General features: G+C 44.7%; 3 protein-coding genes and 2 long non-coding RNA genes across 9 annotated transcripts; 4 read left to right on the top strand and 1 right to left on the bottom strand.

Moving 5' to 3' along the window:
- The first annotated feature begins 19,043 nt into the window (after positions 1-19,043).
- On the top strand, positions 19,044-39,658 carry TGFBI (transforming growth factor beta induced). The gene is made up of 17 exons (XM_052689421.1): positions 19,044-19,205; positions 22,220-22,318; positions 29,042-29,106; positions 29,563-29,720; positions 30,394-30,558; positions 31,048-31,194; positions 31,870-32,011; positions 32,599-32,811; positions 32,977-33,114; positions 33,364-33,509; positions 33,637-33,773; positions 34,282-34,412; positions 36,407-36,531; positions 37,414-37,516; positions 37,897-37,976; positions 38,440-38,464; positions 38,619-39,658. Exons 1-17 carry the CDS (start codon positions 19,093-19,095, stop codon positions 38,672-38,674), a joined length of 2,043 nt encoding a protein of 680 aa, XP_052545381.1. The 5' UTR covers positions 19,044-19,092; the 3' UTR covers positions 38,675-39,658.
- A 906-nt stretch (positions 39,659-40,564) lies between these two features.
- LOC128084107 (uncharacterized) lies at positions 40,565-72,230 on the top strand. Its single transcript, XR_008208338.1, has 3 exons — positions 40,565-40,820; positions 66,508-66,650; positions 70,687-72,230. It is a non-coding gene; the product is annotated as an uncharacterized LOC128084107 (long non-coding RNA).
- Positions 72,231-78,793: 6,563 nt separating this feature from the next.
- SMAD5 (SMAD family member 5) lies at positions 78,794-106,640 on the top strand. 3 transcript variants are annotated; one of them, XM_052689586.1, is made up of 7 exons: positions 78,794-78,932; positions 95,460-95,988; positions 96,842-97,093; positions 97,783-97,902; positions 98,523-98,744; positions 101,243-101,499; positions 102,604-106,640. In XM_052689586.1, exons 2-7 carry the CDS (start codon positions 95,586-95,588, stop codon positions 102,745-102,747), a joined length of 1,398 nt encoding a protein of 465 aa, XP_052545546.1. In that variant the 5' UTR covers positions 78,794-78,932; positions 95,460-95,585; the 3' UTR covers positions 102,748-106,640. The 3 variants fall into 3 exon arrangements, with proteins under 3 accessions (XP_052545546.1, XP_052545544.1, XP_052545545.1); XM_052689584.1 differs by having other exon boundaries at positions 95,385-95,988; XM_052689585.1 differs by lacking the exon at positions 78,794-78,932 and adding an exon at positions 86,470-86,629 and having other exon boundaries at positions 95,385-95,988.
- Positions 106,641-111,942: 5,302 nt separating this feature from the next.
- On the bottom strand, positions 111,943-116,094 carry SMIM32 (small integral membrane protein 32). Of its 3 annotated transcripts, none has more exons than XM_052689607.1 (4): positions 115,992-116,094; positions 114,725-114,920; positions 114,196-114,523; positions 111,943-114,079 (listed from the first exon to the last, which is right to left on the bottom strand). In XM_052689607.1, the coding sequence occupies exons 3-4, from the start codon at positions 114,222-114,224 to the stop codon at positions 113,638-113,640; spliced, it is 471 nt and encodes a 156-aa protein (XP_052545567.1). In that variant the 5' UTR covers positions 114,225-114,523; positions 114,725-114,920; positions 115,992-116,094; the 3' UTR covers positions 111,943-113,637. The 3 variants fall into 3 exon arrangements, with proteins under 3 accessions (XP_052545567.1, XP_052545566.1, XP_052545568.1); XM_052689606.1 differs by lacking the exon at positions 115,992-116,094 and adding an exon at positions 115,653-115,972; XM_052689608.1 differs by lacking the exon at positions 115,992-116,094 and adding an exon at positions 115,653-115,977 and having other exon boundaries at positions 113,962-114,523.
- On the top strand, positions 114,791-123,399 carry LOC128083954 (uncharacterized). The gene is made up of 3 exons (XR_008208277.1): positions 114,791-114,888; positions 116,925-118,501; positions 120,277-123,399. It is a non-coding gene; the product is annotated as an uncharacterized LOC128083954 (long non-coding RNA).
- The last annotated feature ends 3,720 nt before the right edge of the window (positions 123,400-127,119 follow it).

The raw sequence follows: 127,119 nt of genomic DNA, 5'->3' as shown, positions 1-127,119 counted from the left end.
CAGATGTTACTGAGCGCTTCTAACTGACAAAGAGCATCTGCATGTTGTGTTTTCCCCCCAAAAATAGCTGCAACAAGCAGCTGGAGACAAATTCCTGCCTCATGCTTCCAAGCTTTTTTACAGCCAGTATTAGCCCCTTGGAATATTTTGGTCTTCCCTGGCATTTTTACAAGCGACTTCAGTGATTTTATCCCTGCTGCTTTCTCCTCTGTCCTGCCAGAAGGAAATGCTGTTTTTCACACTTGTAGTCACTAAACAAGTATTTCTATAAATATGTTGTTTGCATCTTTCCAGGCTTACTCACCTTCATTTCTCCAGCTACTGAAGTGCTCAGATGGAGAGCTGCATCCTCCCAGCAAGAAATGACCTGAGACTCACGAGCAAGCTCGTGCTTTTCCATGACCCAGGTCCCTCATTCCCTCTTGGACTTCAGCACACCTCAGCTTATCATCTACATTTGTTGGATCTTAGGTTGCATATCTTGGTTAAACTACTGGGAACTTCCAGAACTCGTTAGAGCTCTACAGCTGTCTGCATAACAGTATTAGTGCATGCCAACAAACTTCCATGGCTACTGTCTGTCACCTGTTTTCAATCCCCAGACAACTGTTAGAGGACAGCAGAGCCCAGAACTTCCCTTCAGAAGGTGGTGCAATGCCAGGTGCTGCCCCAAGGCCCCGTCTCTGAGTTTTTCCCATCTCATTTGTTACAGAATTTACTTCACATTGCTCGTAGCTGCCTTAAAAAGAAAAAGAAAAAGAAAAAACCAAAACAATTTTCAAGCTCATGTTACGGTGGTTCAGGCTTCTCAGTGCATTCTCTGTCTTTTCCAGGGAGCTGCAGGCCTGACCTGTTGGGCAACAGGGCTGTGAACCGATGGTGGTGGGATTCCTGCGTTGGGCAACAGAGGCGTTAATCCAACAGTTGGGAGGTGTGGTTGTGAAAGAGCCCAGCCAGGCTCTTAGCAACACCAACAGAAGGATATGGAACAACCACAGCGTTGCATGGAGCTGCACTTGCACCATTTCCTCCTGAGTGACAGAATCGGGCTCGAAGGTGGGTGCTCAGGGATGACGATGCTCACAGCTACAGATTTTGGAGAAGGACAGAGCTGAGTTATTGGAATTGTTCATTAGTGCCCTCCTACGTGCCTCCGACTTCAGTCTGAACCATTTCATGCTTTACTTGTGAGCACAATATTATGGCTGCTTTGGTTTGAAAGGAGAGAAATGTCATTCTTACCTACTTTTCCCCTTCAGATAAGCTTAATGAAGGCACTAGGTGTGGCATTTGTGCTGGTGGTGGTGATGTTTTGGTTCCTCACCATGTCTTCTCTCAAGGAGCCCATGGCCCCACCTAGCAGATAGGAGATTTTTGGTTCCTTTCCTTTGGGGGCAGTTCTGCATGGCTTTTAGGACAATGTTCCAGCACTTAGGACTAATTAAACTAAGGTTTAACTGGGTTACTAGTCAACCTTTTCTGCTCATACAAATCCATGTTTTAGAAATACATCTGCTTATAACTGCTCAGTGTTATAACCCATATGACTTTTAAATTGATTTTAAGATGGTTAGAGCACATTATAGGTGAGGTAAGAGAACTATTCTGTGTGCTCTGCAGTATGATCAGTTTTTAAACGATGCCAGCTGTCTGCTCAAGCTCATTCTTCTGTGGGTGTCTAAAGAGACATCTGAGACTCAGAGATTGAAAACAAACCTGGGCCTTCCGCTGGGTGCTTGGCACTGCCAGGTTGGGGTCTGGTACATACCTACAGAAGCAGCTCAGAAATATTCCTCATCTTGCAAGCAGAAGGAACAGATGGTAAGTGAGGCATGTCAAGCTTCATGTTGTAGGTAGAAGTAAGGTACAGTTAGTGGTACATCCATCTTACAAATGACATAAAGGTTTAGAATTTTATTACTTTTTTTGGAAGAAAGAGCTAGAAAACTGAGATACTAGTGGGAAATCACAGCAAATCCTGTGAGTAGGAGCATCAATGAAAGGGCTGTTTTGCCACATCATCTCTCCTACACGTGTTCCAGCTTCTAGTGTCCAAAACCTGATCATTTGGTCCACGAAGCCCTTCCACTTTGGGGTGTGTTCCCAGAGAATTGGATAAGCAAGAACCACATGTCTTATTTCTTGGTTATTCTGTGGGATGGTAATTGTAGGTTTGCAGTTCTTCTCTGAGATTTATTTTGAAGAACATTTTGGGAACAAATCACTGCTGGGCCTTTGCCTTCCAGCTGAGCTTTGTGCACCATGCCATTAAAGAAAATACGTTTTGTTCTCATCGTCAACATTGAAATTATAACTTAAAAATTAACTGTAGAATTATTTTCCTATGCAATTGGTGTGGGCTTTCATGGAAAATCAGTCTGGCACAAAAGAAAACAAATTGCTCTTAATCTATAATCAGGCTTCTGACCACTTGAATAGGCTGAGATAAGAGAGGTTTTTGAAATGAGATTTGTCTGGACAGTTTTGTTGTAGTATCACTGGGAAACCATTGGGCTGTGCTAGCTAACCAGCCACCAGGCTCACTGCCTCACGGAACATCAGTATGGTGCTGAGAGTGCCTGGCCTTTCTTTGCCCAGAGTGAGTTGAGGATGCCCGGTGCTGGTATGCAGCTCCCATTGAAGCCAACACCTCGAATTTATTGTGCCTCTATTAATATGCTAGTAAAGCCTGAGTTGGGTTTTAGCAGGAATTATAAAGGAACATAGAGGAAAACCTTTCTGCTGCTCACATCTGATTTTTTGAGGACGACTAACTTCTTGCTGAACCATCCAAAAGTGCTTTGATGCTCTGACAAGGAAAAGGGCACAGCCTAGATATATGGGATTTTCAGAGTTAGGGGTCCCACCTCTGTCTGCAGCCTCGTGGGACAAAGTTATAATGCAAACGAGGTAGAAAGGACAAGGATCCCTTCAGACCTGGTGAAGAAGTGCTGCGCTGGGGCTGGCAGAGCTCTGCCACTGCGGAAATGAGGGCCATGTGGGAGGGGCTCCTTGGCAGTGCTTGGGGCAGAAATCATACCATTACCAACCTCTGTCTAGCCTAAAGTACAGCAGAGTGTTTCAGCTATCACATTTCCACTGCTCATTCAAGGGTATTTTTAGTATTGGTGGATAAAGTTGCTGACTCTACATCAACTAATCCTTCCTTGCTGCCATGATCATGATGAGGGAAAAGCAGCCATTCTCTCAAATGTGCTCAGGTGGAAGCCTCCCTCCTTTGTGTTACTATTTAGAGGTCTGTCTAAATAGCATTTCTCTTATAGACATATTTTCATTGCACGTGCTTTTGCATGAGCAGAGATGAGCAGTGAAGGAGCTGCTTCCACTGGCAGTGTTGGGGCAGAGGCTCTGATCGCTGGTTTTAGCACAAACCTCTTGGCATTCACAGTGAGGCATTAACCTGTTGTAACACCAGTGATGTGGTTACATGGATGAGCCACAACGTGAGCCCACGGTCCTCTGAGCAAAGAGACACAAATGCTGTGGCCAGAGCTGGCTGCTGAGATCACCCAAATTAATTCTTGCTTTAACTAGGAGGAACATTCTATTTAAATACTAGCAATGTGTATCCAGCAGCAGTTCTTCCATTTTGGCTGCCTCAGAACTGAGGATTTGTGCTGCACCCCGAGCACATCCTGGTGTACCTGGGGGTGACACTGCTGCTTTGCAATACCGTAAATGCTACCAGCATTATCAGCCACTCACAGCTGAAGGTGTACTTTGGGTATGATAATGATGTTGTGCCATTAAGAGAGGATCTGCAATAAATCCCTCTTGCACCATTAAATTCGTGCTCATTCCCTGCCCTGTATCTTATCACTGGGGCTGCTGATAGCTTTCCTGTATGGCTTGGAAAGCAGCCTGTTGTGCTGTGCTATTTCCTTCTGTTGGCAGGTGAGGGTTAATTAAATCCTCCCCAGGCTCTGTTGCTTTGATGCTGTGATGGCTAGGGAAGTCTTTTCTTTTTTTTCTTTTTTTTTTTTTTTTTCTTCCTTTTAGGGAACATTCAAGTGTCCACAGGCTGCCTGCGTTCTCCTGCAGCTCTGATAAGAAAATCCTGATTGTTTGCAAGGCCCTGCTTGGACGCATGGCTTTGGTTTAGCAGTGATAACATGGAAAAGGAGAGAGTTGTGGCTCTGGAAAACCTCTGGCCCCAAAACCTTTGTGTTTTGGGTGGCTGGTGTGGGTGCTTTAGGGAAAAAAAAACCTCTTAGATTGGACAGCATCATGCAGGGAGATCGTGCTGTGCCTGCACGACTGGGCTCAGAGCTCCCAGCAGAGGGTGCAGATGCTTCTTGAGTCCGCACAGCTGATCCCAGGGGTGTACTCTGCCCTCACTTCCCTTTATTTTGAAAGAACAAAAGGAGGGCTGTCTGAAAACTAGAATTATTTAATGCCCGCATCTCTAGTTACTTTCAGAGAAAATTGTAACGGTGTTATAGTTCATCCTGGGAACTCTTCGGTATGCAACTGCATGGAATGTCTATTGGTAGACAGCAGGGCATGCAGAGGGCAGGAGATTTGTTCTCAGCATCTGCACAGTGTTTGTAACAAGGGCAGGGCATTGCTTTCCCTGCGTTGTGAGCTCTCAGTATCACAGGTAGCAAAGGAGCATATTGCTGTGCGGATATCCTGCTGGGGAGTTGACAGGGATCAAGCAGTTGCTTTAACCAGCAAACTGACTTTTTACCTTAATTTATTATTACGATTATTAATTTTTCAAACCCAGTTGCTGCTTGAGGGGGAAAAAAAAAAACCAAACCCAGCAGGTGTTATTGCTTGTGCAACAACAGCATTATGTATGCTGGCAGTCCTGCTCACCAAGCACTGTGCTCTCCTCAATTAACAGATTTTCATGGGACCACAGACCCAGGGCTGATGCTGGAGGCTGAGCAGTTCAGGGCCATGTTACTCTCATAGCAGTGGGCTTTGTGCTGAGCTCACTCACTGGTGAGCAGTGTGATGCAAATGCCAGAGCTCCAGCAGGTTCCTGACCCCTTTACAGTGGTGCAGAATTTATTTATTTTACAGTGCTGGTTATGATTGACAGCAATTGGCATGGGAATAATGAGGACTGCAAAAGTCATCTCATGGCTTGCAAAACCTCCTCTGCTAATATTCAACATGCAAACAGTACATCTCAGATGGGAATGGGGATTTCGTGGTCTTTTTAAGACCTGGAACACGAACTGAGTGCAGCCTAATTGGATGCAGCCTCTATCTTCATAATGAGCTACAGATCTAAATTAAATTGTGCTCCCTGTGAAAAATATTTGCAAACTCTCCTTGCTGCTTGCAAAGATTATTGAAGGCTGTTGCTGAGTGGGGTGAAAGCACTGTGCCAAATTTATTCCTCTTGCAAAGGAAGAGAGCCAAGCCCTCAGCTGTGCCATCTGTATGGGACAGAGCACCCCTTACTGCCTCGGCTGCTGCTGGGTATTAACCTAATTAGTGCCAAAAAGTGATCTGTTTGCTATAGAAATTTCACTGAGAGCCCATATTCAGACCTAGTGCTTCCACCAACATCCAAGGCTATGCCAATGGCCTCAGCTCTGGTCTAAGTACAGCATGGGACAGTTCTGCTCTTCTTGTGGCTGTGTGATTTTACCCATGTATTTTGAGCCATCTCTAGATGTCACTAAAGGGTATACAAATCTGTTTGAAAACTCTGTTTATCTAGAAAGAGGATTTGTTCCTATGTGCCAATGCAATCCTTGGTCTTGCACTGAGACTTGGGCAGCTCCCACCCACCCTGCTCAGATCTGGCTGCAAGAGGCACAAATTTGCAGCTCTATGACACTCCTTTCATGGCAGAATGTAAAAATGACTCATTCCAACTTCCTCTTTTCCTTCTGCGTGAAGAGGCTGGGAAATGAGGTGAGCAACGCTCATCTCTGAAACAGGAAACCAAAGTCTTGCTTCACCACTGCTTGTAGCGTGAGTCCCAGCTGGCCCTGTGGGAAGGGCCTGTTGTGTCCCTTCTGCTGGCTGGTTCTCCTTGGGAATTCTCAGCCATCCAGGATACTCCAGAAAGCTGTGGCAGAGCAACACAGCAATGTGGTAGGAGGATGGTTTCAGAGCAGGCTGGGATGAATTGATGCTGATTCCACCCATTTCTCAAAGCAAACGCTGCTCGTCCTCCTTCCTTGCCTCCCATGGTTCAGAGCAGCCCATGGCCAGTAAATGCCTCTGCACGTTCTGAGCTCCTCTGAGTTTTCCAGCAGAGGAAGGAACCAAGAAGAGTATGACAGCCCCTGAGAAATCCCTCCTGAGAGATTTCTTGTATTCTTGAGCCAACTCAACATCTTGCTGAGGAGGAGGGCTGCTGTAGCAGATGAGAAGATGGGCTCTTCTGCACTGAACCAGAGGTGGAAGCTTGCCATTACCAAGGCATGAATAACTTTCAGCATGCTCCTTGTTGGTAATTAGTAGGTGGATAATTAGTATTTGGTGGTCGGAGTCTGCAGTGGGTGTTCCCCTAATGACCAAAGGAACTGAAGCTGCGCTGTGCAGCCTGAGCTGCATCCCTTTGGGAAGGAAGCCTTGCTCTGCTGTCTCGCCACATTTCCTAACAGAAAGTTCAAATCCTAGCATGGCTGTATATATTTTCTTCAAAAGTGGTGAAGCAATGTTTTCCTACTGAAATACAATTCCACCCTCCTTGCAAGCAAGCTTTTATTTTTCTTTTAATTTTCTTTGAAAAACATACTTCTAGCTTCAGCTTTGCCTCTGCTCTGGTCTCAATCTTTTGCATTTGCAATTAATTGCCTACTTCAAAGAAAAACAGAGAAGTCTTTGATTTACTAGATTGGCTAAATTCAATATCTTTCCCAGAAACAGTGGCTCAGTGTTTCCTAACAATAAGCTCAAATGTTTGAGCGATATAATTTCCTTGCTTCTGACACTCATCAAAATCAGCGTATTGCATCCAATTCGGTCTCCTTCGTATCCCAGTGGCAAGCTTAGCTTCGACTTTATCCACTTTAAACAATACTTGGGTTTGCCACACAGTGTCCTAAAGCTGCAAGGTCTCGTTCGTGATACGAATAACATGCACAGTTGGATACCTACATTAAGTATGTATGATGAGATCACTTCCAGTAAAACCTTGAAATGCAGTAATGTGAAAAACATCTGGGTGTTGTGCATTTGATTTAAAGTTGGAAGTCGTGGACAAAGGGACCATACACTTATTAACGTGTTCTGTACTTTGCAGAGGTTTCTGTGCAATTTACTCATTAGACTTCAATAGCAGAGAATTATACCACCTCTAGATTGAAATTAAATTATTAGGCATCAAAAGGAGGAAAATACATAATCTCTTGGTGGAAATTAGTAATTGCTTGTTTAATAATAATAATAATCTGAATTTAACACGGCAACTTCAGCCTACAAAACCACCCATCCATGTGTGTGCTTGGCTCTGTACGTGTGCCAAAACCAGGGGAAGGGCTGGAGGTTGGGAGTTGGCCACTCAACCACCACCGATTCCCTAGCAGGAGATGCTGCTGGATGTAACAGGGCAGGCAGCCAGGAGCTCCCACGGTGCAGTCCTATGGCCAGTGCCAAGTATTTCAGTCCGTGTGAGATGGCTGTGTGGTATCTGTGCCCAAAGCAAGGAGGAGGTTCCAGCTCTGCCACCGCCCTGCCATGGCCACAAGCACTGGGGCTGTTGGGTGAGCGTGACCGGCTCGGCATCGTGTCAGCATTCATGGCTCCCCTGCAAGTATGTGCGGTATGTTTGAGGAGTATCAGTAGTGAGCTGTGGTAACCATGGAAATGTGGCTGTTTAGCAAATTGTGGAGAGGAAAATTCAACAGAAACGGCCAAAGGAATGAATTAGAGCTACCCCTTGGCAAGGGTGACGTAGAAAGTGGTGCTATTTTTTACTTTAAAAACAAGCAAACAGAAAAGCCCCAAACACGTACGTATGTGAAACTTGTACTTTTTCATTCATCGCTAGCCGTCTGCTCTGACATGTGGAAAATATTTGCAGGGATGTTGCCATGTCTCCCACGTTTTGTTTGTGGTCCCACCTCGCCTTGCTGAGACGGACATTTTTCACAAAGCCAAGCGCACTGCCAAGTGGGCTTCCCTCTGTCACCTCTACAACCCTCTCCCCTCTCTTTGTGCAAAAATGTGCTCCTGGCAGCCCCAGGTTCACCTCCTTTGGAGGCAGACCTGTGCCAGCTCTCCCTTTCCTCCTGGAGTTTTTCTAACGTTTGTGCTGGAGAGGAACTTGTCAGCAAGGGGCTTCAGGCTGCGTTGCACTGGGAGTCCCCCAGCTGTGCTGTTTGCTGTGCGGAGGTGCATCTGCTTCTGTGTTTTATCCAATACGGCTGAATAGCTGAAGAATTTACTGCATTATTTAGCCTTAGTTTCTTCTCAATTGCAATACGTTTATGTATGTTGGTCTTCATCACTGTAACTTCCATTTGCAGAGGAAGGCCAATTGCAACGCAGTGCTGATCTGCAGCAGCCACCGCTCCGTCCTTAGCAATACGGGCAGCCAACCAAGTGCAAAGGAAGCAGTTTATTCTGAAGAAGGGTTGCTTTGCTCTCCCCTTGGGCTCCCTTTTTGGGAGGCAGATATACAAATCCCACGGCTTGGATGTGCAGGGTCAGCTGCCACCCGTGTCCCTGTGCTGGACCCTACGCACCCACCAGGGACATGGCTGGGGAACCTGTGCTCTGGGAGTGCAGACAGTGACAAATGAGCAGTTACTGGAAAGTATTCTTCCAACAAAACTGCATGCAGCATGACTCATCTGAGAGCAGACGAACAAAGCAAGTCACCTCTCATCTTAAAACACAGAGCACAGCTTGGTTCACCCCGTGTATAGCCATCCTTCTCGAGGAGCCCCATTACTCTATCAGCAAGGCATGCTGTGTGTCGCACAACCACGGCACGCTAATCCCAACTGCCATAGAGCAGCTGCTCAGTGTTTGCATGTGATTTATGGCAACACACTGCAAACATATACATATGTGTGTATATGAAAGAATAATACACGAGCACTGTTCTGAATGGAATAGAAATCCTAATTATTACTACAGTGGCAGCAAATTTATTTCCTGCACGTCACAAGCTATATATTGTCCAAATTCCTTCACAGAGTACATGAATAATAATAATAAAACAACAACAAACTCGATTGATCTTGGAAACCAACTGCATCATTTTTCCAATATGAAAAGATCATGGAGAGATTTCTGCACAGTGTTTCTTTGTTCCTACAGTTACCCTGGGACTAAGTGCAGATTACGTTGGGACTATATGGAATCATTTATCTTAATGTAATACCAGTGAATGTCTCTAATTATTTAAGAGCTTACAGGGTTCAAACAGTAGCTCAGATTCCCCACGTCAGACACTTCATTTGCTTTTTATTCTGAAAAATGTGATAGCCCTTGAAAGGAAGGAAAATGTTTTTCTGGATAAAGGGAGGCCTGAACTAAGACTTAGCAGGAAATTTTCTTGATGAGTGTCTTATGGACTGGATTTCACCTGCCTTAGCTCATCCACTCATTGCTTCGTACACTTTTGACTCTGCTCCCCCACCACATGCTTTTTATTTTATGTCTGGGACATTTTCTTCCTCATTTTCTGCTTTTTACAGACCACGCGGAACGTGAGGCGATTCCACCAGGGACTAAGATTGGTGCCAGACTTTCCCCAGTGGGCAGACCAAATGGGAAAGTTCAATTCTGCTCTAAAAATGTGAGAAATTCTCTGTGAAGACGCACGGGGGCAGTGTTTGGGCCAGGCATCCAACCACCACTGATGCATAGGGATTGGTGAGTACCAGTTAGGCATTTCCATTTCCCGGTGGTGTTGGTTCGTTGCTGGTGGCGTCGCCATTGGGCTGACTGTGATGGGAACCATCTGTAAAACTGATGGGTTTGACTGAAAATGAGGCAGCAGTGACTTTGATGAGATGGCTCTATGTTTTTACAGCACGTTTGTGTTTTTGCAACCAAAACTCCCAGCCTGGGATTTTGCTGAGTTGCTCTGTTTTCCACTTCCCCCGTTTGCGGTGCGTTGCTGTGGGAGCTGGGCTGAAGCTGGCCTGGTACCAGGCAGAACATCAGCCCACAGCTCCTGCAGTGCAAGGGGTGAGCAACATCTGTCTTTGTGCTTATTTAGCAGATCCTTGGTGCTTGTTCCCAGCCTGCACTCAAAAGCAATGCTTCCAGAGGTGTTTGCAAACCTTCCCTGGTGCCTTGGATGCCTGGAATGTGCACTTCACCCCTGCTGCAGAAGTGGCAGCCTAGGCTTGGATCCTGCCCAGGTGAGCCCCAAACCCAGGGACAAGGGATAAAGCTCCATGAATTGAGCCTGAACCTTTCATCCTGCCAGATGACTTACACTAACATTAATGGAAACTGTGTGCAGAAACCACAAGCTTAAATCAAGAGGATTATGTCAAAAAAGCAGACTTTACATTTGTAATTCCAAATGACAGACTGTGAGTAGTGGTTTTTTTGCTCACTGTAAAGAACCCATCACTATTTTCAGCTTCTTAAAGCTGACACGATGCCCAAACTTCATGGGAATCAGGTTCTGAAATGGTTTTTGTAATTCAAAGGATAAAGGAAGAAATCTCCCCAAATGGGGTTATGCTAATAAGCACCTATGTGAAAAGAGTAGTTCTCAGAATCTTCAGCCCAAGTTTTGGCTTGGCATCTCACTGCAGCTCCTGTGCCAAGGTAGGCAAGCTGCTGGATATCATTTCCTTGTGGTGTGGTTGGGAGCGAGGTGAGCCATGCTGCATCAGTCTGTCTTTCCTACCCATCCATGATGCTTTCCATGGAAGAAAGCCTTTCCTGGCCCTTGGCACTTTTCAAATTCTGTCCGCTAATTAAAATGAAAGGAAGGGAAAAGACAAACATCAGGAATCTCCACTATGAATGGTGTTGATTTGTCTGAGGCTGACTGAGCCTGGAGAAATAGCTCCTCAGCTTTTGAGCAGCTAGGGATATAGGGCAGATCCAGCACACCAGTCAGGCACTGATCAAAATGCATTTGAAGAATGGTGTGAAATTTAATGCTGTGAGCATTGCATCAGGTATAGAGGACAAGAACCAAACTTTTTGCCAGGAAACAGTAGCCATCACTGACAAACAGGGAGCAACTCATCTTGTCAATGACGGACATGTTTGCAGCTCTGGACATCTGGAAGGGATTTAGCAGAAAGGTCTGATTCCTGTGGTACCGCTCATCTCCCTGCCTGATGGATTCAAAGGGGATGAGGTAAAAGGAGAAAAGAAAACTGAAGATTCTCAGGAGGTGCTTGGCTGCAGGCCAGCAGGCTGCTGGCTGCGTGGTTCTAAGACTGCTCAGTCTTACAGAAAGCTGCAAAGGAACAGGCTGGTCCTATAGAAATGTGACCTGACTTTCCAACCTGCACGGTGACTTGGCTGTCAGGTTATTCTGGCAGAGGTTTCTCCCTTCCTGGGGTCTGGGAAGCCTTCCAACTGACTGTGCAGCATTTGTGGCTCGAGACACGCTGTGCTCGTGCCCTTGGTTTGGTCCTTGTTGGAGGTGACCTTCCTAGGCATCATGCTGCTGTACAACATGCTGGTGAGCCACATGTTTTATAATCCCATAAGGTCTGGTGTGTTATCCAGTGCACGACGTGCCTCCTTTACATAAGGATGAGACTGAAGGAGAATAGCTGGTCTGTGTGTTTAACTTGCTGTTGGAATATGTCACTGTGTGGCTCATGTTTTTGAGATGTTTTCTTTTAGTGCCCTCTGGGCTAAAATAATAAGGATCTGTCCAGGAGTCAGAAGTCAGCCTGTTGGCTCAGACCTCGGTGGGATTCAGATATGATTCCTAATTTGGGAAATTCCTGCTCCAAGAAGTCCCTGGAGGAGAATGGCTGAGGAATTCCCTGATTCTTATTTTAAAGTGTAGATCACTGAGATCCAGAGTAAGGCTAATGGGCTGACCGAAGACACAACCACCTATGAAAGCAGTCCCAGCAATAATATGCTGGGAGGAGGATCTTCAGATGACCCTTAAACAATTTTATTTTATTTCATTTTCCACTTTGGAGAATGTTTGTTTGTTTAAAAGAGTTTTCAGGGAGTTTGACAACTGGAATTTTAGACAAGTCTTGAAAATCTAGAGCAACAGTGTGGGTGCTGGAAATGTCTATCTTGCATCCTGGCAGCTTGCTGCTCCTGGAGCAAGGCTTTGTGCTTCATGTTCTTGGGTGTGTGTTTGCACAATAATCACATCCCCTGAACCCTTTGCTTTGCTCTCAGCTCTCCTACCTACCTGGCCTCTCGGAGAAAAAAAAAAAAAGAAAAGTACAGTTTGGGATTTGCAATTAAACAACCATGACCTCATCCTGGGAGTTTCACATTGCTGCGAGGATTAGGACCATATGACTGCAAAGGCTGTCTGATAAATATTTGTTCCTGCTCATGGACGAAACGTCTCTCCCTCAGCAGCTGGAGGAGGGAGCTCTGCTTCCCGCTGCGATGGGGCTCCGCAGCAGCTCCCTGTGCTCCTCCTCGTGTCAATTAACCCATCATCCCTCCTTTGCATTGAAAGGAGAAAGCGAACGTGTCCGCTTGCCAGCTTGAGAGTCAGAGTGATGAGTACAGATGGTGCCAAAGCGTTGTGAAAAGCAGACGTAGAAGAATTAAAAACTAATAATGAAGAAATGTGTCTGTCTTGGTTGTGCTGCAACTGCCAGACTAATCCTGCTGGCATCCTCCCAGGTTAGAGCATCACTTATTCATGTTCTTAGTAGCTGGCAATGCCGCTTTGTAGGAGCAGTGGTGGAAACAGCTTTGGTTTTAAGCAGCTCTTTAGTTGTGCTGAGGTTTTGCTTCATTTGAATTCCAGATTTCCAGGCACTTGGGGCTAATCTAATACAAAGTCCTATTGTATCGCATGAAGAAATAACTTCTGTGACTCCTCCCGTCGGTGCCAGAAGCTCAGGTTCTGTTTACCTTGCACCACTGAAATCAAGAGGTCACTTTGCCTGAGCAAGAGGGGCTGGATTTGGCCCAAGCCATCTTGCTTCACAACGTGCTGCCTATCCCATAAAAATCTGTCTCCACTTTCACCCAGCTATGGCTGTGCCCAGCTCCTGGTGCATGCTCAGACATCCCCTGCCAGACTATTCCCACTCCTGTGTCTCATGTAAAAAGCCTCAAACCCAAGTGCATGTGGAACATCAGAGATGTGTGCTCTCCTTGCTAGATACAGCAGTTTGTGCCTGCCTTGGTGCCTGACTGAAACCAATGGGAAACACTAAACACTACTCTTTGCATTCTACAGAGAAGGAACTACATAGACCTGGCTGGTTGTAGAAGTGGTTTATCCAGGAACACGTCTGTACGTTGAACTTGCATAATGAAGGCAATTATTTTCCATTCAGCCCTCCGAACGCATTGCAACATTCATTCTCAGCAGCGGTAAGGAAATGGATCCAAACTGTTCCAGCTCTCCTGGCCATTTATCAAGGAGCCTTTACAAGCTGTGTAGACTGCATTACTAAATCATTCCCTCTCAGAAATGATTATGAGCCTTGTCATGTTATCTACTCAACTGTAACTACAAAACCACTGTGACTAAATGAAGCCATATGTCCCCCGTGATTCCTTGCAGTGATGAGGAGCCCTCCATACCTACCTATGAGTGCATGTGTTTCTGTCTATCTGTGTGTGCATGTAGATGGGTGGCAATAACCCCAGGACCATGTTAGTGGTGAAGTTCTGCTCGGCATGCAGCTGCCCAAAGCAGTCAGTGGGGAATGAGATGTCTGCGTCTTCACAGAGTCACAGAATGGCCAGGTTGGAAGGGACTTCAAGGATCATGAATCTCCAACCCCCCAGCCACATGCAGGGCCACACAATGTCTTCCCATTGTCCATCTCCCCATCCCAGGACTGGTTTGGTGCAAGTTCTCCTATGCTGTTTTTGTTTCACTCTATTTCACTCTATTTCTCCTAGACGCAGCATCTTTTCCTGCTGTTGAAGATGTGACTCAAGTGAGACGTTGCGACCTCTGCCTTCTGCCCTGAGAACTCTGCTGTTCTCCCAGCACTGCTCTTGGCTTCCCAACACTGTAATTGTAAGTATTTTTAGTGTGCTCTTAACTGTGAGGGCCCACAGGGCTTGTACAAGCCCTTGGGTTTGCTTCAGAAATGTGGGTAGTATATTGCAAAATATACAGAGGGGAACGTTCTTGTACTTTCTTGCTCTACTGTTTGTTTTTGTTCCTGTGTTTTGTTAATACCACATGAAACATACCAAGACACGATGGCAGCGACTGCTTTGTCACACTGAGTGCATCGTGTTCTGATGCAGAGGTGGAGGAGAAAATGGCTCCTGCACCCTTGCTGGAGAAATTATGGTGCTGAGCTGCACAGGGCTGTTCCGAGGTTGGTCTTCAAGTCAGAGCTCTGTCGTGATTTCAGTGAGCTGAGTTTCATCCAAAGTCTATAGGATAACAGGAGCAGACTCCTGGCTATGTGTGTCCCGTTACAAGATGGTTTATTGACATAATGTAATTGCAGTATCTTCTTGGCAGAGACTGATTTCATCTGCTGTATTTAACAGAAATTAACTGCTATCTCCCCCCCTCCACCTCCCCTTTTATTAAGGAAGTTTCAGTATAACATAATAAAATAAATGAATTCAGATTTCAAACCTTAGCATCCCAAAATAACAGTCTGCTGTAATTTGGCTCAGGATGCTCCAACATTTGCTCTCTTCCTGCATTACCAAGTGGCCAACAGCCAAGCCCAGCAGATTACAGCGCTGACATCGGGCGTCTATCAGACCTTAAATCAGTCAAAGTGGGCCAGAAACAACTTGCTTTTATCCATTTTAAGGTCTGCAGACTGCTCTTCAAGTGGTTTGCTCTCCAGTGATGGCACAGACTTTTCCATGGCTTATGCAGCAATGCATGGAAACGAATACTCCCCAGAACAATACGTCAGACCAGGATTTCTTGGGGTTTTTCTACTTCATTGCTGGCTTGCTGAAAACAGGATGATAAATTGCGGGATAAGGAACAAAATGAGAACATGTGAGAGCTATGGAAGTGCCTTGTGGGAGCTGTTCTCTATCTCCTTTTTCTTTTTCTTATATGGACAACCTGACTAAGTGACGCTGAATTATTCCTTGAGAGTTGGATTGCTGCTCCTTGTGACTTCCTGCCCTATAATTTTACTGTATCATATATCTGCAGCATGGGCAGGGGGAAATAGAAAACAGATGAGGGGATATCAGCTCGGCCCCACAGTGCTGCTCAGTAGTTTTGGTGGGTTTGTTTTGTGTCTGTGCCCATCGGTGTACGCGGGAGAAACGGAGCAATGCAGAGACCTTCTGAAACAGATTTATCTCAAAGCATTTAATGTGGGAAGACAGTTACAAGCTTACACAATGAGGTAAGAGAGTTGTTTTGTTTATCCCAGAGAAGATGAAACACATATTTCTTCCATCTCAGTGACACATTAAAAGGAAGCAGAGTATGGTGTGTAATTGCCTTTTTGGCCAATGCTCCCCAGAGCCAGGACAGCGGGGTGCCTTGCAGTGCACAGGGCTGCTGCACTGCTAAATGCCTGTGGGGTAGTCATTCATTAATTTGGGCAGACCTAACAAGGCATCCAGCAATAACTCTGGCCTTAATGAGAAAGGAGAGCCTAAACAAACAGCCATTCCACCTGGTTTCCTTCATGCAGAGTTGGGTTTGGGATGGAGTATGGCAGCTCTGGGAGCCACTGGGTACCCAGAGGGGCTGGGAATGCTCTGTATGGATGCTGCAGACTGAGGAACTGGCAGAGCTTTGTGATGGTGATAAATTCAGAGGGATTTCTTTCTCTCAGGCTCTAAAAAGGCAGTGGAGTCACTGTCCTGGGAAGGGTTGAAGAAGGATGCAGTGCGGTACTTAGGGACATGGTTTAGTGGGCAGTATTGGTGATAGAGAGACCAGGAGATCTGAGAGGTCTTTTCCAACCTTAATGATTCCATGATTCTATTTCTAGTATTCTAAGGCAATGGTCCTTGGCCCTAAATTTGACAGCCAAAGCATGTTTCACTTTCTCTTCTTTCTATAATTCTCTATTTTCTATTTATTTTTCTCCATTCTTCCTCCGTCACCAAACACAACTCTGAGTTTTATTTAATTCTCAATTCCCACCGTATGTCACATCCCCCAAAGGCCAGGCAGGCTGCAGGGTGTACTGGGGTTTCCAAGCCAGCCTGTGCTGCTTGCAGCTCTCTGCATGTGTTACTGCAGCAATAGCACTGCACACACACGCAGTGCCTTTTGGACAGAGCTTTGAGACGAGCCAAAAGATAAACCCCACCAATTCCTTCCTGCAGCACAAGGGGTGGTGAGGAAAGCAAGATTAGTCTCCTTCCTTTTTCAGCAGACTCCAGACACATCAGATGAAGCTGCCTACAAAGGGAAACAATGAGGATTATGTGGTTTTAACCAGGATTTTTTTTGCAAGACCGATGTGTGAAAGAGAGCTTGGCGTAAAGGAGCATCTGCTGAGCCCTCAGTGTGTGAAACTCAGTGGAGATTCAGTCTGTCTCAGGGATTTGGGTTGTACCATATGTAGCTAGAACTTTTCATCATGGAAATTACTGCCCATACTACTATGAGGAAAGCAGAACTTTAATATGGCAGCCTTTAAATTCCACGCTGTTGATCATAGAATCATTAAGGTAGGAAAAGACCACTCAGATCACCAAGTGCAACCACCAACCCATCGCCGCTGTGCTCATCAATTCCCCTAAAGCTGTTACTGGGGAGGTGGAAAGGTGGTGGTTTGTTGGCCTTCCTGTGCAGCGATGGAGCAAAGCAAAAAATATTTATGCTCTGAGCAATTCAATAATTTCAGATTTGTTTATGCAGCCCAATCTTTCACTAAAGATGCTTGTGATTGCTGTAGGTTTCTTTGCTGAGGCTTTGGGGCATGTCTTGCCATCCCCTCTGTCAGCGGAGCAGCTGTAACCCTGAAATGCATACCAGTGTCTGTTTGTGTAAGTGCAATTTTCCACGTGATTGATTTCAGAGTATTTGTATGAGTGTGCACAGAGCCCACTGCACATGGATTTCATTTCAAACTCAGCATCTGTCCGAAAGCAGAGGTTAAAGCAAGTGCAAGGCAAAGCGCTGGCCATTCACAAATAGGTTCGTCACAGTCTGGTGGCCTTCTGTATTGGAATGGTCCTTTGAAACAGGCAAACCACTCTCAAAACGATTCACGGGAACTAATTGAAGGCTCAGTCAGTACACAGAGTCCTGCTGGCACGGGGTAATGAATGGAGATGCACTGAAGAGGAACCAGGAGGCAGTGCAACCAGGAGTGAGGGGCAGGGAGGAGGAAAACTGCAGCAGGAGATAAAAACATAAGGTTTAGGTGAGGAAGGTTGGCGTTAGGCAATACCTAACCTTTAAAATCTCTCCTTTTTTTCTCCGTAAGACATGAACTCTATTTCTCATTTCTGCGATGGAGACACGAGCCCTTCCAGGTAGGACTTTGAGATCCATCTGTTTGATGGAGACAGCACTGAGGAAAGGAAACCTGACACTGGGGAAAGGCTTTGTGTATTTTATCCCAGAAGATTAATGCTGTTTACGCTAATCAGATTTATTTACTGCAGTGAGAAAAGTATTTTTGTAAATAAAAAGTGTTTATTACTGCTGAAGAGTTCTTCTGTTTGGCTCAGTGGTTGCTCCCTGGCTACATTTCAATTCCTGTCCATTGCTGAGCTGCTGCCCTTCCTGTAGCCTGCAGATCCCCTCAAGGCTTTTGCAGAAGTTTGTCCCCGAGGACAAGTGGCCACAAAGGGCCCCTTCTGCCTTCCAGAAAGACCTGGGGAGAAAAGAGCCCTTAAAGTTTGGTGTTGGTCCAACCAGATCGAGTTCATCAGGAACACGGCTGTGATGTTGCAGTGCATCAGGCTGGAATTTGGGCACCAGGTGACATGAGGCTTCCCTCGTGGACCCATCATTAAGGTTGGAAAAGACCTCCAAGATCATCTAGCCCAACTGTCAGCCCATCCTTGCCATTCCTGCTGAACTGTGGCCCTCGGTGCCACATCTCTGTTTCTTGAACACCTCCAGGGATGGTGACTCCACCACCTCCCTGTGCTGACATTGCCCAAGGAGCTCTGGTTTGTGCTCCAGCCACGTTTCAGGCCCTTTAGGACTTCTGCACTGCCTGTCCTATGGGGCACCCATGGGGTGGGAGCAGTGATGGTTTTGGTGCAGCTCTGATTTCTCTGCTGTCGTCGCTGTTATGAGCACTGATCGCTGTTGTCTGCTCTTAGCTGGGATGGAAATTTCCCATGCAAGCTGTTGCGCTGCCTGGAATGCCAGGGCTGTCTGCGGGGCTGCGCTGGCTCCCAGGGCACCATCGTATCAGCATAACAGGCTGGCACCTCGCAGGGTCTGTAGCCCTGCAGTGCAACAGGTTGGCTTGAGGCTCACTGCTGAATTCAGCCCTGGGCTTAACTGACGGGAAACAACCAACTTGGTGTAGCAGAGCATACTGAGGACAGCCTCGCTGCTCCTGCTGGCCTAAAGAAGCCTCTCACCAAGCATGGCACTGAGAGCTGGGAGCATGAAGCAGCCAAGTGAGAAGGTGCAGCACGGGTGGATAAAGGCGCTCCGCTTGTGGGACAGACCCGGCAGCTCCCCGAGGGCTGGGATCAGACGGGACACCCGGAGCGCATCAGGGACCGGACTGGGGAGGAAGTGGTCTGGGGGTGGAATAAAGGGTTCGGGAGGAGAAGAAAAAAGACTGAGGACGAAGCGAGGCGCCGGCGGGAGGCTGGAGGAGCGCTTTGCTCGGGGTCCGGCGGAGGGCCGGGCAGGCGGCCCGAGGGTTGGATGCCGTCCCCGGGGCGGCCCCCTCTCCCCTCCCTCTCCCCCCCCCCCGTCCCCTCCCGCAAGGCCGGCCCGGGCGGCGGCTCCTCTCCCCCCGCGGGGCCGCACAGCCGCTCCCCGCCCCCGCGCCGCCGCCGCATTTAACGGGGACGCGCGGCTGCTCCGTCCCGTCCGGCCCGTTTCCCGAAGCGGCCCCGGCCATGGCGCGCCCGTCGCTGCCGCTGCTGCTGCTGGCGCTGGGGCTCGCCGCCGCCGCCAAGTCCCCGTACCAGCAGGTCCTGCAGCACAGCCGCCTCCGCGGCCGGCAGCACGGGTAAGCGGCGGCTCCGCTCTGCCCGCGGGGAGAGGGGGGGGAAAAAGCAATAGAAATACCCGCAGAACATTTCTTTCCCTCTATTGGTGCAGCAGGCTGCGTGCGCGGGGCGAGCCCGGCTGCGATCAGTGCCGTGCTTCTTCCTCTGCACTCTTCCTTCCTTTCTCTGGCGACTTTTTCTTCCTTCCCCCATGATTTTTCTTCCTTCCTCTGACAGCTTTCCCCCTTTCTCTCAGGATGCTTCGTAGTCCCGATGCCCTGTTGGATGGCTTAGTGATGCTATCAGTCTCTCCTCATTAAGGAAAAAGGGGAGAAAAAAAGAAAAAAAAGAAAAATCCCAGATTTGGAACTGCTAAGCATCCCATGGAAGGAATTATTGTTTTCATGAACGTGTAGGAAAAGAGAATGGTTTCAATGGCAGAAGGGTATCTCTGTGGGTGAGCACCAGTTTAGTCAGACTGTACATCCTGAATGTTTTCCTGACTGAATCTGACTTTAATCACAGACTTTCTGAGATAGGAGTTCCCCAGCAGTGCAGGTAGAGCTGTTGCTGGATGAGCAGTGTGTGATGGGCTGCATAGCCCAGTGTATTTACTGGCAGGTAGAAAACCAACCAGATCTTCATGGTTGCATGTTGGGAAGGAGTTGGAGTGAAACGATGAGAGCAGCTTCAGGTGGCTTTTGTTGCTCATTGTGCTGGCGTTGATTGAGCTGTAACCTCCATTGAAATGCATCACCGAAGGGTCACTGAATGGTGACCTGAATGGCTTTCAAAAAAACCCTGGGCTGAAATATTGAAGTTTGATACGTGTCTGGCAGGGATCCAGCCCAGTATTTACAAGAAGGGGAACGCTTTGCCTATCTGACCAGATAGAGAATCTAACAGGCGACCTCTGAGCAGACGTCTGTTTGTAAAATCTCAATGCTGAATGGATGGCAGTGATTGATGTACAAACACAGCCTTGTTCTTCATCTCTGAGAGATCTGAAGCAAAGTAAATACCTGGTGCTGGTGCTGTTCCTAAGGCAGAAGTTTGCTCAGAGCTGTGAGTTGGTGCAGCTTCGGTGTAAAGTGCTGTGAGGGCAGCACAGGGGCAAATGTGGCTGCGCTGCGTGGCGGTGTCTGTAGAGGTGGTGAGGTTGTGCTGAGATAAATCCCGTGTAGCTGACAGCAGCACTTGGCTCATGGGTCCCTCCCTGATGGGGAGCACAACTTACACCACGCTCATTTTCAATCTGACTTCTGAATGATGATTGTCAGAGGGATGCAGTGATGTCAGACCTCAAAGCTAGTGGCTGCAGAAGGGATGTGCAGGAGGAATATGCCCCTCTGCTGCAAGCACCCTCGGTGTCATCAGTGTTCCCACTGAGCCAGCAGCGAGCTGGGTGGGAGTGCTGAGCTCTGCAGCAACACTTGGACATCTTAATTAATCTTTAAGTGGATCAGTTCAGGTCTGGGAGGGGAAAAGTATAGAGGGAGCATTAGGACTTGGAGATGAAGACTCCTGAGCATTGCCTGGGTGCAGGTCATGGGGGGCTGTGCAGGGGTCCTGCTCTGTTCTGCCCCTTTCCAGGGCTGCCCCCAGCCCAGCAGCTCTGCCTGCTGAGCACTGGGCTCCAGCACAGCCCAACAATGGGCGGTTTGATCAGCGTGGAGCACTGCAAACGCCATGGCAGAGGTGATGAACTCCAGTGAGGAGAGGGGAGAGTGTTGACAAATTCATTTTAAGCCAGACTGGGCAAAGACCCAGAATGTGCACAGCAGGGAGCCGCTACTACAGCCGGCCTGTGGGAATCACTGACAGCACAGCCCTGGGGGGACCTTCCTGCATGGAGGAAAACCAGGGAAAAGCCTTTCCAACAGGTCACCCCCCTGCATTGCTGGGTCTCAGCAAGGGAGAAGGGGGAAAAGTAGCACCGGTGTGGGATTTTCTTGGCAGGCTGCTCCCTGTTCGTGGGGGAAGTGATCAAACAAGTCCTTCAGTAGCCAGGCTTGTCAAGAGGAATATTAGAGGGATTGTCCACCGCCGTCAGCCAGACGCTGAAATCGAGGCAAGATTTGGAATTTCAATCTAATTGGAACCACATTTCAGTGTGGCGGGGCCAGGGGAGCTGAGGTGGGCTGAGTCACAGAGCACAGACGTCTCTCAGCCTCTCAGCTGTGATTTGGTGTGCGGAGCGCTGAGCTGCTGCCAGCCTGCGCCAGCTGAACGTTTGGATTTGTGATTTCTGCTCTTTTATAATAGATTCTCTCCACTTGTCCCTCTCCTTACATACAACAAGGGAATGAATGACATTTGTGCCTGCTCACACTAGCTGTGGGCGTAGCCATGCCCGTGGTCACAGCTGCTGGCACTCGAAGCACAGAGCGGTGGCAATGGGAGGAGCAGGGAAGCACTGTGCTGGCCAAAGGAGGAGTCAGCTCCTGTTTGACCACAGCTTTGCTCTCAGCTTCTTAGAAAGCTGAAAGGCTGCTGTCAGCTCTCACTGAGATGATTCACACACGCAGTGCCCCATTCTTCTGACGGAGATTGGAATCTTACAGCCACTGCTGGCCTGTGCCACCCCACACCGTGCTGCCCTTCCCCGTCAGCATCCACCTCCAGCACAGGTGGAGCCCATCAGACAGCAGAAGGATCCATTTTGGGTGCTGATCTGTATCTGTCTTCCATTAGCTCCTAAACCATAAAAATTTGGGAAATGTTTTGAATGAGTGCCGAAATATATTAGGTTTCAATAGGGATTTCAGACTGTAAATTGCTGATTGCCATAGAAATCTCAACCAAACCATTATCCCTATGTACTTTGGGGGGAGGTAGAAGATGGCAAGATGTGGAGCTTTTGCACGTGGTAAAGAAAAACATAACAATGCAGAGCGGATAGAGAGCTCTTCCCTTTCTCCCTTCGCTTTGTGAGCTCCCCAGCACACCCCACTCCCTCAGCTCCCTCCCCACCGACCCCTCTGGTTGCTGTTGGGCTCCTGACAGACCCCTCTCTGCTTTGTCCTTCCTGCAGCCCCAACGTCTGTGCCGTGCAGAAGCTGATTGGCACCAACAGGAAATATTTCACCAACTGCAAGCAGTGGTACCAGAGGAAGATCTGTGGGAAGGCAACGTGAGTACTTGGGAACCCCCCCCAGTGCTGCCCCAAGGCCTCTGCTGGGTGCTGGGATGGGGAGGCACGTAGTGCAGTGTGTGTTGGGTGTGTGCATTGGATGTTAAGAGTTGTTTTAGCCTTTGGCTGCTGGAAACATGGCTTGTGTCTTGTGTTTTTCTCCTGTGACAAACGTGGAATATTTATGTTTAGATGTTAAGAATGGAAAATACTGTGTTTATAAGTTCGTTGGCAGGTTCTGTTGTGATTAGACAAGGTTTCAAACAAAGAGAGGAGAGATTTAGACTGGATATAAGAAAATGCTGTTTACAATAAAGGTGGTGGAATGCTGGAGCAGGTTGTCCAAAGATGTATTGGGTGCCCCATCTCTGGAGACAGCCCAGGTTGGGCTGAGGGGCTGTGAGCACTGATGGAGCTGCAGAAGTCCCTGCTCACTGCAGGGAGTGGGACAGGATGGCCTTGAGGGGTCCCTTCCAACCCAAACCATTCCATGATTCTGTGCTATTTATTCTAGTTGCATTTCCATATGTACCTGTATGGCTCTCGGTGCTCTAAGTGTGGATGCTATAATGGAGCATGGACCAGATGTCTTCTAGTAGTCCGTGTGTCTCCTTCTTTCACTGCTAAGCCCAATGCTGAAAAAAAACAAATAACAACAACAAAAAAACAGGCATAAAAGACAGCCTGATGGATATTGGAGAGGCCACAAAATTCATCTGCGCGTGTTTTCTTTGGAAGTAAAAACAGAAGTAGAGAGAGGTGTCGCTTTTAGCCAGCATTCTATTGACCCCACCAGGAAAGTTAATTACACTCGCAGGCCAGTTCCACATCTAAATGATAACAGTCAAATAAGTGTTGCATAAAGTATGGGCACGAGCAGCCTGGGGACATTCCTGCCAGCGATGCAGTCAGCAGATAATGATGGCCATGCATGCCTGACTCAGCACCAGGCTGCAAATGGGAGCAGGGAAGCTTTTTGGAGTCCAAACAGGGCTTCAGACAGATGAAACCAAAGTCCGGGCTGCTTCTTCTCGCTTGAAATGATGTGTTGTGAGAAGTCACTGATCTAGAGCAAACAACAGGAATCATCCGCTGTGCGCAGCCCTTTGTGATGTGTAATTGGATCTATAGGAACGTGCTGCTCTTTACTGCTGATTAAATAAACTCTGGTTCTGTAGTAAACAGCAGGCGTTGAGGTCTGTAGTGGGGGTGAGCTGTGCTGCTGTTGCCTTTGTTGGCTGAGCTGTTTGTGCTGGCTGTTGGGTTTGGTTTTATGGATCTGCGTTGCTGTTATGAGGAGGGAGGTTGAATTGCCCCTTATGCAGAGCAAACCAACTCCCCCCTAATTTTGTGAAAGCACCCAATATGGGGAGATTTAATTGGAATGATCAGAATTCGAACTCCCATCTTGGCTGAATGGTGGCTTTTTTGATGTCAGTGGACCAGATCCTGGCATGGCAGGGTGGTATCATCACTTCTTCTGATAAGGGAGTAGCACAGCCGCCAAACAAAACTAGATAGTGCTGTGAGTGTGGGACAGCTTTGCTCTTAAAATCACTGAAGGGCAAGGAGATGCCAGCCGTGGGTTGCTTCAGCTCTGGAGCACATCAGAAACTAAACCTCAAGTAACTCAACGTGTATTTGGTAGAAAGCAACTCACCCACTTATCTCCAGGAGGAGCTGGAGGGACTGGCATCTGGCAGAGCCTGGTGATGTCATTTGAGGAGATGGGGTGATCTCTTCCAACCTTTTTTCCCCTGCTTTTACCCAAATGTCTTATCCAATGATGCGTTGCTGAGAAGAAAGCAGACACAGCATTAACCTGTGTGTTAACCTATGAGATAATGTTCCCATTACACATGGAATTTGCTCGCTGTTCTTCACTTTGCGTCATCCCAACAATGGCTTTTACTGTCCTTCTCTCCTTTCCTAGCCATTTCTGAGCCCTGGCTTTGCTCTGCTCCTTATATGCTGATGCAGAACAAAGAATGTGTGCCTCACTCAGATTTTCTGGAGCACCCTGGGACAGCTCTGATTACAGACATTTGCTGGTGATGGCTCCCTCTGGACGCAGTGCTCCCGGCGTATGGAAGCAATCAGGAGCTGTTCGTGAAGGATGTTATTTGCTGTGCTGCAGCAAGTGGACTCTCACTGCAGTGTCAGGGCCTGGGGTGCTCCATGCTGGGTGCTTTGCCTCCTAGGAGCATGCATGGGCACAGGTGGTGGTGCCCAGCATGAGCCCCAAAACCAGCCCTGTGTGTGGGGCTGAGCTGGTCTGGCAGAGCTCCTGAGAACAACCTCAAGTCCCAGAAATAGTCAGGGTTTGGCACGAGTGTCAGCAGAACTGGAGGCTGCAGCCTGCACTGGGGATCCACGCTTGGGTCTTCCCCATGGTGACTGCATGCACTTCTTCAGCCCAAGTGGGGTCCCAGTGCCTGTCTCGCACCAGAGCTTCTCTGGATGAACATCATCACTTCCTTCTTTTTCCTAAAAGGCTTTTTTCCACCTTTGTGAAGTCCTGGGTTGGCAGATGCTTGACTCAGTGCATCCGCTTCTCTTTTGGCCTATTATCTCTATTTGCTTGAAGGGTTGGTGGTGTGACAAATTGGAATTATGTAGCAGATGCAGGTATCTGGCTCCAGGAAGGTAGATTTGACTGCTTTGATTTTTGATTTCCTTTATTTTCCATCATCCTCGCATGTCCAGAGACACTGAGAAACTGGAGAGATGCAATAATTAAGGCTGGAAAAAGATCATCTAGCTTAGGATATGCTTGGTCTGCAGTCTTGCCCCAGGCACATCACCTTCCAGGTGCTGCTCCAGAAGCACTCCCAGAGGTGCAGAAGGTGCTGTGTCACTGCTCTGTAGCTCTCACCTGACAGAACCAAGTTCTGGCTGTGAGCACCAGCCTTGGTGGTGTGGCTTTGCAAGCTTGCTTCTTGAACAGCATCTTCCAGTGCACTGGGGTGGAGCGCTGAGCCGGAGCTGGATGCGCACGATGGAAAATCCAGCTCACGCATCAGAAGGGGACTCTCACCTCTTTATCTACATTTTTTTTTTTCTGCTTTTCTCCTCTTTGTTAAAGTGTTGGCTCACGCAGTTGGGAAGAAATTAGATAGAGGATTTATGTACGTTTTATCATTGCATTACTTGCTGATGAAGTGAGATAAGGCGGTTGGCAAGAAGTCTGACACCGCTTTGATTTTAATGAGCACTGAAGCTAGATTGTTTTGGTAATTAGGTAATTTTCCACTGTTGGTTATTCCAAGGCCGAGGAAATCGTTTATTTAGAGTATATTCTCATCGTTGTGACTGGGCTTTTTATATGTTCCTATCTCCCTTAAGCACTGGAAGTGGGGGTTGCAATGAATGCCTCCCACACACACTATTTGCCTTGAGAGCAGGACGACTTATACACATTTTTTTAATTATTATTACTATTATTTGAGGAATAACTGGTAGCAGTGAGCTGCCCCTCAGTACTTTTCTTTTTTTTTTTTCTTTTGAATTAACTTTTATATATATATATATATTTTTTTTTCCTCAGCTCAGGAAAAGAAACGAGTCTCTGGCACAATTTTTACAAAACCAAAACATATGGATTTTATTACAGGAAATTATTACAAATGGATCTTTATTCACTAATATATGCCTAAGCTTACTTTTATTACCTTGAAAAATGCACTTAAAATTTAATTTCACGTCCTAAGAATGCCCCAGCAGTGAAACAATGACTAATAAAAAGCAAGGGGCTTGCTTCTGCACTCAGACACTTTGCCATTTAGGAGTGCAGCATTTCCAAACCAAAGGCTGAAGAGCTGTGAAGACTCAAGTCAAAACTTTTCAGTGAGGGGGTCAGGAAATTGTGGCTGTAGGTGTTGCAGAGTGGGTGACAAGTGCTCTTTGTAGGAGAGCATTGCCTGTTGAACCCCTGCTGCTGTGTGGAGCCAGTTGGGGTGACACCAGCACCTTGGCTTGGTTTTTGTGCCAAATTCTCTAGATTTTAAAGATTTGGTACAACCAAAGCCTTTGGACAGCAGGGTCAGATGCTCATCTTGTTACAACTGGGGCTCATGGAGAAGAACATATCAAAGAAGCATCCTTGTTCCCATGTAGGTAAGTTACGGTATCCTGAATGTGGGGCAGAGCAGCCACAGCCATGCTGCTCTCTGGGGTTGGATGAGGCTGCAGGACCAGCTGGGCCCCAGTGCTGAGCATCCCCTTGAGCTGTATCCATGTTTCATTGGGCACACTGGGTGATCAAATTGGATGGTTTCACCCATCAGCCACAGCAGGGAGCATGGCTGAAGGTGGGGATCATAGAATCATAGAATGGCCTGAGTTGAAAAGGACCTCAAAGATCACCTAATTTCAACCCCCCCTGCCATGGGCAGGGTCACCAAAGGGACCCAAAAGGATGGTTTCATGAGCCCTGGGAGTGGCTCCTCGTAAGGGCCAGCACTTGGCTGAGCACCTTTCTGTCCACACGGCCTTTCCTGGTACTCAAAAAGCCTTTAAAAAAATCCCTGTTGAGATCATACGGGACAAGATGGGAGGGGAGGTTGTGAATGGTGAACTTGGCACGCAGGGCCAGGTGATGCTGGTGGATCCCTTCAGTGGGTGAGTGAGACTGGAGGCTTGGGGGAGCCTGCCCACAAGCAGAGCTGACCCTACTGCTGGCCTTGCCATGAGCTGCCTCGGTGTGGTGATGCTGGAGGTGACCCTCACCCCAAAAAGCAGGCAGTGTGGTCCTGTCCCATCTCACTGCCCTCGGCTCCTGTCCCAGCCCCCAGCATTGAGCTCTGTGTGCACCACATCCCTCCCACTCCTCGCAGCTCGTTCAGCTCCCATCGATCCATAAATAAGCCTTTTAAAGCCTATGTCAGCACTCAGGAATTATTTATGCTGAACTTTGCAATGATTTCTTTTTAATCAGCTCTTCGTCTTTGATTGCAGCTCTGAATCAGGGGAACTGTCTAGACTGGATTTAGTTTCTAGGGTGGAAAAAAACGAAAAATGAGAGGTAGGGGAGGGAGGTGGCAGAGGGAGAAAGTGTGTGTTTGTAATGAACATGAGACGGGGGGCTGAGGAAAGCAGAGCAGCAGGGTGTTAAGATCTCCAGTAGTCAAAGGAAGGGATTGCTTTAGGCAAACTCTTTCCCACATGGAATATATAATGTCTAGACAATCAGTCTGGGTTTGCTTTGTAATTCTCTTAGGAAACCATGAGACAGAATTTATTTGCTTCTGTCACAGAAAAGCAGGTATTTGTTTCACTTGCTAGCTCTTAATTACCCTGAAGAATTCCCTCTTAAACCCCAGGCATTTCCACTGTTTGTTAACACTGTTAAAATGATGACAAATATCTGAAGCTTGAGGATTTTGCCTTGTCTGAGTGGGTGTCCACCAGACTTGTCTCTAATCCAGCTGGGAGCACAGAGGAAACAAGTCTCTTTAGGAGGAATATCGATCCGTCACTGCCCCAGCCCATCCATCAGATGGCCTTGCTCCTTTCACTTGCTCCTAAGAGCAACAAGTGAAAGACACCCTGTGAAAAATAAACAGGTCACTCCCAGACTGACTTTTATTAATTTTTTTTTTCCTGTTTGTATGGTGACATTCCCTTTGATGGCCAGAATCAGATGACTTGTTTCATTTCCCTCTGAGCTGCAGACAATGGGTGCAGCACTCAGGCCATGGATGCTCATCCATCACTGGTTCCAAGCAGCCTAGACCAGAGATGCTCCTTCCCCTGTGGATCTGTCATGCCAGTGTTGCTATAAACAAGCAAATGGTTTTTGGGGTGGACAGGAGTGGGATGAAGCACAGGGAAAACGCTTGGCTAGTTTGGTAGAGCAGTCATACTGGAGTTGTAGTGCAATGCCCAAACCCAGCAGATACACTGGGACATCCCCAGATCCTTCTGAGGAAGGGGGTGAACTCAATGAGCAGAATTCCCATTGCCAAAAATACAAATACAGATCAGAGGTATTGGGTGTTTTGGTATGTCTGGTATTGCTCTGTCATGAATCAAAGAAGCACTTGAGTTTTCTCAGTCCTTAATCTTGTGTGCGTTGAATGAGTGTGCAGCCATTGGCTTGAAGCCCTCAGTGCTATAGATGGGTGTTCATTATTCACTGCTGGCTTGTGCTGGAGCAAAACAGCTGGGAAATAGGCAGCTAGCACCAAATCCCACTAGGAGATATGTGGAGATCGTAGAATGGTTTGGGATGGAAGGGACCTTTAAGATCACCTAGTTCCACCCCCATTGCTATAGGCAGGGATATATCATCTTTACTTCTGGGTCCTCTCCTAAGAGATACTTGGAGATAGAGATGTCTACCATCACTGGTAGGTCTGTGCCTCACTTCTCTGTCCTGTGCAGGTCCTGAGATGGTGCTGAGCTCACCACCTCACTGAGGTGCTCTGCTGGGCCCATGGTTATCAATTTCCATCACTGTTTGTACAGAGACCAGCAAAATAGCTGGGCAAGGGTGGTTTTGCAAAGAAATAGTTTCTGTTTTTGTTCTGTAGAGAAGCTGGCACCGTACAGCACTGGAGGAGATGATAGATATGGTTTGTCTTTTGCTGAAGTATATGTTTCTGAGGAAGTTTGCTTTAGAAACATCACTGAGTAGGGATGAGTGCAGGCAGGGCTATAGCTAATATAGGAAAAGCAGTGAAACACTCTCGGTTAATCTCCTGTATCCATCTCTTATTCCAGAGTAATCAGCTACGAGTGCTGTCCTGGATATGAAAAAGTTCCTGGAGAAAAAGGCTGCCCAGCTGGTAAAAACATGTTTGACATTTTTTAGACTTCTTACATACGTCAGCCCAGTTAAGGAGAATGCTAGAAAATTGCTCAGAGTGAATATGAGGTTTGCAATTTGTGCACAAGATTGCCTTGAATGAGTCAAAAATGGACTCAGCAGAGCACCAGCTGAGTGCCAGATTAGCTCCAAAGCATGCAAAGCATTCCAGACAACTTAAAACCTTGGATATAATTAAACTCAATCAAGTATGGGAGGGCCATAGGGAATTACTCTTTCCAACAAGTAATACAGCTCTGCTGGAAATGCAATACAAGGTAACGATAGAGTAACAGTTCTGCCAGTCTCTGCTCAGTTCTGTTTCGGCAAGCGTGAGTTGGACAAAATTCCCTTTAATAGGAAATACAGCTCAGTGGCTGGTGGGGGCTGGGAGAGGACTAACGGGGCCTGGGGAACATCACCTGTCTTCTTCCAGCACTGCCACTCTCAAACATCTACGAGACGCTGGGAGTGGTGGGCTCTGCAACCACGCAGCTCTACTCCGACCGCTCCAACCTGAGGCCAGAGATCGAAGGACCTGGAACTTTTACTATTTTTGCCCCGAGTAACGAGGCCTGGGCTTCCTTGTCTGCTGTAAGAGTTTACTCCCCTTCTTCCTCTTCTTCCCCTGGCTTTCTGTATTGGAGATTCAGCCTCATCTGCACAACAGGCACATCCTGGTGTAGGAAGGGCTGGGAATTTCCAAGATGGGAACTGCTGTCAGCTCCAAAGCTTTGTTTCTGACAGACCCCAGCACTGCCCAGTGATGTGGGTGCTCAGCAGGGGGTGGATATAGCAGTCATTTCATTCAGTTTTCCCTGCTTCTTTGTGTTAGACGTTGCAGTAAGACAACAGGGAAAGTTGTCTTCTCTTTCAGTTTTTCTTTACTGCTTTGTTTATTCTTGATGATTTTGAAGCCTGTATCCCCAAGCAGCAGCAGCAGAGTTGGTGTGGAAAGTCACCTTTCTTTGTCAATGCCTTTGGTCACCCTATTGCATGTGTCCATGCCATGACCCCACTCTGGAGCTTGCTGCCATCTGTCTGCCAAGGACAGGGCTGCCAGAGCTGCTCGCTGCTGCTTTAAGGCAAAAGATGAGATCTGATGGAAGTTAGAGCTCTGAGTCTGCCACAGGTGGCATAAGGTTGAGCACATCACCTCGTACACACACACACATGGCCCTTTGGTGCAGCCAAACCTCCTGACTCTCCCCAATGACAAGGTGAAAAAATGAACAAGCGCTGGAAAATTCGTGTTGCTGATTTTCAGGAAACACTGGATTCCTTGGTCAGCAATGTCAACATTGAGCTGCTCAATGCCCTCCGCTACCACATGGTGAACAAACGGGTCCTCACGGATGACCTGAAACATGGGACAACGCTGAACTCCATGTACCAGAACCTGCCCATCCAGATCCACCACTATCCCAATGGGGTAAGATGTTGGCACTCAACCTGCCCGCAGCAGGCTTGCTGTTCTGTTGTCTTGCAGCTCCTGCACAGTTCTTTGTCCCCCAGATCTGTGTAATGCTTAGGCTGAAGACTGTTGACTTAGGATAGATGTTTAGAAGGAACTAAAAAAGAATGTTTATTAGTGGTTAGTTCTGTGGATGCTGCTGCAAGGAGGTTGCCCATACTGCTGTATAACACGATGCTTGTGTAAGTATTTGACGCTGCATATTTTCTTAGGGTAGACAAAACCAGTGATTGCTTTCAAAGCTTTTTAAACACAATACCATTCAGTTTTTGAAAGAGCACTCTCATTCTTTATGTGTTTTTTGGGTTTTTTTTTAGGAAACCACATTTCTGCTCCTGCTGGTTCAATATTCTAGTGCTCACTGCGTTCAAGATAGAATAACAGCAGCAGCTGCTTCACCTTCTTGTTTTAGTGCCCATAACACCCTGTGTGTCTTTCCCTCTGCAGATTGTGACTGTGAACTGTGCCAGGCTGCTGAAAGCTGACCACCACGCCACCAATGGAGTGGTTCACGTCATTGACAAAGTCATCTCCACCACCACGAACAGCATTCAGCACATTGTTGAGACTGAGGAAAGCCTGGAGACCCTTCGGGTGAGTCTGACCCATGTGTTCTGAAGAGCTCCTTAGAGGTATTCACTCATCCCACTCCTTATGAAGTTTGACAGTGTGTGAATGCTGTGACTCTGCTGCTGATAGCACCCTTGTACCAATAGAGCTTGTTTTGCTGTAGGAAGAGTGCTCAATATCAGTGTATTTTTATGAGAATAATTGTCACCCTGCTACTGCTGTCAGGAGGAAAACACAAACTGAGTCTGGCCCTTCTCTCTTGTATCGTAAAACCAGCCTTAGGAGCTGTTAACTCTTCGGATTTGATGTGTACCAACATATCTGCTTTGCTGTCTGCCAGGTTAAGGAATAAAGAGGAAAGCAGAGGAGTTCTGCAGTTTGCCAGCTGTAAAGTCTGGTCTGAATTATTTACTGGAAGTGCAGTGACCCTTTCCAGGCACACTGGGGTATTCGAACCGGCTCTGAGACTGGCCCAAAAAAGCTCTTGTGCTCAGATTTTTGGAGCATAAGAGAACCGAGAGACCAGGCCAAATTTATAGAGGGACCGAAGTGCTGAAAGAAGCTATTCAGGACTTTTGTACGTGCACTGAAATTCTAAAAGCTGTAATAAATCTGGCTCTCAGTGACTGCCTGGACAAAGCTGCTGACCTTTGCATTCTGGCTGGACGTATTTTACCCTTTCTTCTCATTTCTCTGAAGGCTGCTGTGGCTGCTTCTGACCTCAACAGCTTGCTGGAGAGCGAAGGCCAGTACACCCTTCTGGCTCCAACCAATGAAGCCTTTGAGAAGATCCCACGAGAGATGCTGAACAGGATCCTGGGGGACCCAGAAGCCCTGAGGGGTAAGTGGTTTGTTTATCAAGCCCACCGAGAGAACAAAGATTATTCTGCAGTTCTTTGGAATTCCTTCTTAAATAGATGTGAGCAACCCCTTGGTACAGACTAAGCTGCAGTCAACACATTTGACATCCTCTATTTTTTTATCATGGACAGTCCAGGCTTCTTCAGATGTAGTTGCGTAGATGTGGCAGAGAGGGTGGTAACAGATATAGAGGAGGGAGTGAAGCAGTGTTTGAAGTATTTTCTTAGCAGTCCTCTTTGTGGTAATGATTTCTATCAGCCTATAGCTAGAAGAGTGCTAGCATCTAATCAGTGTAACTTCCTTTGGCAAATGAATTGAGTAATCACACAAAACCTTTCTGGAATTAACAAGGGCATATAAAAATCATCCGTTTAGAACACTTCATTTCACAGACTGCTGAATTAAAACCGCACAGCACAGTCTGTAATAGCTGCTTATCTTGTGCCATGGGTCCCTGTGCTCCCTCTGTACTTCAGAGGCCCTCACCTTTAGAACATTATCCCAGAAACCTGCAGTAATTGCAGGGTTGATATCTCCAGCTCGCTAAGACACTTGCTTCTCTCACAGACCTGCTGAACCATCACATCCTCAAGTCAGCCATGTGTGCTGAGGCCATCATTGCTGGGCTGACAATGGAGACACTGGAAGGAACCACCCTGGATGTGGGCTGCAGTGGGGAAGAGCTGACGCTCAATGGGAAGCCCATCATTGCCAACAAGGACATCCTGGCTACCAACGGTGTTGTCCACTTTGTCAATGAGCTGCTGATCCCAGACTCAGGTATTGGAGGCACTGTTACATCTCTTGTTCTGTTCCCCTTCTTTTGTCTTCTTGTTTTTTCTTATGTCAAAGAAGATTTAGAGGATGTAAGTTGTTTTTTTTTTTTTGTGGCAATGAGTGGATTGTGTTGGATGAGATGTTACTATGCATTGCTTTTCTTTTCAGCTAAGACACTGTTTGAGTTGGCCCAGGAATCTGAAGTTTCTGAGTCTATGAACCTTTTCAGACAAGCTGGCCTAAGTTCACATCTAACTGGCACTGAGCGAGTGACCCTCCTTGCCCCAGTGAATGAGGTGTTCAAAGGTAATATGTGGGGTAAATCCCTCTCTTCTATTGGTCTGGGCCATAGGTCTGCTTCAAGCTGTTTCTCTTTGGCTGAGTTTCAGTGTGCAAACACGCAAACCCTCTCTCAAATGCCTCAGCTGTAGATGGTGACATGTAGCTTCAAAATTAAAAGCTGTTGTGGGTAGCAATCTGCATGTGGATGTCTTTAGTGTCTCTGTGGTCTTTCTAAGTGAGTCACTGGTTTTGTCCTTATTTTCTTGGCTGCAGATAAACGCCCCACTGTTGACAGCAATATGAGAAATTTGCTTCTGAACCACATTGTTAAAGACCAGCTCTCTTCTAAATATCTTTACCACGGTCAGAAACTACAGACGCTGGGTGACAAGGAACTGAGAGTATTTGTGTACCGCAACGTGAGTTTGTGCAGCTTGCAGTGCTAAATATGGGCTGTTGCTCTGCACAGATGACTTCTGTCCTATCCTGGATCTCTCTTTCCAAGCATATGCTGATAAAGTTGTTTTTCTGGAATTGCATTTGCAGAACCTATGCATTGAAAATGCCTGCATTGCTGCCCATGACAAGAGAGGGAGGTTTGGGACATTGTTTAGTGTGGACAAGATGTTGACCCCACCAACTGGCTCAGTGATGGATGTTCTCAAGGCAGACCATCGCTTCAGGTGACCTTTCTGCTCTTCCTAGGTGCCAGTTAGAAGCAGAAGAGCTGCTTCTGTTTGCTATTCTATTTACTATGGATCACAGTCTTGACTATACATAATATTTTTAACATGGGAAGAGCGCCGAAAACCACAGTCTCATTCTGAAATTATAGGGAGTGAGACTTCAAATAACCCTTCCTTGAATTGTGAGCCAAGAGCGTGTAGTCCCCTTGTGAGTCTGCTATTACAGTAAGAAACTCTGTAGCCACCTCAGCCTATCAGAACTGCTGTGGCCAAGCCTTCATGTCTGCTCACAAGCCACTTTGCCCCAAGGATACAGCAGCCCCGGCTTGCTTTGTCATTTCTCAGATATTCTTGTTGGGCCTTGCAGGATCATCTGCTATCTGGTCAACTTCTTGCTTAATTGACTTTCTGGACCCCAGCAGGATTTTACAGTTACAACTTCACAGCTCAGAGACCAGTGAATGTAGTATGTGGTGAAGCCATCAGTCTTTTACATGTCTTGCAGTACGTTGGTGGCTGCAATCCAGTCTGCAGGTCTCATGGAGAACTTGAACAGGCCGGGTACCTTCACTGTCTTTGCTCCAACCAATGAAGCTTTCCAAGCCATGCCACAGGGGGAACTCAACAAACTGATGGGTGAGCATTTCTAGAGCATTCAGCTGCCATGTGTTGTTGGTGTGCAATGGAAGAATGGCTCAGGTTCTCTGCCATATCTCATTCTTTGACCCTGTCTGCTGGGAGCATGGAGCTCCTACACAACCGATTTGGAAAAGCCCAATGCAGCATAGAGCTGAGGGTGCACAGAAAGGAGTGGAACATACAAAGCATGGCCATGGGCTTATACTTCTGCTGGGCAGACATGTTTGTAGTGTGTGCTACAAACTTCCTATGACTTCAGTTTGGCTGGGCTAGTTGGTGTGAGCAGGACAGCTCTAAGGTGTTTCTAGAGAAACCGAGGGGGTCTCTGCCTTGCACATCAGGGATGGTAGCAGTGAGAATGTTTAATAGCATTTAATAGCACAGGCTTGGGGTGTATAAAGAACTGCAAATGGCAAACACGGTCCACGGTCAGCCTCGGGTTGCACTGTATAAAATGTTATTGTGATATGTGATTATGGAGCTGTTGTTCCATCTATGCATACATGGGTAAAGCGGGAAGTCTGCCCTGTACTCAGGTCAGCATCGATGGAGACCAATATCCTGAAAAGCTCAGGCATGCAGACTGGCGGTAGAGAAAAGCGTGGGAGTGTTTAATAACCCTCATCTGAATAAGCAGCAGGGTCTCTTATTTTCTTCACGCTGGAAAATGGCTGTGGTTGGAAACAATGCCAGGTATTTCAGTGTAACATCTTCTCGTCATTAAAGCCCAACCAAACACTGATGTCATAATTCAGGAAGCATCTGCCCATGGTGGCTGGTTATCCTTTTAAGTGCATGGATGAGGAATTGGTAATATCAGACTCTGCATCCAGCGCAGTGCTTAATGTATAAATATTTCAGAACTGTTCTGCAGCTGTTATAAACGGCTGCAGGAATGAGGTATCCCAGATGTGGACACTTCAGATGTTCTTGTTTTTTCACGCAAATATTTAGCTTACACTTCTGACGAAGAAGTGAATCATGCTGGTGAGGTTGTGCAGTGTGAGCCGTGACCACCCTAGAAAAATGGAAAAAAAGCTTAGAGCCTATATCAGATAACAGCAAAACAAGAAGTCCACATCGCTGGAGGAGCTTCTCTGGTTTCTTTCATGAAGGCCATTTTTTGCACTAGCTCTTCCCCATTGTCTTTCTCTGGGATTTGCTGTAGGTTTTAGTCACAGCCTGTAAAGGAAAACGAGGAGGGCTGCTGGCCCATGCTGTGCACATTGCTGCCTCTTGGAGAACAGGTGGTGGTGGGGACACCTCTTGCCTTCCTGAGATCTGTTTCAGAGGACAGCTAAAAGAATAGAGAAAGACCCAGTGAGGTGAGGATTGGGCTCTCAGTCTATGAACCATCAGTGAGATAGAATCATGGAATGGTTTGACTTGGAAGGGACCCTTAAAACTTACCTAGTGTGACTCCCTTGCCATGAACAGGGACACCCACAGTTCGATCAGGTTGCTCAAAGCCTAGTCTGTCTCTCCTGCACTTTGCCCTTTCCTACCCAGGAATCCTGCAGTTTCACCTGTGGAGATTACTGCAAAGTGTCATTACTGTTAATGAAAGTATCAGTGCTTGCAAGTACCAGGGTGCTCTCTGTGATTCCCTATTAAACAGAAGATTTTCTCCTCTAAAGTTCACTGAGAAGTGAAAATAGCACCAGAAGAAGGTTCATCAAGTGCTTGTTAAAAAAAACAAGGAGGCTGCATCACCAAGACGAAAGGATTTCATGCGTAGGGCAGAGCTGATATGTGTCAAGGTGGGACACTTTCAAGGAAGATGGTCTTTCAAGACTTATTGGGATCCTGACCTGCGCAGGCAGGAGCAGCCTCAGTGCCCTAGCCAGCTCTAACCAAGGGGTATCCAACACTATTTCACATTGTTTCCTTTCCCTTATAAGAAAGGATGATATTTTCCATGTAGGGTCATTCCAGCAGATGAAACACAGGAAGAAAGCTCTGATGTAAATGTAAATGTTTTCTTCCCCCAGGTAACGCCAAGGAGCTTGCCAGCATCCTCAAGTTCCACATGGCTGATGAGATCCTGGTGAGCGGCGCGGTCAGCGCGCTTGTGAGGCTCAAGTCCATGCAGGGAGACAAGCTGGAAGTCAGCATGGTGAGTCAGAGCTGACGGGACGTGGTCTGTGACCAAAGTCCATGTCAGGGCACAGAGGATGTCTGCTCAGTTGGGTTGTTTGTTGGGAGCCTGTCCTAAACGTGCATCGAGTCGCACCAAGCTGTGTATCTGGGGCTGCAGTGGAGGGACTCCTGCCATGTCAGCAAGTTGGCAACTTTGAAATGTGGTTTGCTTCAGCATTCTCCCCAGAAGGCCAATTGTAAATGACTTCCAGGAGCTGTTATAAATTTAACCCTGAGTCATGGGGAAAAAACATAAATAAATCAAATGAATAGCTTGTTCAACTAACACGTCTTTTTCAGTGTAATGAAAATGATCTCTGCGTGGGCTCCTCTAACACAGCAGGAGTTATTTAGATGTGTAATTTCATTTCAGAAGTTCTGCACTCCATTAAGAGAATGTAGAATTCCTTGTTGAGGACAAATATATATATCTCAGAAAATATGTAACTCACAGCCTTCCCTATGCATAAGGAAGAAAACGCAGGACAAAAATGGAAAGGTTGCTGCTCCAGAGTGTGTTGAGTTGGCCAACCCACGTGGCAGAGCTCTGCCATGTCCAGCCATGGTCTGCTCGCTCCTGCTGCAATCCCCATAGTAATCCCTCCTTGTGCCAAGATGCTGGTGCATGTGCAGTGTTTCCACCCAGCCCACAGAGAGCCTGTGCTTCAAAACCTGCTGGCTGCTCTGCTCAAGCTATCATTTGGTTTTATACTCTTCTCAATTGGCAAGGGAAGTGAAAATGCTTACAACCATCTAGTAAATGAATGAGTTCAGATGAAGGTTTTACAAAATTGGAAAGCACTGATGACAAAAGTTTCTCGTTTTCTGCTTTTTCACTGTATTTTCTCCTCCTGAACAGAAAAACCACATCATACACGTCAACAAGGAGCCCGTTGCTGAAAGCGACATCATGGCCACAAATGGTGTGATTCATGCTGTGAGCTCCGTCTTGCAGCCTCAGGGTAGGTTGGTGCTTGGAAGTGCTTCGAGCCACAAACATCACAGCAGAACTGTCACCAAAACCACCTCTTGTGTAAAGTGAGTGACACAAAACACGGAGCAGACCGTGCATGGTGATGGGTGTGCAGCACAGCCTGCTCTTGCTGCAGCAGGTGCTCTGCTGCCATGCCCTCTGGGAGTTGTGGTCTCTCCATCTCTGCTTTAGGAGGGAGCAATTACTTCATCTTATTGTGGATGTTATGGGATTTTCAACACACGCTTTGAAATACTGTAAGGGAGCAGCCTGAGTGCTTTGAATGCCCTCTATATATGTTAATATCTATCTATCTGGATATGTATTTCTGTGTCTGGTATTTCAGTGCTGTCTCTGTCCCACTCTTAGCTTCAAGGCCACAAGAAAGAGGTGACGAGCCTGCAGATCCTGCATTAGAGATCTTCAAACAGGCATCTGCTTTATCTAAGGTAAAAAGCAAAACATCCACCGCTGTGGAACTACTGAAATTACATTTTGGTAACAGTGATTTGAAGATAATGTCACACTGAGATTTTGGCTTCCAAAGAGAGTAAATGTATACGTTTTGTGGTTTGATCCATCGTCTTTTCTTTATTTAATTGTCTAAGAAGTGGTACTTTTTCAACATGAAGGCTACCATTGATAGCATACCTTGTACGCCTTGCTGTGTATGTCAACCTCCAATAATGCAAGTGGCACCAAAGAGTCATTTATCTGCCTCTTCTTCTGCACTTTTGGCAGCGTGAGGAGAACTAGCAAGTAGCTAAGGATCAGAAATAGAAATATTCTGTTAGTAAAGCTGTTGTGTGTAACAGTTTGGAGACTACAGGTGGATGTATTGGCGTGCAAAGCCTTACAGCTGTCAGGGGTTTGTTGTAGTTACTCAAACACGATGTTTTCTTCCCAATGCAGGTTTCTCAAAGGAATCCTCGGCTAGGTAAGGCAACCTCTCCACTTCTCCACTCCAACATATGCCCCATCCCTTAAAGAACAATATGTTCTGTGCTCTTGCTGCAAGCGAGATGCAGCATACCCAGGAGGGGAGCGTGTCCGTGTGTCTGTCCCACCCAGTTTGCTCTTCCTCTTTGCAGCGCCCGTCTACTCCCGGCTACTGGCGAAGATGAAGGAGAACTCGGGTGGCTTCTGACCAGTGCCTCCATCCCCTCGCCCTGCCCACGCCACGGGGGAAGGACAGAATTGTTGAAAACCAAATATCGCCCTTAAGTTTATTTTTGTTTCCAATGGAATGGATCGGAAAAATGAAAAGCCATATATATATATGTATATATTTTTAAGGCCGTTTTTATTTGGTTTATTTGGTTTTGATCACCAAGTTTCCACCTTGAGGATAGTTGGGTTGGTTTTTTATGACAGGCCCAGTTTTGGGCTTGCTGTCTATGACAGAGAAAGGCAGGTGCCTAATTCAGCCCTGATTCAGCAGCACAGAGGGATGCTTAGGGCTCATTCTGGGGCTGCCTTGCTTGGGGGTGAATTAAGGCCCCTGCTCCAGGCTCCCAGCTGTGGGCTCTGCAAAAACCAGGCTCCCAAAGCAGAAAGCTGGGCATGAGCTCTGCAAAACCCCCATCCAAACCAGGGCCAGAAGTGGGAAATGTTGGTTGGAATGCTCTGTGGATGTTCAGCTTTCTGAGCAAAGGCGTCACCAGAGTTGCCAACTCTACCACCAATGGTGACTGATTTGGAGAAGGTAAATTTGAATTCATTAACCAGTACCCAAACAATATGTATATTTTTTTAATTATTATTTTATTGGTTTTTCTTTTGTTTGGCTGGGGTTTTTTTGAACAAACATTGGTTTCCTTCTTTGTTTTAAACGTCAACCATACAATTCTCATTTGATGGCTTTCAACAGAAGCCTCTATTGACTTTGAAGAAACTGCATAATTATAAGCTATGGATTGAACAGTTCTCTCTCTTTTTTATTTCTAATTGGGTTTTGTTTGTGCCTATGGATTGTAATTTTTGTTCACAAAAAGTATTGAATTGAGAGTTCTCCCTGGCAGAAGTCTTCCATTAAATGGTGCCTTTGTAATAATGGTTGTGGGTTTTGTTTTTTTTTTTCTTTTGTAATAAAAAAAATTAAAAATAAAATCAAAAACATAAATACAGGAAACATTGGTAATCCTTGGGGGATTTTTATTGTTTGTGTGTAACTGCTTGGTGGTGTTTGGTGAGGAGGGAGGTTTGTATCAGGGCAGATTGGTGTTTGCATACCTAGTAGTGAATTGTTCTTTTCTTGTCCTCTGTGTCTGTCATTTTTTGGGTCTGGAAAGCAGGTGAGCAGAGGGACAGCTGAACAACCACCAGCCATAGCAGCAGAAAGCACATGAATCCAAAAGTCATTTATCTTGCTTCTCCAAAAATATTGCCCTCCCCTCAAACTGAGAGGATCCCTGCAGGCTGGGCTTTGCCATCCATGTCTGGGAATGGCTGGGCTGGCTTCAGCGCTCCCCTCCACAGGGGTAGGGATGCAGGGCATCTCCAGACACTGCAGGGCTTGATATCCAGCACAGCTCTTGGGGCTCAAGGTGTCCCAGAAATGTACTTAGGGATTAAAGTGCTCCCACACCCATCCTAACCAGCAGCAGCATTGTGTCCCAAGGGCACCATTGGCCACATCGCTATGCTAGCAGCACTTCACCCTGTTTGGGGCTCTATATTTATTCCCTGACTGGGTATTACCTGTAGTGAAATCCATAATTACCAAGGAAAAAAGAAAAAGGGTATCAAGTGCAGCATGCAAAAAAAAAAAGCAACCAAAACCCACAAAACCCCAGATGGCTTTGGTCACTCTGGCTGAGAGATGCACTTTTTCTTCCAATAAAAGCCCAAACTGAAATCCCATCTGCTGTACAGGAGCCATCTGCATAATTCAGATGTGCGAAAAACAATCAGCCTCTTATTTCCCTTCCCCAGCCTCCCATCTCATCATCTTGTTTCCCTGGGGTGCTTCAGCCCTCTGTTATTTAAGCCTGGAGTGATGGGGAATGCAGTGAGTTGCCCATTCCAGCCCCAGGAGACAGGATCCTGGGGGAGGCTCAGCTTTTTGCAATCAGGATGATTAATTGTAGACTCATACAAAAACCTGAGAGAGAGAAAAAGAAAAAAAAGCCTTTTTGTGGGTTCCTTAGTAGAACATGCAGGGATAGGGGCAGTCTTCCTGTTATGTTTTGTTTTGTTTTTGTTTGGTATCATCTGTTTATTCCCTTGATACTTCAAGAATAAGTGATACAAAGCCCTCTACCATTTGGGAAGTAGATCTGCACCTTCTCAAGGTGAGTGCCTTTTGCTGGTACCTTGTATCTGGCTTGGTGATGCTGAGTGTTTCTTGGCAAAAATGAAGTTGCTGCAGTAGACGGGGCAGGCATTGGGTCTAACAGTGATGTAGGGGTGGTCTCTTTGTGTTCTGTGCATGCCTGATTTGCCAGGCTTGCTTGGTAAGGGACACAAATTCTATGAATGCCAGTGGTGCCTGCAGCAGCTTCCCCAGCGCTCTGGCTGCAGATGTCTTGCCTCACTCTGTTGAATTCCCTGGAATCCCACATCCTGGGTCCTGGGAAGCCTTCCTGTGGGCTCTGTGCTTGGAAATCCTCAGTGCTTTGGTGCCTCCAGGCGATGGTTTGCATTGGTGGAAACTCGAGATGATGTAGTCCCCTTCTCCAGTGATTGTAGAATGGTTTAGGTTGGAGGAGGTCTTGAAGATCATCTGGTTCCAACTCATGCTGTGGACAGGGTTGCTCCCCACTGGATCAGACTGCCCAGGGCCCTACTAACCTGATCTTGAGCACCTGAAGGGACGGGGCACCCACAGCTGTGGGCAGCTTGTGCCAATGCCCTGATCAGCAGCCCTGATTCAAGAGCATTTTCCCCCTTTCTGTGAGCAGAATCAGGGCAGTGCCAGCAGCTGTCCCACAGTGAGATGGTATTGCTTCCCCTGATGGAGGCATGGAGGGAGGAAGCAAGAGGCAAGCAGCTGGGAGATGAGGAAATGAGGAGTGCTGAGGCCATGGGAAAGTCCAACTCAGCTGCCATTTTCTGAAGAGAAATTCTGTTTGTTTGGTTTTTTTTTAATTATTTTTTATTTTTTTTTGCACTGTAATTGAAGGTGGAAGTGAAAGGCGGAAGGAAACGGCTGGTGGTGTGGAGAAACACAACTGCTGTAGGGAAGTGCTGGCTGAAGGGCACAGAGCTGCACCAGACAGGGAAATGGAGGAATGTCCCAAGCCTGGGCTGCAGTGGGATGGGAGCTGGAGGTCCCTTCTGCACCCATTTCCAGGTAGCACTGGAGTGGGAAGAAAAGGGTTAAGGCAATTTCTGTATGTTCCAGTGCGGGAATGCTGCTGGCAGCATCCTGGGCATTGCAACCAGTGCCATGGGCAAGCAACCACTAAGATTGATCTTCTGGGGTATGCAGCCCATGGGCGTGCTGCACTGCATTGCTGAGTTCTTACAGCTGGAGCATTTCCACCCCAAAACCCAGTGTTTGTAGGTGCATGCAGCTATAGTAGGCAAGGCTGTTCTGCATCATAGCTCCTTCCAGGGCTGGGGCATCCCAGCAAGGAGACAAAATGAGAGCAAGTATGTGCCTTCTCAAGGAGATTTCAGTCTAAAAGGGAAGAAAGTAAATAAGAGTGTGTTTTCCTATTGAATATTTTCAGGACTGCACAGACTCCCTTGTTTACTTTTCTATAATACTAACTCTTTCACTTGCAATGGCTCCAGTTCAACAAAGTAACTGATTGCACACTGAACGGGCAAACATAGCTTTTAAGTGCATGCTCTGCAGGGTGCTGACTTCTTGTGGGTGCTCAGCCCTCACGCTGATGTGCAGTGGGCAAATTCCATCTGCTGGGAACAGTGATGTGGGCGCCCCAGCAGGGATGGGCAGCGGCGTCACTGAGGGGGTGGAAACTTTACACTGAATGTGAAATGGTTCATTTTGGGGAGCTTAGTGCAGTGGGTTTGTGCATTTATATCCTAAGACAAGAACCAGAGCTGCTTTCCTTCTAGAAAATTCAGACTTTTCCAGTGGCTTTCTGCAAAGATATTTATTTTATGAAAAGCAATGCTGTGCTCTGTCTCAGGGGTGCTGCAGTGGAAAACATGTGCTCCTCTGTCAGCACGGAAATTTGGGAGCGCTGAGAGCCAACCCGCCCCATGCTGGAATTTGGGTGGTCGGGGTTGGGGGGGGGGGAGGTGGGTGTGCACCCACCTGGGTGTGAAAGGACAAGGCCTGCACCGTGTCAGAGGGCAGGCAGAGTGAGCAGGGGATGAATGCAGCCATGCTCTGCATCCAGATGTGCTGCGGGATGACCTCTCCAAGGCAGAGCCGAGGGCAGGGCTGAGCCACCCACATGCCATTGCTGTTAGAAACCTGTTCCTGCTCTGCTGCTGTCCCATTGCTTGACATGGTTTATGGGAAGTCATCACACCTGCGAGCTGTGGTCTCAGGAGAAGTGCAAAGAAAAACTCGTGTGATGTCAGTGCAGGGGAAGGATGGGCTTGAGGGAGACGTGGGAATCAAGGCAGCCAGCTGCAGCTCCAGCAGCTCGTGGGTTGTCTCTGAGCCCTTTTTGGTGACACACCAGAGAGACTTTGCAGAAACCTGTAACTTCCTGGCAGACAAATGTTCTTTCCAATGATTAGCGATGCCTTTCTGTTTTGTAATGTTCTTTTGAGTGAGCAGTTTGCAGGAGTCCAGAACTGCTCCTACGAAAGGTCACTTGGCAAAATGCAGAGTGGCATCAAGTGCCACTGAGAGCATGGAGGTCCTCCTGCTGGGGTTTCCCCAGGGAGAAGCTCAGCACCTCCTGGAAAGGGAAACAGTAGGAAAGATTGGTTTGCTGGATGCTGCCATTGAAGGAAGTTTTTGAGAGCTGTCATGAGCAAACCCGTACCCCTGACTCGTTGGCAGTTTTTTTCAGAGGTTGGTTTTCTGCTGGGCTCTGAGCTTGCAGCCCATCTCCTCTTTCATTCACACCCTTTCCAAAGGGATTTTCTGTGCTTCTGTTTTTTCCATGCACTACTTGTGCATCAAGCTCTAGTGGCTGTGACAAACGTAAACCTGGTTGAATTGTAACTGCTCCTTTGGGAAGAGAATCAAGATCTCCTGTTTGGAAATCAGTTGCGCAGAACCTGTTGGCCCTCAGAGGGCACTCACCAAATTTTTGGTTTTATGAAGCCAGACAGATGAATTCAGAACTTGCACCAGTGCTTCTGTGCAGCAGTTTGAGCATTCTGCCTTTGGCTCAAAGGTTATACAAAGAGGATGGGTGCCCCATTTCAGTGTCTAAGGGAAAAACCATACATCCTCCAATACTACTCTGCTATTCTTGTTCACAGTGCTCTTAGAGCTGCCAACCAGAGGATAGATCCGTGGAGAGGTGAGGTGGCACTGTGCCTGCAGCCATGTACCTTATCCTTAAAACTGACTTTATAACACCATTCTGAGGGCCTCTGGTTGGTGCAAGCTGTAAGCTTTTTGATCTCTCTAGCCAGAACGGCATGCGTGGTTCTAGCAGTTGCCCATTGCTTTGGGTGTGGGATACAGGGTGGTGGCCTCCAACTTGGGGCTGTCTCACATGGGCGTCCTGCATCATCTAGCTCAGTCTGTTCCTACAGCTGGGCAGGTAAAAGATCATCATCTCTCCAATCATGCAGACAGCAAACTACTCGGATAGAAATACTTACAGACTTGTCCCTGACTGCGGGGCATCCATTCCTGCACTCCAGCTGGAGGTACCTGATTGTGCAACACTTGTTCCCATGGGTGACGGGAACACACCCCACTGATTGCCCACGGATGTGGACTGGCACCAGCAAGTGATTAAACCAGCAAATATGGCTGGTTCCCTTCCTTAGCTTGTAACTAAAGAGCAGGAAAAAGTGAAATAAACAAAGCGAAGCTGCAGAGCAGTCACGCAAGGCAAAGGGAACCAAGGAGCATCAGCAGAAAGTGCTCTGGGAGCACCATCTGTGAGCACTCCAGGGTCAGGAAATGCTGCTCCTGATGGGGTTCATGGTACGAGCGTGCATGGCCGGAAACAGACTAGGGGTGAGGCGATGCAGTTGTGCCTTTCATTTGCTCAGCATCTTTTTTTTGGGGTTTTTTTTTTTTTCCCTTTTTACATAAATCCAGCAAACGGGGAACTTAAAGTCGCATTTCTCATAGAAGGTTTTTGACTGCAGAATTGTTTGTGGATTTTCTTCTGTAGGGTTGCTTTTAGCTCATATCCTTGCTGCTGTTATCCTGAAGTGTAAGGAAATGGTGGCAAGTGGCTGTGGCAGAGCCCCAGCCCAGGGACGGGGCACCCCTCCAGGATGGGGGTGCATTGCACCATGAGCTCACATATAGGGTCCTGCGGGCTGCTGTACTGACATACACACAGGAACATACCCTTTCTCCAGAAATAACCAGAAAACCAGACAGTCTCGGGGCTGTCTGATTGCCTTTACAGTTACTGTCTGGTTACCTTTACCCTGTGCACCTTTACAGCAAGAGGTGCAGCTTCTGTTTCATCTTAGCAGCTCCTGAAGCAATTCCATTGCCTCATTGTTTACTAGGTTTCCTGCTCCCCTGAGCTGCTGGTCGGGAAGCTGTTTGCCTGCTCTTCCTTTGTCTGTCCCCAAGAGATGGCACTGAGGGTCAGAATGGGTCAGGATGCCATGTGCCCACCGTGTAAAAGCCTTGATGAGAGAAAGGAGGTGCTGAGATCCTTCAGAAAGCTGTGGGTGGATGTGTTCAGAGGATCAAAGTGCTGCCTTTATCTGGGCTCTGCTTTCTGCTCTTACTTTAATATGACATTTAGGGGACAATTGCAGGACACAGTTTGGTCATGCGCATGGGGAGCATGGATTGCTGGGGTGCTTGGGGCTGGTGGCAGGGGGGAATGCTCTGCTGAAGTGCTGATGTATTTCTGCACTCCCAACCTGGGGATGCTCAGGGGCACTGGGGAGCACAATGAGTAATGCACCGAGTAGGTGGTCCCAGGCCTGCTGCCCAAACGTTCCTCTGAGCTACTACATTTGGATACCACGAGCAAAGTGACTTCACCTTCCTGTTTAGAAACAGCCCCCGAAGCTGCAGCCCCATTGCTGACGCTCACCCCACAGCAAACCTTCTCCTCCTGCAGCACGAGGGCTGCGAAGCTGTGCTGCTCCTGCTTAATTGTAACCAGATTCCCCAAGAAATGTCTGCTGCAGTATTTATAAATACCGCAGCCAGCAGCTGCTAATGCCAAACAGGAAATTTTAAGCTGAACAAACTTTTCCACGTTTCTAAGTGGGAAAAGTAAACTGTAGCTAAGACCTTTTTTTTTTTCTTTTTTTTTTTTTTTAATGGAAAAAAAAGTCTAAATAGCAACAGGCTTCCATATCCTCAGAAAGGTTCATGATTCTTGAAGTCTCTGTGCTTTGCAGGTAGCCCTTCCTATAAGCAGTGTCTGCAGAGTGATACAGAAGATGGCTAATTTATTGACTTATCTTAAAAGCAGGCCTCAACACAAAACACAAGCCATTGTGCTGTATGGTGTGGCAGTCCAGATAGTGATACAGCCTATAAATTAGGGCTGTTTGGGGCCAGAAATGGGCTGTTGGGAAGCTTTTGTAGCAGTATGTGTTGTACGCGTTCTCGTGGTAGCATCCCATCTCAGTGGATTAGTGTTCTGAGCTATTAATATAATTGTTAGTGAAAATAATGAAGAATTTGAGTGGAAAATGATGAGTTAGGGATGAAGCCTGTGTGAGCAACAGCCACCAGAAGGAAATCAGCCCTTGGTATCTGGCATTTTGTGTTTTGAGCTCTTTTCCCCTAAAGCTGTTTTTATTTTCTAGGATTCTCTTGTTTCTGCTTATTTTGTGAGCTGGGATCGAGATGATATGTTGGAGTGCTAAGGCATAGAAAAATGTAACACCAAATCTTAGTGGATTTGTTTGCTTTAAACAACTTCTGCCATTTATGAAGTCACCAAATTCCTTCTTCAGGCGAAAGGCGTTATTAAGCTTTTAAAAACTGATTTGTGCCACTTCATAGACAAAGGTGTTGAAATTGAGATGAAATGAAGCAGATGTCCTCACTGTGCCTATTCTGAAATCACATTCTCCAAATCAAACATCTTCCAAAATGAAGAGGAGAAGGATAAACTATACCAGGAGTGCTTGGAAGTAACTAGCTATCTTCCATCTTGCTATCGCCTTCATGCACAAGTATTCCTCAATCTTGTTTTTCAGTAAACTCTTATGATAGTGCCTTAATGGGAAGAGTTTTCTGAAGTCTTGTTTTGATGCTAAGGCTTTTACTGTTTTTGAATTCCTTTGATAGCCATTCCTTATCCAGTTCCTTGATGAGAGTGCATTTGCTTTCGAATGGTGGCTGGTCAATGCCTTGTGTGATCCCTTGATGTAGATCTTGCAACCATGTGCAGATGAGGAGATGACTGAATTTGTTTCCCTGCTTTCATGCATCAGAGCTCTTGGAACAGCCTCAGCTCTTCAGTCGGCTGTTCTGTGCCTCTTGTTCATATTCAGATGTCCTCAGGGTCAGCTTCGTCCCCTGACTACAGGGATTCAGCAACATGCAGATGCAAGACAGAACAGCTGAGCCAAGGTCAGGCACCAGGGCTGTGGCAAGGAAGAGGTCTATTTACTAGCTTTGAAAAGCTATCAGTGAAATGCCCCTCCTGCACAACTGATGAGAAAATTCTGGTTGCCTATTATTAAGCTCTAAGAGCTTTGCTTCTCCCCCAGATGTAACGCTGTTTGATTTGGGGTTATTTTTAAATCTCTGCTCATTAGCCTGAATGGGCATTGCCTGACCCCTCTCTCTGTTTATTTTAACGTAAATAAGTGTGACAGAGTTATTCAGATGTTCTTCTCTCAATTCCTGCATAATTAATAGGGAATGGCAAGGACACAGTGGAACTGAGAGCCCGTTCTTCAGGTTTTTGGGGAAAAACATGTGGAAGTGGGTAACTGTGTCTCAAAAAGCAGAATTGACTCACTCCAAACCAAGACAAACATTGAATCATGAGTGCATTGGCTTGCACCATTCATTGCCAAACATCAGGTTACAGATGGTTCGGTGTGAAACATCACCATGACAGCTTGAATAGCGAGATGCGAAAAGAGGGACAAGCTACAGATCTAATACAACAGCTGTCTTCTGTAGCGTGGGTTGTTTAAGGTAAAGGCAAATTGGAATGTCCATAAAGAGTGAAAGTAACTGGCCAAAGCCCTGTGTGCCAAGTCCCTGCTGAGGTTGCATCGCTCCATCATGCCTCAGGCTCTGGACTTAACGCACTGAGCTGGCCTGGAATCTTTATTACGCTTCCTAGCAAATTAGATCTGGTTAAGGAATTTTCCAGTCAAACCTTCCTTTGCTGGGAAATGTGGATTCAGTGAAACCGTAACTTTGTGAAACATATGAGACAAGCTCTTATTATACCAAATTTTCCACCCATGGTAAAAGAGATGGAGGCTATCACAGCATAACTCACACTTGGGTTTGACAAGCTGAGGTTGGTATTTCAGGCTGAATTTCAGCTAAAATGGAGCTCACCTCCACCTTCCCTGACTTCTGGGAAGTATCAGGTGCTCACCAGTGATGGTAGCTGCTTAGAAAAAGATGGAAAAGGGGAAGAAATGCCAGTTCCTGGTTTTAAGCTGCTCTGTGAAGGATAGCTTCCTTCACTCTGTGCTAGGCCAAGGGAGTCTGTCCTGCTGAAAGTGAGACTGCATCTTGAAATAGATTTTCTTACAGATGAATCAAGGCTCTCAGAACTGCGACCATCAGAAAGAGTGAGGCTCTGCTCAGTTGACGCTGCAGTCGCACCTACTAACATCCCTACAAAAACGACATGATGCTTGGGCTGGAGGGCAGGAGAGCAGGACCTGGGAGCAAAGGCAGTATGATATTGCTGTGGCCATCTGCCTAAGCCACAGCCTGAACACCCCCATCCTGGTAATTCTGGGCTTGTCTCCAATTACATGGATTGTGATGTACACACCTTGCTGGGCTTAGCCTGGACATTAATGCCCTTTGGGGACCAGTACATGCCACACTGGCCAAAAGCAAATGTATAATATATTTATGAATGCTGCTGTTGCAAAAGACATCCACCCACCAGTATCTGTTAATAGATACAACACTCCGTGTACTTGAGTTATCTACTCCCAGCCCACTCCATCATGTAAAGAAGCTCGTACCTGCTGTTTCCCTCATTAATTTTAACCAGGACAGGAATTCAGGTGAGGACAGAGAAATGTGAGGTAGCACAGCACCTGCTCACAGCCCCTTCAGTGACTTCCAATGGCCGTGCCTGGTGGCAGGCAGCTCCTGGCTAGATCCTTCTCTGCCCCATCTCAACTTCACAGTGCTGTGCTTCAGACCTTGGTGTTATGCTCGGAATGATGCTGAAGCTCAGCTGATGTTGTCAGCCATGCAGATCTGCCTCTCTATTTCAGTAAACTGCCTAAATGAATTTATATGCCTTTTACCATACTCATTTTAGCTACCTGTGGAAGATTACCTGTCCTTCTGCAACTGTGTGCTTATGGGAAGCAGGCTACTGTAGGGTTTTAGTCTTTGATGGCTGTAAGTACTGCTTGCTTCGTATTGGCAAAGACTCTGGAATTTGTTCTGTGCTTCATCTGCTGGCTTTTAAAGAGAATTTTTGTTGCTTTTTATGAGCCTTGTGTAGAAAATGAACCACCACTGCAAGGTAGAAGAATGATTGTCTGTCTGAACACTTTTCTCGTTCTGGCAATCGGTGTCTGGAGATTAGATAGCCACATCTCTGGCAGTCAAATATATCCAAAGAGGCACACTATTACTGTGGGCACAGAATCGCCGTCACTCAAAGCAAGCTCACGATTTCCCTCTGAAGAGGGTTATTATAATTGGAACCACCTGCACACACTGAAGCCAGGAGCATTTTGGCTTCAACACAGCTTTGCTGAGAACGTTAATGCAATTTCTTATGTGAGCTAAAACCTGTAAAGGATGTTTTTCTGTTGTCTCTGCATTAATTGTTTCCAGCTTACAGCATGGAAATGTTATTTTCCCTGGGAGGCCACAGGGAGAAGAGGAAGGAGGAATGTCAGGACAAATGGAAGGTTTGGATGAATGTAGGAGGTTCTGGGGGTTTTTCCTCCTACTCTTGCTTTCATTAAGTCATGGGAACGTAGGTACAACTAATTTAGTCAGACAGAGTAGAGGAGACCTTTGTCAGCCACAAGGCAACTGTTAAGAGTTCTGTAGCTGCAAAGCTTTCTTAAAACGGGTCATTTGGGTCTCCAGGGGTCTTGCTGTTTGGGAACAGGTCCTCAGTCTGCCTCCTGTGGCTGCTGAAGAACTGGCTGTGCAGCTTTCTTCCCCTTGTTGTTGTGTCTGTGCTGTTCTGCTTTACAAATGCCAGCCCTTCTGCCTTCCCTTCATTTGTTTAGTCTTCTCATCCTTTTTCTTGCCTCAGTATGCAATGAGAGTGCTGAATGTGGCATTGAGCTAGCTCAGCAACCTCCTGCTGGGTAGGCAGAGCGCCTCTGCTTTGAGAAGCATCCACCAATCTCTACTCTCATTCCAGCTTTTCATACTTTTCTTCCCACGTTGACCTCAGAAAATGCTCACTTTAAATTTATTTATTCTCTTGGCCAAACTTATTACCCCTCCTTTCATATCTTCTCTTCTGTTTTCCAGTCCCCCTCCTCTCTCCTTTCAATTGTGATCTTACCAATGTCCTTCTTGTGTGGAGAGTTTGGAATGCAGCTGAGCTACTGCTGCTTGAAACTGACTACAGAGAGATGGCCAAGTCCTCAGCTTCCCTAAGTATCTGAGATGTTGACTGCTCACGCTCTTTTTAACTTCTATGTGGGAAATATCTGTGGATGCACTCATGGCACTTGAGGAAAAAGGCTCCGTGCGTGGAACCTGATGTCTGGAGTACTTGAACTCCCTGTTCTTCAGGGGGGTGTTGGAATCAGTGCCCGAATCTCCTACGCCTTTGAAGGCTTCAACCATGCATGTCAACACTTGGATCTGGAAGCAGATGTACTGAAGAAATGTTCCCAGCTCAGAATGACTCATTAGCAGAGCTTGGGTCGAGGCCATACAAGCTCCAATTGTCCCATCTCCAGCCGCTGGCCTGTTCCAGAGAGGCTGCATGGAATAGATGACCCTTGCTCATTAACTAACGCATGAACATCCTTTCTCATCAGTAGCTTCCACATGCTGAAATTACTCACTTGACATCCAAATATTAATGGAAAATGGCTTTTTAATACTGAAAGCTATTCCCTTCTTGTGCTGTCCAAACCATAGCCTTTTGGATGGGCTTCTGATGTGCTGCTGCTTTCTCCAAAGCAATCATCTCCTGTAAATAGTAAAAATTTAATTGAAAAGGAATGTGTATCTGAAACCTTTAGAAAGAGAGATCACGAAAGCGTTTTCACTCTAGGGGAATTATGAGTGGTTGTAAAGCTAAGGCACAGGAAGGCAAGCAGTGCATAGCCTGATTGACTGTGATAATTTCTGACTTATTCCAGATAATCTGGGAGTACCAGGCATGTTAACCAGTCTTTCTTTCCAGGCATCACAGTTTCTCCTCCAGAAGCAGAGCAGGGGTGTTGCAGAGTCCTTCTGGTTGGGGTATTTTGCATGGTTTGGTGTGGTTTTCCTGGGAGGGTCTCTCCCACTATTTGTTCCGCTTTTCTGTTCCATTTTGAAAGTGCAAGCTAATTGTTGTGCCAACACTAAGAGCACAGTGCCACAACAAACACCAATTTGCTAAATCGAGCGTAAGCAAGATTATTAGCCTGCTTACATAAGGTTCCTTCAGGCACGTCAAGTATTTTAGTTGTGGAATGAACGTAGTCATTTTAATATGGCCAGACTGTATCCAGACAGTCTAGGGATTTCAAAAATCATTTCCTTTAATTTATTGCTGTTTCAGGCTTTCGTTTTGCCTATAACATGGTGTGCCTAAGTTTCTTTTGCAGCCTACTCACCATCTGCAAAGTTGTTTTCAATGTGCTACTGTGCCTTGATCCGTTTCCTCAATAGCTGATGCCTCATACTAAGTAGCAGAATTGCCTTTGCTGGGCTGTGCAGTGTCAGAATGGAGCTCTCACTGGTCTTTGACCCAAGATCTTCCCACCTTGCTGTCTTTGCAGAGATGTTGGTATCATCCGAGTGGGATCACCTTTTGGGCAAGAGATTGGCCTGGGCCTGTGCTAGGCTATGATGTGATGCACAGCAGGTCCCACTTGACCTTGCAGAGCTGGTTGCCTCAGGGCTAACTTTAAAAGCAGGCAATGACTGGGGTTTTCTTTCCTGTGAGGCTTTCCAGAGGGTCCTGAGTGGAGCACAACATCTTGCATAGGTCTTGCATCATCTGACTTTCTTTTCATTCCTATCACCTTTGCTCCCCATGGAGCAAATCACTCCCATCTTTGGAGTGATGTAAGACAAAAGCTCTTCAATGTGGTGGCAGCACAAAGATGTGGCTGATGATTTGCATATTATTTTTTTTTTTTCCCTGGCTAATTCTAAATTACAAACAAAAAGGGAAGTAACAGAACTCCTTTGACATTGAGATGAAGAGCATTTATTCATGGTCAGAAACAAGAGTGTACAATCATCACTAGGATTTCTGATTATTGCTCTACCATGTGCCATTTAAGACCATACTTCCTCCCTCCTCACCTTATCTGTATTCAAAAGGCTGAATTGTAAGCTTGTCCCCAGTGCCTTGAAGAAAGCATTTGTTTCTGATTTTACTCAGACAATACTGTTTCTCTTGCAACCAGAAAAAGCAGTAAGCCTTTGTCTGGATCCTGTGGTTTTCTATGGCTTGGCTCTCCAGATGTTTTTGTTATTTCACCTTTGGTTGTGTAATCTGGAATGCTAATGCAGACCATGAGCCATGCACACACCAGTTGGCTCTTAATCTGACACTTCTAGCAATCACTGGTAGTAATGTTAAGGCACACAGGAGCCTTAGTTTCCCTGGGACTGAAAGGCCCTGGAGTCAGCACACGGTCTTTGTCATATATTCCTTAATATATAACAATCAATGCTTCAGCTCAAGTTTCAATTCTTCCTCATCTGCTTAATGTCACCATAAATACACGTCTGCTACTGTGTAATTACTGTGATTTTCACATTATATAACGGTGTCAGAACTTTCTGGATTTCCTGTGCTCATTTGAGAAGTGGAAGAACATGGGTGTGGGCTGGTAAATGGAAAAAAAGAAGTTCTTCCTCAGCCTCTAATTTGACAGAGCCATATAGAGGAATGGTAGTGAATCAACCCAGCTCCTTTGTGGATGGATGGAGGCTTTCATGCTTAACTGGTGATGATCCTATTTACACCAACGCTGAACTTGACCTCTGAATTATTCCTGCATTTTGTATGCTAATGAAAACTAACAAATGGCCAGAACACAGGAGTGATGCTGTTCTGTAGGTCATCTGTCCCCACTGGGGTTGAAAGGACACCCTTGGGCCTGGCTTCCTGCACTATGACAGGAAAATTTTTTGCCTTTTTACCAATAGACTTTTAATCTTAAGGCTTTAGTCTTTAAAGCCTTCATGACTTTGCCTGCCCACATTAGTGTCTGCAGGTTAAAAGAGCCCATATTCTTCTATGAGGATAAAATATGTATTTCCACATTCCCTACTGTGTGCTGGGTTTCTCCTATAGCCTTTTGGCTTTTTTGAGTTCTTTTCCTTCCTGCAGTTCCTAAAGATTGCAGGGTGTTCAAGAAGGGCTCTTGATGTCTGTTATTCCTGTGCTGCAGCATTCCACGCTGACTAAGAACTGCTGGTCAGCAGGACACGGTCTTGCCAACCCCAAACATTCCAATAAGTTTGTAGGAGAAAATGGAGAGAGAAAGGAGATTTGCTTAGAAATTACATGGGAAAAAAAAAAATAAAAATAATGAAGTGTTGATAGGATTTGAAAATAAATATCTGATATCTCAGAGCTCTTAGATTAATGTCTGGGGGGGTGTGCAAGAAGAATTAACAGGGAATTCAGATGCTGGCCTTCAGGATGCGTTTCTTTAGGAGGTGTTTTTCTCCATCGGTTTGGCAAACCTCTTTCCAGACCTGTCTTACGCAGCAATAGCCTAAAATAGGAGCCAAAGCCTCCTCCAGGAGCCGAGTGAGACTCAAAGCAAGCTTATTGCTGCATGCCTGTGCCGATCCAAGCCCTGGTGAAACTGAGAGGTTTTGTTTCAGTATTTTTTCTCCAGATTTCTGAAGTTTCCCCCTCTGCCTTGCAGGAGGAATTACAACCACCGAAATAGCAAAGGGACAGAGATCCTCCAGCTCTCTGAGTGAAATGAACCCACCTTTTCTGTGACATTTGAATTGTCCTTTTTTCTCTGATGTGAAAAACACGCTGGCAGTGATGCAATCTGCTTGGTTTCTGCAGGAGTTATTGCAGCAGCTTGGTGCCACTGTAAATTCCAGCATGCTTTTACTGAGAAGGCATCTGGAGTTCAGCTTGTAGAAGAAAACTAGTAAGTGTGGAGGGTTGATAAGGAAAGTGCTGTTTGCTTTGGGGCCAAGCAATTAAACAAGTGGAAAAATTGGAAATGAAAGGAAATTTCCTCAGTAATCCACATTCTGATTTTGCTGTTAGAAATGAATTTTGTTAAATGAGATTTTGATAAGCTGAAAATTACATCAGGAGGAACAGCAGTTTTAGCTCAATCACATTTGGAGAGGTAACGTTACATCAATGTTTATGTTTCAGTCTGCTTTCCCTCTGGACTGTAACATCTGTTCTGCCATCTTTTAAAGTGAGGATAACTAGATTTCTAAGACCAACAAATGAGATGTAGAGCATAGACATTGGGATGCATAGGAAGGATGATCCTGGGAGGTGGCAGCAAGCCATCATGCACCCAGTTTCCATAGTGTGCAATGCCTTTATGACCATGTCTGACCTTGATATTGAGGGAGATCTGGGGACATGGAATGACTACTTGCCCTCCTGTACATATCTGTCTTTATTTTAGTAACTGCTGGCTCTGGAGGTGCTTCCTTTTAGTAACTACAGCTTTGGTTTGTTCCTCTGTCTCAAACATGTTGTGAGCTTGGCATCAGTGATTTTTAAGGCTTCTCTATCATTATGCATTTCTTCTATATGCCAGTGCCTTCAGCCATCAATTCTTAAAACAAATCAGATGCTTTTAATCTCCCTTAGTTGACCTGAGCAGTCCTTTGGTCAGGCACACCAGGGTGGATTTGGATGTGGAGGCCTTCCTACATTCCCTTGCTTTTCCTGAAGAGCTCTTCTGGCCTCAGTTTGCTTAAATCCTGTGCTGCTGGAGGCCTGGTGATGGCACGCTCCTGTTGGGAATGGTCTGAGTCTGGGCAGGGGTTGGTGCTGTCTGGCACAAACTGACACCAAAGAGGACACAGCATGCTGAAGTCCTCCTGCTCTGTAGTGGTGGTAATGTGTTATTTCAAAATGGAGGGAGAAGAGTTTGGTGTGAAATTGATGCTCACAAGTAAATGCTGACATGGAGGAAAAACCGACTCTAGAGTCAGGAGGGGATGCTTTGTACTCGGCAGCTCTGGGGTGATGGGAGGGCAAGTGTTCCTTACATCAGTGCTGTTTATGAGACAAGAGATCCAGCAGAGAAAGGAGCTAGATTTGACTGTGTATATAGATGACTCAAACAGACATCTCATCTATTCATAGTCTCACAAACTGGTTCAATTCCCCCTGGCGCCAGTAGAGAAAGTTATGGGAATTTCAGTGGGAGTTAAACTTGGCTATAGGGAATGTCTTTCCCTTCTGTAACGCCTTGATTTTTATTTTTGTTTTTAATTGTTTCTTCCAAGACTGCGGTGCATTAATCAGCAGCAGTGTGGTGAGGCAGACAAGGAATTCCTAGAGCACTGTAGCTCTTGCTGACGATGTAACTGTTTTGTGCTGAAATCACGTCTGGGACACTGGGAAAGCAGGGTCAGAAGATGTCAGTGAGGTGCTGTCTGGAGCCTGCAGTGGGGAGATGATGCTTATGGTCCATCAGAACAGCACAGGCACGCTTGTGCCAATGAGCAAAAAGTAGTGACACAGAGGATGTACCATGGAATGGTTGGGTTGTAAGGGGCCTTAAAGCCCATCCAGTTCCACCCCTTGTGGGCTACATCCCCCCCTCCCCAGCTCAAGTTGCCCAGAGTCCCATCCAACCTGGCCTTGGACACCTCCGAGGATGGGGTTCCTTTAGAGGTCTTTTCCAGCCTTAATGATTCTATGATTCTGAAGAATTTTCTCTGGGCAGCATAGCATGGCACTGGGGCTGTAGCTGCCACTGCACTGGGAGCACCGTGCCCATGGGGGGCCATATTTGGGGCAGGGAGCAGTGGTGACCCTGGCAGCACTCACACACATGAGAACACACGCCCAGGGACCGCTCAGCCCTGCACAATGGCAGAGGGGACGGCTCCTTTCCAAGTTCAGCAGTTAAAGGAAATGATCATATCAAGAAAGGAAACCCCCTTAACATCAATACGAGTATTAATCTGCACATAATTCAGAGTGCTTTTGATTTGGCTTGCAGTCATCGTTTCCCACTTGCTTTTGGCCTTGCTGCTGTGTGCAAAGAAGTGAGAGCTGTTTGTGAAAGCTGCAGGAATCTATTCAAAAACTGATAGGAATAGGGTTTTTTGGGTATACAAGAATGCCATGTAAATCTGAGACTTAACAGATGCAGGCATCATAATGCACGCAAGTACTATGAGAGGGGTGTGTGAGCCAAGAACACTGTGTTATCAGGGCTGCAATGGTGGAATGAAGCATTTGCGTGGGCCTTAGGGGTTTGGTTTTTCTACTGGGAATATTTTTCCCACCAATAAATGGAGGGAAAAATGTAATGAAGATGCAAGGAGATGTGTTTGAAAACAGAAAGATCTGGCTGAATAGAAGGGAAATGAAGAAAAAGTTAAAATGTGAATGGAAAGAAGAGAGTGGAAGTGAAGAGATCATGCTCAGAAAGAGCCCACCACACAGGGACTGTAGGGGCAGTGATGAGGCTTTGCCTTGGGAGCAGGAGGTGGCTGCAGCTCAGTGGTTACGAGGGATGGACCTGCTTGCGCAATGGAGCAAACCACCAACACAGCCAAACTCATACCAGGCCTCAACAATGCAATGGGAATCCTTGATATTGCTTAAGTCAGAGGGATCTGTGTCCAAACTGTGGGAGGTTTTCTTACAGCTATCACCATGGCATCGTGGTTCCAAAGAAAAGAAATAATAATAACCGCCCCCAAACCAATCCAAAATGAGTCCATCTGCTTCCAGCTCCCACTCAAAGGGAAAGTTCTTGTTTTTCACTCTGGTTTCGTTCCTGGGGTTTTATATTCTATGATGTGGAAAAATTAAACCAGACAACAACCATTTTTATAGAAAGCGCTGCTGTCCTGGGGCTCTTGGTGCAATCATAGAATTATTGAGTTTGGAAGAGACCTCTCAGATCCCCATGTCCAACCCCAACCCACCCCCACCATTCCCACTAACCGTGTCCCCAAGTGCCACATCTCTACAGTTCTGGATCACCCCCAGGGACAGCGACCCCACCATCTCCCTGGGCAGCCTGTGCCAGTACCTGACCTCTCTTTCAGAGAAGAAATTCTTGCTAATACGTCCAACCTGACCCTCCCTTGGTGCAACTTCAGGCCATTGCCTCTCATTCTACTGATGCAGTGCTGGTCCTTGTCACACCGTGTATTCCCATACAGTAGCAATGCTGAGGCACTTCCAAGGAAACCCTCAGGAAACCGGGGTTAATCGCAGGCTTCTGCTTGTAAATGACACTGTGTGTTTACTTGCCCCTGAACTTTTTCTCCAAGTAGTGTCAGCAGTAAAATTCCTCCAAGGGATTTCTGCCTCGAGGCTGCTTGTGCTAATGCAGGCAAACATGAAAAAGTGAAGGAACGTCCAACTGAGCACCAAAATGCAGTTTGTTTTTGCAAAAGCTGGAGCAAGCTTTGCAAAAAAAAAACGTGGAATTTGTGGGATGGCCTGCTGCTTCCCAGGGTTGAGCAGCACAGGCAGGAGATGCTCTGCTCTTCCCATGGCCCCAAAGGAGCCATGGCTGCTCTGGGTGCTGCTGGCCTGCAGCCTCCTGGCGTTTTGAGACTCGATCAGTTTTGTTTGTGAGTTGAGGTTGTATGCTGGCATGAGATGCCTGTTGGGCAGCTCTGCATCCTGTCCTTGTTTTCTTGCTGTTCTCTTGGGGATTTTGGATTCAAGCTAACCTCTAATCCAATTGTTGATGCAGCTTATTTATACCCAGAGTCGTGCTAGAGAGAAATTACCATCTCCTAGCAGAGCTGCTGCAGCTCAGAACTACTTCCTTGGCAGGTTCCTCCTGACCCCGGGCCTCGTGCCAGCTGAAGATGCTATTAGAAGAGGGAGGAGGAAATTATTCAGCCTCAAATAGCTGCTCTGATAAAGCCCCACTGGTCTGTGCAGCTTTCAGATCTGCCTACGGAGGGGCTGAGCATGCACAGAGGGGCACCTGCCTGTCCTCCCCAGTGTGACGGAGTGTTCCCAGGGGGGAATGGTTTATACTGGGAGATGGGAAACCCAGTTTCTCAAATGGTTTAATAGGAACGTGTTGATTTTACTCTTTCTGGGAAATCTCAAATTCAGGAAGAACTAAATTGAATTCCTAATTGAAAATGTTAGTGTGGGGGGAACAAAAGTTCTTTTCCTGGATTCAATGTGCGAGCTCAGCTCTCTGGGCTAAACTGGGTAGAAAAGGAATGCGATTCCCAATGAAGGATGCACTCGTGCTTTCTTTTGGCCAGGTTCGGCTTTTGATGGAGAAGCAGCAGGCAGCTTTGCTCAGGAGCATCCCGTCATTGCTGCGTCTCCTTTCTCGCTAGCACTGCTGGAGCAGGGCCGGGCTCGGAGTCGCAGCGCAGCGCTGGCCGAGAGGTCCCTCTGCTGGGCGACCCCGGGGCCGCTCCCCGCATCAGCAACCCAGTGGGCAAAGCGGGAGAACAACAAAAAAAAAGAGATTTGGCTGGCTGAGCTCAGAGCAAGCAGGGGAGGATCGTGCAAAAATAACCGAGGAGGAAAACCGAGCCACCTGTGTTGTTTTCCAGAAAGAAAGGAAGCAAAACCGCTAAGGAGAACCGTTTGCTCTGTGTTTCAAAGTTTACTTTGCTATCAGGAATTGCTTCTGCCTAATTACAGAGCTCAGCGGGGGGCTGGTGACCTTTTCTCTGTGCTCACAGGATGGGCACAGTGGCGTTGGGGCCGAACCCCGAGTGCAGCAGCGATGCTGGGGCTGCCCCTTGCCTGCAGCCATGGGCTCACTGGCCATGGCAAGGCTGTGCTCATGGCAGCAGGGTGGGAGCTGCAGGACAAAGCGAGCCAGGGCAGCCGAGAGCTCACACTGGCCAAGGTCAGCTATTGTTTGGGGTTATTAATAGCCCTGCTGGCAGCAGCGCAAAGCCGAGCCCTGTGGTGAGAGCACAGCCCTTGTTTGGCTACGAGGCAAGGAAAGTGGGACAAGTTGCTATGGGGGAAAGCAGGGGCGCCTGGCCTGCAGGGTGGGTTTGTGGCACTTTGAATCACTGAGTTGTTATGGCTGGAAAAGTCCACTAAGTTCATGGTGTCCAACCATCAGCACAGAACTTAGCTGCAAGGTGGGCTTAAGCCCGGTGTTTGCACCAATAAAATGGATTTTTCTTCTGTTTAGTCCTCAAGCTGCAGTAGGTAGAGATGCTTGGGGGAGAAATGTGAAGAAGTAAGTGTGACTTCCCTTTATAAACAAGCCTGATGTTTGTAGCAGGGGCAATGTGGCAATGGCAAAGTAGGCACTAAACTGTAGTAGAGGGAGATGAAAGCCCGCTGCCTATGTAAAACTCCTGCAAAATCAGGTTTGTAGAAATAAATCCGAAATGCGTCTGACAAACTTTGAGGTGCAAGAATTGGGTTGTAATTATAGGTTTTCTTTGTGGAAATTTTCTCTTTTCGTTTCTCCTCTCCTCTTACTCTACACTCCAGTTTCATTCCTCTCCATTTTCAATACCATGGTCAAAACGCAACAAAACCGAACTCCTCCTTGTACTCTTCCTCTGGATAAAAGTATGCTTTGGGAAGTCACCGAGAGCATTACAGAGGATGAGGCCTCATGCAGTGGGAGTTCAAGGGCAGCCCGGGTGGTTGAAAGTGAGAACAGTCATTGTTCCTCAGCACTGCATGGTCTGCGGCTGTGACCTCATCGTGGCTGACCTCGGCACAAGGTTCAGCCCCTTGTTAAATAAACAGCCAGGCAGTTTGACTGCTGCCTGCACAACGTGATGGTTTGGGGATGTTGGAGGTGTCTTGGTGGGGTTCTTTCAACGGAGGGACTGAGAGCAGGAGAACACCAAGAGAATTTCAAACGGTGTTGCCTACGTCAGCATCTCAGAGGTGCTGCAGGTAAAGTGGAGGCTAATGGGATCATGAGATACCTGGGTTCCATTGCAGGCTTATAGGGGAACCTACAGCAAGATACTTAGGGTCTGCAGCACACGTCCTGAAATGTTTCGTTGAAATAAACAACCCTTATTTTTCTGTATTGCCAGTTTTTCTCTGATATCCAGAAAATAATCACCTAAATAATCACCCTGAAACCCATCCATGCTTGGTGAATCATGTGAGCTCTGAAGCAAAAAATGCTGTGGGTTAGTTTTCAGTTTACTAAGGAGAGAAAGTGTGTGTGCAGATCCTAAATGAGCTGAGAAAACGTAATTTCAGGGAAGCTGCATAAAAGGAATGTCGATAGTTGTGGCAGTCTGAACCCATTTCAGACCTCGGAGCCATTATCCATGTTTATTGTGCTGTTGTTTTCCTTCTGCTAAAGCATTTATTATTTCTAGACATTGACTGAAAGCCTCAGCTTGCATCCTAGGCCCTTTCTGTGAACCAGAAACCATCATGAGTATTTAATTGCTTGGGCTTGTTTAACTGATCGTGGAGCCACGATGGGCTGTGCCCACTGATGGCAATGCTGCTGCAATTGTGTGTGTAACCAAATGGAAAAGTGTGCACTTAGGCTTCGAAAATCTGATTGCAAGAAAAGCACTCTAAAAGCTTTGATTGTATTAATTACAGCATTATTTCGCATTATAGCTTCAGTGCGCGTGCTAGCTTGTCTTGTCTTCCTCTGTCTTGCAAGCCCAGAAGAGATATAATTACAGCACATCTTTCCTTTTGGAGTTTCCTGCTGGGATATTTTCTGCTTGAAATCATTGCCTTCCAGCGTGCCTGTGAAATTTCCTGAGGAAGTCGTTTAAATGGCGCTGTAAAAACGACTCCTGTTTTAGTAAGCAGGAGCAATCCAGCATTGTTCCCAGAACCCCAGAGCACGAGGGCAGGCGGCTGGGAGCTCGTGCCTATTGGTGCTGCTGCTGCTACTAGTGGCCTCCATCACCTTTAGTTACAATGCAAGAGAGAGGCTCTGCTTGGAATCCCAATCTTTGCTGCCAGCAGGGTGCTGAGCTCCAGCCCAGCACTAGCTGGAGGGAGCTTCCCATTGCTGTTTTCCATAGGGATTATGAAGCAGATCATTAAAGATTTCTTACTGTCTTAACATCATCTCCTACACCCAGCATCGTGTACCTTTTGGTGCTGCTGTTTGTAGGCTGTTTGCAGGCTTGGCAGTGGCTGTTCTGGAGGGATGGAGATGTTCTCTGTCTGAAGGCTTTGTTTAGCTCCTGGGTTGCTGCCCTGGGGATGTCAGACTGGATCCAGAGGCCTTGGAAGGTCCTTCTAGATGTGGCTATATTCCAGTGAAGATACATTGATAGGCAACTTGTAGGTTTTTAAGCCTTTTTTTTTTTTTTTTAACCCAGATACGGACAATTTCTTTGCTCCATTTCTGTGCAAGATATCAGCTCTTTAGTGAATGTTCACAGCATGATCTAATGCTGTTCACAGCATTAGAAATGTTCCGCTATAGAGATGATGTAGAGATGCTGGGAGCTGAGTGCAGAGGGGTTTATGTAGGTGAATCACCTCTGGTGCTGAAGATGTGAGTCTCGGTGTGAGCATTTGCATCCTGCTGGGATGCTGCTGAAGGAGCTGCTATTGAGGTGGATGCAGGGAGCTTCTCAGCTGGACCTGAGCTCTCATTTCTAAAATTAAGGATGTGTCTTACACCAACTCGCCATCAGATGGAGCAGTTTTGGAAGCGAGGACCAGAATGGTTGTTCTTCCACCTTGCCCAGAACCCAGGCAGTGAGCTACGGCACCATCCTCTCTGCATCAGTGATCTTCAGTTTTTGTGTGTGCATCTCTAGCTGCAGCATGGGGAAAATTGTATATATATAAATATATATTTATATATGTGCCATTGTGGCTGCCTGTGCCACAGCTGCTGTGGGCAGGTATTTGAGCTGTGCTCTAGAAACTTGTCAGTTATTCCTTACCCTGACACTGCAAGCACGGTACATTAATAGCTCTGTATTTAAGGCAGTGCTGAATGGAAGGAAGTTTGCTGGAATTCGTCATCTGAGCTGTGGTGAAACACAAAGTAGGAGGGAGATAAATGTTGGTTTCTGATACGAGAAAAAATGAAAGTGATGGATCTTTAAAGAGAGACTGAATGCCCACGTTGCCTCTGGAGGGCTTTGGGGGGGAGAAGAAAGAGTTCTTTCTGACTTTCCTTCAGTTCCAGAAAGGCACAGGCATGGAATGACTGCACGCTGTCTCCATTAGCATCTTGGTGCTTTGGAGAGATGCACCTGCTGCTTCCTCTGAATAAGATCACTTAAATGAGGCGCATTAAACACGAGTTTCCTTGTCATGAATTTCCAGGAGCTCAGTAATGCTGTTTTGGCAGGTTAATTTGGCAATCCTTGCAGTCTTCAAAGATTCATTAAACCCTTCAGTAAACTCTTGTATTTTTTTTTTTTTCTTCATAAAAGACTTTTGTGACTAACAACAGGTTTCACAAATGCTATGAAGCCAACAGTGGCTGTGCAAAACTGTGATTTTAACCCTGCTTCATTGCAGTGCTCCTTTTTCTTGGGGAGATGTTTGCGTCCTCTCAATTAGAAATCACCCCAAAATGCTGACCCCGTTCAGAGCCACTGCCACCGTTTGCTGTGGGATGAGGCATCAGCACCAATGCTTGAAGGAGCCATAGGATGCAGGGAAAAGCTGTGAAAGTCCCTGCTCACGACAACTGGTTAATTTTCGAGCAGCCTGTAGCTATTTTAGTTACCATCTCTTTTAAGGAGATCAACGCCGAGGGCAAATTCCTTCCCAGATAAATCATGCTCATTCCACATGCACAAGAAAGTGGGGAATTTTGTTTTTCAAGTGGCTGCTTCGCGTGTTTGTCCAGCAGGCAGCTCTCATGCTGTGCCAGCACTCATTGTGTAGACGGGGTCTGTCACTGCATGGTCACGCTCTGGGCAAGGAGGGGACTTTCAGCTTTGTGAGATGCTCATAGGATAAATCTCAAGAACTCTTTTAGAGCAGGCGGCAGCCCCGTTGTGTTAATAGTCTTTTAACTATTTTAGTTTTTCTGGCTTTTATTTATTTAAAAGGAAGGGTGAGAATAGACTGAGGGCACAAGCTGCTTTCCTTTACCTTGGCAGGACGCATCCAGGAGCAGGGCAGCTGCAGCCTGTTGCTCCCTGCATGATGCTGTGCCTGCCCTGTGCAGGGTGTGCAGCCAACAGCAGCATCACTCTTGACTCGAGTTGAGCCATTGCCCACCTGAAACCGTTCACACGGTGCTGTGGAATCTGTATGGGAGCTCAAAGGAGATGCCCAGAGCTGGGAGTGAGATGGGGTGAGGGCCACAGAAACGCTTTAAGGAGAATGTCCATTTTAGCTAATGAGATTTAACTGTTGGCTCGAGTCCACTTCTACATCAGCCACAAACACACCGTAAATTTTCCACGTGTTTGTGAGCATCAGGAATGGCTCTTCTACTGAAACAAAAAGGATTAAAATGAACTCATCCTTAGAAATGACATTTCTAGCTTCCAGTTGTCTGCACAGGTCTGCAGAGTGCAGGGAGTTTTATAAAATTATGGAAGCCACTGGAAAAACGACTTGAGCAAATCATGTATTCCACCGTCTGGTCCAAAGCTGATTTGTGGTCCTGTCCAAAACAACAGTTTTGGTGCCTATTAGTAAGTAGCTAGAGAGAGTTTTATTACATTTGTAGAAACGAATGCAAAAGGTAAACTGAATACATTTCTGAAGCAGTCAAAAATGTTGAGGGGAAGTTTTTTCCCTACTGCGTCTCAGGGAGCCTCCCTGCTCTGTGCCTTTCATCTCCTATGACTGAGCACCAACTGAAGCTTTCTAGTCCTTGCTGTGGATAAAAGCCTCTCTTAAGAGGAAATGCTGCAGAAATGTTCCTACCTTTTTCAGTAGCCCCTGACCTGAAGGCAGCCCCATCCTTGCAGGTGGCTTCTGCCTGCAGGAGCACCTGAACACGAGGGCAGCTCACCCATGCTGCTCTGTGCTCTGCCTCTGCAGTCTCTCCCATGTGAGGTTCATCAGTGTGATCTGGAAATGAGCTCTCAGTGAGCTCTCTTCTGCTCACACAAAAGCACTACGATTTCCTGCAATGTGCCGTGCATGTTAAACCTCTCCAGTGTGTTCTCATTTGGGCAGCATCTGCTTTTCCCAGCCGCAGTCCCGACGCAGCCCTGGTATTGTTTCACAAGAATCTGAAGGCCATGTGTGTTTGTCTCTTCTATGGATAATGTAGTTTCTGTTAAGAACCATCACATGACTTTTGTTTTGATCCTTTTCCCATGTGCCTGGGGTCATCTTGGCTGCAGGCTGCAGATCACGTACAGGGCAGTGAATGTTTAGTTGCTGGACTGACAAGAGAGGTGTTCAGGGCAGTTGCAGTAAGTTATTACTGCACATGGGTGGATTTGACAGCAAACTTCTCTTTGTAAATGCTTATTGCTGTGGTGCTTCAGAAATAAATATAGGGCTTCTGTTTCACTTAGGCCATTTTGAACATTGTATTTCCATAAATGAATAGACAAACCTTTTCTATTTTTTTAATGTCTGGATGTTTCTCATTAACTCGTGCTTCATCTACCAGTGTGAAATTGAGATCTTGTACTGGCAATAATGCTCCTTTCTCATCTGAACGTTGTCAAAGATAAGGTTTCCATGTGCTCTTCACCACTGTGCCTGGATGGGGAGGCACAGACTAAAATGCTGTGAAGGAACATGCAGGTGGGCTGCTTGCAGAGAACTTTGGGAATTGACGCCTCATCCTACCCACCACAACCTCAGGCTGTCACTCAGCCTGTGCAAAAGCACACTGTGTGAAAATCCCCAGTGGCAGGTCATGCAGAACCAGATGTTCAGCTGGCGTCAGCATTTCGAGGCGGAAATGCTATCAGGCTAGCAAGAACACTGAGGAGCTTGGTTAAGTATCTTCTTCATCAGAGTTTCTGATAGAGATTGCTACGATGATAGTCACTGAACAAATTGCTGTGTGAGGTGTGTAGGAGACAACCCTGGAGGCGATGCTTTCAATAAGCTGTTCCAAAAATCTCCTGTGCCCCATCTATTGCTATCGATGCTCTTAAAACCCTTTAAGAAAACAAAAACCCAGCTCTCCTTGTTGTCTGAACTCCGCTCTCAAAAATCTTCCTGTGCGTCTTGGAGCCAAATGCTCCAGCAGAGTGTTTGTCTGCTAGATTCAGTTCAAAGGGGGTGGAAAGAATCTCTGGAATTGCAAAACACAGTGCTGGAGCCCAATGGCTGTCCTGCCTGCCCCTGAAGCCCAGAGCATGCTGCACGGGACTGGCCTGACTCCAAGGATGGCAGATTGGTGACTCAAGGCACTGGTTAGTCACTACTTGACGGGTAATCCATTAAGACGCCTTGAGGATTTCACTAGATATGATGTTCTCCAAACATGGCAAGGAAAGAGTAGCTAAAACAACTGAGAATTCAATGCATGCCTTAATTTAAGCATGCCTTAATCTTCCTAGCAATGTATTACCATGACAACTCCATCCATATTTCGAGAACAATCGCTTTCAACCATTAAACTATCAACTATGTACTCAGGGTAAGAAAATAATTCATAAACCAACGAACTAAGTGCAAGGAAAAGATGTGATCAGTCTTACGATACTCAAGAGAAAAAACATCCTTCTCCAATATGCATTTGAGTTTATTTTTTGTTAAAAATAGATGGAGATCAACATAAACTGAACACCGTAGTGAATGTTTGAGATAACTTACAATAAATGCTGGAGGTGTTGAAATTGCAGCAGCAAAGGTAAACGCTGTAAGATCTCATGGGGTTTTGGTAATGATATACTTAGTCCTCCTATGGATTGCTGAGCCCATGGAGGTTAAACTCAAGCATTATTCTAGGTTTTAGGCAAGCGTTGGTCCCTCTGGTCTACCTCTACATCTTTCAGAGACTTGTGGAGAGCTGGCCAGATGAGCTCTCCATCGCCTTGTTTCTGCAGGAGGAAGATGCTGGGGCACCAGGTGATCCACAGCGGCAGATTCTGCTGTGAAACAATCAGCTTCACCCCGGCCTGTGTGTGCCACTCATGCAGAGGTCCAGTTATCAACATCTGGGTGAGATCTGTGCATCCAGAATGAGCTGCGTTTTGAGTTTTCATGCTCGCAGTTCCCACACGATTGCCATTTTTGGCCTTGCCGGAGCAGAATAAAGCAGTAATGCAGGACATACGAGTGGCGAGGTGGTTTGCAGTTGGCTTCTCAGAAACACACTTTTCATTTGAACAGTGGCAGTCTGTGCCCAGCAAGCTTGCGACCACTGAGTTAGCGCAGGCAGGTCAATGCGATCCCTGTTTGTTAGTTTTTCCATGATTAACGAGGATGAACACGACACGATTTCTGAGGGATTTCACAAATGCTTCCTTTGTAGTCCTCACCCTGGCTTAAACTCTGTGATTTTTTTTCTCCTCTGTGCCAGATTTTGCTCATTCTTGGCAGCTTGGCAGGGCAGAATGGGCTGGCTGTAGGACCCCGAAGGAAGAAGCACGACCAGCCACCAGATGTGTGACCTCCTCACCCTGCTGGCAGCACTGAACGTCCTTTCCTGTAAACTTCTCTGAGGTTGTATTTTCCTTTCTCTTCCCAGCCCTCAGCTGCTGGTTATTATCATTGTCAGGCATAAATGGCTTCTTTCACACTCCATATGGTGAGTGCTCCTATGAATAAGATCTTAGTACCCCAAAAAGGTTTGCATGAGGTTCAGACAGTGTTTTGCAACTAAATTAATATGAGAAAGGAATGTTTTGAACCCATCTCCCTGTGTAGGCAAGGGGATATTTCCACATTATTGGGTCAAGTATGTATGTCATAGATCTGCAAAGGAAAAAGAGGGCGAGAGTAAGAAAGATCTTTTCTTAGGGGAAGGAAGCTGTTAAGAGCACAGCAAGTTCAAAAATTGAGCAGTGGGAAAGTATTGAGATCTTGATTCAAGTTGCAGTCCGTGTGAACAGTTGTTTTTCTGCAGCAGTGACAGCAGCTCTCTAAAAAGAAATCTGACAGAGGTTACCTATTTCTGGAACCAGGTGAGAATATATACATAGATAACTGACACGAAAAAGACACTGTGAGATTCCCCTTACACTGTGGTTTGAAATTATCACCCATCACATCTATGCACTAAGGGCAATCTGGATGCAAATGCTACTTCTAATTTGCATTCGGGGCTGAAAATAGCTGAATGCAGGTTATGGTTACGGGCATGTGGATATCAAAAAGCCTCCAACCGCATCCTGTTACAACTAATGGTCTGTGTTTGCAGCACTTTATGTTGGAATGCCCTCAAATATCACAAAGTAAGCAGAGCAGGATGGCTGGGAGGGAAGGAGAGGGAAGGATCCTGCGGCCTTGGCAGAGCTCATTGCATTGCACTGATCCCTTCTACGGTCATGGGGTCAGTGCACTGGATACGGGCAAACTGGAAAATACACAAAGTGAGACTGAATTCAAAGGATCATGAAACAGTCTGAGTTGGAAGGGACCTACAAAGATCACTGTGTCCAACTCCTGGCTCCACACAGGGCCACCCAAAATCCAAACCCTATGTCTGTGAGCACTGTCCTTGAACTCCAGCTGCTCAGGGCTGTGCCCACTGCCCTGGGGAGCCTGTTCCATGCCCACCACCCTCTGGTAAAGAATCTTTTCCTAACCCCCACCTGACCCAACACTCAGTGCTATGTAAGGAAGGAAGCACTGATGCATAACTGTTGTTTTTTTTTTCCTGAGAGGAATTGTGGATGTAACTCCTGTTTTGGAAAATGCATCCCATCGAATCTTCAAATATAGCTTTCAGTGGTCAAGAGGAGGCTCAGTGCAGTCTTCAGGTGTCTTTAACACTGACAAAGCTCAGATTCAGAAAAGCGACCATTTCAGAAAAGCCCAAGTGCAATGATTTCCCAGTCCCAGTTTTCGGAATATGTTTTTCCTCATTTCAAAACCGTTTTGCAGAAGTATCAGAACATGTTTAATACTTGAAAAAAAAATGTGAGCATCATGGTCACTGAACAAGACTAACCCCCCTTCCCCTTCCTTTTGTTAAAGCAGAATGAGGTTGCATGGACTCTTGTTTACAGTTTCTTACAGTGGGTTCTTTTGCTGCCAATGCCACAAATGATGTCATTTGTTTAGCGGGAGACTGTCCATTAGAAATGCCAAATGTAATTAGGATCTTTACTTTCAATTGCATTTCACAAACACTCGTGGTGAGAAATGGCTGCTACCTTTTGAACTCTCAGCCTAGCAGTGGGAGTTTCCCTGCAAGGGCTGCTGGCAAAGGCTCTGACCTAGGGTGAGAAGAGATTTCACACGGTATTTGCAACTCTCCTCCACATTTGGAAAGTTCTTAAGCTTTCAGCTGGGAGGGCAGTGATGTCACTGAGAATAACTCCTGTCCTGGTGGGGGAAAAAAAAAGAAGAAAAAGAAAAAAACCCCAAAAACCCAAACATTAACCCCTGGAGATTGCAGAGCTGAGGCTCTGCCGACTTCAGGTCCTCCAAGCCTGGGAGGAACGGGCCGAGCCTGGCCAGATGCTGCCAGCTGGTTTTGAGCCAGCATACTGGGATCCTACTCCACCCATGACACTTAGAGAGAAACAAAGGGTGTAAAGGGTGTGTTAGGGACAGGAAGAGGCGTGATGCTTGTGACTGTACTCCAGCTATTCTCCACTGTCAGGAGCCCCTGAGGGAGGAGGTGGGAGGAGGCGAGAGGAGGAAGGCCAGGAGCAGATGGCATTAATTTAGCACAGCCCAAGGCTGCTGTTCAATATGCTGTTGCTTGGTCCATGTTTGGAACCAGCCTTAAAACTTGTGTCCCCCTGCTTGTAGGCTACCCTTGTAGCAATTCAACAAGGAGAGGGGATGAGGGCATCCATCTGGACCAGGCCTGGGCCTGGAGCCCTGGCTGACAGCAGCCAAGATGTCCTTAGCAGGCGGCGAAGCTCTGGGGGCCCATCCCAGCGCTTGCTGACGTCAATGGAAACCTTTCTGATGACTTCAATAGGCTCTGGATCAGGCTCCTGACTTCTAATTGCAAGCATGCATGGTTTCTCTTCTTTCTTCTCATCAGAGATGTTAAAAAGTGAATGTGGCATCTACGCCTCCATAGCTCTGGCTATTCAAGCACATTTCTTATCGTGATGAAGGGAGCACGTCATCAGGGCAATGTGTATGTGGATGGTGCTGGACTTTTGCTATCTGATTTACTGTGGTTTAGCGTCAGCGCGTGCAGCATTGGAAATACTACTCCTCGTGGCACTCAGCCCTGCCCTCTGCTTTTCCTTTCTCCAGTAAGGGCTTCACCGCTCCTCCTGCCGTTCAGCCATCACCTGTAGAATTGTAAACCACGCAACCTCAAAGGGTTTATTGTCTTTCTTCGCTATTCAAAAACCACCATGACTGCTAGGCACATCACTCATGGGTCCTACCAGCTCTTCTGCAGTAACACAAACAGGTAAACCACAAGAAAGCCCAGCCGATACCCAAGCAGCTTTGTGTCACTGAAAAGAACCTTCACCCAGACCCTCCTCCTGCCTCCGACCCTTCAATGCCAGCAGAGCTGGCTCCGTGTCCTCCATCCTCCACAGCCCACCATCACCACCTCCTCCAGGGATTTCTCTGTGGGTTATTTGAGGATACAGGCACTCGAGTGGAAATATGATGATGAAGCACCTGTGTTTTCACTATATACTGTCGTTTCCTGCTGTTTTTAATGTTCTCTACATTCCTGTGTGATTAGTTTTTCTCTTTTGCCTCTCTTTCATTGAGCTTGTGAATGCAAATAATTTCTGGGATGTTATTAATTTACTTCCAGCTGATAAAATGTCTGTGAGGCAGGAGGGAGCATGAGTCCTAGCTTGTGTCCTTTGAGCACAAACTACTTGCAGCCAGCAGTCTTGCCCTGCAGTTCACACTTATTCCTGTAATAAACAGGTCGATAAAAGAGTTGCTGATTTACATTTAAATAATGGAAAAAAATAATCTCAAACGTAGAGAAAATTGAGACAAAAGAAAGGGGGTTTTGTGGTGTTTTGTTGGGTTTTTTTTCCCCCAAAGCCACATAATTGCTGAAAAGAACAAGGGACTGTTGACTTTGTGCTGTAAAATTTACTGAATCGCTCTTGCAAAACCCAGCCACTGTGTGGTATCCTTAAAAGGCCAGTCCAGATTATTGATGCAGAGCTTTCCAAAATTTCCTCTTTTATTTATTATTTTTTTTTTAGTAAGAAATTTGACATCATGTTATAGAAACTTTGTTATTGCTCACTAAGGGTTTAGAGGCAAAAGGTTCCTTTCAATGCTTCCAATTACAGTAAATAAATGAAAATGGAGCACAAGGACAGGTCCAAAGTATTTTAATGCTTACTTAAGAATTCTTGTAATTTTGATGCAATTGCTTCAATTTATACAGCTACACTACTGCATCCACACAGCCATCTATTATAATCAGCCTTGAGTTTTGTTTCTTTTTTTTTCTTTTTTCTGCTGGGTCAATAGGAAAATACTGTGTTAGCATTCTTAGGATACATTCTGAGCTGATGGTAAAAAGTATTTCCAACTCAGCTCAAGCCATGAGGGAAATAATGTTATTGAACTTTGTCTTTAGGACTTGTAAATCAACAGAGGACTGTAAAGCCTTGGAGAGAGGGTTCTCATCTTCCCCTTTACTGAGTGCTATGCTAAGCTCCTGGACAAGCTCTTCCAGCAGGAGCAGCATCAAGGTGAGAGGCCACAACTGAGCAGCTCTGCCCTTCCCAGGCTGTGAGCAGGAACTGATGGGGCTGTGCACACAGTGAACTCCTTTCCTCTGCGAGAGATGAGGCTGAGATGCCGCGGTGGGGCCACTCTTTGTTCCAGGCAGAAGCTGGTGCAGGACCCGCTTCCTGGAGACAGGGAGGAAGGAAACCCTAAGGAAGGAAGATTAACAACACTCTGAGTCATGACCAAATTCTCAGCTGGTCTCTGGCAGCACGTGTCCTGCTCACCATCAGTGGGTTTTAGGGCAAACTGCAGCAGACTCCCCTGACTGGGCCATCTTGTGTAGTGTGAAGAAATTGCTCCTGTTTTCACCCAGCGTTCTATAATTTAGTACATAGGCTGTTTTTAAAGATGGTTGTCTAGGTTACATATATTGTCACGGCCTACTGAAGACATTTTATCCATGAGCAAAAGTCAGCACACAAGGCAACGTGACAAAGGCCACGCTATGGCTGATACATCATCGTGTTCTGATGTACCATTGCAGTTGGTGGCTTCAGCCAACCCCTGAGAGATTCTGAAAGTTAAACCCAAAGATTGTTGCGGTGTTTCAGAAGCACGCTGCCAGACTGAGACTGATGAGTTTCTGTGTCCTGAATTCATTCAGGGCTTATACAAGTCCTTCCATCACTGATGCTCTTGTTTTGAAAGCAGAAGGACGACCAGGAACACTCAGTGACTGTGAGCTATGCAGGGGAATGCCCTTTCCTCCTCTCCCATGCTGAGCCTGTGTCCTTGGCCTTGGTCACAGACAGTACTCCTCGCTGCAGCTGCGAGACCTTCATGCAACTGATACTGGCAAAGAGGCATGGATGCTTCATGAAAGCGAGTTCATCAGAGATGTTTATTAACCCCAGGCTTGGTGCAGTTATTCAGCTGAATGTGGTGATGGGTTCCAGCAACACAGCAAAAAAGGCAAATCTGATGTTTGGTGGGATTGGAAAAGCAGGAGTTTTTGACAAGGCTCAGAAGACAAAGATTATCTGAAAAAAAGGGGCACGTGAGCACAGAATTCCTGGGTTTTGACACTGGTTTGCCTTCATAAATTCTGACATTCAGTCTTCGAAGAAATCATGGAAGAGGTAAAATTGTCAAAGTTTGAGATGAAATCAGCACTCGTGAAAACAACACAATCTTTTGAAAACAAGGGTAGCAAAACAGCAAATGAAGGTAAAAACTTTTGCTGAGATTCAGCTCTCTAGCCTTGGATTCATGGGAAAAAAAAAAGTGATAACTTAATACAGGAATGTTCTTGTTTGTGGCTTTTCTCCAATCTTTCATGGTCATTTGGAAACTAAAACAGATCCTCCTGCTCCAGACAGTCTAGTACAGTGAAAGCAGCTTGTTACAAAACATAGTTAAGAATGTTTAAATAAAAATATGTAGAATAAAGAAGGAACTATTCACGATGCATCACTACTCTGACAGGCTGTGAAGTTATTTCACCCTTCAACACAAGTGCTAAAACATAATGGAATCCCTACTGAGTGTTTTCATGCCTACCAGAACATAAAAAAAAGCATAACAAAATGCCCAGTGTGCCCCTAACTATTAGCTTGACTGAGTAAGGAGGCCAATAGAAAACAGTGGCACTGTGGGAAATACTTGTGGCGAGGAAGGAAACAATAACTGAAAGTGATAAAAATGGATGGTTCGTGCACAACCACACATTGGCTGGGGAAGTGCATTGTGCCCATCGCAATGGCAGACAACCTGCAAGCACAGCGTCAATGTAGGCTATGTCTTTTTTCTCTCTGCTGCCATAAAGAAATGTAAAAGCCAGATTTTAAAAAGGCTTCCAGATGGGAAAGGAGGCTGCTTCTCGTCCTTTGGGTTACAAAAAAGACCATTCAGTTTGCAAGCAAAGCTATGTGAGAGACACTTGGAATGCACCATTTCAATCCATTCTTTTTGCTTCCAGTTTAACCGAGAACTTGAAATGGGCACAGATGTAGCCCTGCAGCGTGCACTAAATGGTGCATTAACATAATGCTGAATTCTGCTGTCACTAGTCATGCCCTGTTCCGAAAGAAAGCAGTAAGACTTCTACCCGCACAGAAATTCCGTGACTTGTCCTCTAATACACAGAAATCTCAATTAAATCATACTGAACTCACTGAGCTTTATGAACTCAGGGTTGTTGCTCAGGTACCAAATAGTGCTGAGCTGGCTCTAAATGCTAATTTGTTCCAAGGAAGCTCTTAACTCTCACTGCCTTTTTTTTCTGATTTACAGTGCAGATAGAAAACTCTTCTGAAGTTTGTGCATCCTATCTGATGTTTAAATGCAAAGAACCTAGGAAGAATTGTCCTGGATTACTTCTGCTTACAAGGAAGTGTGTTTCTGCGGAGGTCCAAAAGCCCTTCTGCACTCGGAAGCTGGGATGGTTTGGCTTTGTTCTCCTTTAGCACTGATGCAGCTTCGTTCCCACCCAGCAGGAAGTGATGGTTGCGCTGTTGTCAAACTGGTGGAAATAACAGGATTGTCTTTGACTAACCATGGTGTTTCCCACCTCAGGAACTGGAACATCCTGAAATCATTCTGCCCCTAGACACGTCTTCTCTTTTTCCGTTTAGATTAAATAATATATTTAGGGCTTGTGAACGGCCTTATGGTCTTCTCAGTGTGGAGCATGCAAAAACAAGTGGGAAGGAAAAAGGCAGGTGGAGGAATGGCTCAGCCAGAAGGCAGAGCTCCACCAGCCAAACCCAAACTTCTCTTCAACTTACACTAAGGAATTTGTCCTTGAGGTGAAAGGTGGGACCCTGGAAAGCCATTCTAACCAAAATTTTGGTAGTCTATAAATTCTGGAGTGACCAAGAATAGGGCAAACATTTTGTAATCCGGGGCAAAACCCTGAGTGCTCCTACAAGTCACTCATAGCCTCACTTCTCTATCATGAAGTGAATGCCTTCTCTCCCAGGCACCCCAGCCCATGAGCAGGATGCAGAGTGGCTCTCCCATCTTCTCAATATATTTTTCTGTACTGAGCCTTTGTTAATATCACTTTTTTTTTTTTTTTTAATCTGTATAGGAAATAGAAAAATCCATTTTGCTGGATTTGCTTTTGGTCTGACTCCCAAAATGCTACAAGGTGTTACAAAATCCTGAACATCTTTCATTTCAGGTTAATTGAAGCTACTGGTACAATAGAACACAATTTATTCTCTTTCAAATGGAAGAGGTGGAAAATGGGCATCACTTTATGTCCGCCCTCTGTTTGCCTCAGGAATATTCTGGCCAGGGGTATGAGTTGGTGTACGTTCAAATTTTTCAATTATTCTTTTACTTCTTTTTAAAATGCTCGCTTCTCTGGTGCGCAGATCAAACATTAATGAAGTTTGAAAGGTCTTATTTTGAGCAACATAAAACTTAATAAAACCATAATTTTGCATTTTACAGCTTTGGTGAGGAAAAGGTGTTAATTGAGAGTACCATGGCAAGAAAACTGCTTTCTGGCTCTGCTTACAAACTGGCTCGTTCTTGTAAATAATCAGTCCCACTTAATTACCAGACCATATTGTATTTACTACCAACAGTCAAGCATTCCCAGACCTCATAGTTTTAAGTCTGTGAAACACTTGCACATTATGATCTCACCTCATGCTACAGAATCTCCATTCAAGTTTATACATGACGTGGAAAGTCTCCGAGATGCACTCGGAGGTGTAAAATTAGTGTAATTCCACTGGAATGAAAGAGACGTGCCAATTTGTATCAAGTGAAGCTATGGGCCACAGTGTCTCAAAGACATTTGCTTTTGTCTGGCAAACAAGCAAACAAAGTTCTTCATTTTAATGGAAAATAATGGTTAAGTTTGTCCTTGGTAATGTACCGAAGCAGATCAAAGATGGTTCTGCCTTGCAAGGCTCTATTTCACTAACAGACAATTAATATGATAGTATCAGGGAAATGAATAGCTATTCCGTGCCTAGGTGTTTCCCCTTGCAGACTGTAAAACTACTGGGTTTATCATTTTCTGTCTTTAGGCAAAAAAGGTAACTCTTATTTGCATGTTTGTCAGTTGGTACTTGAGAGTACAAAATTTACTTAAAAACAAGCTCAGCAAGCTAAATGGAATGCCGATGGTCTTATTATCCCAAGAGAGCAAAGCACTTAAGCCTGTGATTAAAATGAAGTTAATTGAATTTAAGCATGCACTTACGGTAAAGCATAAAACTAAATACTTCTCTGAATAGGAAAGAGATTATTCTCACACTTAAATGTAAGCACTAATAATAGTTTTGCTAACATTGAGGTTTATAGCCTTCTCTCTGCAGTTCCAACTATCCCACCAATAAAACCTGGCTCCAAGATCAGAGCTTTTCTAAGAAATGTGTATCGAAGAATGAAGATCAAGGTGTTGCTTATACAATAAATTGGCAGAGCACATTTGCAAAAAGAACACATTAAATTCTGGGTGTGATGAGTTATGTATAATAAAGGCAGGAAAGAGCTTATTTCACATTGAATTGTGCGGCCTTCTCAGAAACACAGCCCTGGTTATAGAGAGTGAAAACACCTAGCTGCTCTATGAAATCCCCAAACAGCAGTGTTCAGGGTGTAGTCAGAACTTCACTGCAAATGCAGCTGAGTGCTTTTGCACTCGAGAACATCAGTCCCAGGTTTTCGTTTGGGATTTGAAACCTCAGGTCAAATCAACAATTCCAGCTTCTGCAATTGCCTCTGCTACATCTGACTGATTCGAGACAGATGGCATTTTCTTGATGAATTTAATTTTCTTTGTATTTATGATAGGAACAAAAACACCTTCCTCACACAAAGCATAGTAATTAAGTATTTCATTAATTATGTTGCTGTCCTTTTGAGCTGGACCCAAGAAATTGATACAATTCTGTCCCACGGGAGAATATGAATTTGTTGAAATGCCTTAGCAAGTACATTTGTTTTTATTACAGGTTTAGAGAAGGATGAGAATAGACAAATGGGAAAGTTCAGTTGCAATTCCTAGACTCATCCCTGTCAAAACAGAAAGCTTGAAAATGTTTTTTTTCCTTAAGTTGTGCTCATTTGTTCCATGGCTTTAAGGGATATTTTTTTCCCATCATAATCAAACTTTCTGAATGCAAAGGGATCCCCTTCCTTGCCACCATTTTTCCCTTCACAGAAAATGTGAACAAAAAAGCCAGGCTAGCCAGATCCCCCAGCTTTGAATGGCATTTTTTTGTTATTGCACAGCTTTCATATCGCTAGAAGAGAGAAGGACCAGAGGCACGTTTCAAAACACAGTGTTCTTTGTTGTACATAATGATATAAAATTGTGGATTAAAAGATACTACCTGGTTAGCTCAGTTAATGTCTCTATCTGCACAGTTGAGCTGTACCATGCTGAAGCTTCACTAAGTGGAAGCTTCTGTTTAAATTACCCTTAATGTGGAGTTCTTAATAATAGTTTCTTAATGTAGATTAGAGCAATTAATGCATTTTTTGCTTTACACAGTATAAACTCATTACTGGCTTTTTGGAAGTTTTTCTCCTGAGCATATTGAGAAAGCCAGAATGCTAAACACAAAATATTTCACACTTGTTGTTTGGAAGAGTATTATTCCTATCAGTAGAAGCATTTTAATGCATAATTTGTATGCACGTAACGCTGTATTTACAACAGTGGAGAGAGAACTGGGGTATCACACCAGCGGAAAAAATACAGAGTAGAATGTGTGATATTTTAGACAAGGAGATGTGACTCCAGTAAGACCTGAGCTACAGCAGCTCAGATGTGAGCTAACTGCAGCTCTCATTAGTGCAGGTGAGGAACGTGAGCACAGCCCAGCTGGGTCAGACCGAAGCTCAGCCCGGCTCAGCATCCTGTCCAGCAGCCAGCAGCAGAGAATGCCCAGAGGAAGGCTGTGAGTACCAGGCAAAAAGGAATTTCACAGAACTTACAACCTAGGGACTTCCTGTTTCAGAGGTTGTAGTCCTTACATCCAGTGGCCTTTAACAGGTTTTTCTTTTGGGAATTTGAACCCCTTATTATGCTTTATGTGAAGAACGACCTTTTGTCTCTTAAAAGCCCACAGCTAAGCTTGCTTTCACCTCCTCCAGAACTGGAAGGCAGACAAAGCATTCCTTCACCTTCCCTGCTCCTCTCAGGCTTTTTAAACAAGTCTGGAACATCCCTTCTTAGTAGTTTCTTTTCCAGATGGAAAGACTATTTAGACATTCCCTGTATAGGACCCATCTGTTGCTTCAGATGGCTCTTTTTGCCTACATCATTATCTCTGCCAGCTTCAGTGTTTCTTTTTGAGATGGAGAACCAGCAATCTGTCTGCAATCTGAGGTGCAGGTGCACCAGGAACTCACAATGATCATCTTTGCTTTGTTTGCCTTTCCTTTTCTAGTAATTCCTGCCATTCACTGCACTTCTTGGTGATCAAAAGAGCTCTCAACACCTGCATCAAACTATTACAAAACCTTGTTCCTGACTAATAGTAGGTTACAGCACATTGTCTCAGATGCAACTTCAGTCCAATATGTGTAATATTATATTTATGTTTACACCAAATGTCACCTGTCTTTTGTTCTCAGGCAGAATGCTGAAGTCCTGCAGTTCTTCAGTCTATATTTTTGTGTTCTATGACAACTTCATTGTCCACAGATAACTTATTTCCTTCCAGCCTTACTAGCTTTCCAAGAAATAGGCTGAGCAGCACCAACGTGTGCCTGCTTGCCTGCGAAATTCCACGTATAACCAGACGTTCGCTTCCCTTCCTTTGAGTTATTGGGCATACCTGGAAGACCATTGCTTCATTTCCCCTCACCAACAAAGATATACCTGCCTCACATGCTGACTGAATCCTTCAGAGAAATCCAAAGTCTAGCTTTCCCAGTCCAAGCCATGCTCACCCTTCCCCACACCTTCCTCACGGAGGTCTGAGCCATCCTGCCTGCTCTTGTCTCACATGCTGCCAAATAACCCGAGCTCTGGCATGAGAAGCCAACCCACAGCAGAGTTAAGAACCAATTGGACGGGACTGAACTGATAATTTAGACACAACTCTGGTCATAGTCACGAAGACCAATGGGTAATGATTAGACATAATGACTAATAATTAGGCTTAATCATAAGTCTTAATAGTTTAACAATAAATGCTTTGATTCTGCAAGCACCTAATCACACAAATTTTATTTTCCGCTCTAAGGGTGTGCAGCTGTCAGACTTCCTATTAGCTGGACTTTGAAACCTCTACGAGCTCTGCTGCCAACACAACTGATCAGCTTTTATTGCCTTTAGCTCTGTAAATTCACAGCGAGAGCCATCTATTGCACCCCCATTTTTCAATACTGCTCCAATTTTTGCCACGTTTATATATTCACGCACATTTATATATGGTAAAATACAAGTTTAGAAGGCCTGCTATGAAGATCATTCAAACTTTACAATTGTATTTTTTACATGGAAGGTGACCTTACCCTCACCAACCTGGCTCACTTTGAGACATTTGTGTGCATGCCTGCATACAAGCAGGACTCGATCATCCTTATGGGTCCCTTCCAACTTCAGATATTCTATGATTCTATAATTCTACTGCATACATTTAATGTGTCCAGATGGTGCATCTGTTACGCTTTCAGGCAGTGACCTAATGCAATAGTCAACGCCCTGAGACGCATGGTGCTCTCATTCTGCACACCAATAGAGCTGCACTGGATGAGCTACTCAGTGCTCCAGGCACAATTTACACCGTGGCAAAGCGGTTTTGGTACGGATTGCACAAAAGGCACAGTACAGAACATGGCTGCACACCAACAGCATTATTCCAGGCTGAAGGCCGGGAGCAAAAAATAGACTAGAAGCGTGGAATGTTGCTAAAGGGAGAATTTGAACTGCCTGCCCTGCTCGCACACAGCCCAAGGCCGTTCCGCTGGGGGTCCGCGCCCTCCCGCGCCCGTTTATCGCCATTCCGGCCCCGTTCAGCGGCGCTGCCGAGCCCCGGGCCCAGCGGGCAGCTCCGCCCCTCGCCCCGCAGTCGCCGGGATGAGAGAAAACAGGGAGAGAAACAACGACCGCCTGGGAAGCAGCTAGTGCGAAAGTAAAGGGGCAGAGCATGGAGCGGCAGTAATGTTCTGAAGGTAAAGCCACGTTCGTTTGCTCGTTTGTTTTGTTTTGGTTTTCCCCGAGCTGTGGGGTAGTTTTGCAGCAGGAATGGCGTCACTTTATAAAAGTTCGCAGATTTTACTGATTTAGGGGGGTTTTCTGGGGGGTTGTTTTCTTTTCTTTTTCTTTTTTTTTTTTAAGTGGGGCTGTCCTATTTGCGATGCAGCCGGGCGAGGTGGCCGAGATCTAAATATAAGCCTGCGAAGACGTGTCCCGAGATAGCGACGCCGATAGCAGAGCTATTGTTAACTTTTGGGATTCCAATTAAATCCTGACACGTTAAATATTTATTTAATGTGCGCGGAGACGGGGAATTCTCGTTAACTACGCTAATGGAGTCAGAACAGGGAGAAAGGTTTTTCTCCTACCCCCCTCCCAAACCTACGTGGGGACTTCCCAGTCTAACTCGGGGTCTGCGTGCTGAAGCACGGGCTGCTGTATGAACATTAAAGGACAAAACGTTTCAGCTTTGTTTTAGGAGTTATGTTTCAGTTGATTAAGCAAACTGGAGCATTTATTTTTCCGTTTCTGCAGCTGAATCCAAACATAACATTCCAAAGGATAAAATCTGTTACAAAATAAAACCTACTTAGTGACAGCTGAAGTTATATTCACGGTCTAAAAATGATCGGAAAGCGCCTCGAGAATCCTAAATGTCATTCCCAAGATGCGGTGAATTGTAATTTGGGTTGTGAACTATTTTAGGGACTGTGCCTTAAATGGGCCCTATCTGTGCAGCTGGAGCAAAAAGTCAATGAACTTTTCCTCAACAGTGTGAAACATGGAGGTGTTGCCATTGTAACTGTAAGGCCAACTTGTTCCAGATTTGCAGAAATATAATGTTGAAAATGTATTCTTCAAATGTTGATCTCCTTCCCTGTGTTTACTTTCCAAATGTATGTCAGAGGGCAGTGAAGAGTGGAAGAAGTCCCATCAGAGATAAAGTAGTGATTGAAAAATAACGTTTGCCTGTTGTTGTGAGAAGCTGCTTGGTGATCACCTCATCTTATTGGCTTCTCCCTCGAGTTTTAATTTCTGTTCTTAAAAAAAAAAAGTGGAAATATCTTTATAGTGAACGGAAGCAAATAACTTAGGACATGCTGTTCAACACTGCACCATGCTACGACCAGTAGCGCTTTTATTTTATGACAGATATTATTCCAGTTGTATATGTGGATGTTGATACTGTAGAGGAAAGTATGAAACCCAACTTTTTGGTCACGAGGGTGGGGAAAAGTGTGTCCCACAGTGTGCCACGAAATTTAAACATGAGTTCTAAAGGCCTGGCATGGCATAATTTGAGGTTTTTTTGCTTTGGTTTTTGTTGCAACGTACCCAGAAGGAGAAAGTCAGGTCCTCTCAGCTGCTCCATGGGAGAGCTTTAGTGCTCTGCATTGCCATCACTAATTGGTGCTGTGCAATCCTCGGGTGATAAGGTGCTGTTAGGAAGTTGTCTTATGAGTAATTAAGTTTAGGTCTAGGTATTATAAAACGCAGTGTCCTCTTGACTGGTCTAAGCCAAAAGTATCTGCATAATGACTGGAGGGATTTAGCCATAGGTATTGTTCTGGCATATACAGTAGGAGGTATTATCTTTACTATCATAGATATAATTATTGTAACAGATCCCTTCTATTTCAGGTTGCTCCTTTTTCCCTTCCTTTCATTTTATTAAAAGGACATGCTGTACCTTTCTTCACTTTAAAATGCTGATCTTATTCATAAGGAAGAGTTGGGGGTATTTTTGGTTTTTTTTTTTAATCTCTGAGAGTGTTTCTGTTTATAGTATTCAAGCTTCTCCATAGAGTGGGTGTAACCAGGAGAAGAATTTGGGCCATAATGCGAACTAAATTTTCAGTGCTTCCACTATTTAGAGCTCCGCTGTGTTAAAAATAGCTTCCCTGTGGTTTTGGCCATGGAGCCACAAATACAAGTTTTCAGCGCTGAGTTATTGTGGATGTTGGTCCCAACTCTCACTACAAGAAATGGAATTCCAGCTCATGACTGTCTCAACAGATGGCTGTGTTGAATGTGAGCTTGCATGTTTGATCTCCTCACTGTCCCAAAGACAGGATTTGTCCCACTCAAATTCCAATCACTTTCAGAAGGGAGCAAACTCAGAAGGCAGAGCTTGGCCTGTGGAGTAAAAAAAACCCTGGGAATAACCGAGGCCATGCTCAGTTTTTCATGAGGTGGTGACTTGGAGGACTGTGCACAAGTGTGGCTGACAGTGGAGGGATGTTAAGCAAGTGGTGGGGAGGTGAGTAAATCTTCAAGAAAAAATAATAAAAACAGTTTTATTTGTAGCTAATATTGAGCACGGTTGACATAAAAGAAAGCTCAGTGATCATATGATGTTACATCTTCCCCGTTGTCTCCAGGTTGTTGCAGGCAGCTTGCAAGAGGTGAAGGCTGTCTTTTCTCTGAGTTGAGCAGTGAGGGTCAGACTCCAAAAGGTGTTCTTTTATTGTGAGGTTATGTTCTGGAAATTGTTGAACCTCACAGGTTTAGAAGAATGGGAGTGAGAGTACTGTGTGTCTATTTACTGTCGAAGTAATGATGAGTGGAAGCTAGGAGATAGTCTAGAAAAGCAGCAACACTGGAAGAATATTCAAAGGAATTGTACCATTTTACATTCTTTTATTTATCATTTCTTCTGTGGGGGCAATGTATAACTTTGTGTTAATCAGCTGGGACATTTTTTCCATTCCTCTGGGAAGGTTTCCGCCTCCCCTTCTGAGAAGCAGACTGAACTTAGCCAAATGCTGTGCACAGGTTTCAGTGGTAAAGGGTTCCTGCTTTGATAGGGACTTTGCAACAGGTCTCAGGGTTCTCAGGCAAAGCCTTCTATTCTTGATTACTTCTTAGGCATCTTAGTCTTCCTACAGTGTTCTGTTGCCCTTCTTAGGACTTTGACTTTTTTTGTCAGGTCTTTTGACATTTATAAGTTGAATGGTGTGTTCAGTTTTGAACCTTTAGCTGACTCTCAGATCTGTCATCTCAAATACCATCTCTAAGATATTCACATTTTTATTCTGTAGAGCGTGACAAGACAATGTTGATTTGAATTGACAAAACCTCTACACAGTGTCTTTGTTTCAAACGTCTTAGAGATGTAGCAGTACTCAGTTACCTGTTTGATCTCATTTATCCTTTCAGTCTAGCTAAGAAAAGCTGGCAGCTTTAAACTTGCTTAGGAGTGTATCTTTGGCTTACCTGCCCTCCCTGATCTACAATTCCATGTTAACGTCTTATATCTATAGCTTCAGGAAACAAGAGTAATCCTTCCCTCTCCTTCTTTGTATTGCTTTGTGAGTTGAGTAACGTAAGATTTCCAGAAGTGTGGCTGTAACAATAACAGGGAACTGAATGGCCACGAGCCAGCTAGCGTAACTTTGCAGCAGCCCACATCACCAAAGGCTTAAACACTTCTCATAAATAAACACTTCTAATATATTTCATCCAGACACCGAGCTTTTTTTTTTTTTTCAATTAGATGTAACTTTCTTAAATGTGTGATGTGATGTACACAACATTTGTATTGCTTTCTTGTTGTGAGGCAGCCGCTTACCATCATTGTGCTGGCACTCAGCGTGCTGTACGTTGTGAGGTTATTTAAGAGGACCAAATGGCCAGTGTGAACATTACCTTCCTTTCCACTGGCTCTGCTTAAACATAACGCTCTTTTTCTGCCTCAGAAACGCATGTAAAGGTATGTATAGTATGTTAGCCCCTCCTTAGCCTTTCCCACCCTGAAAATTTTCAAACAGGGATGGCACGTTCCTCTCTTCACTGCCAATAAAAGAAATAAATAAATAAAAAATTCCTTTCACGGCATTTTCCCCTCCCCCCCACTTCTTCCCAGCTGACAGCTGTGAGTGTAACTTTCAGGAGCTATCCTATCCAATTCCCCTCACTCTGTTTTTGAGTTGGATTTGGTTTAAATACGCAAATCATCTTTCACACTGCAGGGTTTTTTTAAACATAGCAATGAAGTGGCTTTGCCAATGCTCAGTGCAGGTGGAGACGCAGCGACTTTGTTTGTTTGTTTTGAATGTATGTGTTATAAAAAAAATAATTCCCCCCTCACGTCAATTTAGAAAGTTGTCTGAGAATCATTTTGAATAATGCAGTCATCTCTGAAGTGACAGGAAGGCCAAAGTTTCATAATAATAAAGCTTTTTTTTCAAGATGATTTCCTTATAATTCAAGCAATCTATTTGATTTTCAAACTCTTTCAAACCAAACAAAAAATCCTATTAACAAATGGAAGGATCATATTCAAAATGTAGCGAGAAAATCAAAATAATGTAATTTAAGAAACTTATTGAACTTTGTGGTTGCTTTTCAGCCGTGGAAGTCCTGATACAAAGTGGGGCAATTTTTCAGTTGATTAGTTTGTACTTTGATCAGACCGTACGGTTACAGCTAGCTCCAACATAAACATGTACAGCAGCTCAGGTTTTATGAGAAGACAGTTTTCTGTCCTCACTGCCATTAGGCTGTGTGCAAAGGAATGTGAGACAGGTAGTTGTACTTCAGTTGATTTTACAAAGCCAGAGGAAATGCGTAAAGATGTGTGCAGTTGTCTCTGCGGAATCTGAACACACAATTATAATTAAATTGTTGAGGTAATAAGAAGGTTAGCTGGTTATTTTTTCCTGAGATGATCGGAGTTGCATGTCTGTATTTTGAAGACACCAGGTTTGCCAGGGCTAAAAGAGGACTGATGGATTCATCAGTTATGAAATTCACGAATTTCCTGAATTCATAAAATCCCTTGATTTCTGGAAACTACGTTCAGGATGCCTTGAGACTACTTGCTGCAAGCCTTTTATTGAGCTTTTTGTTACCGTAGTACACCTGCTGAAGTACAGCAGTAGAGATTTAAGTGACAAAAACCATGTATATTGTAGACAGGCATAAGTGGTGTTAGTTTTCTTGTCACCTTAAGGGTGTACAGTCTTGGATCATTAGATGGTAAATGTAAATTAGCCTTTACGCTGCCCCACTGACTAGAAGAGTCAGTAATCTGTGACAAAATGACAAAGAAGAGGAAAGCTGTTTTTGCAGCTGGTAGATTATACAGTTTTGGACTAGGATAATAATAAATATATTGTGCTTAAGAGCCAAGTGCAGTGTGTTGCAAACAGACATGCTTGACTTGCCAGTAGTTTTAAACTGAGAACTTTGCACAACTCAGTTTTAGAAAACTTGCAGTTTTCTCTGTCCTCTCCCATATGCTTGCATGCACACCTGCAGTGTTCTTGGTCATTAGAATTCTAGAACCTCTGTAGGAGGAAGCACATCAGGCCTCTGCCTTGCAGCCTTGCTTGACAACATACAACTGTTTTGTAACTTCTTTTAATAAGAGAACATTTTGTTTTGTGGAGACATGATGGCTGGCACATGAACAACACCTAAAATGCCTGCTGCCAATTTGTTGTTTGTTACTTGGTTTATTAATTAAGTTACACAAAAGATTTGGAAAAAGACCAACAGTTGTTTTTTGTTTCTTTTTTGTCCCATATTTTGGACTGCCTAGCCAGAGGAGAACAATTGCTGGTGCAGAGATGCATGAGAGTCCCCAAAGGAGGTTAGCTCTGTTCTTTCACTAAACTAGACTGAAGCCATACACCTTCACTGTTGTCATAAATTTTAGTTGAGATATCCTGTTGGTCTATTCATTGAACTCTGTATAGATCTGATCAGAGTACGCCAGTGCTAAAAACTTCTGTTGGCTTTAAAAACAATCAAAAGCCACATGGTTTTGAAACAGAAAATAATTTCCTAAAAGTGAAAACATGTTTGAAATTGAAACTTCAGTTCACTGAAGTTGGCTCACTGGATTCTTTTTCTCATTTCTACAACCTTTACCTTCCTTTTGTTTAGTTTTTTTCTTAAGTTACATAAATAAAGCGTAGCGTTTCATGTGGTTTCTTGCTGGCTTAATTATGTAACATACAAAATGTAATGTCTAGATGCAATCACTTTTCATTTGCCTGTTTCTAACATTTTTTTCAAAACAGTAATTTTTTAGTACCAAGATTCAGTTGGCACTCTGGATACAATTGATAGAACAGATTTTTAATGGCTGGAAGTTGGTGTAGTTACGTGTCCTACAAGAGATAAAAATTTGTATAGAAATGATGGTTTGGCCTAGTATATCCTTCCTATGGGATATTTTTGCCACAGGAAGTAACTTTTCTCTAGAAATTTATGTAGTGGATCAGGCTGGGATTCAGCTGAGCTCAGCAAAGTGTCTGAAAAGACCTCTGGTCAGCCTCCTTTCAGGCACCTTTGGATTATGAACTAGTTAGTAGTCTTCCTGTAGAAAGTTTCCTCTTAAAATCACTCTGTGGGCTAAAGTGTGAAAGTCTTTGCTCTGTTTGTGCATCTTCTTTTTACCCACACAAAGATAAGCTTCTCAGCTTATCAGTGCCGTCAGTTTGGGCCTTGGCAGTACATTCTGGTGAGCAGTTCAACTTGCAGTGCAGAGCACACCTTTCCGTGCAAGTCTCTAGAGCCTCCCTGCCAGTCTGTCCTTCTAAGAGGCTTTTGCATGGAAAACTCTTTTTTTTTTTTGTTATTGATTTCAGTGGAATTATGCACATTCTTTAGTTCTAGCTGAAACCAAGGGTTTTGGTATTCTTATCTTCTGTGGTCTGTTGACGGGAATGTCAAAAATTGAAAGGATGAAGTCACGGTCTGGAACCTGAGACCCTTGTATCCATCGATTTACATAGTTTAAAATGGCACGAGATAAACAGTTAGCTGGCAGTGTGCTTGATCAAGGTCAGGCATTGCTGTGGCTCGCAGGAGGTGCTGGCCAAGCAGCTCTGTGCCGTGAGCTGCTCTGCACTTCAGCACGGAGCTGGGAGGAAGCAGCAGCCATTTCCACAGCATGCAGCAGGGGCTGCGAGATAAGTTTTTTTTGTACGAAAGTCCTGGTGCATGCACACGTCTGTGGAGCCGTTCCTAACGCTGCTAACAGGTTATCCCAGATCTTTACGCTTTTACGGTCACGATGAGATCCAGCTACTTGTAAGCTGTAGCTCAGAGCCGCACATAAAGCTCAGGGACGCACAACATCCCACAGAACAAGGCCGGTGCCTGGCCCTGGGGAGCAGATGGGGCTGGCTCCCGTCCCGCAGCGTGCCTGGCTCGACCTTCGCTAGGCCTCAGCTCTGCATTCCTCTCCAAGAGGTTCGTGTGGGGCAGCACGGAGCTCAAGGAAAACTTTTTATTCCTCCATCTTGAGGTAAATTACGCTCGGGACAACAAAACGTGAACGCTTGGATGTGAATTTTTTTGTTATTATTTGATTTTATTTAGTGGCTACTGGGAACGACTACCACAGAGCCCTTCCGCCTCCCCCCCTCAGCGCTCCTGCCCCGGCCCTTCCCGCCGCGTCCGCTTCCTCCCGTCCGTCGCGCGGGGCGGCAGCGCGCATGCGCCGCGCTCCTCATCCCGCCCGCGCCGTCCCCCCGCCCCGGTTCCCCCCGCCCTTCGCGCACATCCGGGTCCCGGCGCTGGCCCCGCCGGCGCCGCCGCGCCGCTGTCCCCTCCGCGGGTGCCGCATAAAGTTTTGTTGAGAGCGGGCGGCAGAGGCCCAACCGCCGCCTCCAGCTTTAACGGACGGAGGCCGGGAGGCCGCCTCGCTTCGCGCCGGGTGGGTCGGGGCGCCCCGAGGGCAGCCCGTGGGGGGGCGGCGGCGCGGCCGGGCTGGTGGTGAGCGGGGGGGGGGAAGCCGCGGCCCGCTGGGAAACTTTCTTCCTCTTTCCGTTCCCTGCGGCGGGCGGCGGGGGCCCTCCGGGTGCGCGAGGCCGCTGAGGGGATCGCGCTGACAGCGGGGGGCGGCCGGGCCGGGTTGGAGGCGGCAGGGGGGAGATGGGGCAGCCCTGCTGTGTGCCTGAATGGAGAGACGCGGTGCTGCAGTGCTAACGAGAGGATGGGCTGTTTCGTGTTTGTTTGTTTGTTTTAAATATACGAGAAACTTTGTTTTTTAAATGGTCTTAAACTCCGGACGAACGAATGCGTGGAGTGATAAATGCCCGTGCTCCAAGCGCTTTGGTTAAGAGGCACTTTCTTGCAGGCACTTTCTTGCAGGCACACTTTTCCAACCCAGAGTTCGGCCTGTACTGCCAGCTGCTTGGCAAAAGATGGATGGAGAAGGGCAAGTTTTGTTTTCTGAGGGCTGTAAAGTTAATAGGAGGAAATACGGTCTTGTGGTTAAAGCACAAGACTGGGAATCAAGTGATCGGTGTCCTCCTAATGGAGTTTCTGATAGCAGTTTGAGCAAATCCAGTGAGCCTCAGGGAAATGAGAACGGATTTCCCACAGGCTCAGTGATAGTTGCTGAATCTCTAGGTGGAATCTGGGTTTATAGCTGGCATTCAGTGAGTGATGGGAGTGTTCTGCTATAACTAAACTTGTGAGGAATAACTGTTAGCATGAGCACTAGGCTGTAAGTTTTGGGCTGGGAAATGAGATCGTCAGCGTGTGGTGGCTTTAGATGAAATCTGTGTTAATTTTCAGGTAATTTATCTGCCATATGTGGCTTTAAAATTGTGAGGAATGAAGCTGGTACTGTGTGCTGTGCTTCTCGATGATGGGAGTTGTGCACAGAGCGTCCTTCCAATGCTCTGAGGAATCGGAATCTGATTGAAGAGGAAGGATAGAATGGTGCAGACGTTTCACTGTCACGTGCCCGTGCTGTTCAAAAGCTGTAATACTTTATGAAGTTGGCAGCTGTTGGTACTGGAAGTTAATAGAAGAAGCAAATAACTTAATTGAAGATGTTTCATAATTAGTGTGTGTTGTAACTTCTGAGCGCTCTGTGTAGGGTGTTGCTGAATTTAATGTCTTAATCCCTACTGTTTGATAGTGGTTTACTCTTACATCTGATATTTAAATTTTGTTCCCTTGGTCTTGAAATTGCTGGTAAGTGCTTAATGGCACTTATTTTTGAAAACAAAATCGCAGCAAACCTTGTTTTTGCTGGAGTTCATGTCCCCAAACCTTTAGTTTTCTTTAAAATATGGAGAAGATACACTTGAGGAAGGAATGTTCTTGTTTTGTTCTTTTTTTCCAAAAGAATTTCCTAGTGGAAGCCCAGGAACTGCACAAGATGGGCAGTCGTGGTAGGGGTGAGAAATAGAAAAAGAGGATGAGTGGCTTCCTTTGCATTTTTTTCTCTCTTGATCACAAAAGGTCACAGCAAAAGGCTGTACAGCGATTGTGCTGCATGCAGCTGCACTGGGTCCTTTTTGTTGGAGGTTCAGAGTTTTAACCTGTGATGAACCTGAAGGAATTGTAGCTTTGGCCCTGTGCTTCTTGGTTCTTGTTATGAAGTCCAATTCTTCATCCTGCAGCTTGAATAGATAATCTCTTTAGCAAAGTTTTCAGGATGGTACAACATTATCTGAGCTGGAAGAAATTCCATCTCTCAAGATAGCGTGCTAATGCACTATTAAGTGTAGTTTATATTTCTGTAGTTTGTCTAATGGCCTTTGAAAATTATGCAGTGATCTGTAATGCTCCAGAGGACACTTTTAATTTCAGTAGGATGTTCTCTGTGTTCTGTTTATGACTCTCTAGAGAAAACTCTTAAAAATCCTTTGTTGCCTTTGCCAAACTGTGTACCTGCAGCCATACTGCTGTGGCAATTCAATACAAGCCTGTATTCCTTCCTTCGCTGCCAGTTAAATCCTTCATGTTGATTCAGACACATTTCTTTTACTGTCTCTGCTGGCTTTGTAAAAATCAGTTTGAATGTGTTTTTTTTCTTGGAAGGTCTTGAGATAATTTTTTTATAGTGGCTGGTTTGTTTTGTTGAAGGAGAGCAGAATTAAAAGATATTTGTTAGCTGAGAACACTTGAGGTGTTTCACGACTAACACCGATAAACAACTCATTACAGACAAATTGAACAGTAGTTGAGGACTTCAGCAGTTATCATTAGTCACAGTGCAAGTTCCTGTGCTGTTTTCTGGAAGCCTTTTCAGCGGTGCTCCTGTGACCACGTAGAAAAGTTTGGCTGGCACTTCAGTGTGCTTGACCAGCGTGGGTTGGCAAGGTGCAGGACGCCGTCTGCCAAGTCTGTATCCCTGCTGACCTACCACCAAGGCTGCGCCTGCCAGGACTGTCATCCTTGACAGAGGATCTTTGTCAGAATTGCTGCTACTGATCCACCAACTATGAGGTAGTGTCTCTGAATTCTGGGTCAGTGGATGTCACAAACTGACAAATTTAGAATACTTCGCCATTCATTCATTCTGTGCAAGGGGGGAAAAAAAGCTTGCTGAATTACTATTGTCAGTGTCCCCTCCAAATCCTGTAGCTTTTGTAAACTTGTCACCATCTTAATGCAGTTCAGTTGGAATGGAAGTGTATACACTCACACACAACTTTATTTTTTTCCTATCTTTTAAAGCTTTATGAATGTCCGTAGCCCCTGCTTTCAGGCTTTTTGTTGGCAACTCACATATTTAGTGGCAGTGTTTAGGATTTTATTCTTGAATGAAGACCTTTACATGAGCAGCCGAATTTTTGTAAAGCTTTGTTAATTTCTGCATGTATTTTAGGGCGTTTGGAAAGTGTGTCCATAGGTATGACCATAAGTATGTCCAATTTTTCCCACTTCTTTTTTTCCCAGATGGAGTATTGAGTCCATTTTAAACATTGTTTGCTTGGCCTTGTCTACCAACAGTGGCATAAATTTTTGTTGTCACATGTAGTGAAATGTAACCATGTCCTTGTATGTGAATTTAATTGAGAAAGGGATGCCAGCTTGTAGTTATCTGCTGTGGTTACAGTAGATCCTGAATATCCTTAAAAATATGAGGCAGTGTGAGGGCTTGACTGTCAGAAGTACTTCCTATGATAGATGATGACATTTTTCAGCATAACGCTTCTGTTGGAAAATGCCAGTTAGCTGAGAGAGCAAATGTTTCTGGTGAAATACTTAGAAGAGGGATTCTGGTTCTTGGGTTGAGTTTGAAACTTTTGAGAACTGCGAAGTCGTGCAAGTAGAGCAGTTTCAGACACCAGGCCCATGCAGGCACGTGATTTTTCTTTTCTAAATGAATGTGTTAAGAAATAGGTACTACCTTTTTCCAGGCTTGGAAAGGCTGGTTTTTAGCTCCTTCTGACTCCCCCACTCTGTGTCACTCTTTAACTGTTTTTGTTGTGGTGCAAAATGAGTTTTCAACTTTCTATTCTTTGGTCACATTTTCTCCTGTGGTTTCCTTGGCATCGTTTGGAAATTGATATGCCTTTGAAATGCTGTGGGGTTCTAGTGAGCTCTTTGTATTTGGACCACTTTTGTGATACAGATCACTTATTATCACTTGTTCTATTTTATTTTTTTCAGTGAGTTATAAGAAGACTAAGAAAAACCGAAATCATCACCTTTGTTATCTGAGCTGCATGGTTTTTATGATATCAGTTCTGCCATGTACTTGCATTCATTACTTGCATCTTGGGCTTGGCCTCACCATTTTTGTTTCTTTGAAGAGTGCTGGTTAAATACTTCTCAGCTGACAAGAGTTACATGCTTCATTTTTTTTTTAAGCTGTGCTAGATGCTGTACAGATGTGGAAATGAACAAGTACTGTGTGAGAAAGTCATGTCTGAAGTTATAAATGCATTTTTTTTTGTTCGGGGAACCAGTCAGAGTTAATAAAATTTTTGAAGGTATCAGACAATTCTTTTCTGGTCTTGTTTACATGTATTATTAGTTAGAATGCATTGCCTTACGAGGCATGTTTAAAGCAAACAAGTCCTGTGCTAGTATAAAAGCAGCAGTGTTTCAGTCAACTGGATGTCCCCTTAGATACACAAGTCCAGTTCTGATGGAAATACCACAAGTTCCTTGTTGGTATCCTCCATAAAATCTCTTTTCATCTTTTACTTACCCCAGGGGACGTGAATTAAACAAATAGTTGATAATATTCTTAATGAGTAAGCTGTCGCATAGGATAATTAAAGGAAAATATTTTGTGTTCCAAAGCTGTGGTGATGGTTGGGAATTATTGCCCAAGTTCTTAAGTGTGACCTGAGGATTAATTTTAACCTTAGTATGCAGGGGAAAAATATGGAGCTAGTGCTTATACCATGTTTGTCCTCAAGAAAGGACTAATTTAATGCCATTGCATTTAAAAGGAAAAAAAAAGATCTGACTGAAACCAGGTGGACGTACCAGGTTGTGCTTTTGAACAGTTGTAAGAATGTACTGATGGCTGGATATATTGTAACAAGCTGTAATTGAGGGTTTTGAACTTTCTCTTTGTGCATGTGGGGTGTTGGTATGTGCGCGGACTTCAAACACTGAAGCATATCGAGGTTGAAGGGGTCAGTTTGGTTAGGCACAAAAACTGACTGCAAAACAGTTTGGACTGGCAAGTCTGAAGCAATTCTAATAAACTACCAATTGTGGGACTGGTTAGAAGGGCTGGTTTGTTTATGTTATGAAATTGAGTCTCCAAGCAGTTTCTAATCATGTGCAGTGAAGTTCAGCTTTCAGACTGAGTATGATGCTACAGGAAGCTTTCTTAATTTGCAAACAAGTAAATTAGGCTGGAAAAGAATAACACTTGTGCATTTGAAATGCACGCTTAGTGTTGACAGCAGGAAAGGAAGATAATGTAGTTGTTAACCAATTTATGCTTCTTATGGGGTGATGGACTACTTGATTAATGGTACTTAAAATTCAGATCTTGCAGCTGGGAAATTCTGTGTTTGGAATAGGAGGCAGTAGTCTAAGAGATGCTCAGAACTACCAGTATTGGTGAGCTGTGCTGTTAACTTGCTTTGTTTGTAGTTAGTTGGCTTGATGAGGCATTAAGAAGGGATTCACACAACTAGTTCTCTTCCATTTGCTCTACTCTTTAGTGGGAAGTATCAGCAATGTCTGCCCCAAAGTCTTAAGGGATGCAGCCCCCGCTACCTTTAGTTTCTATCCATTCAGATCCCCCTCGAGCCATCTCATGCAGTACTGTACTCTGCAACATGGTTTCCAACTAAGATTCTCATTCTACTTCCACCTAAGGAAGTTATTGCCTGCTGATTCTTGAGGTACAACAGTGTGAGCAATTTATGAGACACTATGAAGGGAAATGTCACTCTTCAAAGCATGTTTTTCTGCTCTCGCATCTTACAATGTTGTGCTGCTGGTAATGCATATGTCTAAAACCTAGGGAGAAATTGGTTGTAAATGTAGATGATCTGGTGAAGCTTGTAAACGTCATGATTATATAGAAAGCTGTCAGTCATGAGGTGCTGGGATTGTATCAAGTGCAAGTAAATGTTCCAAATGTGCTTTATGCACCTCATGTGGAAATGTTAAAACTCCTGAAGAGTTGTAGCTTCTATGTGAAAATGTTTTGATTCCTGTGCATAAATGCCCAAACCCATGCTTTGTGACCTTAAATGGCTCCAAAGAAGGGAAGACTTTGTCGACAAATAATTTATGAATCTTTTTAATACCATTCTGGTATTTTTTAATGAGAGAACTATAAGTCTTCAGTGTTTTTTGTTCCAAAACAAACTTCTCAAAGGCCTATGACGATGGTTTCAGTGTCACTTAGGCTTCTGGAAGCCTGTCAGCAGTTTGTTGCTGGGTTTCTTTTTCCCCACGCTGCTCTAGAGCAGGTAAAAATGCACTTCAGAAGAGTCTAGAAAGCAGCATGGGTGGCTGGTGTGAATTTGCTGCAAGCATTTGTATCATTTACAGCTTCTGCACTATCATTTTTCAGTGGTTGTATGTAGAATTGTTATTTTTTTTGTGAGGCTGCTTCAGGAATCCTTGTGCTGCTAGGCTTTGCGTTTGATCGGGATTCTGACTAACAGAAAGTTTTGAGAGCAGATTTTTTTCTTTAATTAATGTTTACAGAGACAAAGTCATTTCTCAAAATTCTCTTGACTTGCCCTACAAGTACCAGTTACTGTAGGGAATTGCTTTAGTAGAGCTATTGCAGCTTTCTTTGCTTCCAGTTAGCTTGTTTATTCTGAGTATAGTCGTGTGTAAATGATGTTGAAACGATATACAGCCTGCAAAATTTCATTCCTTGCTATTGCATGTCCTACTGCATTTGAAATACTGAAGGAAAGAAAAATGCACGTGATCATAGAAGATGGGGCAGTTGTAATGGAATAGATTAGCTGCAAGAGCTAAGAGGCGTTTATTGAAATGTCTTTGGAGCTTAACTTAACAGCAGGATTTCTGCCTCCATGCTTACAATTCTTTGAAAGCATACTTAGAAAACAGCAGTTTTTAATTGTCATCTCGTTGGCCTAAGATTCTAGGTGGGTTCATTTCCTTTGTAGGGGTGTGAGCAGCTTCTGAAATCTTGCAGCTATTGAATGTACCCAAGGCTTGGAAGTTATTTAATTGTGACCATAAACAGCTTTTACTTTTTAGAACGCTAAACTTTTATCACAGTAAAAGAATAAATTTAGTCTGGTTTTGGCCAAGTTTATCTCCCTTTATGTATTTCTGTTACTTTGAAGGGTGAAAAGGTTCTCATGTGGAACTATCCTAGGGAACTAAACCTACCTTGGAGGTTGGCCATGTCCTGATTTCTTCAGAAAGTCGGTGAAACATAATTTAAAAAAAAAATAAGAAAGCTTTTTTTCTTTTCATTTTTGCAGTGCCCTCTTCTAAGGACCAGGTGGGGCAGTGGGAAACATCAGACTTTTTAATTTCTCTTTGTTTTCATTGTGTTTGTTGCTATCTTCCGTTTCTTTCTGTATTACTGAAAAGCTGAAGAATCAAAGAAGTGCTGGTGGGGCTGAGCTAGGAGTGAAATAGGTGCATTGGTTTTTTTTTTCCTGTGAAAGGTTGGTTATAAAATTTCAAACCTGTACTCTTCATCACAGCTGAGTGTCTTTAGTTCTCTTCCCCACTTCCCTCACCTTCTGTGGCATAAAATCTGGAATGGTTGTATGTGGGACAGCATAAATGAGGCCCAGAGGGGTGTGCTGCATCTTTTATTGGAGCTGCTTACTATGTAGTTTGGTGTGGGCTTGAGCTCTCAGTGCAATACCAAAGTACAGTAAATGAGTAGGGTTAGTGAAAGCCTTTTTGTTCCTGTTATTCTTGTTAAGGTACCCATCCATGCCTTTAAGTGTGTTTTTAAATGTCTAAATGCTTGGAAAAGCCTTATCAGAAACTCAGTCAAAGGTGGGAAAAGATAGCCTTAATTAAATGCAGGAATCGAAGGGAAGCAGAGTAAAGGTTCACAGACCTTCATGTTAGCCCTTTTTCACTTATGTGCACATTTGGTGTTTCAGGGTCCATTAGGTTTTTTAATTCACCGCAGTTTATCAAAAGTTGAGAGACAATGTTGTTTGGCAGTTCTGTAGCAAGAAAGGAAGCATCTTTTGTTATTGACATCCTTTCTCTTAGCTCTGCTCTTGCTTTTTGCCAGCTGCTCATTGTCTATACTTGCTTATTTAGTATTCACAAGAGATTTTACAAGTTCTTATCAGCTCTTTGCCACAGGACATCATTTCCTCTTGTCATCGTTACTCCTTAATTTGGGAGGGGGGATGGTGTGTGAAGGGTGTACAGGAGAGCCGGTGAGTGGCAAAAACACCATTCATGAATCTGCTTGGGGTGCACAGCCTTGTTTTGTTTCTTCTCTCCTTTCTAAGGCAGTTCATAGCAAAGGTCACATATCCAGTGCTTGCTCTGCCGTGCTCCCCCCTGCTCTTTTCTGGGGAAAGGAAAACGATTTTTTTTATTTTTTTTATATTTTTTTTGCCAAAAGCTAAAAATATCCAGTGCTTCAAATATTCTTCTTAGAAGATATAAGGAAGTGCAGCGTAAAAATAGCTGTAGCTGAAAAGATTGGCCGCAGTTCTGAATGGCTCAGAAGGGATTGATTTGGGGGGCTTCATGCTCTTTAAAAATGATGGAGTATCTAATTTGAGCTCAGGTATTTGAGCTGTAGTGTTTTCTCCTTTTCAGAAATAAAGATCTATTTGTAAGGCTGATTACTTCTCTGAAGCAGTGTCTGTGGATCCTGCTGCTTCCACCATGACTTCTGCTTGTTTCTGGTAGCAGCTTTGTATCTTCAGGTGAAGCTCTGTGATATAAGACAAATATCTTAAAGCAGGTTTCCTGTTTGTTTTCAGCTCCTTTCGGAGTTTCCTTCTGAAGAAGTGTTTGGACATTAATGTTGACAGAAGCCATGCAGTCTCTTTGATCCTCTAAATGTCTCTTTTCTCACCTATTAGAGATGAATAGATGGGAACTCTGGTAATGTTTTCCTATATTCAGCTTTAGGCAGAGATTCTAGTAGGTTAGGAGGTTTGTTACGACAACTAGAGTTAAAGTGAGCATTCTTCTAATAGTATCTTTTTTTTGTTCTACGTTATTATTTACTTGTTTACTAATTGCTTGTTTACTTGTCTTCTTGATAGAGCTAAGTTGGAAGAGTTGATTGTTATTTTTGAAGTGAAGACTTCATCACTGACGTCTATATGTTTATTTGTCAGCGTCCAAGAAGTAATACAGCTTACCAGTGGCAATAACTGCCTTTGGTATACACTGACATTTATTTGAAAACAAGAATTAACAAAAAAAAGGCAAAACCCAACGAGTCTTTTGAAGACGTGTGTCAAATGACGTCAATGGCCAGTTTGTTCTCCTTTACTAGCCCAGCTGTAAAGCGTCTGTTGGGCTGGAAACAAGGAGATGAAGAGGAAAAATGGGCAGAAAAAGCTGTCGATGCTTTGGTAAAAAAGCTGAAAAAGAAAAAAGGTGCTATGGAAGAACTGGAGAAAGCTTTGAGCAGTCCAGGACAGCCCAGCAAGTGTGTTACCATCCCTCGTTCTTTAGATGGACGACTTCAGGTTTCTCACAGAAAAGGCCTTCCCCACGTAATTTACTGTCGTGTCTGGCGTTGGCCTGATCTACAAAGCCATCACGAGCTGAAGCCATTGGATATTTGTGAGTTTCCTTTTGGATCTAAACAGAAGGAAGTCTGCATCAATCCTTACCACTATAAGAGGGTGGAGAGCCCAGGTATGTTTGAGCGTGGCTATCAAAAAAACAAATAAAATCCCCAGGAATCACATGTTCTTTGCATCAGTACCATACGATTAACCTAACTTGGTGTATGAGGAGGTTTGGAAGAATAACATCTTCAAAAGTGAATTTTTTCTTCTGAGGTTATGGTGAGACGTTGTCCATTCCATACCAGCTGTTTTTCCTTATGGTAAAGCATGGCTTTCCCACAGATCTTTAAAGACTGCTACCTGTAAAGTTAGTGGCAAAGTCCTCATTTGCAATAAAGAAGGAAGGCAGTGATCAAAAGTCTCTGCATCTCTGTTGCAACTGACTGTTGTCTGCACGTGCTTTAGCACTTGAAGTCTGAATTCCAGACTTCGGTACTCCTGAATTTGAAGGTTGAAATCCCAATTTAGCAATACTTACGTATTGTATTATATATATATATATATATATATATATATATATATTTTGTCTTCAATGAAAAGGTTTAGATGTAGCTGTGTAGTTTGACTAGTAATATGGACTGAATTTCCATCTGTACTGCTTTTGTAATACGCAGAGTGGGTTTTACACTTCTAAACCAGTAGTTTATTGTGCACTACATGTGAACTGCTTTGGTGTTTTGTAATTTAAAAAGTTGCTCTCAATTGCATGAAATGTAAGTGTATTTCTGCTCTGTTTTTCTGCAAGATTGCAGTGTTAGTCCTTCATACAGAGAGAGGGGTTGGTGGTACAACAGATTAATGCTTTCCTCCATGCACATTGGTATTGAAATTTTCATGGTGAGCAAAATTGCACGTTGTTTATATCCTTTTCCTTCTATCTAAGTGGTTTGTTTGGTTGGGTTTTTTTGTTTGTTTTCCAGTTCTACCTCCAGTGTTAGTGCCTAGACACAGTGAATTCAATCCACAGCACAGTCTACTCGTTCAGTTCAGGAACCTAAGCCACAATGAACCACACATGCCACATAATGCGACGTTTCCAGATTCCTTCCAGCAGCCCAACAGCACTCCATTTTCCATTTCACCAAACAGTCCCTATCCACCTTCTCCAGCCAGCAGCACTTACCCAAGCTCCCCAGCTAGCTCTGGACCATCTAGTCCATTTCAGCTACCTGGTAAGTACAGCCTAAATGTGAACTTAATGGAGAGATTTTATTGCAGTACTTAGCTGCTGTGATACTTACAATAAATTGCTTTGTTTGCATTTTAAGGAATTTTAATCCTAGTTTTGTTGCTGGTCGGAGTTGACTGTCATTGTTTTGTCTTTCCAAACGTTCTCTGTCATGTATACTGTAGTAGTAAAATACTTTGCACAGCTTCAATATAAGATAATTGATGTGTGCTTTAGAAGAACATCTAGCAATGAGAGAAAGCAGATGGAACAGTCCAAGCAGAAAGTTTATTAATATTCTTCTCTGGAGAATACCTAAATATAGCATTTAACTGAAATAAAAAATAATTCTCAATAGGAGACTTAAATACTTTGAAAATAATGGTGGGTGGGAACTAAATGGAAAGAGCAAAGGAAAGAAGGTCTTGAATCTGCCTGGTTATTGCTGTGATTTATAAAGCTGAGAAGGTAAAGGATTAAAGAATACATTTTTGCAGGAGCTCAGAGGCCTTGTTAGTGTCCATTCTACATAGTATCCCTCCTCTTGTTGTGTGCAGCTTCCTGCAGACCAGGTGTTTTAACCTCTCTTGTTGAAGGCTGTTTTACTGTGTTTACAACTCAGCTGTAAAGCGCAGAAATAAATAGTCTACGTTGTTGAGGTTTATTTGCTCTTTTTTTTTCTCTTGTGTGTAGCTGATACTCCACCTCCTGCATATATGCCCCCTGATGATCAAATGGGGCAGGATAACTCTCAGTCTATGGACACAAGCAATACAATGATCCCTCAAATCATGCCAAATATATCTACCAGAGGTAAGTTGTATAGTATGATGCAGAAGTAACCTTGTTTGGCTTCTTAATGCTCGTAATCAAATTGAATGTATAACTTCAAATGGTGCAGTAAATCTGTGCTGGTAAATTGAAGCAGTACAAAACAAAAAAGGATTTGCAACAGCAAGAACTAAGAAACAAAATTTGCTGTGCTCATCTGCCTCTTGCTTTTAATGTGTAATGTGGCTTAGTGTAAGTTGAACTTTTTCATTTGCTGCTATTTTTACCTGCTGTCAGAATTGTATATGCACAAGGGCTCTGAAAATTATGACCCAAAATACCAATAATTAAAAAAAAATTGAAAATGAAAATGTAGACAGAAGAATCATGTGTCACCTGATATCACAGTCATCTGAATCTTTTGTGTAGGATTTTCTTTTTGCTTAATATCTGCCTTAAAACAGGAAAACAAAATCAATGGTCTAGCAGAAATGTGTGAAAGTAAGTTAAAATCATTAAGATTTTAATCAAGACTTGCTCTTGCCCATCATAAATACTGACCAAGTTGTTACTTACCTATTGGTATTTTGAAATGCTTACAGTTTCAGATGTGATGTGTTAAATTTTATGTAAACTGCCATTTCCATTTTGCTTGTTTTCAGATGTTCAGCCTGTTGCCTATGAAGAACCCAAACACTGGTGTTCGATTGTGTATTACGAATTGAACAATCGTGTTGGGGAGGCCTTTCATGCATCTTCTACAAGTGTCTTAGTAGATGGGTTTACAGATCCCTCCAATAATAAAAACAGGTTCTGCTTAGGTTTGCTCTCAAATGTTAATCGCAACTCAACCATTGAGAACACTAGACGACATATTGGGAAAGGTGAAGTTTCATTCTGTTTTGTACACTTACAAAGTTAATCCTTGCTTTTACTGTTACTGGTTTTATTTATGAGTAGTCATTGTAGCGTAGTGCAGAGATATTGAAACAGTTTGTGATTTATCTTCCTCTCTAATATCTGAAGATATTTTTTCCCTGTGGATTGGTTCTCATCGATCTAGGAGTTGCATATGTCTTTTTCTTTAGCAGTAATGTAAGAAAGTACTTGTGTTTACAAACTGTTGTTGTAGGGGCTTTTTTGTTACAGTCAGTGATACTCTGTATGTAGAAAGCTTTATTTCAGCACCGACAAACGCACAGGACTTCTGAAATCCTGTATCTTCTGCTTAAACACTTCATGCTGCTTTAGAGTGTATCAGAGTGCTGGTTCTTCTGTTCATGGAGCATATTACACTGCTGTCTGCAGTATGTTAATATCTTGCATAAGTTGGCAGCGAGACTTTGAAGTGCTAATGTAAAACTGCAAGGGCTCATTTGTCTGAGTGAATCCATGGGTGTGTTTGTGTGTGGGAGGGATTCCTGGAGACAGCAGGTTGTGCAGGATCTTCTAGTTTTCCCATAATGTTTGGCTGATAGCACGTAGAGATGCACAGTGTTCATCTTTGATGGAATGTGCTTGAATTATCTTAAAATGCAGTGCTCCTTTTCTGAGTACCTCCTTTTTCATAATTAACTAAGTCCTTGAGAAGAAAACCTGCCTTCTCTTGCATGTATGAGACATTTTTTAGCACATAAAATCATTTGTTATGTTTGAACTCCTGTTTTCTTGATACAACTCACTATTACTGATACTGCTGAACTTCAAGGCTTGTAATGTCTCTTAGAAGGCTTTTAGGTAGAAATTAAGCATGGCAAAAAATTGCAGTTGTTCTGGAACCAAATGCACCTTAATATTTGTTAGAATATCAAAGTAGATGCAGTTCCGTTGTCTGAGAAAAGGAAATGGTATCAAGTGAGAACAGCAGACTTTTGGGAGCTGAATGGAGGTAGGGGAAAAGCTGTGTGAGCTTCTTTTGGTTTGAGTCACTGCTGTGGCTGATACTAGTGGACAAATGTTACGTATCCACTGGAGAAGGTAATAAATCTAAATTAGATCCAAAATCTTGTGGAGTATTGATCTCAAGAAAATCTGGAGCTTTAAAATGTCTGTGTGTTTAGTACTAATTATTAATCTAAAGCTTTGCTTTACAGTAGCAATTCTGAGTACAATTAAGATTGTTTTGGTATACAATATTATTTGTTTATGGCTTTTGTTTGGAGAATCTTATGATTTTTTTTGCTTCTTTAAAGTTACTTGCTTCTAATTTCTCAGCTTTTTCTGCAGAAGTATTGCATTGCAGGAGTAAATGACCTCTAATTATACACTGGATTATTTTTGAATTACCAGTATTCTTCTCAGACTGCTGGATGTATCTTGCTTCTTTTTAGCTCCCCCAGTAGGCTTATACCCAAAAGAATTTAGCAGCAGGTGGTAGTTGCCCTTGTCTCTTTAAATAAACACGATTGTGTAGTGAAAATGTGTTTTTGCACACCCCAGATTTTCTGCCAGCTGCTTATAGTAGGTCAAGCCAGTGGTTCCTCTGGGTGAACTTTGTCCCACCTTAGTCCCAAGTGGATCTAGCAGTGTTCACAACAGTTGTTGCTGTCTGAAAGATCAGCTGGCATCTGTTGACTTGCTGGAGCCTCGTATGGCAAAGCATGGAGCAGTCAGCAGGGCATTTCAGAAAGCTTACCAAAGTGAGCCGCATCTCAGGTGTGTGACTGTGACGGGTGGAGGAAAGGGAGAAGGTCTGGCAGAAAGAAGGCAGGAATCTCAACTGAAGTACCAGTGAGAGTCTGTGTTTGAGCACTGAAGGGATCAGTGGGTGGCTTTTATAAGTGTTGAATAAGATGTAGTGCTCTAGTAAGCCATTCATAACAGAGGAGGGAATAATTTATATGCATAGCTGAATGCAGACAGTGGTGACAAATCTAGGGCCTCCCTTGATTTTTAAGGTCTGTAAATCCTGATATTGGTTAAGTTGTCCAGGTGGTTGGACGTGCATCTTTTTTTGCTTGATAAAACGTGCCAAAAAAGTGAGCAGGCTGCAGACACACTTTCACATTTGTGTTTATCCCTGCTGCTGAGAATTTCGTTGGAATTCCCATAGGCGGAAGTTACCAGTTTATAAAGCTGCAGTTTTAAAATCTGCCTGAATTCTCTAGGAAACTGGCTTGGAGTAACTGTTGGTGTGTGGAAGTAGGATTTTTTTTGTCTCTTCTGTAATTGACGAGAGAAGGACATCTAGTGGTTGATGTGTAATGAAGCTTGTATTTTGAAATGAGAAACTGTTACCCTGTGGGCATAAGACAAAACAGCTTTTCTGAAAAGCTCTTCAGACAGAAAACTGAGTTGCCTCTGATTTCAAGGGGATTGTATTAAGTACTGTATTTTTGGAGGGGAAAAAAAATTAATGCTTTTCTCAAACTTTGTTTTCAAGGAGTTCATCTCTACTATGTTGGTGGGGAAGTCTATGCTGAGTGTTTAAGTGACAGCAGCATATTTGTACAGAGCAGGAACTGCAACTACCACCACGGCTTTCATCCAACAACTGTATGCAAGATTCCTAGTGGATGCAGCCTGAAAATCTTTAACAATCAGGAATTTGCTCAGCTTTTAGCTCAGTCTGTCAACCATGGATTTGAAGCAGTGTATGAGCTCACCAAAATGTGCACCATTCGAATGAGTTTTGTAAAGGTAAACAAATTATTTTGAGAGGCATTTAAGCTTACTGTGGATTTCAGTACTCAGCAGACTGTGCCAATGTAACAAAGCTATTTTGACCTCATACGAGTCTTTTCAATTTAAAATATAATGGGAAGGTTAATTATGGAAAGGGAAATCGATGCAAGAAAAGCACAGCTTGTCTTGTTAACGATTGCCTGTATTTACTTCAGTATTCAGGACATGATTTTAATCATTGTAGCTACTGTTAAATTACGAAGGGAGGTCTGGACTTGTGCACTGAAGTTGAATGAGCAAAGCTAGCTAACTACACAACCCCTAAAAAAACCAGTGTGGGTAACGAGGAGCATAAGTGATTACAGAATAGATGTTCAAACTTTAGACACTTCATATAAATAAAGATACATACCTGCATTTTCAACATGGAGAAAATACACTGTTTAACAGAACAGTTTGACATTACAGATTTATTCTCATAGTAGTGTTTCCTCAAATTGGCTGCCAGTTTCAGATTTAGCTTGAAGTTCAGGCTTGTGCCATCCAGATTTTTTGTCTGTTGGTTTTTTTCATCTTGTCCAAAAAGAAAGCTTGAAATGATGTGTTCAGAGTTAAAGTGAAGTGTACTAGGAAGTCTTTATACCACAGATATAAATAGACTTGTTGAAGTCAGTACAAATCACTAGATCTTGCCTCAGGGTACCCCAGCTGTTAAATACTGAGTATACAACGAGCTGCTTTTCTGAAATTGTTGAAATTTTATCTTGCCAATTGTGATAAATGCTGTTCAGATGGAGTGTGTGGAGGAAGAAGTGGAAAAGAACTGTAGCTAAATCGAGGAACCGCTTTGGAGTCAGCAGCCTGCTCTCCAAAGGAACTTGGATGGTGATGCTGGGCCTCTAGCAGGGAGGACTTGATTGAGGCTTCTGAGTGCAGCTTCTCCGCCACTCCTTTCTGACCTGCTGATTTTTGTTTTCTTGAGATGATAAGAATTGTTTAGATTTTGAGTTAACTTCAGATAAATTCCTTAGATGATGACTCTCTGCTAGTTGTCAGTACAGTTATTTCTAGATGCAGGCATGTTTTCTTGATTGATAACGTGGTGTTCATTTTTTGTAGGGGTGGGGAGCTGAGTATCACCGACAAGATGTCACGAGCACCCCGTGCTGGATAGAAATTCATCTTCATGGGCCCCTCCAGTGGCTGGATAAAGTACTTACACAAATGGGTTCTCCTCTTAATCCCATTTCATCTGTTTCATAGTGTTGAAATTCCATCTTCAGCCTTATTTTTAGTGAACTTATTCTAATTCTAGAGAAATTTCCAGCGTGGATACTGTGAGCTATATGGAGAATGGATCTTATGGTTTTACTTTCTTTTTTTTTTTTAAATCCCTTTGTGACCAATTCCATTGTGTATAGCTGAGCAGTTTTACATTTCAATTTGTTCTTGTGATGCTTAAGTGACAGTTGAGCCCTAAGGGAAAAAAAAAAAAAAAAAAAAAAAATCTATTGGAAAAATTCAGAACGCTTTTCCCCTCCTTGGAGTAGAATTTAAACAGGCATATGTCTTAACTGGAAATTATTTTTTGTCCTGTAGGGGCAGAATGATGAAGACTGACTTCAGAAAATAAATACATATCATAGTTCGTTGTTTTTTTTTAATGTTTATAAAAACGTTTGAACATGTGCAGCTCCAGCTTGCAAGCTGTATTTTTAGTGTAGTTGCTTAACAAATTAAGTTTGACATCTGTCATAAAGAAAATTAGGCTTTATTATGGCTAATTTGCCTAATTGAACAATGTGACTTTCTTTAAATGTACACATGAAATATACTTTTTACAAATGTCGGAGTGGTGTAAAAACACTTTGTCTATTGGAAAATGCTGTCATAAACACATTGTATATGAATGCAGAATAGCAGTTCTTAGTCTTTTCCCACTTCAGTTTTGTACTATTGCTTTTAACCACCATTTTAAATAGTAACTGATACAAGGTAAACATCTTGCACGTTTCTGGAGTAGTGATTTTTGTTTTTCTTTGACTTACACTCATGCCATTTGGATGTGGTTGCCAAGGCCTATTTCTTTTTAGGTACCCTGCTCTATTTTAACATAAACACTACTAGTATTTGTAAATGGCAGTGCCTTGCTATTTTTTCGAAGGAGTAAGTTGTTTTTTTAATTTTCTTTTTGGTGTTTTAGCTGTTTATTTTGCCTGTCTGGAATTGATCTGTGTTAAGCCTTTTAATCTCTCAGTAGTCATTATGCAGTATTAGTGATTACACTGTATTTAATTCACTTTCAGTATGAGTTTGAGTCTCTTTGAAGGCTGCGAGTGGCTTAGCAAATTAGTAAATGAATGCAGAAGCTCTTCCTTCCAGATCATGTAATTTAATACAGGCCTGTTGTTAATGACCAAAAGCAATCACTTCTTTTGTAGACTAACAGTGATTCTTGAGCCTGTTCTTAGCGACAGGTGTTCGGTCAGAATACTTGTAATTGGCAGCTTTATGGAAATCAAGGACTGCATTAGTATGAAATGTATCTTTTTGTAAGGAATTACGTTGCCTCTGCTGTTGTATTACTCAAACACTGTACTAAACACTAAAAGAAATCAGCTCAGTAACATACGCGTAGTTTTTCCCCTGTAAAAGTAAAAACAATTGAAGGAACATTCTAAGAGAATTAGAAGTGAGTTATACAAAATCCATTTGCATGCAGAAAAAGACCTACTGTTAGTTTTAACTCCTCCATTTTCCTGGATATCTTTTCAGGACAGGGTGCAGTGTCTGGGGGAGAGACTGAAACCTCTGAAATGCAAACACTTATTAAAAGATGTGCTGCAGTTAACTACTGCAATCCTGAGATGTTGATTGCTTACACAACTTCTTTTGTCTTCTATTGAATGACAGTTTCTGCTCAAATGTGGAAATCATGCATTATATGGTACCTGAGTAAGAGGTCATAAAGGAAAAAAACTGTTTACGTGTCATTAAAATGTTTCTTATGAAATGCCTTAAAGGAATAAACTGTAACACTTCTGCAGAACCCTCATGTTCTCTTGTACAGGTATTTCTGTAGTACTTGGTGATTTTTATTGTTGGTTTGTTGTCTTTTTTTGTTGTTGTTCTTGTTGGTTGTTTCTTTTTTTAAAGCAATTTCTTCAATGTGTGTTAAAGCGAATGTGCATCTTCAGGAGAAGGGAGGAAAACAATATTTGCCACTCACTTCTGGGGTCTTCTCTTTCATTCTTCGAAACAGCAACCCTGTTGACTGAATAAGATGCAAAGTCACTTGGCCACAGGATCAGGCTTCCCATTTTCCTCTCCCCGGGCCCGACTTCTATCAAGTTGCTGAATATGTATATTTGACACTACGGATATTTTTCTTGACGAGCTTTTAAAATGAATGTCTTGGCACATTGGATCAAAGAAAGATCTCAGTTGTAGGTACAAGCTTCTGCTTTATCCAAAATGTTTTTCACCCGGCTTCACCTCCGCTCACTTGTTTGGATGCGGCTGACTAAAGGACTGAAGAATGGGCGCTGGAAGTAGGTGTTTGCAAGTCAGAGCTGCTGTATTGTGGTTAGATTGGCTACCCATGCAATGAAGCATAATTTCTGCAGTGCTCTCTAGCTAACCCACTTCTGATGCTGTCATTAAGTATTAAAGTACTCTGGCATTTCTGTGCTTGTGTACATACTCTTGATCTGTAATATATGCAGTGCTGAGGTTATCCTTGCGGCTGCTGATTTTGCCAGGGCAGGCTTGCAGGAGCAGACCAAGTAAACGATTTGCCTACGCTCTGCTTTTCTGTTCTTTTTAAGTAGGACTTATTTTTGAGAGCTTCTTGGTTGATGTGCCTACTGGTTCATGGTGTTCCTGATCGCATTTGGTTTGTCTGTGCTGCCGATGGAAAGGTGAGATAGTGCTGCATGGATAAGTTGGATGAGAACTGTTTGACACTAATTACGTTTTAAGTGTAGTGATAACAGAGATTGCTGCTTCTGTCGCAGCGTGCTTGTGTGTAAGTCACTTTATCTAGATGGAGGGATGGAGAAATGAAATCAGCCAGTAGCGTGGTAGTGGAAGATGAAGCATTATATATAGCCCAGCTTAGACTAAGTGTTGCTCTGCAGCAAAAACTGTTTTGGCTTTTATAAGTGTAAGTATTTTCTTCTTTTAAGGCCTGTTTCTACTTACAATCAAACACAGCACTAATTAACAGCTTTGACAAGACCAGCAAGGAGCCTGGAACAGGCATACACTGAAGTTCTTTCTGGGTTTCCTTTCATAGTCACTAAGATAAGATCTGATCTTGGATATTCCTCCTCTGTGGGCATCAGTCTTGCTGGCAGTCAGACCAGCGCCTTGTGGAAGTATTGCATTCGTTTCATTACATCAGACATCAGATAGTTACTCATGGAGGGCTGGTGTTGGTTTATCGTATCTATAGGACCAAAATAAAGCTTCTAGTATGGCTGACTGATGAGAGACAATTAACAAAACATCCCATTAACTGAAACAGTGACGGAGTGGCCTACACACTGATTCTGTGTAGAGCTGTTTAAAATACTGGAATGCTTTCATTTTTTGCATGAAGCTATGGCTTTTTTTTCCCACAGTATTACAGTGTGTAAGTTGTCAGTTGGGCAGATACTCTTAGAGTGTACATCCAGACAGACATTGAAATATTTCAAGCTTTCCCTTTAGTTTGAAATGTTTTGGGGTTTTTTTGTATATTGTTTTAGTTATCCAAAGTACAGCTAGTGATGGTCTTAAAACAACAAAGCAGTTTCTAAACGTTTTGCTTCAGAAGACAAATGTGACTTTTTGTGGTTGTGAAGTTGCTGTTTAGGAAGGAAACCCATCCTGAATTCGAATCAATAGACCAAACCATCAGATCACAACGTTAACTTGCTTTATTGTGCTGCTCCATAAGCCTGCTTCTGTGTTTGTTGCAAGCATAACCTTTATGCTTTTGTTTACATTGTAGGAAACACAGTTCTAGTGATGAGGTTTTTCATTTAACTCTAAACATCTTTTTATTTTGTTAATTTTAAAATTACTAGGTTTTGCTATGTTATGTTTTTAAAGATTTTTTTTTTTTTGCATTCTGCTGCTCGTATTTCAATAAACATACAAAAAAAAACCAACAGATTTTTTTCTGATTTTCTTCTTCTCTATCTCATTATGTGCTGAAGAACTTATTTACAAGTGTTGGTTTATGGTGAGTTCTTGTAACTCTCCAGCAGAGTTTTTTTCCTACAGATGTGCAGTGAATGGTTACGTCTCTGTGAGTAGCTAGCTGAAACAACCATGGAATTGCTCTTTGCTCTGTTTTGGTGTGGAGGATTGGGGGGGAGGGTTAATATTTCTTTGTTTTAAAAGCAGAAAAGCTTTGGGCAAATCCCAGCTCCTGTAGCCACCATTTTGCATTGTGTGTTATAAATGAGTCAGAGGCTCCTTCTGTTCGCTGTATGCAGAGACAAATGCAAATACCTACCTGGCTTTTAAAGCAATAACAAAGCAATAAGGTGTTGGGTGTCGTATGCTGGGCCAAGAGAAATGTGCCTGCCTTGCCTGGAGTGCTCTGTCCTGGTGATCCAAGGACCATCCATTCCCTGACTTCTTCCCAAGGAATTCTGCTTGCCTAGAAGAGCTGTTGCAAAGAAACTACTTTTGCTGCAGGTGTTCAGGTGCGTTAGTGCTGCTGATGATCCATCTGGGGGGACGTGGGTCATAAAGAACATCTCTGAAGTTTTATACGGAAGCCAAGTAAGGTGGAATCAATGAAGTTTGTTTAGGGAGCTCGCCACTTTAATGACATACTTGTATCACTGAATTCTGCCTTTTACTGGTGATGTGAGCTGTGTGTTTGTGACAATGATTGCGTGATGGAGTGGGGCAAATTAGAGCAGAATCAGTGCTAGTTTATTCCACCTGCCGTTGTTAGAAAGCTCTGCTGTGTGTATCTACTGTGTTCTCCAGATACTGTAGTATAGAAAAAAAAAACTTGGACTGCATGATGATGACGCTGGCTCCAATCCTGAATTCTTAAACACTGTTAATCTTCTGACTTGCGCAGAGCCAGCTGTCTTCTGTGCGCACTAAGGCATTTGTAACAAGTCCCAAAGTACCTGTAAATTGCCAGCCACTCAGCTATGTGTACATGCTTTTAGGTACTGCATCATCTTACTGCTTGATTAGTATTGGCAGGAGGAGTTTGTGCTCATGGGTGCTCTGCAATTCAGCCAGCATTGGCACTTTGTGTTGATAACATTCAACACAATCATTCCCCTCAAGTTTTGGATAGCTGCGTATAAACTTCTAAGCAAAGAAATGTCATCCTGTGCGTTTTTATCATACAGGAGGGGCAGAGATGGTTGTCTGTAGCTCAGTGCTGTGGATTTTCACTCCAGCTGCTGGCACGTGCAGTAGGAAGCAGAGGAGTAGCTTATCTGGACTGATAAACGCAGCCTGCTTGAGCTATGGAGAGGAGGGGCAACATTTGTGCCATCTGCCTTGCATCTGCCCCTAGACCTCCCAGTGTGCTGTGGGAACAACAGAAATCTGAAACTTGGAAAACAATTGCTGCCTAAAGGGCGTGAGGCCATTGCATAAACTGCTGAAATCCACGTGGAGCGCTGATGCCTTGTTTCTGCTTCCAGGTACTTCAATCAGGCATCCTTTTTGGTGGCTTTCCAGTTCCTGCACGTCACAACTGGTGCCCTTTAGGCTTTCAAAAACAGCATTTCCCCTTTTCCTCCTTTTATGTGTTGTGCTCTTGCCACGTGAAGACAACAGCTGTGCTGTCCACGCAGCGTAGGACACTTCTCTGCAGAACACCCACATGGTGGAATTGCTGATACGCTGGGGACAATGGCGTATCGTGCCTTGAGGATGGGTTACTTAGTTTTTGCAGGTGGACTGAAACATGCAGCCTGGTTTTTTTTTCTGTCCTATATTTCTGTATTTAGTCTTTAGTATTTTCCTTTTAAACTAACTATCCAGAGAGACCTCCAGAGTGCAGTGCAGAGGAGCTACTCTCATGGTGCCTGGTAAGAAGGCAGCCTTCAGCTGATTGAGTTCTAGTAGTGCTTTTGTATTAAAAGAGGGAGCAGGCCTTAAAAGAAAACTTGGCCTGTGCACCAACATAAAATACCCATGTGAGACACGCTTCAGCATTTTACAACTTCCAGGCAGTTTGCATCAAATTCTTCTTTGAATACATTCTCGTTAACTGCCTTATAGGGCCCTATGTTCAAACGTGCTGTAAAAATACTTCTGTAAACAACATACTTTATTTTTTATTTTTTTTTTAGCTCTGAGTGCAAGCACAAGAGAAGGTCTGGATTGCTATCCTGTTAGTTCTGCTGTTCTCTGCTTCTCAAGGTGCGTTGGAGGCTGCAGATTCGTTGGCTGGTAAATGCTGTTGGAGGGCAATAGGGATCCAGGTGAAAGCAAAATATTCCTTCCAAAAATCAGGAGGCAGGAAATCCAGAGTCCACAGATATGTCAGGCAGCATGCTTATTTTTGCTGTTTTTAATCCCTTCGCTGCTGTCTTAAACTTGTGCTCTATTGACAGATGGCCAGAAGCCAGCAGCACAACTGCCCTGTGTCCTGATTTGTGGTGAGGTGCTTATACCTGATGCAGTGCATGGCTGGGCAAACTGCAGTGAGCAGCTGTGCATGGATGTCTCTGGAAGGAGCTGTAAGCCACTAGAAATATTCCATGGAACTCAAGAAATGAAGATGGTTCCATTAAAAAAAAAAAAAAAGAGAGAGAGGCACAGTATTCTTATTTATTCAATACATTCTGATGTGCTAGCTGCTGTGTTACTATGGATGTGTATGATGGAAAGACTGCTAATGGGACAGAGCGGGTGTCTGTAGGGCTGGTTTATCGCTGGTCTGTCAGTCTGTATTTAATTCTTGGACTCCTTGTGTTGCCTGGCTGCTGTCAGAAGGATTTTCAGAGGTGCTGTGCTGGAGGCAGCGAAGCAGAAGGCAGCAGTCAGGGTGCTCACGGACTACCAGGTGTCCATCTGCCTCCTGCTTGAGGTCGGAGGTGGGTTTGGTAGGACAAAGCCTCTGCTCAAGGAGTGCTCTGAGCAGCTCTAGGGCAGGGGGCTGCTTGTGCAGTGATGGTGTCATAAAAATTCTGTGGGTCCCTTACTGTGTGCTGGCAACATAAGAAGTCTCATACAGCAGCTGGTTTAGATTGCAGTGGTCCTTGCAGGCAGCCATTCTTTGTTCTGCCCCTCTGTAGCCCCTTGCCTTTACTAAGAGGAGGCAGGTTACGCTCCAGTGTTGGCAGTGATATTTAGTAGCAGATTGGTATCTTTGGAGATGGAGAGGATAAATGGCGTCTCCTCCTCTTTTTCCCCCCGTAAAACATTTGGGGAGGGGGGGGGAACCAACAAAATAACAAACCTGACAGCTCTGTTATTCTAAGAACAGGAGTTTTCTTCTTTATAGACTTTTTCCATTCTCTTTTTGAAGTTGTACCTCTCCTGTTGTAAACAACGTGGTTATTTCTAGGTCTAAATAAGAAACGCTGTGTAATACAGTCATTCCTGTGAAATCTCATTTTCTGAAGCCTCTTAGACCCAGGGATGGCTCTCAGCAAACGTACCAGCCTCTCAGAAACCTCGAGCTGTGGGAATGAGATAGATTCAGCTGGAATGGAGAAGTTGTAGGGATAATGCAAGACAAAATAAACCCTTTTCTGTAAAAACCACATAGAGAATCTGAAGTGTTCTGTAAGAGATTGGTGTTGCAGTCCTGGAAGGTCAGAAGGGAACAGATTTTGTCCATGGTTGTGCCATAATGCTGGGCTCAGCCCTGTGTGTTGGGATGGGGCATTGCTGGGAGGGTAAAGAGGGAGAGGGAAGGAAAAAACTTGGAAAAACACAAGTGTAACCTCCTGTTTAAGAGACTTTCTGTTAGGATTAGCAGATGTAAAGCAAACTTATCTGCTTATATGTGAAGTACGTGGTATAAGCTCAGGATCTTGAGTTAAGGAGAGGAAGAGAGCAAATGCCAAATGCCCAATTCGAGATATCTTTCTCTTTTCAGTCTGATCTCTCTGCTGATGTTTTAAATGTTTCAAGTACCTTGTGGAAAAGGCTGGGAAATCAAGATTGTGCTCTACCCAACTCTTCTTTGGAATCCCTCTTTATAAGCTTGGAAAGCAAGGAAAAGAAATGCCTTGGTAGATAGGAGTGTAACTGCAAAGCAACTATTAAATTCTCACTGTTCTTGGCATTCGCTCATGGCTTTGTGCCAGTCCCCAGCCTCCCTCCTTTTCTCCTCCCAATGAAAAGCTTCATCTTTCCTAATGAAAGCTGAGTTGAGGAGCCCTGTGGTGGTGATTCCTGTCTTCAAGTGATGTCCTGGGATGAGAGCTCTTCATTTCTCTTGAAGACGCTACTAGACTCAAACTCATTAGCGCAAGTACCGTAACGAATTGGTGGGACTATCGTGGTTTGACACCAATTAGGAGAGCGCGGTCATGCAACACAGCCCTGCAGTTTGCTTTACCATGCAGCACCAACCTGAGGCATCCTTAATAGAAGTGAGGTACTTAGATTTTGTGTTTATTTTTTGCTTGTTGCATTGTTTATTTTAATGACAGCCTTGTGAATCCTATCAGGAGTCCTTCCCAGCTGTCAGCAGTGATGGAAGTGTAGAACATGCTCAACTCCTGGTTTTTGCATAGGGGAAAGGGAAAAGCAGGAGGATGAATGTCCATAGAAGTGCCCACCCCAATCCATTCGCACCTAGGAAAAGCAAGAAAAAGGATGGGTCCTTTTGGGCTAAGAACATTGGTGTCTAGAGAGAACAACAGGGTAATTAATAACAATCAGAACCACAGAATGGTTGTGTTGAAAGGGACCTCACAGCCCCAGCCCACACAGTGCTGGCTGTCCCCAGCTCAGGCTGCCCAGGGCCCATCCACGACTATGTGCACCTCCAGGGACGGTGCAGCACAGCTCTGGCAGCAGTGCCAGTGCCTCAGTGTCCTCTGAGTGAAGTATTTCCTTGCAATATCAAACCCTCTGTTACTTTAAAGCCATTCCCCATGCCCTGTCGCTATCAGACCCTGTAAAAAATCAGTCTGCTCCTGTTTATAAGCTCCTTTTAAGCAGAGATGTTTTCTTTGCATCTATTTCATGTATAGCTGAGAATAGCATTGATGGAGCTTTCTTCTGCAGTTGATGTCATTCCTTTGGGAGCATTGCTCCAAGTATCACGCTGTGGGGGGAAAATATGGTTATTCCAGGGTTATTCTAGAGCATTTTAATGAAGGAAAATGTACAGTATGGTGCAATGCAAGATGTGTTCTATCAGGTTCTGAGGGTTTTGCCAGCAGGAATTTTTAGACCAAGCTCGTTATGGCTGATAGATGAAAACAAGCTGTCATTACTTAAAAATAAATGAGAAATGGCTGATTTGATAAAAATTCAATTTATTCAAAATGGGCTGAGATAAACACACTTGAATTTATTCTTTATTTCTGCATTAGAATAATTGTTTGGAATTACACCAGTGAAATTTGGTTCGGATGAGATAAAAATTGGCCACCTGTCAAGGAATAAAGTATTTCGGGCTGCTCTGTGGTAGGCTTCACTTTTTTGAGTGTAACAAAAGATGGTAACCAAGGCAGTGACTTGGAAGTATATCAACTGTGCAACTTCTTTGTATAAAAGCTCGCTGTCAGGGCCCAGGTATGTTCATGTCTCTGTCCCACGTGCTTGTGTGTCACTGCACCGTAGCATCTCCTCATTTGGATGGAGTCCTTTACGTGCATGTGTACACACAGCACATCTGCTGCACTCCGTGTGATAAGGACGCATTGAGGGCTGCAGTTCTGGCACTGCTGAGCTCCTCTCCTTTGCTTGGAGGTCCACGTGCAAAAGTGGGAGTAGAAGTTGGTTTTAAGGGTGTGTTTCTGGCCGTCTGCGATTCAGCTGTGCGTGGAGACACTGCGGCTGAGGAAGCAACCAGAAAAGAGCCCTTTGCCCGCTGTGGGAACATGAATACTGTTCTGGGGTTTGTGCTGTGTGGTCTATAATTATGGCACTCTAACTGCAGATTTCCTAAAAACTGTCATCTATTTAAATAGCATGTCAGCGAAGGTGAAGCAGGAGTACAGCTTCTAGAACAAAACCGGATTGCTAATTAATCTAAACCAGTGTATGTTACCGTTAACGAGTGGTGAATCAATCATGCTGTTGCCCTTTTGATGAAGCATGCTCCTGACTGCCGGCCTTATGGTGACAGCAACGAGTGGCATTGCTGCCATGGAGCAGCTCCTGCTGTAACACAGTGGCTCTCCAAAGTTATCTGCTGCTTGTACGGAGCTCGGAGCGCTCTGCTCTCCCCTTTCATTAGTTTACATACGATTAATGATGTTTATTTTCTCTCCTTCCTTCTCTCCATCCTGATTATTTTGGTTTCATGCCTTGGAGAGCAATTTCCTTTGCAACTTAAGGAAGTTGAAAACGAGTTACTCAGGTATTCAGTGGTTCCCACAGCTGGCAGCGACTTGAAACCCGACTGAAGACGCAATAAAACACCACCACCACCCCCAGCAGCATCCCACTCAAAACCTAAACCACCGTTTCTGGTTTTCTCCTGCCAGGCATGGCTCCCATTGCGTTACCGAGCGATTCAGCAGCAGTGGAGAGAAACGGGTCTGGAAAGTAAACTCTGGTCCTCAGAGTGGAGCCGTTAGGTAAATACGCTGTGTTTTACATTCAGTGCTGTGATTTCATAAACATGGGTAGCAAGCTGCACCAGATGCACAAATCAGAGATTGCTGTTAATGCAAATGTCCTTCTATGGGCACTGAATGGGTCGGTGATGACATTTGCATACATATAGCGCTTAATCTGGAATCGGGGGGCAATTTCCTTTTTGCTCCGATCAATTTGCCAATGCGTGGTCTCTCCAGTTCGTCGTACAGCCTTTTATTTACAGCTATTCCCATTGCATACGCGTCTCCTTCAGCAACCTTTCCCCGCGGCGCAGCCTATTATTTTAAGGAGGGTCGAAGCCACCCGCTGCCATGCGGACGAGAAAGCTGTGCTGCACAACGCTGCTGCTCCCTGCTGCTGCTGGAAGACGCTGTTTTCCTTCTCGTGTCACACAGCCTGTGTCCTCCACGGGCTCCTCGCTTCCCGGAGGGATCTGTCGTAAGGAAGAGTAGCAAAAAAAGAATTTTTCAGCTGGCAGTTAATGAAGAGCACGATGAGTGTCACAGTCAAGAGCAGAAAGAAAAAGAGGATGATGTAAGTCACCAGGTCGGGCTTGTTGATCTCGCCTTCTTTTAGCACCCTGGCTGTCGACATGTAGAAGGCGGAGGAGCTGACAGGTCGCTGCGTGCTGCCCAGGTAGGGAGTGTTGGTCTGAAGGATGAGGTGAGCTTCGGTGGCACTGGTTGAGTTTAGCAATTCACTATACATGTTCTTGCTTAAATTTCCTCCACGGTCGAAGTAAAGAACGAGAGCACACACAGTCACTGTTTGGCATAGGGAAGGAAGAATATTCCCGCTTGTAAAATCCTGACAGCGAGCCACATTTTGCCTAAAAGTAAAACCAAATTACTCCCCAAGCCGTGCGAGGGGATTTGCTCTTAAATCTCCGTGGCTCATATTTACAGCATTCATCCACAAGACATAAATCACAACCGGCGCGGGTACCTCGGTGCCGCTCCCGCCTGCGGGCGCATGGAGTGCGCAGCCCTCGGACCGGGTCTGGGCTGTTGGAGCCCTCGATGCCGTCCAGGGGAGGGCACGGAGGCTCTCCGGATGCTTTTCCCCACTGGAATGGAGCCTGGGTTAAACGGGATCCGCGGATAGAGGCGGTTGAAGCGTTGGCATCCCGCTGGGTTCGCTGTGTTCTCCCCCGGGATCCTGCCCGCTGCCGGAATCCCGGTGCATGAGTTGAGTTTCTTAATCCCGGTTATCAATGCGCTGTGTAGCTCCCGTTCCAAGGTTGAGCTTGCTGCTTTCCAAGCATTTCTTTTCGCTTTGAGGGGGAAAAAAAAAAAAAAAAAAAAAAAAAAAGAGAGAGAGAAGAAAAGAAACAAAACACAACAAACCAAATGAAAAGAAAAAAAAAATCTCTCCAACGTCCCTTTGTTTTTTTTAAAAAAATAGAAACAGCAAAATTCCTCCCTGTAAATCAGAGGGGAGAGAGGATCTTTGGAAACCTCCCCTCTGCCCTCACCTCAGCAGCGCTGCGGAGCGGGACTGGGCAGGATGGTGCCAAACGGGACTTTTCCTTCTGCCGGAGCTCCTCCGCAGCGTCACTCTGCCGGGAAGGGAGGGAGCGCGATGTGTCTGCCGGAGGCACCGTGCTGAGCGGCGAGAGATCCTCCGAGCAACCCCAGTGTGAGCCCCAGGCTGCGGGGAGAGGTTTGGAGCTGGGGGAGGGCAGCAGAGAATGGGACGAAAAGAAGGCGACGGCATCAAAACCTTTTTTTTTCTTTTTTTTTTTTTCCCCCCTTCTTTTTTCCCCCCCCCTCTCAAATCTCTATTGTTAAAATTGATCTCTCTAGCGCAGAAAATGCCTTTTCGTTTCTTTTTTTCTTTCTTTCACACGGGCCCCGGCACCCTCTCCAGCCTGACAATTAGCATGTTAATTTTTTTCCATCAAACTGCCTTTATGCCGCTATTAGCTGCTGGCTGCTCGCCAGCCTGCGCTCACCCCGTCGCATCAGATAAGCGCGGTTAATGCTTCCTTTTAACTCGCCCTGACTTGGGGCAGCGGCGAGGAAGGGGTACAGAAGGGCAGGGGAAATCGACGGCAGGAAGCACCCGACGCGTTCTCTCCATCCCCGGGGTACCCATCCAAGCAAACGCGAAAGCTGCTTATGATGAACTATTGCAGCCGGCTGTCCAGGGAGGTTAAACATTTCAATTAGCATAATAAATGTTTCTGCTAGGAAAGAGGGAGAAATCCCCACATCAGGCAGATTTAAATCAAAGGGAATGAAGGCTCTGCTAGGAGGCAATGCCCTTGTGCAGCCTGTTCCTATCTGCTGAGCTCCAGGTACCTGCTGAGCCCTTGTGCCCTTCTGGTGGCATGGCTGAAGGCTGCTGTCAGCTCACAGCTCCATTCCCCATCCTGCTCCCATCACCAGAACAGCCCATACCTGCTCTTTGCCTCCTTGCTTTGGGTCAAGATGTGAATTTGCAGGGCGATGTTCCTCCAAGGCTTTTGCTGGGTTTTATTTTCTTTTTTTTCTTCACCCCCCCACCTTTGCAGCCAAAGGAGCTGACTTTTCCCCGTGCCCTGGTTTATTTCCCCATCTTTAACCCCAGAACGGGGCACCGTGATGGCTCCTCCTGGGATCATTCCCCCTGTCCACAGCGCGGCCGTGGTTACCCATATTTACTCTGTATGGGTTCAAAGAGCAGCGTGGAGAGGCAGGCAGCCAGCACAGGGGCTGGAAAAATCAACAGAGCCATAAAAAAGCTGGTGCAGCTCCTACCTGTCCTACCTATGGTGTCTCCTTGCAGCCAGAGCAGCACTGAGCAGTGCAGAACATGGATGGTTGGAGGTCTGCGTGTCTTCCCAGCACCCTGCCCTCTTCCTCCCTGAACTCTGGTTGACCTTAACCAAACTTTGCATCCTTTGTTTGTTTACTTTATTGGTTTTATTAATCCAGTAGGAAAAGCAGAGAGGCAGCCGGGGGAGCTGAGTGCTGAAAATAGCAAGGATTGTCTTCGTGTTTCACGTCTTTCAGCCCAAAGCTCATTAAAATGGCTTCTCTGCCAACTCCTCAAAAATGCCACAATGGATGCACAGAAATGTTGCATTAGAGGAGCGCTCCTTTTAACCACTGGAGTTGTCCCCAAGGCTGAAGGGACAGCCTGAGCCCCCTCTTTCCACTCCTGCTGGCATACAGATTCCACATGGAACTGGAACATTTTCCCTTTTCCTCCTACAAAACGTTATCTCATGCTCTTTCAGGATTTGTTTTCTGCCATGAGGATACAATGGTTCAGTGCCATGGCTTCATGTTCATGGTTTTGGATTGAGAGCCGTTGCTAATGGTCACGGAGTGAGCGCTGGAATAAATCCCTGGGTGTTTTACAGCTGCCCTGAGTGCATGCGGGCTGTGGGGTGGGAAAAGCTCCTCCTGCTTTTGCCTGCCTGTCTGATATACAAAGGGATGAGAAGCTCTGGGAGTAGTAAATCAGATGTGGTTTCGGCAGCTCCGTATCCAGGCTTCATCTCAAAAAAACCCCCGAATTGCTATAAATAATACTTTAATTGCAAAAAGTAAGAGCTGATCCTTTCCCCTTGTTTTCCTTAGTTTGGAAGCTCATTTAAAGTCCTCTGTTCCTTGTGATTTTTACACGCTAATTTACTTGGTAGCTTTGTTGTTATTTTTTCTTGTTTCCTTTTACTTTTCTTGAAGGTTTTCAGCATTTAATGACTTGTTTGGGTGAGATTGTAACGTGTGCTGGAAACGGTGCTGCAAGGACACACGTGGAGCCTCCAGCAGTGACTGAGTTAGCTGTGTAATGAACCTCTCAGTGCTGTGGCTTCCTGGCTCCCCTGGGATCTGGGTCAGTGTAACTATGGGGGTGAGTCCTGAAAGGTCTTCGTTCTTCTGAGCACCATTTAGGTATTGCTTCCAACCCAAGCCATCTTATGATTCTGTAGTGACTCGGTGGTTGTTCTGGCCACACCATGGTCCACTTTTGCCATAGCACAGCCAATGCTGCTACAAATCACTTGCAATTCAGTGCTTGGCCCTATCAGCTAACACTCTCCTGGTGACTCGGACCGTGCTGTTAGCTTTAACAACCATCAGCCAAGCTGCAAACAAGCAGGATGCAAAACGCGAAGAGTGACCAGTGCTTGGGGTTTGGTTGTGCAGTGGACTGCTGGAGCCTTTCCCTATTTCCAGCCTGGTAAATAATGCATGATCTGTCTCTTACACGCTTACTCAACCCCTACCACGATAAAAATCAACCGAGGGAAATGAGAGTGGAAAGGAGCATTATCTTTCCCAGTAATGCAACCATTTACAATCTGTTACGATCCTTCTGCTGAGGAGTAAGTGGTGGTGGAGGAGTTTGTTTCTATTAGCAGACCAGAAACCATAAATCACGGGCTGTAGTTTTCCAATGTCACGTACAAGCAGCCTTAAAGCCCTTAAAAAAAAAAGAGAGATAGAGAGGGAAAATGGAAATAACTTCTGTATCAATCTATCTATCTATCTATCTCTATATATTTTTAATTGCTCTGGGGTAATCTAGGCACACTTATTTTGTGTGCCTAAGTATCAAATACCAACGACTGTATTTTCCAATGTAGGATCTTAAAGCTAAGCAACAGACACCTAAAGAGAGGGTGCTGCCTTTGGTGCTTAAAAGCAGATCTGAATGCCTGAGAAAATTGGCCCAAGTGCAAACTAGTGTGGAAAATCTTTTATTTCTTAAGAACGTGTTTGTCATATTTAAAACTGAGCTCTAGCGTGGCATTTCTTCGGGTCTGTTCTCACCAGCTGAAACAGAAGCATCTAAAGAGCATCCAGAAAAGTCTGCGGATCCAATGGAAATGGGAGCTTCTGTGCATTTCTTCAATGCTCTGCCTAAATCCTCTACTCTCCAGTGGTGAGGAGCCTCTTGGTTGGCCACAGCACCATTCCAAGGAGGGAAGAATCACCCTGCCCTTCTGCCAGCCTGCTCAGCTGTGGCTGCTGTGGTTGGGAGTTTTGGTCAGGTAGGACTGTTTTGGGAAAGGGGTGAACCCTCAGCTAGGAATCTTTCCCTGGCATCCCCCTGCTCTCCCTTATATTCATGTGGAATGAGAGGAGAATCATGAAGGGAAGCTTTGCAGATCATCGTGGGGTTTCTGACTGGTGGAGCTGTCTGTACTTTTATTGTTTCTTGTTTCTCGTACAACATTCTGGTGTTGGAAACTGCTCCTCCTGTTCTGCGTGGTCTGTCAGTTTCTGCTTCTCTCAGTGAATTACAGCTGGGGCAGGTGAGGTTTCTCTTTCTTCTCTGATTATTGATTTTTGCTTTGCATTTTAAGTTCTTCCTTGTGACCCCAAGTAGTCTGGAAGAACCGATAAACCTGGGTGACCCCCAGACCTGCATGTCTGTTCTGTACAGAAGGGAGGCACACAGACCAAGCCTGCTATTGCTCTGACCACATTCAGTGCAAGTGGCCTATTGTGCAACTCATTTGTTTGTTTGAGAAGTGGCCTTGATGCTACTTCCTGACACTGCAAAGGTCCCAAGCATTCATCACAGAGGGTGGCAAGGTGCTCCAATGCAGTAAAATAAGAGCAAAGAACCAGGCTAAAATAGGGCAAAAATTTTCCCCCAGCCTTGTAGCAATTGATCCGAAATCTCCATCTCCAATGGTGTTGGTGATCTTCTGCAAGTTCAAGAACCATAAACTCTAACAAGTTTGAGCTGTGAGCCCATTGCTCTAACACAGCATCTTTGCCCCAGATAGGAAGTCCTCTCCTCCAGGCACCATCAGGGCTTGCTGTGTGCATGCCTCCCTGCTTGTGTAACTGAGCAAATACAAAGCAAATATATTGCACAGGGTCAGCTGTTGATTATTGCTCCTGGTGTGAGCTAAGGCTGCTTACAGCATCAGCTCAGCAATATTGTTCACACAGACGGTGCTAACTCCTGGGCCCTTGGGTATCTTTTGGCAGTAGGAATCAGATAAAGTGGAAGAGCAGCACATCACCATTCTCAGGGCAGGCATAAATTTCAGAGGCTAAGCTAAACTGTATTTTGGGAAGTGCCAGGCTGTGTTGCTGGTGACTGCTGGAAGGTGCACTTCCACCTACGACCCCAAAAAATTAAGGGAAAACCAATTATGGTGTTCCTCAGCAAGCTGGGGAGGAGCTCTGATGTTTAATTGTGTGCTGCTTGGTAAAGAGGAACAGCTTTATAGTTTCTGATTTATCATTAATAGCAGTCTGACTCAACAGATCACACTGCCAGTTCTGTTCAGTTTAGAGATCTTCTCAGTGCTAAAATAGAACCTATGGCAGCACACAGAGAGCATCCCTGGGGATGCAATGGGAGCAAATGGGCAGGGATGGGGCTGCCCCATCTGCTCTCACCTCGTTTGCTTTTTTGTTTTTAATGTATGTTTGCCCAAAAAGGAAGAAAAAGATTGATGGTCCTCTATGCCAGGTTTCTGTGTCTGGTTATTCCTTCATCTGTGGTAGAATCCTGGAGAAGGACGGGACGTCAGCTCTCTGTGTTTAGGTTCCATTTAATTTTACTGAGAAAAGCAAAGCTCAGCCAGCAGCATCTGCTGGAAGGGAAACCAACTGTGCCCTTTTTGGCTTACCTGTGAGCGTGGCTGAGCTTTGTAGGTACTGGCTTTTCACCTCTTCATTCTCTCTGGTGACCCTTTGGCTCTCTGTCTCTCATTGCCTGATGCAATTATCATTAATCGAGGCAAGGTTCCTGCCCAAAGCTGAGCAGCTCTGGCAGAGCAGCAGCAATGGAGCAGTGCTCCACAGAGGGCGGAGGCTCCTCTGCAAAGCACTGGCTGTGGTTGGAAAAGCTCATTGAATTCACTGGGAAAGAAAATCTATCAGCCCGTGACAAGGATTATTTTAATAACCTAAAATCTTATTGCTTCTGGAACATCTGCTCTTTGGTGGAGCAAACAAATAGGTTTTAATTTCATTGCCTTAACTTCATGGAAATAAATTTGAGAAGCGCAATAACCGATTATTAGTTGGGATAACAGCATTATCTTTTTCACATTGGTCACAAAAGGAAAACTGCAGGAAATACAAAGCTCATAGAAATACCTTCAACCTCAGACCCTTGAAATGTCCGCATCTTAATACACCACAACTGGGAAAAGAGAACTTCACCTGACCTTTAAGTTTGCAGAGGAAAGCAGTCACCGAGTTGTTCCTTTGGAGGTGATGGGTAAGGTGGTGTTACTCAGTGACATTCCCTGTCTGTAGAGAGGCTAATGTATTCCTGTTGCATTTAATTAGTTTTGAACCTATGTACGTGAGAAATGCAGCACAGTGCTGTTATTAAAATTCATGCTTTATAATAATTAGCACAGTTTGTTCAGTCCCTGAGAACTGCCAGCAAAAGGACTATTAACTTTGGTTAATGGTGGAAATGTCTCACCCGAGCTATCGTTTAACCCTTTGCTGCAGAAAAGTTGTGGTTGTTCTCAAAGGCTACATCAGGCCAGCCATTAATTACCAAAACTCATTAATTGTAGCAGATTGACTGCTATAAAATCTCTTCAATTGAACTTTTGCGATGATCAGTAGGGAAATGGTGACAAACACAGGCAGAGCTGTCCCTTTTAAATTGCTGGTGTTTTATTTCTCATCGAATCCCTATCTGAAATAGGGGAAAATGACCAATAAGGTTCAGAAACTCTTTCTTCAGAAGATCAAAGTCATAAAACTCTGTTAATTCCCTTTGAGACAGAAATAGGAATTACAGTTAAGAGACTTCACCCCGTGACTTTTTCTTTCATGTTAAAACTCCCTAATTGTTCCCCAAATGCATCTCCCATTATATTCCACTGTAAACTAATTTGCTAAGCCATCAGGAACCCGAGAAAAATCTCTTAGTTAAAAACAGCCTCTTGCAAGAGCAGCTGAAAAGCACAAATTCTGAAGAACCACAGTGATGCCCTGTTCCTCGTTCCCAGCAAACATGCCTTTGGTCTTATTTTTGGTAAACCTCGGCCTTGTCTTACTGTTCAGAACTCACAGTTGAGTGTTTACAGGCAGAATTTCAGCTGAGTTTTCTGAATTTCTTGAAGGCAATTTTACCTGGATTTTTTAAATCTCTTTGGTGCCAGATTCTTCCTAGAGCAAATCTCATTGCTTTGCTTTGTCTCACAGTGCTGGGTGGCTGCAATGTCACCAGTCTATGTGGCACCACTCCTGCAGGTAAGCACTTATCTGACAAAGTTCCCTTAGAAGCAGTTTTGCCTTCGTTTTTTTTAAGAAAAAATTTGCATGGTGCAAACATTGCATCCGTATTCTTAATGGCTATTTAGAAAGCGAAGTGTTTGGGTGTGCTGGAAAATAGCCCTGGGCTCCTATTTGCCACGTGTAGTTGTGTGAAGATCTGAGAAAAATCACCATCTGGTGTCTCCAGACTCAGATCCTCAGAAAATGCACAGAATACTGAAATGAAGGGAATTCGGGCATTTCTTCTGATGATTTGTTCAACTCTTTTTGTCTCTCCCAGAGGTGCGCGGAGGACGGATACACAAAAGAGTGGGGAGGGCTGTGTACTGTCTGCATGTGTTCTGCAGATGATAATAGGGAAGGTCAGCAGGAAGAAAGGATAGCCTTTGAAAAAGTATTCTGCCCTCCAATTTTAAAATACGTTTGAGCTCTTACTTTGTAAAAGAAGGAACTGGTGACCTGGTGGCTTAATAGTATTGCCTATTCAAAGGCAATCGGTTCTTGGAATAATTTTGAGGCATTTGGAGCCATTTTCTAGTAGTAAAATTTCAGATTTGATCTTTTATTTCCCACATTGGCCACAAGAGAGGATTCGCTTTGCTGTGCCGGGGTACAAATCATTTTCATGTTAGAAAACCAAAAGCCATTAGCTGTGCTTTTACTTGGTGCAGAAGACAGAAGCATTAGTACTGTAACACAGCATGTTTTCTGCTGAGTGCATGGTGTGATGGCTGGAAATCCTGAAATTTGGAGCTAAAGAGCACCTCATCCCACATCTCGGAGGGTATTCGCACTGAGATCTGAGCAACTCCCAGTGGGCAACTGCCAGCATTTCAGCTTTTATTTTGGTCACTGGATTGAATGGACCCTGAGAAACACTGGGGGAAAAAAAAAACAACAAAAAAACAATCCTAAGCCTAGAAGAAGCTGCAGATGCTTCAAGCTGGGATGGGAAATTAATAGAATTATTATTCATTTCAATGGTGGCTCTTTAAATGTGGGGCAACTCACTGATTCTGTGCCTGCTCTGTGATCATTTTCCTTTTTGTTAGCGGCATTTCCTGCCAAAATTAATCAGTCACTCCTTGATGCTGGGCCAGTTCCCTGAGTTACACGTAGTCAGTCAGGTGGCGATCCAAATGCTTGCCCACTGCTCCACTGTTTTCTTTCTCTCTGACTCTGTCAGAAGCATAAGACACATCCATGGATCATGGGAGAGAGAAGCAGGTTTGTTCTCCTTTATCTCTGTGCTGGGGAAAAAAAAAAAGCCTCTCAACTCTATAATCATCTTTCTATAAAATAAATTACTTTATCTGTCTTAATACTGTCACTCTTCAGTCCTCCAGTGATCTACTTCTTCCATCTGTGTGCATAACTGAAATCTTCTCTCCACCTACTCTATGTACTTCCAAGTGTCAAAATCCAGCCTCAATCATTGCTGTCATCAGTCTCTCGTTCTTGATGGGATAGCGGGTGAAACGTCACTGTTCCTCAGATCTCCATGGGTAATTTCTATGCTCGATTTGCAGAGTTGAGGTAAACTATCAGAAATACGACCTAAAATAGTGTTTTGTTTTGTTTTATTTTGTCAGTTGAAGTTTTCCACTTTCTGCTCCTGAAGCAAGTCGGTATTTCTGTTGCTTTCTGGGTCTTGTTTCCATCATGACTCTTGCTGCATAATTTCAAGAGATAACCACATTACCCAAATCCTATGAAAGTTGACTTACTGCTTCGTATTGAGTAATTCTGCATGACTCACACTTTGTTCTCTGAGACAATTTTTACGCTCGTTTGCAGAATACTGTTGAGACAATTGAGCTTACTTACCAAAATCACCATCTTTTGTAACGAGACAGTACAATCACTTTCCTCTTTCACAAAGCCATTCCAAGAACAATGGGCCGACCCATAAATAACAACCATTTGTTTTTGCTTAGAATACGGATTCTACGGCAGGGAAAAGAAAGAAACCTTCTTAGTAGCCTCGCATCTTCCCAGATAAATGTGACAACGCGCCTCTCCTGCTGAGCTGTGACCTACTTTGCTCACAAAATGCTCTCGCTACCTTCCCCCAAATACCAGGCTGTTGAAGCCCCAGGAATTCTTCACCTCGGGTGCGAAACCGTGAAGTGTCACTCAGCACCAAAGGATCCTCAATGGTTTCCCTGTCTGGCGGCACAGCGCTGCTTATCGCATCCCCTGTGAATGCCTCTCTTCTCATCACGTTGCTGTTGGGATCAGTTTCTATCTCTGCTCCAGCATATGCCCCGTGAGTTTGGAGCTGGGTGAATTTTGCCATCTTGTGAGAGGTTTGGGTACTTTTTTTTTACTTTTTTTTTTGATTGGGTTTATTTCTGGGTTAGCTCCATTTCAAATGTTTTGCTCTGCCGTAATCCTTTTTTTTTTTTTTCCTATTTTTATTTTTTTTATTTCTTCATATTTTTTATGGCTGAAAAGGAATCCTTTTCCTCTAGCTAATACATTATGTGCATCAGAACTTGGTAATGTGCCTGTTCACGGAGAAACAGGAGTTGAGATCGAGCATCATCAGCTGTGGGAATGACCTACACCATATGGGACATGCGACAGTTACCCAGTCTGCATTACATAAGGAATAAAATCGTGTTGCTTTGCTGAAGCATGGAAGAAAAGAGAACTAGAATGTGATGACAAATGGCTGCTCCTGAGGATAAAGGTCCTTAGATGTACTACCATAGTTTTTTTTGGCTTTATAACTAATGTATATGATCTACTTGTTAAATTCAAGCTCGTTGCATTGCAAAGGCAGCATCTCTTGGCTTGGTACTTGTTTTAGTTAAGTAGCACAGCACTTAAATATAGAAGCTGAGTTTGTCCATCAGGTTTTGCATTTATGACTCACAACTGATCACAGCACGTAGTCGTTACCACCCACTGGGCGATGCTCAGGTTCATTATTTGGGGCAGATTAGTAGATTCTAATGCCACAAAGCATCATTACAGTCAGAAGGTAAAAAAAAAAGCTTTTGTTAGGTGGAAAAATTGATCCTGATTGTTTAGCAAAAAAAGCAGTCTGGGAGATGATGCTATATAATATATGTATGCCCTTACGGGAGATGTGCTGCACCCTGGAGAGCTGCCTGCAGGAGCTGGTTGCCCCAACCTGTTGCTATCCCAAAACAAACCTTTAAATGCTGGGGAATTAGCAACAAGCCAGAAGGAAAATGGCGAATTCCTTAGGTCTTGCTTTCTTTTAGCTACAACTGGGTACCTTTCAGGATGACACACTTGCATTGAACAACTCCTGATGTCATGCAAAAGGCTGGATGTCATCACCTGTGAACTCAGGAGGTTGGATCACAGCTCCTTCCCTCTGCCAGGGGAAGTCTTTGAACCATCTCATCTTATGCCTGGCATTTGCTGATATCATGTAATGGGGTACATACTGTATCCACTCTGCATTTCTGACAATTCTTTATCAGCAGTGACTCTCTTATTCCCAGAGGGGAGCTGAGCAGAGCTGTGTGGAGCCCCATTCCCTCTACATGGGGATTTCCAGTGCCTGCCTTGCCACGAGGGAAATGCTAGTGGTGTCAAACCTAATACGTTAACAAACAAGCTTGCACGCATGGTGATTGAAGGACCCCAGTGTAATTGCCAAGCTGCCTCTGGGAGCTGATCCCATGTGTAATTTCCTCCCTAAATTTGGAACTTCAAGATGCATTGAATGGCCTTATTGCACGTTTTTTCTGCTTGATATTTGGATACCAGTTTCATAGAACCATCTTTACACGTGTATGACTTTGTAATGAAAAAAAGCGCATACAGGAGTGGCAGAGTTAAGGTCAGGTTATTTTTAGATGTTTTATAAACAATATAGCCCCCCCAAAAAAGTCCAGAAGTATCCTGTTACAATAAGGTACAGCTTTCCACACTGTAAATGATCTGAAGTCCCTCTTTGTAATAATTCTCAAGCTCTTTACCTAGCACTTATGATTTCATTTTGCTTTATGCTTTGCTTGTGATATCACTTTGCTTGCATTTGCAGAACTCATCCTTGCATGTAGAAAGAAGCTGCCTGCATGCTGTCTTCTAGGAATAAAAGCTCTAATCTGCTGCACTGGGTTTAATAAATATTTTATCACTCATTGTTTGGAATATTCTCCCGGTGAACCTCAGCAGCTGCTCTTTGTGAAAACGATGTCTGATTCAAGAGTAGGGGTTTGCTTCCACATTCTGGGTAAGAACTGCAGCCCAGGTAACCCCATACTGCTGCCTACTTCTTCCTATTACCACGCTTTGGTATTGTGAGAGCTTTGCATTAAGGAAAGAAGAGGTACATAACTTAGAAATGCTCTCTGCACTTGCATGAGCTTTAGAGCCTTCCATGGCAGCAGGGCCAGGAGGTGATGCCCTCTGCTGCTCTGGGGCCCACAGGGCTCAGCAAGGATTCTGGCATTGGGCTGCAGCCCCGACCCTAGAAGTGCCACTGGAGTTGCATTGTCACTGCTGAGTGACAGTGGGGTCATTGATTCATTGGTGTCACAGAGGCTGCTGTAAGTATGAGGAAACAAATGAAACCCTCATTCCTAAATCTGTGTTTCATACCTCCTTGTCTCTCTCCTAAATTCTGATGCCATCTAGTCAGAGTGAAGTGAATGGTGTCATAAAGCTTGGGCTTAGCTGAAAGCTGGAAATATGTGCGTGCATGTGTCTGAAGTGCCTCTCAAAACACCGCACAGCCACTTTTCTGATGTGCAATTTTCATTTTATTGATATATATACATTTTTTTACATACAGTTACGTAATTGCAAACTGTACCCATTTACACCTTTCAGAAGGCAGTAACTTCAGGAGTGAACGCGGGATTATTTTTAGTATGTATTCAAGTTTATTCATGCTGAAAGGTAGTAGTTATCTTTTGTAATTTTAGAGTAGCTCTCTGAATAAAAACATGAGTATAGCTCCGTGTTAACTGCCACGTGACACTTGGGAGCGGGCTAAAACCTCTCCTAGGATGACAAAATCTCTGCTTTTTTGCTTTTCAGCACCCCAGTGGTGCACACGATAGCGATGTGTGTGTTGGGACCTGTGTCCATCAGTGCATAAAACGTGAGCTAGCTTGTGTGCACTGCGATGGAAATACCTCTAGGCCAGAAGGAAGTACAGTTTCCAGTGTTGGTTTTTGTGTGTGTATGCGTGCGTAGGAAAAGCTTATTGAAATTCAGCTGTGCTTTCCAAGTTCAAATTCCATATTCAGCCATCACCAGAGGGGTTATTAGATAGAAATCTGTGGGTCCTCAGCTGAGCGTTCTCCCCAGAGCTGAGTAAATACCTCTGTGCGCCAAATAGCGGAACCTTTTCTTCAGTTCACAGGCAACTGTGCAGAGGTTGCAAGTTTCTCATGTTTTGGGGTCACTGTTCAGATAAGTCTTGTGTTATTGTTTCTGCTTTCTGATGGAATAATGAAAAACAAGGAGCCTGCAGAAGGAGTGAGCAATTTTGGGGGAAGGAGCTCAGTTGTTTGTCCAAGAAGGCACGCAGGGATTTGGCTGGGATAGACTAACATAGAGGCACCAGAAAAGGTCAGCAAAAATGCATTTTGCAAAATTTCCTTTGTTCCAAGTTTGATTTCCAAGAACTTGAACATCAGCCTCTTATTTGGAGATGACTGTGGGTCTGACA

The sequence above is a fragment of the Tympanuchus pallidicinctus genome, unplaced genomic scaffold (genome assembly GCF_026119805.1).
Source record: "Tympanuchus pallidicinctus isolate F22 unplaced genomic scaffold, pur_lepc_1.0 scaffold25, whole genome shotgun sequence".
Taxonomy (NCBI): domain Eukaryota; kingdom Metazoa; phylum Chordata; class Aves; order Galliformes; family Phasianidae; genus Tympanuchus; species Tympanuchus pallidicinctus.
This window is presented reverse-complemented; position numbering and strand designations above follow the sequence as displayed.

Bases quoted from the DNA above. Each gene is read 5' to 3' on its own strand.
- TGFBI (XM_052689421.1), top strand. From the start codon at position 19,093: ATGGCGCGCCCGTCGCTGCCGCTGCTGCTGCTGGCGCTGGGGCTCGCC. The intron at 29,107-29,562 runs GTAAAAACATGT...GTCTTCTTCCAG, and splicing joins AGAAAAAGGCTGCCCAGCTG to CACTGCCACTCTCAAACATC. The intron at 36,532-37,413 runs GTGAGTCAGAGC...CCTCCTGAACAG, and splicing joins ACAAGCTGGAAGTCAGCATG to AAAAACCACATCATACACGT.
- SMAD5 (XM_052689586.1), top strand. From the start codon at position 95,586: ATGACGTCAATGGCCAGTTTGTTCTCCTTTACTAGCCCAGCTGTAAAG. The intron at 95,989-96,841 runs GTATGTTTGAGC...TTTGTTTTCCAG, and splicing joins TAAGAGGGTGGAGAGCCCAG to TTCTACCTCCAGTGTTAGTG. The intron at 97,094-97,782 runs GTAAGTACAGCC...TCTTGTGTGTAG, and splicing joins TAGTCCATTTCAGCTACCTG to CTGATACTCCACCTCCTGCA.
- SMIM32 (XM_052689607.1), bottom strand. From the start codon at position 114,224: ATGCGCCCGCAGGCGGGAGCGGCACCGAG. The intron at 114,080-114,195 runs GTACCCGCGCCG...TTTTACTTTTAG, and splicing joins CAGGCGGGAGCGGCACCGAG to GCAAAATGTGGCTCGCTGTC.